General features: G+C 40.6%; 2 protein-coding genes across 4 annotated transcripts; both read right to left on the bottom strand.

The window, feature by feature from the left end:
* Positions 1-14,523: 14,523 nt before the first annotated feature.
* Positions 14,524-18,457, bottom strand: FADD (Fas associated via death domain). The gene is made up of 2 exons (XM_075048269.1): positions 17,941-18,457; positions 14,524-17,466 (listed from the first exon to the last, which is right to left on the bottom strand). Exons 1-2 carry the CDS (start codon positions 18,239-18,241, stop codon positions 17,180-17,182), a joined length of 588 nt encoding a protein of 195 aa, XP_074904370.1. The 5' UTR covers positions 18,242-18,457; the 3' UTR covers positions 14,524-17,179.
* Positions 18,458-30,094: 11,637 nt separating this feature from the next.
* Positions 30,095-113,311, bottom strand: ANO1 (anoctamin 1). 3 transcript variants are annotated; one of them, XM_075048266.1, is made up of 27 exons: positions 113,092-113,311; positions 78,645-78,823; positions 74,700-75,026; positions 72,315-72,413; positions 70,605-70,756; positions 69,236-69,290; positions 66,359-66,410; positions 63,607-63,672; positions 63,052-63,107; positions 61,563-61,604; positions 58,007-58,071; positions 57,352-57,486; positions 55,803-55,963; positions 51,923-52,005; positions 49,140-49,211; positions 47,134-47,181; positions 45,936-46,010; positions 44,433-44,634; positions 43,037-43,148; positions 42,341-42,398; positions 42,131-42,231; positions 41,532-41,677; positions 39,948-40,100; positions 37,651-37,703; positions 35,789-35,973; positions 33,874-33,979; positions 30,095-32,861 (listed from the first exon to the last, which is right to left on the bottom strand). In XM_075048266.1, exons 1-27 carry the CDS (start codon positions 113,147-113,149, stop codon positions 32,601-32,603), a joined length of 3,102 nt encoding a protein of 1,033 aa, XP_074904367.1. In that variant the 5' UTR covers positions 113,150-113,311; the 3' UTR covers positions 30,095-32,600. The 3 variants fall into 3 exon arrangements, with proteins under 3 accessions (XP_074904367.1, XP_074904368.1, XP_074904369.1); XM_075048267.1 differs by lacking the exon at positions 63,607-63,672; XM_075048268.1 differs by lacking the exons at positions 47,134-47,181; positions 63,607-63,672.
* Positions 113,312-144,179: the final 30,868 nt, after the last annotated feature.

Raw genomic sequence — 144,179 nt, 5'->3', positions numbered from 1 at the left:
CTAAGGAGCTGTCAAGGCAGCATCTTCACAATAACGTGCTCAAGCAAAACATAAACAGGGCTGGAAAATAAAGTGGAATTTACAGCTGCATGAACAAACACAATTTCACTTCAACTCATTGCACATAAAAAAAGAAAACTAATAATGTTAGTAGAAGGAATCTGGCCTGATTTGATTTGCATTTATCGTATGAGTCAAATGGAGACTTTGTGAACGTAAAGGCAAAAGGTTAAACACCATAATAGGCACAGAGTTGATAATCTCTATCAAATTGGACGCTGCAGTACATCCAGTCAGATTAACTGATCTCAGAGCCAGGTCATGTAGAATAAATCAATAACTGAATGTTGGTATTCACCTAGATCCTAAAAGATGTCATCACATTTTCTCTCAGCTGAGGGTAACTTGGAATGTAGTTGTTTTTTCTTTTGAAACTAACTTTTTGTTTTGTCCTTAAATGGTTAAAACCAAAAATAAACAGTCCTACCAACTATAATCATGCTTCATTATGAAAGCAAAGAACCTACCATGCAATTCTGAAATGGAGAATAAATATGAATTAACTCAATATATTAATCTTCAACCAGTTTGTTAACAAGGCACAGACACTCTCGCATTCAACTTTCTCAGCTCCTCACATGTGTGGTTGGACTTCCCATCTAAGAGGCAGGAGGTTTTAGCTGTAGACCCTCCTCAGCCTCAAGGAGTTGTCACCTTTATCTTTGTCACCTTCAAAGCACGTATCACTCTCTACACAAGTTTCAGAGGAGAGATGGAAATGTCAGTGGTTAGGCCACTTTCTTCAGAAATGGGTTTCAGCCTCAGGTGGGAACAGAGTTCCCATGGCATATAAATGTCTGCTATATAAAAGGGAGGCACTGTCTCCTCATGTATAAAGAGCTAGGTATTTATTCATGCCCAAAAGGACGGCTTAGTCCAGGAGGGAACTCGAATCCAGAATATCCTATCTAAGGAATATGCCTCCCATGTGACATACTGCAAATACCTTCATTAGGCACCTCACTTTGTCAATGCTACACTCAAAGCCCAGACCGTGGATACAGCAGAATTTCTGAGTTGCCTCAAAAATATCTAAAAGGCCTGATTTTGAAGCCATATTGCTCTCCCCACACGCAGTTCACCATAGCCCAGAGCAGATCAGCATAGGGTCAGGGCTTCAAATGCCACAAACACAACTGAATAATCAGATCTTTGCATAAGGCTCTGTGTTGCACATAATACGCATGAAATAAAGTCAGGAGAACTCCCAGGTTCTGCAAATACCCAAATACCAAATATTTCTTAGCATTCCTATTTACTTTGTGGTACAAGGAAAACAGTTTCCTTTTTTCTTCCTCCTGGGGATGTAACCCAAGATATACCTATGACATGAAGAGCACTAGCAGATCAGATCTTTTTAACGAAATGCATATGATGTCTCTTTTGTAAGTTCAGCAAGAGGTCTGTCTCCCTGTCCATGTCACTTAGTGACACATAACACTTGTAGACATGTCCAGAAAGAGCCATCCTCTACATCAGCTGACAGCAAAGTAATCAGTTCAGAGGCCCAGGTTAAATATCTCTCCACTCTTTGCACCTCAAAAAAACCATGATGAAATCCAAACAAAAGCTGTTAAAAACAGGGAGGAGGGGAAAAAAAAAAAAAAAAAAAAAGCAGCTTTCCTTTCCTGCCACATGATAAATTAGATCCTAATGTTTATCCAAGGTCAGCAAAACAGCAACCTCTTCCTGCCAGCGAGTTTTGCACGGCGAGGTGTCGGGGTCCGGCTATGCCGGCAGCGCGGTTCTGAGGACAAACACCTGCTGCCACCCGCTCGCGGCGAGGAAGAGCCGCTCACCAGAAGGCGAAGGAGCAAAGCTCTCCTCCGTTGGCTTCACAGCAGTGCGGGGTTGCATCCGCTGCCGTCTCTGCCCACAGAGTGCTTTATGGTTCATTTGTACTGAAATTTCCTTTGTGAGCCTCAAAGCCACCCTACGCTAGCACAAAACCTCTGCTGAAAATAGTCCAAGATCGCCTACGCATTTTTTTTTCCTTCTCAGTCGAGCCGACGGTACCTTATTTACTCCTTGTCCTTTATAGATGACTTAATGACGTATCAGCAAAATGCATTTTGAACACATTTCAGGCATTTCATACCAAAATGAATAGATGAAAGAACAGGATTTTTGCCAACAGCACTGATTATTCTTTTGTCAGTAGATAGACGTGACCTGGACTATTCTGTTACCATAACAAATGTCTCCAGAGGTTGCTAGACAGAGGAGACGCTTTGCCTGAGGGAGAAGGCATGAGAGGGGAAGAGGCTGGAAGGTGGCCTATAGAGAAGAGGATGGAGGTAATTAATGGTTATGCCCATGTATAAAGATAAGTGCACTAGTAAACGTGTCAGCCCTTCGGCAACAGAAGCCATGACTTCTAGAAACCATGCCTTGACACGGTTCTTATTTACATCAACATTTTTTTTATATAATGTGGGTCTACATGGATCTGTCAGATTTAGGCAGGCGTAAATCAAATCAGAATTGGCTGCTTTAAAATTTCAGAGGGTTTTGAGTTGGACTTACTGCATCTGATCAGAAGATAAGTCTCCACAAAACACAAAAGAAACTGGAGACATGCAGAAAACTCTTAAGAGACCAGATGAACTTACACGATTTATTTTAATGGGAATCATACCTACGTCAAGACCATAAATATTTTCTAAATTTAGCTGCTATTCCTGCAACCAAAAACACATATGCTCACTCAAGTAAAAACCCACTGAACTCGAAAAGGTTTTCAGCTTAGTTTCAGCTTCAGTTGTGCCATTTGCAGTTCAGAATTATTGCAGCTGTTGTCTTTTTTGTATGGATTTACAGCAGCAGAAATCCCCTTGAGCTAGAAAGCATTTCTAAAGCGAAGTATCATTTATTTCAATCTGGAGTGAAATATACCCCTAATACAAAAGTCGTCTACACTAAGTGAATGTACTGATTTCAGCACATCTTCAAATAGGTTTTTTTGGAACTATAATGAAAGATATCATATACCTAAAAGCACATTCAGTTGTAAGTTCAGAGCAATAGGGTTGCTCATTATTTAGCTACACATTTTTTAAAAAAGGAATACTTTTAGGAAAGGCCAGATTCGTGTGACATAGTTGTGAATAATATTGGAAGAAGCAGCTGTCTGGAGTCAAGAATTCGGAGCCAGCTGTGATAATGTAGCTCCTGACTAACTAGAACAGGTTTGGATACATTCCACCTGGCTGACCACCTACATCATGAACCCATTTACCCTCGGTTGCCTCTGTAATCAGTGGAGCAAGAGAGCCGCTCCATGGGAGTGATTCAGATCTTTGGTGTGGCCCATGAATCACCCGCTCAAGATGCTTGTCTCTTCTCATTGACTCCAGAGGGAGCCTAGGGCAGCCGGACTCCGGCCGTGGGAGCCGCAGTTAGATGTCTAAACCAGCGTGAGAGGAACCTGGGCTGGGATGCTGGATACGTGCAAGAAACAGCACAGCTTGTTTGTAGGAAAGCAAGTAAAAAGAATGTGAATGTCCATAGAAATAAGCAGCGCTGTTATCAGCTTCATTGCTTCGGGTTTAGCAGCCCAGGATTTGTCTGTCTTGCTAATTTTAACTGGTCTGGAATTAAATTACTGCATTCGCAAGACTGGAGCCTAGAACTTCAGAGTCATGGCAATCTCTCAGGATATGTAAAAAGTCAATTACCTGGAAAAAAGAATTATGTTCTTTTTATTCCAAACCACCTTGTATACGCATGCAGTGATGCCAGAGTGAGGTCTAAAGACACCGAGCCTTTCACCTGTTTACTTCACAAGAACCCAAGAGAGAAGGGGAGTTGGTTTCTATGTGGAACATTTCAAAATTGAGGCTTCAGCTTTTAGAATGTTTTGAGACCTGTTAAGAGAAAAAATAAAATTAAAAGATTGTATTATTTTAATAATATATGCAATGAGCTTTACAAATAGTCTGACTAGAGCAAAAAGGATTTGCATGTGAAGTAACACTTCTGTTCCTGTAAATCAGAGTTTGAAGGAAAAATTTTTTTTTTTACTTTGCTATGAAAAGGCTCCTACTGTTTCAAGTGGCTTTGGAGTAGGCACTAAGCAAAGTGGACCATGATTTCTATGTACTCAGGATCCTCTATTATTAGTCCTTCATGCTGTAGTAAAGTAGAAAAAAGCATTTAAAAAATAAAGAGATCTCAAATAGCACTTAAGGCTATTTTTAATCCTTAACTGACTAGATTTCAAGTGATAACATACCTTTCATTACATGCACATTGCCTGCATGAAATTGTATGCAGCAATCACTATCTTCATTATTCAGAAGTATGCTGAACTATTAAACCTGTTTATGTGAAGATAATAATGTAAGGTATTAGTCCCAAATCGTAGGTGTGTAAACAAGGCAAAACAATTTTTCTGTGCAACCAGCATCAGCTTATAGGCAAATGAAAATGTAAATAATGCTTTCAGTGAATCACTAGTTTAGGTACACGAGTTAAATGTTTATTTTCACTATTTTAGAACTCCCCACTGTCTTCACAGTATTTACTAAAAATATTCATTTGATAAAATGAATTGGCTGAGATGGCGACTAAAAACCAACACAGCCTCAAAACGAAGTCATAACAAAAACTGCAACAGATAAAAATTCTAAAAACTATGGAAAATTGCAATGACAGCAATGTGTTTTGCCAAAAAACATCCCCAGTTTCAAGGTGATCCTAAGGCTCGGATGAAATTGTCTGCCAAAATATATGATGTATTAAACTGCTATCAAAGAAAGTTCATTTCCCAATATTATTTTCCTGTTCTGATTAATAGTGATTCTGCCTAGGCAACCAAGTCATTTAAAACTTAATTTCACCTTCGGCATTTTGAGAAGAAGGTTACTAGGTCAGGATCTGACATGGAAAATAAGTATAGGTATAAGCCATATAATAGTAAACATTCAGCTCAGACCACCTACTAGTAGCCTTGAGCAGCAGAGTGACATTTAAAAGCAATCAGAGTCAGAAGAGAACCTTCAGGGAAAACAGACAATACTTTAGAAAAAGCAGCTCTACTTCTGCCAGAGGAAAAAACCAAGACCTTTGGGAACAGTGCTCAAGTCAACTTGAAACAAATATTAAGAAAAATAATGGAAATAGAGTAAGCGGCACTTCTCCTCTTTTGCAAAATTATCGTAGTGTCTTTTTAAGTAAATTCCTTCCCTGTGTGCTTCTGTATTGGTCTGTCCTTACCCTTCAGCGTTATACCTGCACCATAAAGTGCACACTACTCTGACGTTTAACTAACACATGAAAGGTAGCGCACGCCTGTCAACATATAAGCCTAGAGAGTTGCAAGGGGTCTCATCCTTAGCTTTTGAAGAAATGCCATGACTTTGAGCAAAATTCCGTGCAGGTCCATAAACCCAGAGCGTGCAGGACGCGACCTGGGCGAGACGTGCAGCGGGGAGGAGAACCTGCAGTGCCTCACGGGGGAGGCAGGATGCCAGCAGCATCCTCCCTAATGTAATGTAAATAATAACAGGAGCAGTAGCTGCCTCTGCACCGCCGCCCTGTTTGCACAGGTTATCCCTACTGCTGGCTTCACTCTTCCCTTAAAGAAAGGCAGTTTCAAGGTTCCTGTCTGAAATTATAATTTTAGTGCTGCTAAGATATCCTGGCGTTAAGATGTATGTGTTAAGGATGCCTAAGTCCTTGTCGAAGCGTCTTTTTTAACAATGAATAAAAACACAATGAGACCTTGCATCCCTTCTTGGCTTGCCAAGTGTCTGTTACTAGGCTGGCCAAATTTACCTTCCCCCTACACAGGAATCTCCTCTGGAAAACTTACAGTCAGGGAGCAAGATTTAAAAACTGAGGAATGCCTTCTGCAGCCCTTGGAATTAGAAGTTTAGGGGATCCCGTGCAATCAGTACACATAGTCAGAAAGTCTAAATACCAGTAATTCTCCTCTCAACTATAAAGGCAGTGTACTTCAGTAAAATCTCCTCCATCAACGTTATTAGTCACCATGTACAATACTTATGTCTTCCAGAGAGAATATCTAATTCTTCTGACTTCAATAGCAATTTTTCAATCATACAACTGAAGCAGCCAATTTCTGCATCACCTTCCAGAAAACAAATACCTGTTGTTAGGAACAGAGCAAGACATAAGCAGCTTCAGATAGTTACTACTGAGCAGTACGTATATTGGAAACCGAAGCTGTAATGAATTATATTAACCTCCTGTTTGATATTGGCATAACATGGCTCTCTGTCTGTCCAAAAGGCACAAGTGCCAAGTCCCAGCGGAGGCTTGGCTTTGTGCGTACAGCGGTACCCACGCTACAGTGGCGTGTACAGAAGCTCATGGCCAAGTAGCATCCTGCAGAGACGGCAACGGTGATAGCGGGGATAACAGTGAAAATGCTCTCCCGCCACGCACCCTCTCATATGGACATTTATGAGCACGAACACCACAGTTCATATTGCTTGTTCTAACTGGAGTCATACTTTATATTGTTGCGTGTGTGTGTATATATATATATATATATATGAGGTTGTGCTTCTTGACCAATCCCTGTGGGTCACTCCTCTGAGTACAAGCATCTCACAGGAGTGTCTTTATATCCACCTGAGGTTTGATCCAGCGTGTCCTCAGCTGCCATTAAGGTCTTCGCATGTAGTCTTTTGACTCATCTTAGCTACCAACAAAAGATTTGTCCCTGTGTTGTGCCAGATTATACTCTTAGTCACTTGAGTTTTCTTTTTGCCTTTTTCTGTTTGCTTGAATGCCTTGTTCCTTTGTACGGAGGTATTTACATAGCTTTTGTCAAATTACAATTAATTAATGCTGGCAGTTATTAAACAAAAAGCCATTTACAATATAGCTGCTGAAAGTAAGATTACATGGCATGTAGCTTGCAAGAGAAAAAAGACAAAAAGGTATGAAAGGTAGTCCTCTCCCTGCTCTTGGTTAAGAAATCATTATTTCTAGGAAGGTGGACAAAAGCTGAAAAAGCCTTGTCGCTGTCTTAAGTTAATCCTTAAATGAAGTGAGAATAACAAAAAAAAAACATTTAGGAAATGGCTGAAAGCCACGTGTAAGATATAAAGGGGAAAAACTCATAATAGAAAAAACAGCAGACCTGACATTGTTCATCTGTGCCATAATAAGCAGGGCAAATTATTTATTTCAAGACTAAATTCCTTGTTCTCCTGAACACAGTTCATATTAAAGACCCTTTGACCATACCATCTGTTTGCATTGTAATTCACATTTAGAAGAGTCAACATAAATATTGACTCATGAACACGTTCTAGCTTAGGCCTGTAAGTTAAGCTGACACAATACACTTAAGCTTTTGCGCAAAGAGCTAGAGGAATATTGGTCACTTTTTCCTTTTGTGTTACGTACAATCAATCAGTCAGTACTCCAAATACAGGTCAGATCCTCTCCCAAATCCAAATAAGCTTCCCTTTGTCCCTTACACGATTTTAAATAACGATGCCTAAAACTTCCAGGAATCATTAACGTTTCTTCATACGTGAATGTGAAATATTAAGTCTAGCCAAGGTGAGATTAATTTGGCGTTTTTGGTCTAGTGAACTGTTGCCCTTGCCACAAAAGCCATCGAGGAACTTGGCACTAACTCGTTCTTTGTACTTTTAACCTGTGAAGCCAAAGACTGAAATGGCAGCGACTCACCCATCTTCTGCCGTAATCATTTAGGGGCACCACGAAAGTGCCTGCAGAACAAGAAGGAAGGATCCTTGCATTCACTTTGGTCAGGTATATTGTTTCTAAACCACACCATGATTGTTAAATCATTTATTTGGTGTCTAGAGCTGCTGCCTGCAAGATCAGAATTAACAGGGAAGAGAACAGAGGGTTAATGTCAGCATCACAAATTTTGTATTGACCAAAGTATTAGATTGAAGGAAAATACTGAAAATTATAGTAACCAATGACTGCTCTAACGTATAATAGGAATTAAGCCAACTCTTGCATTTAAAGCTGCGAGATTAAAGTAATGGCTTAAAATCACTTTTGCTCTGCCTCTTGAAGATGCAGCAGCTGGCCCTGAATTTGTACTTAATATTTAGTGTTGGCCCAGAAATACAACACAGTTGTTTCTAGCAAAACTAGGGCTGCTCCTGGAGATTGTCATAGGGATATATTTCATTACAGAAATAGTATACAGCTTATAAGTGGTAGACATAAGCTTGAGAAGCAGTACTAAGAAATAGCCCTGTCAGGGAAGTCTTGTATTCCAGATTAAATCTAATAAAGTTACTCAAGGGTGTGCGTACGTATGCATATCTATACACATGCTATATACACACACATAGAGACAGGTATGTTTATATACACATACACAAGTGTATCAGGACTTGGGAGGCACGTCATTTTCATGACCAACACTTTCTTTGTCTCCCATAATAAACTGTACAGTTTCCTTTCACCAAAATAACATGGCACGAGTTTGATTCCAAAACAGCTTTAAGCTGTGTACAAACAGTAACGTCCCTTGCATAAGTATTCAGCATTTACCTGCTACGTGTCCATGGATATTCAGCTAATAAGGGGAATATTCAGTGTGATACAATGAAAATAAATTCTGCAGTACCAGATTTTTGCGGTAAACAGAATAATCAGATTTTACGCCAGCCAAAATCTATGGTGAGAATTTTAAGTTTTAGGAACCAAACCCATTTGTAGGATTGGGTTGTTTTATCATACATTCTGCAGAAAGGTCAGGATGTCCAGTAGTTGCAATGGGGAAGGTTCTTGACTCCCAATTTTAAGTGGTCCTAAAGATAGCATCTCTTATCTGTCTCAGTTTGCAGCCAAAATGCTGCAGAAAAGCCTGCATATAGAGACACCAGTTAGTTCTTAGCAAGGTTTCTGAGTGTACAAAGGAAGGGTTTTTCAGCTCCTAGGGCTCAGTTTGGTTGCATGATTAGAGGCTTTTTTGTCTGCCTTTAATAATGCCACCTTTGTAGTACCAAAAGACGTGACCGAAAGAAGCTGGCAGCGTTCTTCAGCCAGCAGCTCCCCATTACTTCTCTCTGCATGGAAAAAACAGGAAACTGCTGCTGCTGCTGTAACATTTGACATGATAACGTTGCAAAAACAGGATATTCCCTGACCTGCTTACAGGTGGCAGCTCCATCCATGCCCGTTTTTCCCTCGCTGAGATTATCGTATCCTATTTGCATACATTAAAAAACACCGGAACAGGCTGTCTGAATAACTAGGGATGATTCAAGCAATGTCAAAGTCCTCTTCAAACCACCAAGAAAATCAGTGTTTGTCCTCCCTCAGGCTTGTGTGTTATAATTATTCAACATTTAATGATGTGCAGAGGGATGATCTTGCAGGAGGGAGATAAGGGATGAAAGTAACCTTTTAAAAGAGAAAATGGGACAAGCCTATGGGGCACTTCAGGTACCGTTTAAATAAAAGAAACTGTGATCTAATTTCTCTATAATTCTTTCTCTAGTTCCTCTGAATTAGCCTGTGGAAGCTTCTGAGACCTCGCAAAGGAAATTGAGCTCCTCACAATTCAGACCTGAGCAACAGACATCAGACTTGGCTGGTGAGACCTCCTCCGGCAGAAGACATGACACAGCCCTATTTAAATCACCAATTATTAAACCAGTCACCCTTAAAAAAATTCCATTCAACCTAAATGCAAGTATCCCTAATAATAATACTCTACGGCAAGAATACTAACCTAGGAAATGTGCAAACAATGGCATTACATTATGGGCTAAGGCAAACTCAGGATTTTGAGAGGTGTTGATTGATATTAAAATTGGTGAAGTACTCCAGCTGTTTTTGTGATATCTACTTCAAGACTGTTGGTCCAGACACTTCTGCAAACCTTAATTCATAGAAGTAAAGACAGGTAAAATCTGTCTTTAGCTTTCAAGCTGCAAAATGATCCGGCCCTTTCACACTACTCAGTAACTTACCCAGTGGAAATGATTACTGGAGAATCAGGAATTTCGAGGGCTGAGGATTTCTCACTCTGATGAGGATTCCCATGTCCATTCCCACTTTAAGCAAAATGAGGAGAAAGGAGGAGATATTCCTAGGGAGAAGAATCACGATCAGAGTATCCTATGCCATGCTCCCAGTGCTTTTAGTTACACTCCGAGGCTGTAGGGAAAACAAGCATCAGCGACGTGTGCCGAGGAGCTCAAGGACGGTTTGGGATCTTGGCTAAGCACCGAAGTGGCTTGGACACCTTCCTTCCCCAGCGCTTTATTTGTGTACTGAATGCAGGGTGGAAAATGAGGATCCCATCCACGGAATTACTCTTACAATCCAAGTCCATGGTTTGTGGGTGCTTCTTGCTCACATTAAGGTACTTAGTCATATTACTGTTTTATTATGTTTGTCTAACGTGAAACTACGGGGTTTAAATTCTTATTCACTGATCTGGTCTCATTCAGTCACATGAATAAAGGTTCAGAGTGAGTCAGGGCTGGAGTGCTGGTGACTATGAAGTTCCAGGAAATGAAAGGAAAAAAATACTGCACGGAGTGAAGGGCCTTACAAATACAGTCATCTAAGGTATACCGTAACATTTAATATCCCTTAAAATTCACAGGCCAGTTGTGGAATTTGACATTTCAATTTAAAGAATCACATGTACCGTATAGAGACATGACATTCTTTAGCGTCAAAGTGCTATTTTTTTTGTAAAAAATAGGATACGTTTTGCAGAAAATCATACCAGCAGGTCCATAGCGAATAACTTATTTAGGTGGTATATAACAGAGCTGCAAGTAGCCATTAGCTAGAAATGTACACTTTGTTGCTTTTAGCTCTAATTAGTTTTAATTCATCTGCATATATATTAGCTACTTCATGCACAAACATGCAGTTAGACACACAAGTTTGAATTTTACCGTTCAAGCTGGATACAGAAATGGAAGCGCCACGTGCTAAACTGGTGGTTAGAAAAATGTTGAAAGTAAATTTCTTAATGTCTAGCCCCGCTCCCTCTCACACGCCCTGTCCCAGCGGGGCAGTGGAACCGAAAGGAGAGAATTCAGTCAAGAAATTTCATTTTACATTCTTGCACTCGGAGCTTGGATTTTTGACACGGTCACCGACCGGAGACTGCAGCAAATCTCACAATTAGTAACAGCTTCCAAACATTATTCAGCTGGCTGGGATAGCCAGAACTTAGGGTGCTGCAGCCGCATGCCCCATGTACTGCCGCGCACGGCGGTTGCCATGGGAATCATGGCTTTGGGGCTAATTCAGGCTATCCAGGGTTTCCCACATTAGGGGCTTCACAGCCAGGAAGCTGTGACTAAATTCTGCTCACACCGAGCATAACATCAAGAAAAAAATATAGAATTTGGATCCCAGAAACCATGGGCCCAGACCTACCAGGTGCTGCACCATTTTAATTCCCCTTTTCTCTGCAACTTTTTTTTTCAAAATTTGGCAATATGCCTACAAGCGACAGGAAGCACCTCGCAGGGAGACCACTGGTGGGGAAAAAAAGATAAGCATTTAGCTCGATTGTTCAGTTATTTAGTTCTTTTTGTATTTAACAGATGTGGAAACCTATTCCCCCCCCAAAAAAAAGGGGGGGGGTAGGGTTAAAGTAGTACAAATTCTGAAGAAGAATGTGAAAAAGATGAGCTAATTTTGAGTAGAACTCTAAACTGAAAAGCCTGTAAATACTCAAAACCTGAAGATATTAATGACAAGAAAAGTTTTGTAGGTTAATTTTTATACCAAACCTTTCTAATGGTTTATATGCTCACTGTATATAAAATCTGGTACCAGGTTTGCATACAAAAAAAATCACTTTTGTACAGAAACACAGTCTTCATACATCCCTTTGGACAAATCTTTGCCACAGGTGGTGTGTACGCTTGCAGAATGGCTCTTAAAACCCTTTTAAAAGTTAGACCACAATAAGAAGTACTCACTTATTAAATTCTGCAAATTATTTTCTGAAATTAATAGTTCTGCTGGGATCAATAGGAATAATGGAATTAGGAAGTGGAAAAGAAAACGACATTATAAAAATTGTGAACATTTTTAATTGCAAGATTATTGCTTTATGTAAAAGTTCTGTAAAACCAGGCTCACCTGTAAATAAAATGCCTACCACTGAAAGTCCCAGTTGGATGTTTTTTACATCTCTGATGACAATGGTCCAATTTTATCTCTGCGTAACTTCACATAGCACAAGAGCCTGGTCTGAAGGCTTGAACACTATGAAGTAAATAAAAATGCCAGTTTGATAACTTTTTGAAGCATTAGACACATAAAGTTGACATTAAGCTGCTTTCCTTGGCAAAGGTACTTACTACATTGTACTGGAGATGTAATCCTCAAAACCTCTTTTAGAGATGTTATTTTTTTATATACCAATCTCTTCAGAGTCTTAGAGAACACATACAAAAGCCTTAACTTTACTGTAACTGCGGGTTACTCTGAAAGCTGTCTTAAGTACTGTGTCCTGCCAGAAATACCGCACCACCCTTTTCTTTGACAAACTAAACACCAAGCTGAAAGAAAGGAAAGCCACGTTACCATCCACACAAGAACTGTACACAAGGCATAGTTAGAAAACGACGAAAAGGTTTTCAACTTCCAACACTGATCAAATCAGTGGAATTGCCAAATTTAAACTCAACCAGTATTAACAACTTAATATATTATTAAAATACATATTACATAAAATTTTACAAGAACAAACCTGTATTATTTTATGTCTGTTTTAAGAAATTAATGTGTAATGCTCTCGAGAATGAAACTGTAGCACAAATAGCTCTGTGGATGAAACTTCTGCCTATTTAATCATTAAGACTGTCTGTAAATTTATTCCACGCAGATTCCCACGCAGAAGCCTGCATCAATCTGCACTTTCCTGGCAGCTGAGTAAAGCTGTGCTTCCTTGTCTCTAAACCTACAATTCCCAGAACACATTGCAACACACCCTCTTAATGTTAAGTAATCCTCAGCTATGAAAATTTTTACAAAGACAAAGATAGATTCTTCAAAAGTTCTTGAACCTTTACTCAAAACTCCGTCCTCTACCCCTCCTCTCACCCCCACAATTCCTATTTTTATGGTATATGGCTGAAACAGTGAACAAGTTTCTATAATTCTACCAATGCAACCTTGCAATAAAAACACTGGCAGAGAAAAAAGTAATAAATCAAAGAGGGAAAACAACTTAGAAAAGTATTTGCCGTGCTGGAGCACATTTTAGGGCCATAGGTGATCCATGCAGGCAGCGAGAAGAACAGCACAAACCACCTTTTGGTAATTGTGAAAGAAACAAAGACAGTTATTAGAAATAAATTTAAATTGAAAAACACTCAACCAAAAAGCCTGAATTAAGAACATGCTGAGTGCCAGAGAGAACTCTGAGATACAGCATGTGTTACTAAGCTTTTTATGTTAGACAATTAAATGAAGCAATTAGATTTCAGAAAGTAGCCAATTATTTTAGGACTGAAACAAAGGCTGGAGGAAATACAGCTGCCTGTGTGTGGGAAATGGAGAAAAAGGAAAACAAAGCATTGCATTTGAAATATTCATGACAACCAATTTGTGTAAGAGGATTTTAATTAAAAGTCTAGAAAACTTCTTTTAACTCAGTAATGAAAATAATGCAATTTAAAAAAAGAAACACCTTAATATGCAATATATAATTAATATCTTTAAACATCATAGGAAATGGCAAGCAAGTACTGAAGGGGACTGTGAAGTGACATGGAAAAATAATCCTCCAAAATGAAAATTCTCCTGTGATGACACTTTTTACTCTCAACACATTTTGATGTGTTGTTTTCTCAAGGCTGTAAGAAAACAAGACTCTCAAGAGACCAAAAGGAAAAGGTTTTAGTAATTCCTCACAGGCAGATACTCTTACAGAGTATCATAGAGAATTTGATAAAATGGGTAATTAAGTTGCTTGTCTTACGCATTCAAAGCTTTTAAGTGTGCGCTAACGCTTCAGTGCCGGTATATACTTCACAGAACACCGAAGCTTCTATCAATTTAACTTCTGAACACATCCTCTGAAAGCCTGGACAGGTTTAGAATAAGCTATAAGCTGTGTTTTTAATTAATTATAAAACAAATACAACGTCCTTACTACAGAAGAGGAAACAATCGGAAGGCACTAACTCACAGAAGGCTTTTCTCCCATGCATGTGCTGCACTGCGACTCAATTTTAGGCTCCTGAGGGCTGGCAGAGTGTTTTTTTCTTACACTTCCCCGATTCAAATGCTGCTCCTGCTAGGAAAACTACAGCCTTCTTAGTACTTCTGAGAAATTCAATGACAAAGCTTTTTGCCTTTTTTTTTTTTGTTTGTTTGGTTTTTTTGTAATGTTCCAAGAAGTAACATAATGCCTGCTTAGCACCACTCCTTGCTTTAAAAGCATCCTTAACATTTATCTTCTCCCAATTAGAGATCTCAGCATAGACAGCAGTCCCATAATATAAAAAACCAGTCCCATTTCTTTTAAGGAAGTATTCTTTTAATGAAATTGTGCACAAAATTATACAATATAAAACTTTAATTCAAGTTATAAAAATATTTATATTTGAGTCCAAAATACTTGTGTTGAAATTAAAACATTGCTAACTAGATCACAACACAGTTCCTTACAAATCATACCCTTTTCCCTTACCCCTCCCCCCAATAAAAAGTTTTTGTTCCCTTTGCTCCATTTTGTTCCATTTGCTTTTGTTCTCACATAATCAACTTTTTAATCACTAATAAAAAGTTTTTAATTGGCCCTGAGGTACTGCACAGATTGGTGCAGTCTAGGTCATTGCTTTCATACACAGCAAAACATCCACCATGTACAAATCCTTAAAGAAACAAGAGGTTTTTATCTTCTGAGGCAGAATATTTCTTGTAGCTGATGAGCGCTTGGCTACAACTAACAAGTTATTTCTACTGATTCTTAAAATATCCTGGTTATATGCAGTAGGCAGTATACTTCTTTTCATATTCCAGATAAATCTATCTTCTGTGAACCAGGAGACTTATTACAAGTGGATAAGAAAAACATGTTACTGGACAGATTGAACTTGGAACTGTTGCAGAGCTGTTTCACCACAAACATAACATCTTGCTAACTTGACTTCTACTCCACTCTACTCACAAAGATTGCTTAGAGGCACGATGGAAAAAAGTCTGAAGCAATCATTTTCTTTAAGTACTGTAGAACGAAGACTGTATCTATTAAACAAAAACCTCCAAAACACTTGAGCTAGTCATTTAGCTGAAGTGTAGTGCTGTATCTGCTACTGGAAGTCTGGAATTGACAATCAATACTGACAAGCATTGGAGCCAGTACTTCAAGAACTGTACCTGCCCAAAAGGCAGACAAGTGGGAACTTCTGTATTACCCATTGCTCCTTTGCTTGGATACTATCACTGACATTTAGTATACTACGATTAGAAAAATACTTGGAAGAATCATTAAGGAAAAACCTTAATGAAAAGATAAGTTCATACTACAGCAGTTTCCATTAACTACAATCAAGTATTCAAGTGTTGTCATCTAAACTAGAGGCACCAACTGCAACAAAAACTTGAAAATTATCAATGTCGCACCATTTATGCAGAGTAGTGGTATATTATATGCTGACACCTGGCCTTCACAGTAATGGCACCATGTAAAAGAACTTGAAAGGAGCTAAAAGTCACACAGGTACACAAAAAGAAGCCTCTTCAAGTATCTATTTATGTAGTTAGAAGGATGTTTGCAGTAACAATCAATCCTACTCATTCAAGCAATAATGATTTCAGAGGACTTTCCCTGCCTTGCATAGGGGATAGTCCCCAGAGGCCTCTACAGCCCTGCATGTCTTAGAGCTTGTGCAATTTTTCCAGCCTTAGGTTCGGTGTGAAGGCCATTTTTTGAAGTCTGTTCCAAATTAAAGCTGAAAGCTGAATCTGGTCTCGTTCATAAACCCTCCTTCCTCTGCAAGTTGCTTACAACCACATTCAAAAAATGTCAAGGAACAGGAATTAACTAGAAAATTGCAGAGGACTTGGAAGAGGTATTGGATCTGGAGCAACCTTTGAAGAGAACAAACTGTGGCAAAAGACAGCTGATCTTCATAGCATATCCCTAGAGAAAAGACTATACTATGTATTTGCTCTCAGTAGGCCTTCACACCTCTCCGCTCAAAAGAAACCAATTTGTTTTCAAGGTTTTTGTTACAGTACAAAATTTTGTTACCAAGAGCACAGATAACTGCAGCTTACTTATGAGGTGAGCTGCCAATTCCAGCAGACATGACCAGACTCTGTGACGTAGGTTAGGAAAGGATTCCTAGTAAAGAATCTTAAAACATTCACAGCAGTAAAAAGAGGCTGCTGTAAACATCTGTGAGACACAATTTCTTTGATAGTTTCAGAAGAACACTTCCTTCAGGATGATGAAGGCATCATTGATAGAGACATTTGATTTCAACTAGTTCATTTTCAACCTAGGCACATTTTCTGCCAAGAAAAAGCCACCATAATAGTAAACAGCCCTCTTGCACTGCAGTCTTGCACTGCAGACTGAGTTACAGTCATCTTAGTATCCCTTTTTGGAGAGCAAATGTATTCAACAAATTATGGAAGGTATTATCTTCTGCTACTCAAAAAGAAAACCCAGTACACACCTAAGGAGTCTACTCCTCTCACACTAGTTATACTAGGCCACAAAAAAAATTAGAAAATATCTAAGCTCCCCACTTTTTTACAGTTTTTTACAGAAATTTTACAGTTGCCTCCAAAGTGTCCCACGGATATATTTCCAGAGAAAAGATATCTGCAAAGTACCTGCAGTAGAGCAAATCTTGTTTTCAGGTGAGTGGTAGAACAAAAGTGTGAGAATTTCTACAAAATGGAGTTTATGTCTTCTAAAAGTTAAAATCTCTTAAAGGAAGCATCAAACTACAAAGCCTCACCTGAAAAGAATTTGGTTTTATGTTAATCTTCATCTGACCACAAATCAGCCTATTAAGGCACATAAATTAATGGCAGAATAAGTAACAGAACCAATGATATTGATCTTGGTTCAGAAGAGTAGAAGGCACTTTTACTTTTTTCATTCATAACTGTGGGACATTAAAGTGTTTTTATATTGATTTCACTTGGTTCCAGTGTTCAGTAGCAAGAGCTTCTGTTCAACTCTGTCTGCCACCAAATTCATATTACGGTCCCGAAGAGCTTTTATTAAGTCAGCTGCCTTTGCATCTTTTCCCTTCCATTTCTGCCACTCTCGAAGTGACTGAAACAACTGTTCACGCAAGTTAAATGGATTGGCTGCCACTATTCTGTCCATTTTTACTTCAGAAAGGCCAAGTTCTCGTATCAGCATTCTCCAGTCTCTCCCGACATTTTCACATATGACTTCAATAGCTACCTTCTGAAGACCTGAAATAGCAGAAAAGTATCAAGTTAGTGATGGATTTACTAAGAAATGGGAGAAAATTTTTACAAGTTGGGGGTTGGTTTTTTTTTGTTTGTTTGGTTTTTGTTAGCAAAATGCTACCACTTTCGCTGCATTGCACATACTGAAAGTCACACCACGTTCTGAAAAGCTGCTGGATATACTCAGAATCTCAAGTACCTAGCACGATTTCCAACCGACCATTCAATAGAAAAAGGAAAAAAATTTCCACCCCAGAAAGGTGTTTGCAGCATAAGCCGCCTCACGGTCCATTTCCAGGGTACGACGCAGTCCCCTGCAGCAGTTAGTAGCAGAAGCACCCTCAGCAGTGGGCTCAGCTACAGGAGGCAACTGAGGGCAGCCGTGCTCCGTGTTTGCTCTAAGCATACCCACAGCTAGAGGATGCGTACAGATTTGCTGGGGAGGGAGGGGAGGAATTAAAAAAATAATCCACCTACGCTTTTCATGCACATCGGGTTCATCATCAGGATCATTAACTTCTCCTTCTTCTACGAACTGCTGTAGCTGTGAGACCAAATCTTCTCTTTTAATGCTCTTAAGCAGGCCTTCAAGAAACTCTACCTTGTCGCTTGTAATCACCTGCTGCTCGAGAAGGATGGTGAAGAGCTCGATACCACTTCGGACAGCCTCCAGCTTCCTTTTCCCAATTTTCCCCCGGCAGAGAAACTTCAGGGAAGAAAGCTCATTGTCCGACAAGCTCGAGGAGAATGAGTGCAGCAAAGTAAAAAACGGATCCATGGTGCCCAGGCCTCACACCGCAACCACCACCAGGCCCGGGGCGGGACACAAGCCGCGCGGTAAAGGGCTAGCGGAGCCCCCGTCCCCACCCTCCGGGGGCGGACTGAGGTCCTGTTTTCACACAGCGGCTTCCCGAGAGGCCAGAAAGAGCGGGGAGACCCGACCTGACCCGGCCCGGCCGCGGCGCCGCCGCAATGGCGGAGGGCTGGCCCCGGCCCGCCGCCCGCCTCGGCCTTGCCCGGAAGTCACGTGACGAGGGCGGCAGCGGCGCCAAGGTTCCCGCCCGCCCTAAAATGGCGGCGGCGCGAGCGGTTCTGTCACGGCCGGTTCTGTCAGGGCCGGCCGCTGCCCTCGGCGCCGGTTCGGTTGGTGTTGGGAACCGTGCGGTGCTCAAAAGCCCTCGGAGGCGAACGGGCTTGTTTTGTGATGCCGAGTAGAAAACGTGCGTTGGAGCCGAGCTCGGCACGGCCGGTCTAACGCTGTGCAGGAGGAGCAGGGCCGGCTCCCGGCGCCTCAGCCCTGGCCGAGCCCTAAGTTGAGGGAGCTGTGGGTTCCCCGTTTAATACAGAATTAGTGGACTTCGTGTGAGCACCTGCACCTACAAGGGTTACTTTTTTTTTTTTTTGCGAAAGGGGAAAAGGAGAAGTACAAGGACGAAAGGACTCGCTCGACGAAGAGCAAGAAAGGCGACGTTGGAGCCCTGCTCCCAAAGAAACACTAGTGCCGTGGGGTTCCTCCATGGCAGCTGCCCAGGAAAACAGCTTCTGCCCTCTGTGCATGGCCTCGGCTGCCCCCGGAGACCCCCCCCACCTTCTCCTGGAAACACGGGGCTTGCAGCCTGGGCTTTGTTCCTCACAAAGATTATTTGTGACATAAAATAACTCCTGACCTTTAAAAGGGAAGAAATAGGGCAAGTATTAAGTCCCTGTATTTTAAAGGCAATTTTTATACAAGGTGAAAGGTTGTGAACTTCTCTTAAGTGGGAAGGTTCAAGTTCATCTCATTGTTTTGTAGGTCCCCAAAGTTCAGAAAAATCGTAATGTTTTTTCTTCACAGCACGTGTAGGTAGTTCAGAGATTTCCTTGTTCCTTCTGTGAACACTGGGATGTTGATTCACCAAGCTACCCCATTACTAAATTGTTTCCAGTACAGCCTTTAAGTTATTATTGTTGCAACACACAAATAGACCTATGGTCCTTGTCATAAAAAGATTGCTGTCTCAGATACACGCACTTAAGCGTTATCATCTTCCGCATCTCCTTCTCCAGTCTCACATTCCAACGTGAGGAACAACTCCTACTCCCAAAATATTTCCAAAACTCCCACAGGCACAAGCCCTCCTTAGATAAACCTCTAGATTTTCAGCATCCTGTTTCAGTCTGTTATGCAGAGCTAGGCTTACACATGGTCGAGAAAGCCATTATATGGAACTGGCTACACGCATGAAGCCCATCTGTGCAGCCACAGCAGTGGGCACAACAATATAAGAAAATACGTATTTCATACTAAATACAAGATTTGTTTCCCATATAATCCTCCCACGTTATGTGAACTTTGGGCAGCCTCATATCCTCCAAGGAAGCATTCCCTTAAAATAATTTCCTTTGCTACAGCATTAGCAATGTTTTCTTTGATTTTTAACCGGATAATCCCAAAATTCACAATAAATTTGGGACTTCCATCAGCCTCCTTTCCCCTCCCATGCCTTATGTTCTTCATCCAGGAAAGATGTCGGGGTATCTAATCTGACAACCTTAAAAAGCAGCTGATGTGCATATTACTCCCAGTCTCTCAGGTAAAATATTAAACCTGTTTAAAAAAAGAGATTTTTGTTTAGTCCCTAAATGATGCAAATTGGAGGAAATGAACCTGTTGCAGGGTCTCATGGTAAAGTAAACAGCGAGAGGAACTGGCACTAAGAATTTGAGCTGGGATGAGTTGTGCCTGAGTTGAGAGATGTATTTTCTTCCTGCAGGCCTGAACATACTTTAAACTGAAGGAAAGAACATTAATAAAAAGGGTAGTGTGATGCCAAGGAGAAATATATTTGCAGTGTGTGGATTAATTTAGAAAGCAGATGTAAGCCCTAGTAACATTACAAGAAGTATAAGATCCAGTTAAATAAAATCTCATTTTAATTTTGCCAAGGAAGAGAACTACAAAATATGAGGACCCAAATCATGTGATGCATAGTTTGTGGCTGGTGATGGCAGCCGGCCGAATTCAGAGACAAGGCTATGTGATGAAAGTCTAAATCAGTGTGATTTATACCTTTATTCTCTATCCCTTGACATGCAACTGAAAGCAACAGCAACTGAGATTTTAATAGGTTCATAGGAATTTAGCTGCCAGATTCAGCACTGATGTACGAGGAGGCGTGAAAGCAATTCCATACGTTAGTGTAATTCTAAGGGAGTCTAAATTAGTAACAAACATGGAACTAAAAGATACAAATCATCATTTAATTAAGATATAAATCATCGCTTAAATGCTTTTAAACTCACTCTTAATGCCTGGCATAGTGATTTAGTAGTCCCTTTTATTATGTCTGAATCTGACCCATTAACTCTACTTTGACACATTCACAGATTAAAATACCCGAGCAACTTGCTTTCCTCCAGTTATTTCCTTTGAAAGCAGTTCATGAGACTTTAGCAAAGAAAGTATTTGCCAAGGTCAACAGATCATAACCGCTCCACATCAGAATAAAACTTAATAGAAATGATTTATTCGACTAGCTCAGATTTCAGTGGTAAGTTTCTCAGAAATTTAAGTGCTATGAATGATCCAGTTCCTAACCAAATAATTTAGAGGTGTCTTGAGGCAAGACGATTCCTTGCAAAATACTGCAGAGGGAGCTCGAAGCCTGGGAGTGTTTCAACCTGAGCATTTCGACTTTATGGTCTTTGCTGGAGGAGCAGGGCAAAGAGAGAAAAAACCGATTCATTTCTGCTGGGCCTTCAGTGAGGAGTTGCTCACCAGGACATTCAGGCAACAAACACCCATTTAGAGACTGCGGACACGAAACGTCGAAGCCCGTGGCTGCCTTTTGCGAGGCCTGTGCGCCATCACGTAACGTGAATAAATGTGGGGTGGCTGAAAGTTTGCTTGAGAGGGTTCACGACTTATTAAACAGCTGCTTTAGAAAGTGGTATATTAATCCACATGCCCTGAATAGTAAACATTTTGGTAAAATGTATGTGGCTGTACTGAATCACAGGTGACTGAGATGAGTTTGCCTGGAAACTTTGGAAGATGCTTTGTGTTTTCCAGCCAAGGCAACCTACATTTCTGGCTGGCCCATCTTCTTTGCTCTAGCATCGTACTCTGATCTGCTGTGGGGCTGTGGAAATGTCTGACAGTTTCTGCAGGTGCTGCAATCTCTCTGATGTAATCTGATTTTGCTATTAGCGCTCATTAACAAGTATACGAGTTGCTGAGTCCACCTTTGATGACTGTTTTCTCTATTACTGTCAAGCAACTTACTCTTGATATGACAAATAGCTTTCTGTAAATATTAATAGCTCGCCTCCTCTTTTCAGCCAGACCCTTTTCTCTAACAAGGGATGTGCTTGCAGCCTGCTGTTGACACACCAGCACTAGTTTCAATCTAGTGATTTCAGATGCTGATTGCAACATAGCTACTCCAGCACAGTTCATGGCATGCTCCAATCAGAGATGGTAACGTGGATATTCAAAGAAACTCTACATTGGTAGAGTTTCTGGTGTTAATACATGTATTCTTCTTCTTTGCTTTTGTTCTGAGCTACATACCTACTGCTTGTACATACTTTGCTTACTTTTGATAAGTTTTAAAGCTTAAATCGCTGCTGTTAGTCAGTCCTGTTGCATGAGGTAAAGCTCTGCTCCCGGGTTTGTAAGGTGCAAAGATGTGCTCCTGTAGGACTTCCTGCATGGTTTTACAGAGCAGAGAGACGTGACTCAATGGATCAGGACTGTATCTTGACAGACTTGATGGTGTAGTTGCTTTAAATAATATGTGGGATGAAGAGATAGTCAATACGTATCTTCAGAGGCAGGAGCTGGAATCAAGTCAAGGAGAGCTTGCTGGTCTGCTGCTGTTTCTTTACAAGCTGCTTAATGGTACTTATTAAATTGCCTGTGCTGATTGTCCAGGGGAAGGTAGAATTGCCAAAGGGGTATTTTTTTTCTTTTTTTAGCAAGGGGAAGGAAAAAGGGGAATATTCATACAGTGGAGGTGGCATCAAAATTCAAAGCATTCCATTGTGATAAGAGAAATCTATATGCTGATGCACACCCTGCAGGTGGAAGGCACGGTGCTTTCAAAAGCCCCATAACTAGAGAGGGGGGTACTCTTGCCTTTTTGACGGAGTAATGAGAAACATGATGGGATACAGTTTCTAGTTGCCTGAGACCATAGGAACTGGAGTATTTAGGAGGTAGTGTGTTTTTAAATGAAGTGGCTTTGATAACTTTTGTAACTTATCAGTAAATTCAATCGCAAATAACCCAGGGTGAATTTAAAATTCTCATCCCTGACAGTTCTGAGACACAGGTTGGACAAACTTCTTGGCATAGACTAAATATATTTAATCCTGTCTCAGTGCTGAGAAATTGTTTCTCTTTTGAGGTCCAGTCAATTGTACACTTCTTTTATTATAACTGCCATTCTCTCTCAAGGGAATTAGGAGCATCTCAGTTTTACTTTGTTGTCTTCAAGATAAGAGCAGTATTAAAAAAATGCAAACCCCTCCCTGCTATCTGAATTGGGCAATAACAGGTTTTTTGTTTGCTTGCTTTTTTACTCCCACGGTGAATAAACTGATTTCCATAAAATTTCTTAATGTACTTATTCAATGCCTCTCATTTGTTGTTTGCAAAATCCTACAATGTACATTTTCAGAAAAGACAAGACAGTTTCTACATTTTCTTTTTGAATGAATTGATCTGTCCATGTTTCTTTTGTCAGATACTACCTCTCTGTTGCTATAACATCTAGCGTAGAAAGAAGTGCTCTAGTGAAGAAACTATTTGTAAAGAGACTTAGGATCCTAGGAGAAAACTGTCTGTGACAAAAAGGCCTATAAGAAATGTCAAATTATTGTGGGTTGAAAGAGAGAAAATTAGAAGCAGAGTGTGGGAAAAGTAAATAAGTATTGAAAAGAAAGTGAACTCCAGCATGAATAGGTTGTATACAGATAAAAGATCTGGCCAAGTAACAACAACAACAAGCAATAAGTTGTTAACAGATGCTTGAACTTAATATTGAAACAGAAGAAGTGTTGATATAATTCTGTTGATATAGTTCTGTTGTGTTATTGTTGGCAGAAGAAGTTAGTTTAACTTTAGGGGCAGGGTAAATTATAGACTTTTGTTTATTTTCTCCTGCTAAAAACCTCTGACTTGGCCTTTTACCTATTTTTGTAGTGAATTTTCATCATACCATGTAAGTATGAAATAATTCAGCAAACATTTCACATGTCAATAAAGCTATGTGTATATATTAGACCAGCACATTTCATTCCTCTAAACTGTATTTATTACTTAAGCTCTGCAACATCAATTTTGCACTTGGAAAAACAGACGAACAGAGAAAACAGAAAATGAGGGTTGTCTGCACAGGAATGTCATTGTGAAATAAGCCAGGGAGGAAATAAAAAAACTCCCCACATAGCAGTGAATTATCATTAGATCTCTTTTTGGGCCCTTTCTATTTCTATTCTATTTGGTCTCTGCTGGAACTAGACTAAGCTGACCTGTAGAGCACTGAAAGCGTCTGCTCTCCAAGGGTTACCTTAGAATCGCCATGTGAGGCAGCTATTCTGAGCAATTTCCTCCTGAAGATAAACCTACAGCAGAATATGATACAGAGATGCCAAATCTCATGTTAACTTATGCTGAGGCACGTCCACATACCTGTCTTCTGCAGTGCCGCACAAAGATACCGGTGTGGGTCTGAAGGCGAAATATCTCCCTTAGGGTGGTGAAGAGCCACCGAACTTAAGTGATTTGCGAGTCCAACACTTGCTCCGACCCACTGACTCTCAAACCCATACCGGGGACCCTGCCCCATTGCGCAGTGGTGGGCTCTGTGACCGGTTGAGAATGAACCACACAAAGTTAAGAAAAGAACGGGAAGTTGCTATTCATCCAGGGAAATAATCCAGTGGTTCTCTTTGCCAGGCTTGAAAGCTAATACTAATTAATTTCTGAAGAGTATACACATTTGTTCTTTATTTTCCTGGGCTGCTGTATTGCCAGTTCCCAAATAAAAACATGAAAAAGTAAATAGTTACCACATTAAGATTTATTTTCTTGGATAGAAGATAAACAGGGGTGTTTTTCTTTGGTCTCCTTCTCTGCATTGGAAAATACAATATTCTGAGCAGCTATAAAAAAGGTTAGGGTAACTTAATTTTTTTTCTCTTTTTTTGCAGAAAATGGATCAATTTTGCACTAGTTTGCACCACTTGGAAGTATTTCCTACAAGCATGCAAATAGTCCTGTACCACAGGACTTCATTCTCCCACCTAAGGAAAGGGTTTTTCCCCCTTTCTTACTGAGTACAGCAGTACTCAATTGTCTGCTACAGAGCATTGCAGTTGAAAAAGTAGCAGCAGGGATTTATTTTTTTTATCTGTGAATATTCCAGCTCTAATCTCTTCTGCATTAACAGACCCTGCTTTGGACCTGGTCATTGTCAAGAACGTGGTGTGAAAAATGTAACCTTTTTCGTAGCCGTGTCTCTGCATCCAGCCTGCAGAATGGCCACTTCACAGACCAGAAAATATCTAAATGGGCCTCTAAATGTCTCCCAGAGTTACTAAAATCTCACTTTAATAAATATAAACAAATGAGCCTGGCCACGCTTGCTTGATTTCTAAGTTAAACTCAGGTGTTGTGAGCTCACTACAGTGACTGGAGATAATGACAAACCAAGAGGGGGGGATACATTTCCTAAAAACAAGTATTACCTTAGATATCTGTGATTGGCAGTAGACTTACCCATTAGAGTAAAGATCAGCGGATATTTGTTCTTCCCTTCAAGAATGTGCCAGTACATTATTTTCCGTCTGAGTCATTATCTCACCATCCTTGAAGTTGGAAGGTGTAAGTTTTTTTCAAATCCGATTAGCAAGGGAGTGCCTTGTCTGCTCAAACACAGTACAGTTATTATCCAGAGTGCTCATTTCCTTTTAAAACGTGAATAGTTTTATGCAACCATTAAGTGACACAGGATATGACTAGGTTAGTTACTCATAGGGATTTAGATACAATAAATAAGAAAGTAAATCTGGTTTCGTCATCCCCCTCCCTTGATTCTTGGGGCGGGGGGAAAGTATTATTTTTTGCTCTCTAAAGAAACACTTTAATTTGAGCTAGTCTGCAGTGTTGTAGTCAGAACCAGATACAAGTTAGTCTTAAGCCACAATTTGGAGTTCACTTTCATACACAAACATTATGGAAACTTGTTGCATTTATTCCCAGAGATGAAAAGTCTGTGAAGAAGCATGACTTACTGAGAGAAGCATGGATTAATATAATACAATATATAGCATTTATATATTTTCCTTTCAGTCTGTAAACCTTAGAAGAAGTAAGGAAGTTATACACACCCCAGCTTTGTCTGCCTACCCTCAAAAAATTCACGTACTGCATTTTCTTTTTTCTTGAGCTGCTCTTGTTTAGATATACAACTGAAATTAAATGACTTGCAACCTAAGATCAGAGCCAAGCTCACCCTCTCTCGTTTCTCAAATATACACATAAACATACAGCTTTTCTGTTATTCACCAATTTTGGAGTGAGGCTTTTTAAAGCAGAAGTAGCCTGTATTACATCTTTGCCAAGTACCTGAACCTGGAACTGATTAACTGTCATTTCTTATCCACAAGAAGACTCAGAGATGATTACCAGCTTAGCCCTACAGCTCTTTTTGGTCAGAGCTAAAAGACAAGCATCATAAAGATGCGGAGAAATTTGGATTCAGAAGGAAAACTAAAAAAAGACAGAAGTGAAGAGGTTTAGCAGAATTTCGTCCGTTCTACTTCTTTAGCTCTTTGAAGCCAGGAAGAAGATGTAGCTGAAATTCACAATAATTTACTCTCGGGACTTTCACTGTTCCTTCCCTGCTCCCAACTCCCTCCCACTCCCAACAGTGCCTGAGTAGAGTAAAATACCTAAATAACTCTAGGAGTGTGGCCCAGAATCCACCAGATTGCAGAGCCATTTCGTTATGCACACCATCTCTTGCTGACCTGAGACATCATGCAGTAAACCTGGAGTAGTCTAGCCTGCTAAAATTTATTACTTTCCCACTTAATGGTTAATCACTTATAATTACCTACCTTCTTTACCTACAGATGTATCTTGAAGATTAATACATTAAGAAATGCAAGCTGCTCATCTAATTACACGCTCCTACCAGGACAGATGGGAATTCCATGCTCGTGAGCACTGTGCTGCGATGATGGAACGCTGCCGTCTCGGTTCAAAGCGGGCAGCACAGGCAGATCGGCCACTTACCTGCACATCGCCTTTGGGGCTTGAGAGACTTACCTGCTACAGAACCACGGGGCTTGTACCAACGGGGACCCAACTTCAATGTCGGGAGCTGTGTGAGAGTTTATAAATCGTTCTGATCACCATTAAAAATAAGCGTGTTCCTACAGGAACTGTTTATTTTTGATTGCTGAGGATCACGGTATTATTTGCGATTCAGCACATCAGTGGAGAATGCACAGTCACCAGGCCCTTGCTCATGCTGGAGAGGTCTTCTCTTTCTTACTCTGTTATCATCCATTTCCTTCCAAAGGACCAAAGCCTTCCAGCTTTCTTCTGAACACAAGACCAACAGCATTGCACTGCTCGGCAAGATGAGATAGCACATCGCAACAAAAACATTGGCAAAGGCTACCTGATAACCTACTTACAAGATGGCCTCATCTTAGGAAGCGATTCTTTTTCCAGAAAAGCAGCTTCTGTGGCTGATCTGCCAGCTAACTTGGATCTGAGAACATCAGCCTTTTCTTCCTCCCTTCCCTATCGGCACCTTTTCCCTAGCCTCCATCTCTTATATTTCAACTAGAGAAGATGGGAACACTTTTTTCATTTAGAAGTAGAAACAGGGAATAACCTTTTCTTCTGCTCTAAGAAAGATTGCTTAACTACCTGCATTTAACTCTTGCTTTGAAAAATGGACTTTGTTACACTTTTAAGTTTGTTCAGCACAAGCACTCCGCTAAATATTTTGTGTTTTGATTCTTTTTCTCATGAGCATCGCGGTAGATACATTTCCATTTTGACAAGAATTTTCTCACACAGGCGGAACTAAGCAAGGTGAAAGCTATGACCTCAAAACTTTCAAACTTGTGTAACTAAGTCCACATGACTCTGTCATGCCTCTCATTTTCTGAGCCTTTACCTCGTGGAAGCTAGCACAACAGCGTGCACAACTCTTTTCTGCTCACACAACTCATCTGCATTAATATATTTTGGCTTTAGCTGACACTCTGCGTTATAAAAGTACCGTACAAGTAAGTGCCACGAATTTTTATTGTAAGTGGAACCAATCATTCAATAAGCAATGCTCAGTCTCATGCAAAGTGTGCTGCAGTCAAAGGGAATCAAAGGAAATATTTTCTTTGGCTTCAGGTGGCCTCGAATCAGGCGGCATGCATGGTATTAAAAATTAAGGAAAGAGCTTAAAATTAAAAAGAAGCCACATTAATAGTTAGCTGCTTCTTCAGAAAGGCCTGTTGGGTAAAAAAAGAAGGAAGTTAAAAAAAGAACTTTGGTTTTTCTCTGCTGTACTAAAAATGGCATATTGTGTTTGGTCATGGAATAAATAGTACTCAATGTGCAAAGAATTGAACGAGAGTTTGAATGGAATCCATATAAATTTTAAGACACGGTTTCTTCAGGGGCAAAAGGAAAAAGAGTTGTTTACTCTGAAGACTTCCTAGGAAAATATAAATGGACTCAAGTGATCTACAAAACTTCAGGAGAATTCAGACTCCTGAGGTAACAAGATGAAAAGTAAACTCTTTTATTATTGCTTATTGGAAATCACAACAGCCAAAAAGATCATTAACCGCTCAGGACCAGAGAGCACTGAGGGTTTAAAAATAGAAATGTGTCTGTGCCTTGACTTGAGACTTATTCACCCTTAAGTTATTTAAGACTGCAAAATATTTGTAAGACAGTATCTTAGAAACACAATGACATGGAAATTCAGAAGATTCAGACTCGGACTGTCAACACAATAGGGTGGGTATGATCTCCTCCTCAGATACACCAACTGAAGTTGTGTCTTTGCCACAAACTGGGTAGCAAAAAGCAAACAGCATGTTTTAGTAATGGTTCAAAAATGGTCTACACAGCCAGTTCCAGCTGTAGTTTTTCCTACTATTGTCTGCATTTGCTCTTGGACCAAGTATACCAGTATAATGATTTTCCTGTTTAATACATTGATACAATGGGTTTTGGCTTCTTTTTTTTTTTCCTTTGATCAAAGCAAAATGGGGTTTTGTACTTACAATTTTGTGGCAGAAGCATGCCAAAACCAGGTTGAATGCACATCATGGAGATAGTCAAATCAATACAGAATTCAGCTGTATTTGTATGAATACAAGTATTGCTATCTTTCATCAAACCTGGCCTGTATGGTAGCTGTGAGTCACGTCGAGGTATTTTCAGTTATTTCTTGGTCACTTCCAGATCCCCCCTTCTCTGTATCAACTTTCCTTTTTTTCCCCTCTTCCAGTGAATCTTTACTAGCATAATCCTGCCTCAGATTTGCTATTGGTAAAAACAAAACTTGTTTCTACTTGCATCACAGATACGAAAAAAAACTTTAACGAAAAGTACCACAAGTGCAGTGCAAACCATCTTCTGGAAGGCATTAACTTCTATCTAATGAGCTCCTATCTACTATTTTGTCTTTAAGAAATGACAAAACCAAACCAGTTACCAACGAGGCAGTGATTTACCTGCTTCTGGTTTTCATATCCATTATCTCAGAACAGAATTCCCACCTTCTAACTAAATTTCATTAGTTAGAGCATTAATATTTTCTGGTAGAAAGGGAGAATTGGTGTGAAGGCTCATGCTTTGCCTTCTCACAGAACAGGTAAATGGGAGGAGGAGAAAAAATTGGAAACGGCAAGTCAGGTTCTGAGCCCAGCTTTGCTTGCAGAGGTCCCACAAGGCAATAAAAATGGGATGTACACAGTGTAGCATTTCTGCTTCCTCAGCTACTTCCCTTCAGAGCTGCATTGAGCAAGACACAGTCCAAGAAATCCCCGAGTTTCATTCCTTTAGTTTTACCATTTCATTTTTTTCTTAATAATGAATACATTTTTCAATTTAAATGAACAAACCAAATAGCATTCTTCCTCGTTACGAGCTCATTTCAAATGTCTTAGTGAAGGCTCTTACATGTTACGTTCTGCTAAATGCCAAAGACTAAAATCAGAAGAAAATTAAAGCTCCCAGGCTAAGATCCATCACTTGATATTCAAAGTCTATGGTGCAGCTGTCTAAGTCTGCACTAGAAGGCAAACATCCCTTTGCGCTCTCGGAGACAGATGCATCTTAGGTGGGATTTGCTTAACCTCAAAGTGGGTATCTAAAGCAGCTGAACACAAGATTTACCTTCGACGCTGTTAGGAAGATGTCTATAAATGAAGTAGTCAATACCTGCAAGCAAATCTCAGTTTTGGCCTCTGCTGTCTGAGTACACAAGGAGCACTGGAAAGGGCATCGCAGATCCAGTTTTAGGCAAACTGTAACACAAATTATTGTACTTCTCAAATCTAACAGTACTCATAGTTGCACACTTAGAGCACAAGGAGGATTGGGAACAGACCCTGTCCCACAGGAGAAACTCTTGCATATTTAAGTTTATTTCAAATAAGTGTTCAAAGAAAAAAAAAACCCGAACTAAAACAGATTTAGTATATATTTGCTTTTCTTAAAAAATGATTCCATGAAAGAGTTTTATAGTTATCTAAGTAGTAATACAGTTTTTATATACAAAATTCCATTTCAAACAATTTACTGTACAAAAGAAAGTATAAGCAACTGTTACTATTTCATGATTTCAGCAAATAATGAAAAATTCTCATAAGTATGTGTTCAGGATATAGTTCTACCATTTACAGGAATGTCAGTATTAAGCTGGGAATACTTTCGGATAAGTATTTACAGACGAAATTCCCTTCAAGGAAGTTCCCCTAAGATTTTCTTCAGAATAGGCAGTTCACGTTTTACTTTCTTCTGGATCTTTTGGGCTACCAAGGAATGAGAGGAAGAACACTTTTTCAACACAGTGTATGGACAGAATTCTGCTTGATTTATTCCCACTCACAGTCCTATTGCAGTCAGCGGGCCTGATCTGGTAAACACTTACTACCAGGCATAATGCTTATTGCGTGAATAAATCAGGCAGGATTTGGCCCTACAGTAGTAAGCGATCATAAGTTACAAATTCTAAAAATAGTGACATTCCTGCAAGTCAAAATACAACAGAAACAATAGTTAACAAAATATAAGCCCTTTATTAATAAAAATCTTTGGTTGGATCAATATTTTAAATAAGCTTCAAGAATATTTGGTTAATACCATTTTCTTTCTTCCACATAATTTCTTTTCTGGTACCTTCTTTGGAGAGACTACAGAAAAATATCAAGTTTATCACATACTTTAAAACAAATAAATATATCAAAAGCTAAATATGGCATATTTTTTAAGTTCTAGCATTAATCTTTAAATTAGTTTGGCAAAGAAAAAAGAAAAGGAAAAAAGAAATAACTAACTTCTCTTGAAAACAGTCTTTTGACGCTTGGTTTTGTAACAAACCATACAGTAGTTAGACTTTAAAGAAATCTTTCATTTTTATTTTATTTTTCAGTTTTATATTTGTAATGCAAGTGCCATGGACAAGACAAAGCAATAAAAGAAATGAGGTTAATTGCACCGATATTATTTGGAAGTGCAGTTTATCGTTTGACAAAGCAGAACTAAAATGTACTATGCTTAAAAAGAGTCGTACTGATGGGATTTAGCTAGGCATCATAAGGATTTTAGACTTCTACTTTAAGGAAGCTCCTTGTACAAAAGATAGAGTATTTTAAGACAAAAGAAAAGTCCTGTAACTAACTGAAGGTCTGGTCCTGTAGCCCCAGTGCAGGCAAAACTTCCACTGAAGACAGTAAGTGGGACATGTTTTGGATTTACTCCTCCAGCACAGCCTCTGGGAAATGCCATTCAACAGCAGAAAGTGTGCAGGGGCAACTGGCTGTGAAAAAACGGGTGCAGACTCCTTTCTCCTGCAGAGGATCGAGGGCTACAGAGAAAAACCCGGCTGAGAAAGGCATGTGCTAAAACAACAGGAAAAAGGGAATTTCCTCAGCAACAACAGTGTCTGAGTACTAGGCAGGGCAGTGTGAGTCAACTGGAGCTCTACGTGTGCTCATTAATTCAGGGCATTTAACAAAATGCTCCGTGATCATCTACCTGCTGGGAGGATCTCCGAAACGGAGCTGCCGCTGCCTGGCCACGAGCAAGGAGCCGCTGGGGCACTGCTCAAACGCACCTGATGCACCCTGGGGCACTGAGGTAGCTTCATCCACATCAGTCGTACATCGGTAGAAAAAAGAACTTTTCCAGATTGACTTTTCTGATGTTTCTGAAGAGAGCAGTGCCCCGGTGAAGGTCTCGGGTACACGGCAGACTGCCATGAGTGCCCCACGCACCTCTGTGACTCTAAAGCTCGGCGGGAGCTCCGCTCGTTTCAGCCCTGCAGGTTCCAACAGAGATGTCTGCCAGCAGAGCTAAACCCTATATCTTGGAAAGCAAGTCAGTCCGGTAGGCTTTACGTGGTTTCTCTCCTGCCAAAAGGAATACCAGGGCACACTCTAAAGCTGATTTTGCATATACGTTATCTAGTTACCCCATGGACCTTCAAGCCTGGGGTTCCCAAAGTATTTTAAATTAGTAGTATTACTATTACTTAAAATTTACCTTTATTTAGTTAGTTAATTAATAGGCTAAGGTCAAATTCTCAGAGAATATCTCTATCAAGACATACTAAGTACCTGCATTTATCAATGCACACCAACGTCAATAGTGTTATCTATCAATGAAATATAAAAATTCCCTGCATTACTGCTTGTGCAAAAGAAAAAACAACAACATTATCAGAAATAGAATGTGGTCCTCCATATTTGTAAGAAGAGCATTTCTCACAAAGATGGGAGCGAAATGGCAGCACATCCTTCAACATGCACCAGGTTGTCCATTAATCGAGTCCTGCCCTTTACGCGATGGCTTGTGTATCAGTGGAATGCCCCGACATACTCAACTCCCTCCTCTTCTATACGTCAAGAGGATATGAATGGCAGGAGGACAAGCTCCCGCTGTGGCTCCTGGAGAGTCTGGGGCTGTGATTGTTACAGTTTTCACCTTTTTTCTTGTCCTTGTCTTTCCAGGTTTCTAGCATTTGCAGCTTCCCTTGCTCTTCTCTCATGAAGACCTCCACCATGAGAACTTTTTCTTTATGAATCTGCTGACTAATGTCCTTGGGAATGTCTGGGATAATCCAGTCAACAAAGTCACTCATAAACATGACCAAGTTCTGAAAATGAAATTGTGAGAAAATGTCAGCAAGGTCAAATGAAAGGATGACTGTAGGGGAAGGGGACATTTTTGGTGTGCTTGGGAAGGAAGAATGAAGAAAGGACAGTATTCACGTTGGGTTCAACTGCATGTCGCAAGCCTGGTACTGAGCCAAATTCACCTCAACTTCTTGCTCATGCTAGAAGTAGAGAAAAATGGCAGACACAGATCTCTATGATTTCTGTACAAATACTGTCACAGCCACGTAGAAATCCAAAGGAAATATTGTCATTGATAAATGGCTTACGAGTTTTACATCAGAAAGGCAGAAGCAAATAACAAGAGGTAAAATGATGAAAGTTAGTGAAATAGATTCCAATGAAATGCTTCTGATTTAAAAATAAGGTATTTCACAGAAAGATACATATTTTGTCCAAAAAAAAAAAAAAAAAAAAGAAAAAGGAATAAAAGTTTTGAAACGAGTTGTTTAGATAAGGCAGACTTAAAACACTTGTGCCACAATAACCAGCGCCACTGCTGTAATCAAATAATGTCATTTAGTGAAAAATGACAAGATTTTGCCTTCTTGTTCAGATGCGAGTAAAACTCTAACTGGGAAAATTTTGGAAATTTTATTTCTTGGCTAGGTCTAGAAATTATTCTGGATGAAATTTATGCTGCTTTAGTGAATTTGTTGATATCCTACTGGAGAAATTGGTGGGACCCAATTAGTATCAGCCTTGTGCTTTGCTGCTCACTAAGGCCTTTAAGTTGCTTCTGTGTCAAAACAGTTCAGGGAATCCCTGGGGATGAATTTTTCCACTGAGGATATATGTGGGCCTGGGTGGGTGGGAGGAAGAGAGTGAATGAGGACGGGCAAATTTCTTTGCTTTTCCATGAAACAGCTGAGAAAGAAGATATTTTCTTTGGCCTAATAACTTATTTCCAAAAGGTGGCTTGCCTTATGTTGCTGAAGAAATATGATAACTCTTTTTCTTTCTCATATAAAAAGTGCCTGCAGTAGAACCTACCTGGAAAACTATCACAAATGCTAATCTTGCTGCTAGGACAGCCCAGAAATCCTTTGAAATGTCATACTTGTTTTCAGACCAGGGGGGTTCTCGATAATCTTTGTATCTGCAAAACAAGACTCAGTAAATCAGTGATGTCATTCACAAATTTTAGCACCAGGAGGAATTAAGACCAAAAAGCCAAACAGTAAATCGAACCATTTAAAAGCAAGTTCACTATTACACCATTATGCTGTATTAACCTCTCAGAAACAAGACACAAGACAAGACGCCCACAGCCTTCAAGTTTTACTCAAAATTAAAGGTCTTCAGTCTTAATACCCTCTGATTAGTACAAATAATATAAATTCTGCATAAAGACAGAGTAAACTACACAGCTCAAATAATTTAAGATTGGTAAAAAAACCCCCAAACAAACCTATATATTTTTCAGACTAATTTTAAAGACAAAAATCCTGATCTCAGATCCATAGAGTGTGTTATGCTATGTGGTGTTCTCCTTGTTCATGATTAGCAAAAGATCACAGCTAAATTTTTGCCATATAGAGAGAAGGTGAGAATTTTGCCTTAGCTATGGCTTACAGAAAAATCTATGACCTAATCAACAATAACTTGTTAGAAATAGGACCAAGAAAAATATATTAAATTTAAAACCACAGCTTCCTTCAATATTTTGAAAGAATTAGGGCTCCATATTTTCAAATGATTTAAAAGTCCCTGGGTTATGGAAGAAATGATGGGATGGGAAGAAGAAAGAGGCTGTGACTTGAAAGCAAATAAACCTGGCATTTTTGTACTGGGCCATGACACTAACACTTCCGTTCTGTAAGTTCTGTGCTAAAAACCTGTTTGCCAACCTCGTTTATCCTGAGCCCAAAGATCACCAGAAGGAAACCAGGAGAAAGTAAAAGCAAGCAAAGCTAATACATATGCAATTTTGGTTGTTTTTTTTCTTTCATCTCAGGGTGATTTTTCTTTTTAGCAGCCATTTCAGCAAATTAACATGCACTATTCAAATTTATAAAGAATATAAATTAAAAAATAATGCAATTATAAAGGTGGGTTTTTTTCCTGGCCAATTTGTGTAATTTTTTAGTATATGTATACCAAAGTAATCTTTCTTTCTTTTTCTCCCCTGGTATGCCTCTTCCCTCCTTGTTCTCCTCTTCCTTTTCTTACCCCCATTGTCCCCCTTTCAGTTTTGCTGATCTAAGTGCTTTCGCTGTTGTATTTGGCTTTGGTCTCCAATCCTAAGCGTTAAAACATTTGTTTTGAAGATGATGCATATCTAAGGAAGCCTAGGCAAAGCATGCATTTCACCACTGACCTAGATTGCTTCATAAGCTGAAATATGCAACAAAAATTTTCCTTTAAAAATGAAAAGAATATGTAGAAATGGTTACAGGCATGCAGATTTCCTGTACAATGACAATTTAAGTAGGTCTTAAGTTCCAGTGCAGATAAGGATGCTATAACTCTCATCAAGAATTGGTATAGAAACTGGACAAAAGAGAGAGGTGTACTGTGAAGTCATGGTCATTATATCAGTAGCTTGTGATACAACAACATGAAGTCAGAGTAACATCACTCTGTTCCCTTAAAGCATCATTGTGCTGTTTATCATTATTTATCTCCTTTCCTAAGAAAGAGAATACATAATAATAAAAATCTTTGCACGGACAAACACTGAATTTAACAACGCTAATCTCTATTTCCCAAAATAAGCAATACTACATATTCAGGTTTTGCGGTTGCTTAATAGGTAAGCCAAGACGTTCAAGGCAATGGATCCATCTGATAGAAAAGGCTACCAAGGTGCTAAAAAAGTACTGAAAATACAAGGGCATGTAAAACTTTGTCCCATTCTTAGTCAGCTGTGAAAATACTTAAAGGTAGTTATCACTCAAGAGAGTACCTGCATATCTGAACCTCGTAGCCAAGATCCATGGGGTCGTTTGGAGCTGTTCCTGCTTGAAAATCGCTGACATTAAAAGAAGATAGTGTATGGTTCACGAAGCCATGCATGGTGCCATTCTCACTGTACATATACAGGTACACGAGGCGTGGAATGAAGTCGGATGTGAATGAGATCACAAATGCCTAAGCCATAAGAGTAAAGAGTGAGCGCAATATTCAGGCAGTGGTTAAGTTAATAATATCCTCACGTATGTCTCGCCCAAACAATTCACGCAACTCAGGGACGGCTTCAGAAAACAAGGGGGGACGGTGCAGCCCACAGGGCCCTAAAAATGGAGTATTCACTGCTGCAACAAGGTAGTATTTACTGCTTACTCTTCCGAGTTGCAGAATATTAGATGGAGTTCCACACCGACTGAGATTTCTACGTGGATAACAACTTGAACTCCCCAGAGAATGAAGCGGCCGTAGCCCCCAGCACCAGCGGAAAGCAAAACACGGCGCTGCTTCCCTGTGCCCCAGTCACAGCTTGTCCCTGATGCATTGTATAAGGTCGAGTTGATGGATTTCCAAGTATTTTTGTGTTCTGCAAACAACTGACAGTGAATTGACTCTTTAAATTCTCATTGCATTGCAAAAGGCCATTAATTGTATGGGTTTTTTAACGCCATCAAGATAAAAGGATGAGCAGACCAAGCCAAGTTTTATTTTTATGGTCACAAAAATTGCTTTTTATTTGGTTATTTAAAAAGTTTTTCTAAAAACGTCATACACAAAATGCAAGACAGCCAATTCGGCTGAGTTCTTTATAACTTTAGCCTTTCTCATTTATCATTATTATGAAACATTCTCACTGGCATAAATCTCATGTACATGTGGAACAAACACAGTACAAAATGTTTTACTTATTTTATGATAAAGGGGGTAGCACATAGATCAAAGAGGGAAAAATAACACTGGATAATGATGAAGAGAGACTACATGGAAGAAAAGAGAAAAAATAGAGAAATTATTTCCAAAGGAAAAGAGGAGAAATGGTAAAGACAAATTAAGGCAGCATACCAAATAACCAAAAGAATGGTTTGACCATAGCACAACAGACATCTGTGGGCAACGTGAAGGGATTTCCAGTCTGGATAATGGCAAAAAACCCACAAGGGCCTGTGGACATGTGGCCATAAGCCCTACACGGCCCCTGCTTTGCTGCATTGCAAACATGTTTTCAGCTTGTCACTCAGGGTTTTTTTTTCATCTTTCCCCAGGTGGGGTGCAATGAAAATCATCATTGTGGATGTCTATTCATATAGAATATTAGATAAGTACATAAATGAACCTATTAAGGGGTGCTAAAATTTTCTAAGGGCTGGGATGTTCACTGTTGAAGTAAACAAAAATATTTTCATGGATTTTCAGAGCTATCTGAGCAAGAGCAATGTAGTTCGAGGCCAGATTTTCAATGGAGGGACACCGCGCTCTGATGAGCTGAGCTAATTCACACCTAGTTGACTACTGGACCCTAAACAGATTTTAGCATTGAAATTAAAAAGTACATCATGTTAGTGATAGTATTTCAAAAGAGCAAAAGTAAGCAGCTGTGGTCTTATTTGTTTAAAGGGCAAAACTGTTTTATGAAAACATTCTGGAAAAAAGCTGCAATGATTACTTTCTATTTTATATTATTGCTTCTACTATCACAACTTTAAAATAAACACTGCATCTGATTATCTTAATATTTCAGAAAATTTCTAAATCATATACTTTCACTTGATTTTAAGGGATTTATGCTGAAATAAAACTAATGGAGCAGAATGGAAAAGCCAGCCTATTGAATTCAAATTTTATTCATGCTGAATTACTTACATTTATTATGACAGCAAGCTTTCCAATACCTCTGAGGATATTATACCAGATTCCTAAGGAGGAAGACCAACATGTAAATTGAGGTTGAATTAGATCAATTACATATTTAGTTAACAGTGTTAGGAGTACTTAAGACTCTGCCAAACTAGTTATATTTTAAATGAAAAATGAACAAATTATAAGAGATTAATTTAATGACCTGTAAGCAGAGAGAGCCAACTCTGTCTTCCAAAGCTATGTTTAGGCACCTATTTTTTTGAGGTTTTAAGCTAAAAGCTTCTTTGAGGAAGAGGAAGGCAAGTGTGAGATAGAGGAATACCGGCATAGGTAGAAAAGAAAATAATGAAATTTCATTCAAACTTCTCAAATGCTTGAGGAGAATAAGAAAGCTACAGATAGGGAGCGGGAACCTCCACACACGTGGTGCAGAACATACCAGTCTACCAGCTTTAAGGATCTACTGGAATCTGTTTCTACACCTTCTCATCACTATTGATCCTACCTCAGCTTCAAGAAAGCAAAGCTCCGGTGGAGCCGCTCGATGGGATTTTTCCATTTGCATCTGGAAACCGCATAGACACAGGTTTCCTCAGCATGGGCTCTGTGCATTCAAAATATAATACCAACTGACCCCAGACGGACTCAGGTTCAACCCCTCTGGATTTAGGCTGAGGATGATGCATGAAGTCCCACAGCTCTGCCCCTTCCCCATCTCCAGATCCCATTCCTCATGGAAGGGCTTCTCGGAAGCTTAGATAAAGTGCTGGTTTCGTGTATGTGGCCGTGCACCCCTGTGCCTGGCCTCTCTGACCGTCTCCTGGTCATTAGCGACAGCTTAGAAATTTCTCCTTAGTTGAAGTACTCAAACTGCACGATTCAGTCTTGACGGAAAAATCCAGGGCCGCTACCAGATCCGCGTGGTTACGGCCCTGATGAGCCACTCTCCTATTCTGGGTCTGAAGAGGAAGGAAGATGTAGGAGGCTTTACACAGGGTGACAGCCCTGGAAGATTCCTCCAACCTGGCCGAATCCCTTGCTTGGTAACTAATTCATACTTCATATAGCTTTGGTCTTCTGGCACAGCGTACACAAGCCAGCCTGGACAGAGTACGGAACTGAACTTTAGGAAGAGATATTATAGTATCAGTGGAAGCAGAGATAGACCTCTGTTTGCTGCCAGTGGTTACCCACTGCCTTTAGCAGGTGGGACCTTCTCCCTTTCCCGATTCTGCTGATGCTGCCCCTAAAAACTTGTCTGGTTTGTCTGTGGTCATCTTGTGGTCTCTGACTTTGGGATGTCTCTGAAAGAAGTGGGGTTCTTTCACCCACAAGAGTGGGACTGAATTGCAATTAACACCCTCTCAAAAACAGAACCAAAAAAACCCCCCAAAACAAAAACACAAACCCCAACAACACCCTCCCCGCCCCAGTATCTCCACCAGCAACCTTAGCCCGCAGCATCAAATGAGCCAGCCACAAAAGACCCCAAAAGCAGTGTCATGGTAAAGGCAATAGCATGACAAAATACGATGTGTTCTTCAACTCTCGGATGATCCTAGGGCACAAGGATGAGCCCGAGGAAAAACTCTGCTTGTTCATTCAATACCAGAATGAACACCGAGTTTGGTAACATCACAAACTTCTCTGCTCTTGCTGACTCGCTCTGTAATACGAACAATTATTTTAATGACCTTTTTATTTGTAAGTAACCAACATTCGGGAGAAATAGCTTCCTCATTACATATATCCATAGCTGTTAGCCCCCCACAGTAAGGGGAGGACTGGTCTATTGTCACCATACAACCGCAGAGCCCAGTTCCAGCTAGATTCACTGCAGCTTTCAAGCTTCACCCTTCCTGCATTCATGCTGAGTAGGGACGAAGGGATACATTTACCCACAGACTTTTGAGCCTCCTCTCATTCCCAAGTGTATTTCTCCAGCCCATTCCAGAGTTATTAAATGCAGAAATTTTTGCTTCTGCAAGAAAACTTCATTGCCAGGAAAAACTGTTGATGTGCACAACCATGCAAGATATTTTGCTACTGTATTGATCATTTTGATTTGAAAAGTGATATTGTTTACTTAATAAAATATTCATCTGAATTTAAAGCTCTGGTCTTTCTATTTTAAAAGTAAAGCCTCGATAAGGTATGACAGTTCACAGTTAAGCCACAGTCTAATGTTTTGAATTTTCCTATAAATATCTTCCTATTAATGAAACTAACTCAGCATAATAATATCCTGCCATCAATCTGGGAATAAACAAAAAGGGATAACAATAGCAATGTGCACTTACCTATATCCTTTGCTCTGACTGCTACCGGTCTCCTCAGCTCAGTAACAAATTTTTTTGCATCTAGACGGATTTCAATGATGTTGTTCAACAAAGCAAACAAAGGTGCCAGCGGGAAGGATGCAACGAACAAAGTTACAAATCCAAACTGAATAACTGAAAAGAAAAAGCAACCATTTCAATGGCTGTGGTCAGTATTTATCGAACGCACGCATCCTCATGTCAGTGCCATCCCCCCAGATTCTAAAAACACATGGTGGGAGACTAAATCCCGTTTTCTGCATCAGGCACAGCCTGACCGTTGCTCCATTTCGGCATTGAAGGACCGGTTGCTCCACTTGCAAAAGGCAAGGCAAAGTAACCAGAAGGATGGGGAAGCTCCTAAAACAATTTTGCCGTGGCAAGGCTGGCACAGGAGTGATCTGAAGGAGTGGGATTACAGCAGCGACCATGTTAGCTCTACATAAACTTGCCATGCTCCATCTGGCAGGTTTTTAGCCCTCACTAATCCCACTGGAAGCTTTCTCTTCTGAAGTGTAGAAACTTATGGGCTTTGAAAAGGACACGTCTGATTCTCTGCCTTTACTGGGAATAACTTGCTTCCTACAATCTGGGATCATATTTGCTTTTGTACCCATCCTGGTACTGTCAGAGCCCCATCTTTCTCTTCCTCTGTTACTTCCAAATGCTGATCTCACTAAATGCATCTTTTATTATTTTTAGGAACTGACAGCATGACCTCATAGTTTGTACCATTAAATTTCAATCTGTTTCAACTACTCCGAACATCAAGGTCATCAGATATTCTAATTCACCTCTGCATTTATTGGGCATGCCAGTTTTTGGTATTAGTATACTTCATTATCCTTTACCACTATTTTTGCCTAATCATTCCTTAAAATGCTAAATAAAGTTGCTCTTTCAAGACAGATCCTTCAGGAATGTCTGACACTGTAGCAAACAGCATTATGTCAAACAGTTCTCAGCCTCTCCAAGACGGAAAGTAGGAAAAGAAATGTGGTTGTACAGCTGCAGCAATGTAGAGCTGACATCCAGTGCTTAATTTCCATATCACTCACTCAACATAATACATTACTCGGGAAAAAAAAAGTGTATGTGATCTGTCTGGTACAACCTGGTCTACAGGCACGCATGCCTCTCAGAAGATTTAGTCCGGATTTCAGAAAACAGAAAAAAATCTGGTGTGAGAATATGCAGTGGAAATTGTCAAATCTGAATTAACTTATTTCCAATGTAGGGTGCCACTGATGATAAAATATGCCTCACAATCTCAAGTTTATGCCATTTAATCATTTGCATTTGAAACCTGACACTGACATGTCACACGGCTTGAAAGAAAATATCTAAAAATACAGTGCTAAAGGGCTCATGAACAGCAGAGAGCACAATCCATCCCTGTGGCAGCCAGTGGTTGGCTGAAACATGCTTCAGTCTGAGACTATACACTTTAATAATTAAGTTATGCCTCATATCCACTGTCCACCAAATCTACAGTTGAAAAACCTCCGCTCTCCATCCCAATTAGAATAATTATGGTTTCAAATGCCTTCTTTCCACCTCACTCACTCATTTCCATATATTCAGGGGTAAGTCCAGCGAAAGGCTCCAGGTTATAGTCCACTTCATAACGTTGCTTTTTTTTCATGTGTTCTTCATGGTCTAAAGAACGCCGACGCTTTAATTTCATGTATCGTATAAATTTCTTCATTTTTCTGGGGGAAATGGAAATGATTCAGTTAGCATGCCATTCTGGTCACAGTGCCCGTTTTTCAGTTATTTTACATTAACAGACACCATAAGGTCCATACGTATTTTCATCAAAACTGCACAAGAGCCTCAATACCCTAAAAGTATCAGGGATCAGCACATACGGGTACTGAAATACCGTTATAATTGAATCACATGTTCAGTATTACACCTCTTGCTAACCAGTAGGAAAGCAATAGATTACCTAACACTTTTCAAAGACATCTGCATTGCTGGATGCAGTTGTGGTGAGGCTGTAGGTATTTGCAATACAGCAGACCCAGGCTTACTGCAAAAATCTTGCAGGTAGCCTATGAACCACGTTCACGTCAAGGGGCAGCGGATACACAGTGTATTCCATGCATCATAAACCCCATGTGTTTAAAAAAAAAAACCCAACCCCAAAAGTCACTACTTACGGGATGCCAATCTCAAATAAATTGTTCTGAATCAGCTGCTTGCCCAACATGATAATACTGAGTTGGATACACAACTCCATTAGGCAACCGCCTGGAGCACACTAGGGTGGACAGAGGAAACATCAGTCAGAACATCTGCTGCATCCCTGTGGTAGGGGCAGATGGTGCTCCCAACCCAACGTGATCACAGACAGGTAAAAATGCAATTACCTCTTCCATTCGGAAAGAATGGAAAATATAGACGTAGTCTCCTGGACGTCCAACAAATCTAGGGCACAATGGTTAGAATTATAAACTTCGTATGCATTTTATCCTTTTTATATTTGAATCCTAAAGTAATTTATGTCAACCTCTATGCCTTTGAGTGGGACCACCTAACGTTTGGTCCTGAACAAGTGAATGAGAATAATTATCTTTGGTTTTGTTTTGAAGAGTAAGTCCTGTTTACTGAGTAAACAACTCAATAAAACCGCAAGTCTTGTGTCCTACAATATTGTAGGCACATCTTGGCAGAAATCCTCTAAGGTAATCCTCATTTCTGTTGCATTAGCTGGAACATGCCACACGGAGTGTTTATTTTAGCCTTGTGCTTTCATGCTGGTTGCAAGAAGAGGGATGATGCCTGCTATGATCTGAAGTTAAGAGTGGTAAATAGACAATGGTAAATAGCCTGGCGGGGGATTGTATCTGAACATACAAAGTTATCTTAACAAAATGGCTTTAACAAATTTGAAACGGCAGAGTACCAGGTCTCTGCTTTATTCCATGAGGCTGCAAAGTTTTTGGGTCAATACTGAGGAGCTTTTAAACCAGGTTTACTTTATCGTCCAACTATGGTCTTAGCTCAGCTACAGCTGTCTCATAAGCAACAAGTCAAAACCCTGAACAGCCTTTTGCATTACTCACCGGCCTTTGAAGAAAGCAACGTAGAAAATGGGTGTGTAGGCATTGACAAATTTCAGCAGGAAAGCCTTGAAAATCAGCCGCTCTTCAAAATTCTTGTCAGTTTTTGGCACCTCTGGAACCAATGTGACATGGATAAGAAATGTTAAGGAATTATCCTACCTGGAATATTTCAAGATATTATACATGTGGACTTTGGAAAACATCAGCCCTCTTTTAAACAAAGAGGTATACATTTATAGCTATATATACATATATATATATACACACATAAAAAAGCAATATGGCCTCACTGAGGTCAGTGGTCAACCTGCTGAGGATCCCACCATTCAGATGTGTTACAACAGTAATTCTAATTTCATTCCACATCTGGCTGACATCCATGACAATCACTTGCAGATGGACAAGAACTTATCTGAAAAAGATTTCTGGACCTTTTGTCACTGACGATTTTTGGAAATTATTCAAAAAATTTTTTTCTACAGTGTTTTTTTGCACTCAACAATTTTGCATTTCTCAACATGTCTTATGCCAATTAAAAAATGGCAGAAAAAGAAAATAGTAATTGTGTGATACAGAAGAACGAAGCTCAAGATTAGGTATAGGAATTTCTGCTGTATCCTCATCACCCATAACTGGATTAGTGATTAGCACTACCACTGTGTCCTGGTTTCAGCTGGGATAGAGTTAACTGTCTTCCTAGTAGCTGGTGCAGTGCTATGTTTTGAGTTCAGTATGTGAAGAATGTTGATAACACACTGATGTTCTCAGTTGTTGCTCAGTAGTGTTTAGACTATAGTCAAGGATTTTTCAGCTTCTCATGCCCAGCCAGGGCACCTGACCCAAACTGGCCAACGGTGTATTCCATACCATGTGACGTCCCATCTAGTTTAGGAACTGGGAAGGGGGGGGCAGGGATTTCGCCGCTGGGGGACTGGCTGGGTGTTGGTCGGCGGGTGGTGAGCAATTGCCCTGCGCATCATTTGTACATTTCAATCCTTTTATTACTACTGCTGTCATTTTATTAGTGTTATCATTATCATTATTAGTTTCTTCTTTTCTGTTCTATTAATCCGTTCTTATCTCAACCCAGGAGTTTTACTTCTTTTCCTGATTTTCTCCCCCATCCCACTGGGTGGGGGGGGAGTGAGTGAGCGGCTGCGTGGTGCTTAGTTGCTGGCTGAGGTTAAACCACGACACACTGCTGAAAGAAAAACTTTAAAAATAAAGCCAAATCCATGTGCGTTTTGATATTTGTAAGTAGCTGGTTAGAATTTTAGCCGCACATTTGAATTTCCTGGGTTTGCTCACCACTTTGAAGTTAATCATGAAAGCCAGTCATCTGGGTCCTCTCATTTAAAATCACTCTAGCAAGTATCAGTTGAGGATTTAAACCCACCGATCTGAGTTAGCCACCTTGCGATGCAGCCGTACACTTCGTCCAGGATGATGATGACAACCAAATTGATAATGACTGCGGTGGCAGTGACGGTGACCCTAACGCTTGACCGCCCCGAGGGAGTCGAACTGATTGCTAGTGCCGCTGCAGTTGAGATCCTGTATATAATGACTCCAAACACTATAGCGAACGTCAGCCCAACCTGCAAGTAAGAACAGCACAGCCTCTTATGAAAGATATAACTATAAATACTTTGCTTAGGACTTAGCAATGACCTTAAGAATGGGCCACATCCCAAGTCCACCCAGTTCTGCATCAAGGCTCCCAATCGCTTTGATGAACTGTGGAAAAAGATCCTCTTTTGCTAGTAATTTGATCATCACATGAAAAAATTGATACAATGATGCCACAATCACATGCAAAAGGCTTTTTTTTAAAGGCACCTAAATGTAAACTACTTGCTTATATTAAAAGTATTAGTGGGCTTCCTTTCAGCCCTAACAGCAACAGCATATATGCATGGGTTTGCTTTATTATAAAAGAAAGCCAGGGCTGAAGCAGAGAGGAGTATTTCAGCTTAAGTCTGCACATAAGCCTTTAAACACCCTACACAGGTTCACGATGCTGTCATAATCCCAAACTGAAATTAAATCTGATTAAATCAATGTACTTCCTGGCAATGTAAAGGTGCACAAAATCTTACTCAATTTTTCATTGCTTAAATAGAGGAATAATTTTAAAATGTGATTCTTATAAGGTATTGATTCTTTAGCTGAGAAGATCAGATTTACTGCATTCCCATTCTCTGAAAACACAAATATTAAAGAAAACCCAAACACCAAACCATAATCCCTATCCCCCGCTAAAAAAAATGCTGAGTTAGTCCAGTATATTCTACCTTTGGAAAGGGCTTAAGCTTTTTTATTCATCTGCCAATCTGTTCCATGTCTTGAATCATTATTATTTCCTTCAAAATTTGTTTTAAATGCTGATGCTTTATCAGTAAATGGAAAAAGGCTGTTCTTATCATTATTTTACCTTTTTCTTGAAATAAGTGCTCTGTTTGCAATTTGACCGATGCGTTAAAAATCCTTGCAATCAGGATTGCAGTTGGCCACCTCATTTCTTTCAAAGAAGTTTGGTATAAAAATGAGGCCATTCTCTATTTCCTGACTATTTTCCAAGAGGACTCTCTGTACATTTTAAGTTTTGTCCCATCAATGGTGCTGGTAATTTCCATGTCCGTGCCCTCATTTTTCCCCTACCCTATTTAGGTACTCTTATTTCTTTACTGCAGAGACAGAGCAAAGTAGAAATCCAAGCTCTTGAAAAGATTTTAGATTATAAAACAATAAAATGCTTGAATTTTTTCACCGGGGAAAAGCCACTGCGAATCAAATCCATCTGATGAAGTCTGTCACTGTTTCACTAACTTTTCTATCACTTCTGTTCTAGACAATGACTCGGTAACATAAATTTCAGTTTTTTCCGGGTTATGCTTACCATGAAGATAATGCCAACAAAATTGGTTAAATAGGCTGGAAAACGATCCTTCCATGTCAGCTTTTCTTTATCTGTCTAAAATTTGGGGAGAAAAAAGGGTACATTTAATAAAGATGGAGTGTGTGATTTTGCACATGTGGCAAAAACAGAGAGGGGGAAGAAAAGGCTAGCAAATACACAACCAGTTAGAAGATGCAAAACCACAGTGTTTACAGTTACAATTCCACACAGGCAAATTGTTTACTCCGTATCTAGGTTCAAATTGGTCGAGCGCCTGCACTGCGAGTATAAATAAACCAGATTTTTCTGTATACTTTTTGAAGGAAACATGCAAATAGGCTGTCATAAACCGTGAAGTAAGATCTCTCTTACTGTTAAATATTTTCTTTTGCTTTCCCTAGAAAAATTCTCCTTCTTCCTCTCTCCCTCCCCAGTTAATATTTGCAGCTTTGCATTTGCACAACTGGTTCCACTGATTAAGTACACGACTGAGCTACTCCAAGATGCACGCACAGTTGACAGGGAAGGTCTTGTTTTGGTGTGTGATAAGACTTGAAATTCCTTCAATATGAGTGATTTTTAACTACCTGACTATCCATGTGGTATTCAATGGACCACGCCAATAGGAGTTAAGATGCACATGTATAATAAATAATTCTTTATAGGATACCCTAAATCAGTCAACCAGGTATTGCCTGAACTTGGCTATAAAAATTTCATTTAGAACAGTATTGCTCATCTAGAGTCCTTCATAAACTTTGATGCCGGGAATTGTTTCTAAACACCAGAAAATAAACAACAAAAGGAACATTACGTAAGATGATGCACACATTATAATGAACGTAAAAATATTAATCAAATTCTATTTTTATTACATGCACGTTGTCTCAAGGAAGTGCAAGCAACTCTTTCAACACACGGCCCATGCTCCACTGCAAAACGTAACGTCAGTCCAGGATGGTAAATCTAAGATTAGCCATGCAGTGCCATTCCCAATGCATAGAAACAGTGTCCCAAAGAGTGTGGAAGAAACAAGGGGAGGGAGGGGAAGAAACCCAGAACTGAATGTGAATATTAAACAAAGGTTCAACAGCCAAAAACAAATTGATTTGTGTCTTCCATAATTACTCATAATTTGAGTTTCTTCATAAGTTTGAATAAAAAGAACCAATTTCACCCCAGCCATGACTGTCTTAACTCTTTTTCTCCATTTGTTTGCTGTCTCTTCTGGAAAATACCGATGCTTCTGATGGCAGTCAAAGGAAACAAAAAAAGGATCGGGCAATACAGCATTACAAAACACTGCTAAATTAATCTATATGCTCTCTACTGACTCAGTGTACTTAGCAGTTTAGCCACAAGTGAATGCTCTGTTACTTTGCTTAAGGCTTTGTGTTTCAGCTCTAGGTTAATAAAACAACAACAACGACAAGAGACAAATTCTTGCCCCAAATCCTGGGGTAGATCAAGCCATCCTGCAAAGGATATTCCCTTTATAGTTTAGGATTGTGCCATTCTTTTTCCATTATGATGTATAAAGAATGTCCAAAAAGTTTTTCCTTTAAAAAATATTTTTTTTTAGTTGGACTTCTCTTGAAAAAATAAGAGCAATTTCTGGTTTAGCTTTAGGTTTTTTTTCTTTAAGAAGAAACACAACTCTTTCAACAACTGTTGAATTTGAACTTTAACACTCTAGATCCCAATGAAAGATAATTACCAAGTCTTTCAGAAAAAACTCCTTTTCTCACGTTTCCCAAATTAGTAACATCCAAACTGAACACAGCCCAGAAAGTTATAAATAGTCTGGTTAAAAAAAAAAAAAAAAAATCCTCTCTTAATTGCTAAACTTTCATACTCCAATATTTGGAGGCCACCATTCATTAATTGTCTGATTCCCCTACAGCCTTCTACATTTAAGATCTGAATTCCTAATATACCCGAAGGTACAGCGAGTCGCAGGTTTTTAACAGAATACAACAAAGTCTGTATTCGAACATTGTTTATCCAGCACATAAGAGGGCAGCAACCCAAATTCCTTCTCTTCTGCAAGGGGTTTTAAAGCAGTGCTGCGAGTAAGGTGTTGCTTATGACACTGAACCACTTACTTACACTTGGCATCCTATAGATTAATGGGAACGTACCACCGTCAGCTTTGTAGTATCTTTTAAGAGGGGCCCAACAGTACTTGAGTTACTCAAGTATAAGCACATGACAATATCGGACACATTTAGTTAGACGCCAGTCCAATCTATCCAATGTCTCTTAAAGCGTATTTCACGTTAATGTGGTTATTGCAGTTGTATTTTCGTAAGGTTTTCATAAAATCCCAATTTAGGGCATGGTTCCATGCTACTGTGCCACTGGGAACAGATACAAAAGAGGAATTGCTGCCAACAGGTTTTGTTTATGCTGGAGCTTTTACTTCTCTCCTTAAAAACGCGGTCATACAAACAGCTGGATTCTTGCAGTTAAGAGGGAATAACCTCTGGTAGGGTGGAAACCAGGATGGAGGGGAGAAAAGGAGATTTTTCAGATTGGTCTGCCACTGACAGAGAGTAATAGGGAAGGAATTACAGCCTTCAGCAAAAGGGCAGGGAAGCTGCTCATGGGGATCGCACCGTCCATTGGCGAGATGCACGTGCCCCTGGGATGACCGGCAGCACCTTTTTCATGGCAATGTAAAGAGCAAGATAAAAGCAGAAGTGAGTGCTACCTTATTCAGTGGAATAAAATGGAAGTTATGTTTTTAAAAGGCAGAAAGTTATCAAAGCTGGATTTCGGCAAGGAAATTGGTGTTAGTACTCTTCATTAATGCTCTGGTAATATTTTTATTTACAAAGTCTAGCAAGAGAGAACCTCTCCTGAGAGCCTTTAGGTACTTATATTAGCACACAATAAGAAGTTTGTTACAGTTTTCTCAAGCTTGATTCATTAGCCTAACAGGAGCACCCTTCCATCGGGCTCAATTAGCTTCCCTAAGCCACACTCCTGTATCTAATTATCAAAGACATTTCTGGACATAATCAGGTCTTGAGCACTGGCATACACACAGTATCCCCCATATGCTAGGACCAAAGACATCTGGAATTTAAACACAATGTGGAGTGAGTCTATTTTTTACCTATTTCTTAGTCTTGGGTCAGTGCCTGCTCTAACAATCTTCAAGTCTTTTATAAGTAAAACAAATGAATACTTTTACCATACCTCTTTATGTTTGTGTTCTTTTCTCAGTGATTTTTCTAAAACTTTAGCTTCGTATTCTGCTCTTGGATGATCCTGTGAAATAAGTCATATTTAATAAAAAGCAAAATTATTTATTTTCTGTATCAGCTACCTATGAACTGTTTGCAGGTTGATTTCTGGATAATTTCTGAGTTTTCTAACTGAATTCTAATTCACTTGGTATGTCATTCATGTCAACTGATAGTTGACCTTAATTTAAAAAAAAAAGTTAAATCCCGTATCATTCACAGTTCTACAGCAGCAACTGCAGAATGATCTGGACTCACTATCAGACACTCACGTGCAACATGACATAGATTAAATTTAATACATGAGAGTATAGAGCACAACCTGCAGACAGCATGGTTCATACCAAGTGACATTATGCTTGGATTTTAATTACCTATCTTTTCAATAATAATTAGATTTTGCACGTCATTAACTGTAACTGCAGTGATCCTCAGCTCATGAGGGAAACAGTTATCTGCTGTAAGTATGCAAAATACTTGGCTTTGGGATCCCAGAAAATTGTCAGTTGGGGTCTTCCCCTAATCCTGTCTTGGACAGCATCCACAGATGACCCGTGTGCATTGAAGGAGAGGGTGTAGGAAACACTCAGAAGTAAGAGACAGCCAAAAGATTCAGAAAGATTCACGGATTCAGAATTCACGATAATTACGCATTCACAAAAGATTCAGAATTCACAATTACGCATCGGATGGGAAACAGAACGGAGTTGAAAAAAGTCTGAACAAGTGGAGAGGGGGAGGGTGTAAAGGCAAAGCAATCAGTGGGAGATCTAAAGAAAATCTGATGCTTGAAAAAGAAGAAGTGGAGATCAAAAGATGGCATTCATCAGTAGACATGTAATAAAAAAAGGTAGGAGCAATTAAAAAAAAAAGTGTTTTCCAAACCTTGACTGCCTCCTTCAGGAAACCAGAAAAAAACACGAAAAACAAGAAAAAAACAAAACAAAACAAAAATTTGATTACTGAACTGTTGCAGATCATATTGGATTTATATTTTTTAAATTACATGAAACAAACATAAGTACAGTGGATGGCTAGACACTACCAGAGAAAATCACTCTACTCATGTTCTACAACATTTATTAACATTACTGTAAGTATTGTATGAACTAGGTGTCCCTAAAACACCAGAGGATTAGACACTTTGGGTTTTAGTATTTCACTTGAAACCCCAATTCTTCAACATGATACTAGCTTAAGTTTCACCTCAATCAGAAACAAGAGGGGCTTAAATTCTTTGCTAAACCCATGACTGTATTACCTAACATTGACTACACAAAACAAAGAATAAAATATACTTTATTAACAGCTGCTGTTTTAGCTGTGTAAGAGCTCTGAACTCAGGCACGAAGGGGACAGACACTGGAAAGATACAGTTAATCCTTTCTACTTTCATGTATGCTAACAACGAGTTACCAAAAATAAAAGAGCAGTACAGTATCCAGGAAATAAATCCCTATATTCCCTCCCAGTAAAATAGGTATGATCTAGCAAAGCACACAGCATAGGGGCTGCTAGCATAGTGTGCCTAAATATATTATGGAGGAGATAAACATATTAAGAGGAGATAATTCAAGCAGAAAGATTTTGGAGGCGAGGGGAACAGTAACTGTGCCAGGCTCATCAAGCTGCATAGTGTTAAACCCAGGGCTGGTGAGGTTTTTGTTTCACATGAGCAATATTTGTTGTGTATCTATTTAGAACATCTAGAGATATGACAAGGGCGGTCATACTTCTTTTAATAATAACAACAGTAAAAAAAAAAAAAAAAGCCAGCCGTCCAGCAAACAAAGCAGCGAACGCCTGTACAACCCGCGGGTCCTAGCTCAGATCCCACAGCGGGGTTTTCGCAGCACAGCTCATCACAAACGATGGGAAAATGGAAGGGACCTGCAAGTCTCCACCGCCTCGGAACCGCAGTACGGTCCAGGGCAAGGCTGTCGGGGCCGGGACTGCGTTATGGTCTAGGAAGGTGTCTCCTTTTTTTGTAAAGCGACAAAATTAAAATCCCCAAAGGTGGGATACAGCTTCTCAGCCGGCTAAGGATGTTCCCTCCTTTCCTTCTAAAACTCCATTGATTTTTAAGATGTTTTTTTCATACAGATTCAGCCCTTTTCCCCTTCATGCTATTTAGCACATTTAATATAAACCTGGCTAGGGATATTTTTTTTTTAGCACTGTGTCCACCCCCCCCCCCACACACACTCCCACACAGTGTCCCTCCCAGTGCCCCAAGCCCACATGTCTGGCAATATTTTCTTAGGTATTTTCCAAGTCATGGCTTGATCCTGCATCGTTAAAGTTAACAGGAATTTTTCAGTGCTTTTTTTACAGTGCTGTAACTTTATCAACTTCAATACATTCATTTCTGATTTACAGCAGCATGAGATGAATGAGGTCCTTAGTTGTTAGCACCCTGACATCAGCCCAGCAGTAAGGTCTGAGCTGTACATTCCATGCCTACGCTGCTAGGTGTGACCCGACTACACACTTCAAAAAAAAAAAAAAAAAAAGTTTTTGTGGCTATACAATTACATTTCTATGGCAACAAGACATACTAGTCATACCCTTGCTATAAAAACCTTGAATTGTTCATGTACAGAGATTTTCCTTTCTTCTAAATGACGGAACCGCCCCAAGAGCAGTTCCCTGTGAGGCAACGTCTATGGGTTCGGGGCAAGGAGCTATCGGTAACGCCACGGTGGAAGTCAAAGAGTCAGAACTGAAAGGACAAACCTCCTCCTCTTCAAACCCAGTCAGGTCCCACCTGTAGTTGAGACGCATCTGTTTTCTCTTCCAGTGTTCCATAAAGGTGGCAGCTGAAACAACAGTTCAACAATTATTTCAACATTTTACAAAAAAAAAAAAAAATCACATCAGTCTCTGGGATTTGTCTTAAGAGGCACGCTGGCCATGCTCCGCATTGCCTGCTGTACGTCTGCAGGCTCTTGCCTCCAAAAGGTCTCAGCGGGTGCGATATCATATATACTGGGCCAGGATAACTTCATTTTTGCTACTCTTTTATTCGACAGTAACGTCTGTCTGGGAAATACCGATTAACAGTGCTAATGAGCCAAACTTTTTCATCTAGGCAAGCTGAAAGAAAGGGCATTTATTACATCCACAGCTTCATGTAGAGAGATGCCTCCAGTTTTTTAACAGGTGTAAGAAAGTCAGACACCCAAACTTACTTAAGTATTGTATGTGTGACTAATGATATTGTTGGTCTTCAACTGCATATCATCCATCCATAAGCCCAAACAAACCTGTGTTTCAGCTATACAAAATATGAATGACTTAATTAGCCTTGTACTGATAGGATAGTTATTCCCTCAAAGATATCAAGATAAAGCATTTTTATATTGTTATAATTACTTCCATCAAGTGGTCATAATAGTATGGTTAGCTCTAATCATCACACCCAAACCCAAACACTCACGCCAGTGTGAAAGCTGCGGGTGGACAGGCTGTTAAAGAGGAAGCCTTTAAGGGCTTTTAGCACTAGAAACATTACCATTTTCTTTCTGATGGAGAAGACTTACAGAAAAGAAACCTCATTAGAGCAATTCTTGAGTCACAACGAATGATCCCGGTCTATATCAGTCTATCTGCCTGAGACCGAGCAAGTTCTCAGAGGACATATTTAGATGCTGGGAATACACCAGTGCTGTATAATAAATAAGTGATTATGAAAGAGGCAAGTCTACCAAGAAATGGTGTTCCCAAGGGAGTTTCCCGCAGTGAGTATTAACAGATGTGCTCAGAAACATTCATATCCAGAAAAACCAGAGCCAGGGAGAGGGTAAGAAAGTTGAATAGAGAGGAAAGGACATCCCCATGACTGGAACCAGGCTGGAGTCACGACATTCACTGCGAAACCCTCCCATGCAAAATTTACAACTGAGCCCCTTTACAAGCCACAGGCTTCCTGTAAATTGGGATGACCATAGCTATATCTTAAGAGGGTCTGTGTCATGGTCCTGGAATTGCCTCCCTGCTCCCTGCCGCTGGCAGTTCTCATGCCGGGATCTGCAGCTTCCATGTACAGCAAGAAATACGGAAATTGAACGAGAATTCGTTTGTCAGCGCTACTAGAAATCCTTCCGTGGCACTGACTTACAACAATGCAAAATGAAAAGACTTGCATCTGAAACACAGCCAGCTCATTCCAAAAGCCCTCGGTGAACATGCCAGGTAGAGATGCCCTGCTGCTTTGCCAAGAGTACCCGCATTTTCATTTTTCATCTGGGTCCATAAGCATAAGCGGAGCTTAAAAATTCCAAAAGGTTACTGTCCAGATGATTTTATCTGGATTCTCTGACATTTTTAATGCCATTTAATACCAAACCACACTGGGCCACAGTCCATGTTTAATGTTGAACTTCTGACTGGGGCTCAGGTTCGGTGCTATAGCTGTTTTAACGCTTGCGTGAGTGGAGTTCTCCAGGGTGTTACAATACTACCACCATACAGAGAAAGCCTGGCCAAACAGTTGCTCACGATGATACCCCTGAACTTGAGCTAATTTTCTTGCTATGCTAAGGATGCCCTGGGCCACCTGAGCAGGTTACTTGGGTCTGCCTCAACTCTTCAACTGTACGTGAACCTAACAAACCTTCTCACTACATGCAGGGGTGCTCACAAATGGCACTGGAGACTATCTGTGTGCCTACATTTGGAGACAGCCAATTTTTGTTGACACCATTGCCTTAAAAAATAAAGTGCTTGTTTGATTTTTTTTTAAAATTGTTTTGAACAATTTCTTTAGAAATGAAATTTTCAATAATGCAAATTCAAAACAATGTGGAAAAATCTCTGATTTTCCCAATTCAGAAAGAACTTTTTGAAACAACAGTTATTTTATATGGTATTTTACCACAATAAAATTTCATGTTGACCCCGAAAAACTTGAGGAATTTCACATCCCACTCCACAACTATCATCTCAGATATTAAGCCTGATTTTGTAGAGAGCGTAGAAACTGGCTTCTGCCAATCTGCCTTACTTTGCCCAAGAACATAAAAAATGGATGGAGGGACTCATAGCCTTTTGCTAAGGTAAAGGGAGGCAAACAGAGTTACTTTGTGGACAACAGAGTATTATGTGCCGAGATCCACGTGGGGTTCACAATAATGACAAATAAGGGAGACCGAAAGTGATACCTGACTCTCCACGTGAGAGAATCACACTATTTAAAGTCTCTGACACGGCACCCTGCTCTGGGCTATATCACATTTCTCCCTATATGCTACATGGCAAGATGATCTGTAAGACAGTGACCTCTCCTCTCTGCTGCGAAGCTGGTCGTGTTCAATCTCTCCACATTTCCTAGCTTTCCCTCCGAACATGCAGCGCTCCCGACTCCCCACCATTCCCAAAATCCCTCTGCGGGACCATCCTTGTCCTTTTCAGTACAGTACTTGATCATGAGCTCTTAGCACTGCACCTAAAACATAGTCATCTCAAACGGAAACCCTGGCCAAAAAGGCACTGCTCTAAATTGATTTACGTTGAATTGTACTCAGATCAGTTCAGATGAATGTTAACGTATGAATGGTTCCCTACATACTAGAACAAATAAAAACTCGGGCTACACTTTTAGGATTAAATATAATCCAAAACAAATTATTTGCTAACTCGCAGCAAGGTGTACAGGAGGGGCAAACATCATCTTGTGCAGCTCTCACTGATGCCGGGAGTATGTGGCCATCAAACTTCAAAGCCGGGGGGAATAATGTACATTTCCTTATTCTCTGTAGCCTCTCTGTATAGAGCTCCCAGTTACAAACATGGGTTTTGGAGCCCATGGGTTCCCTTTTACCTTAAGAGGCTCTCTTGGCCGCAGCGAGGACGACGGGAGGCTCCCTTCCTCCAGCACCCATGCCTGGTGCTGGGGTGCCCGAGCAAGGAGGTCTCCATCCCTCCTCCAGCAGGGAGGAGAAAAGCCCTTGATAACCATTCCTGAAGACACTCACACAAAGGTTTCACGAGAGGGTTAATTTTTTTAACCACGTTCTACAGACGTGCCAAGAAACGTTAAGTGACGTGCTCAAACTACAGGAGCAGTCGGCCTCAGAAAAAATACCTATAACATCACTGCTCCCGCTTCACGGTCCGCATGCATGATGTCTGCCTGCTGATAAACTTAATTGCATCTCGGAGCACACTCAAGAATCAATCTTGGTTTGTCCTGAGACGCTAAAGGCCATTACACTTCCCTGTGGAGCCCTCCCCGTGACCCCAGAGTACATTAATACATTTCTTCTGTAATGTTCTAAAGTGGAAACTGGCTCTGCAAATAGATTTTTTTTTTTTTTTTTGGCAAGCTGTGCAATCCTGTTAATGAAATTTTGACATACCACGCAGCAGTTTTATGACAGATGCTTAACAATTTCATTTGATATTCATCTTGAGCAACTTTTTGTATTTTAGCCTTCAGTCCAGAATATAAATTTGGGGGTGACAGTTTCATGGGAAAGAAAAAAAAAAAAAAAAAAAAAGAAGTTCTTTATATAATTAACTGCCTGAGTATAAATACGCTGCTTTATCTCTTCTGTTTCTTCCTGTTGTATTTTAAATAATTAAAAACTTAACATGAAGGCATATATCTTCTTACCCCAGAGAGCCATGAAGACAGAGAAGAAGACAGTTGCGGGGTTATCAAACAGATGACTTGCGCGAGCAGTCGCACAAGCGGAGCTCATCTTCCAGTAGCTGCATGTTCTGTCACATAAGGGACACATGGTGATATTGTTTCTCTGGTCACACATTTCCATACTGCAGTGAAGCAACAAGATATGGACAAAGCACTGTCAGTATGGCTCCATCTTCCATGCTCCGATGATCTTTTTTTCCTCTGCACAGCATCTGTTTCTGGTCTGTGGGACCATCAGGCACTACCCTCACAGGGCTTCCCAGCTCGCGCCCCAGCTCACAGCTCTGTTGGGAACCTACACCATTGGAGGGGCTGAAATCCTCGCGCGAGGCTGCTCTCTCCCTCCATCCCCAGCCCTACGTCTATTCCAGGGAATAAAAGAGAGCATTATGAGAGGCATAAGGCTCTATGCTTTTTACTATAGGATCTTATGGTAAAAAAAAATAATAATAAAAAAAAAATAATTCTTGTTTTGAAATACTAACTACAGCAATAGATAAGGTACAAGGGAAGTGCTGAGTATCAAGAGACTGGAGTTCAACCAATTTATCTTCTATGCACTCCATCTGTGAAATAGCAACAGTGACCCTCCCTTTAACTTTCTTCAACTGTTGGAAGCTGTACAAAGCAATCTTCATGAACAGAAAAAATATCTATTTTTTTGATATCCATTATCTGCTCTGTTACTCAGGGCTCATGGTTGTTGTACGAACTATGTAATTTTCATCTGCAGCTGATGATGAAAAAATAATGCAAAATCATAGGGCTTCAAAAATATTATAATATAAAACCTACTAAAAAATTAAAAATAGGAGGACATCAAGATTTTGTTAATGTGACCAAATTGCTTATTTTAGGCATGTATATTCTTGATTCATCTTTATGTCACACAATGCCCTCCTCAGCATTTTATGATGGGAAGCACTAAACCTATCATTAGCAGTATTTTGTTGGTTTGTTTTAACATAATGATCTGAGTTAGGAAAAAAAAAAACCAACCAAAAAACCAACTACCTGAGCAACCAGCCAAGAATTATTTTTAGTACATCAATGCAAACTCCACAAGTAATATGAACAAAAAATGCTAACGATTTAAAAATGTGCTGCAGCTCTGCTGCCCACTCTCAGCCCTTGGTAGCACTCCATCGCTTACTGGAAGCAGAAACTGGTGGGACTGCAAACTTCCCCATCCCTGCAGAGGTGGCTTCATTTTAAGCACAGCTTCCAAAAGACTAAGCGTGCAGGGCAAGAGGAGGGAGAGCGGTGGAAGCACACCGTATTCCGGCAAGTGCCAGTTGGCAAACAGAGCCAGGAAACCACAGCCAGCAAAGACGGATCGGGGTGTCAGGCTGTGGGTGGCACAGGGCAAGCCCTAGAAACTGGGAGCCCCAGTTTCAGCTGTGCTCGCCCTAGGTATTAGTGACAAAACATTTCTAGAGAAAGGCAATGTTTTACTTTGAGTTTCTAGTTGCCTCAAATAATAGAATCTGTTTATTTATTTATTTTTTACCTTGGTATATTCTCATCCACAGTTGCACAGCCATATAAGAAAACGATAATCCCTACAATCGAAGCTGGAATAAGCATTTGCGTATAAACTCCCAGCCAGGCAAAATATAGTCCAATCTTCTCTCCGAAGTATTTTCTGAAATAAAGTTTAAAAAAGAAATGAGAGAGAGACATGTTTCCTATTTCTTAAAATATAACATGGCTAAAATTACAAATCACAGCTGGATTAAGCACGGACAAGTAAGATCTGATGACCTGTGGGAATTTCTTTCTTCTCAGAGGACGCTCTTTCTCATGATGCTTGGAGTTAATCCAGAGATACAGGCACCATGAAAGCAAGTCAGTCCAACTAATCATTTTTTTCCTCCGTGTTTCTGCTGTGTAAATTGTATCTTTGGATCTTCTGTGAGCTAATCCCCTTAAAAAAACACCTCACCTTCTCCAACAAGTCTCAGCTCTCACCATGAGCAAACAAAATTCATTAAAAGTATGTCCCCTGCAAGCTTTCACGCTAGGTGGGATACATCAGCGTGTTTGTAAACCCACAGAAAACTCCTTTTCCCCCAGTGAACTTCCCATGCTCCGGAGTCCCACATCACTGTGCACAGCTTCAGCGCTGCCCCATGGAAACGCGACACGGAGGGCTGAACTCTCACCTCACCAGGTCAATCGGCTGATATTTATAAAAGACGCCGTAGCTCGCCCACTCCTCGCACAGGAGCTGTAAAACAGAATGGCGAAAGCTAAAGCACCACGTACACGAGGGTTTTCTCCTTCGGTGCCAGCAAACTGCAGAGCTCACGCAGTGGATCCAGTCTCACAGCTTTGTGGTTTCAACCCGTAATCTGCCAATACACACGGTCTGCATTAAGTATTAAAACCAAATTTGATCATTTGGCATGCTATAATACAGTGATGAATTCCAGTATATTAAAAGGCTCTTCAGCAACTGGACTGATGGATAACTATAGCAGGGATGGGGAGAGGAGTCCCGATTTTATGATCCATAGGAGGTATCCAGCAGAATGGATATGAAAAAAGAACATGCTTTGAGTTATGAGACAGAAAAAGACTAGAATAAACTGGTTTGTTTTCACTACACAAACTATAATATTCAGCATCCATCAAGAGGTGCTGTGCAGAGGTGCCTTGAAGGCTGCATTTAAGAGTTTTTCAGCTTTAAACTAAAAGATGACAATGGTTTCCACTCATCCTTTTCATCAGGATATGGGCCAAGGAAAACAATGATCCCCATTAGCGATTTATAAAATTGAATCCCTCACAAAAATAGGTTCCTCGGAGACCTTCAACTTATCGTTTACTTCATAAAATACATAAACAGCACTTCTCAGATCTGATTTTTTTCTTAATTCAGTTCAGCTAACAGAGTGAACGAGAAATTAGTGTGTGTACAAAAAATACTGGAGAAGACAAACTGTGCTCGCTGGCCGGCCAGCCATCACCTCCTCTGAGGTGGGACAAGGGGAAGAAAAGGTTTACAGGTTCTGCTTGTGAAGTCAGGTCTCCCTTTTCTGCTTCTCTCCCTGCCTCAACTCAGCGACATGAACTTGCTAGCAGGATGTTCCTGGACCAACTACTGATATTTCAAGGAGATGCTTTGATGGTCACTTCTGTTTTCATTAATTCATCAGGCAACAACATCATCTTTTTCCTCAAATATAAGAGCATGAACTAATTATTGCCAAGGTATTTCTTTTCATTGAACTTTGGGTAAAAAAGAAAAAAAAAAGGAGCAGAAAACTTCAGAGCTTGGTTACACAAACCTCCATCAGTGGGCGAGGGCTGCACAACCAGCTCAGCTGTGGAAGAAACTGCAACGGGGAACCAAGACCTAAACCAGTTATCATTACAGGGAGGGCAACATTATTAATCTTGTTCATAGAAGAACAGACCTAACAGGATGTTATTGCTTAAATCCGTAGGCTATTTTACCATGAGAAACTCGACATATGTCAGCCTCCTACATATCTCCAGTGAAATGCAGCAAAGCAAGGAAGGGCAGACTGGGAGTCCCGCTGCTGCCCGTACCCATTCCTATTTCTCCCATTTTATCACAGAGAAGTTGTACAGCGAACAGCGTTTCTAAAGCAGCTTTGCAATTCTCTTGCCAAATCATTAACACAAACTTTCCAAGCTGAACTGCTGCACTTCTCGTGCAAATGGTTTGAGTAATTCAAAAAGTACAGCTTCTTTACTTTTACAGAAATATGATGTCAAAAATATAAGTGGACTGTGGATTTTCCTCTCTGCAACCCAAAATCATTAATCTTTATTGGTTGCCTTACAATAGTAAGAGCAGAAACTGAAATCTCAAGGCAGGCCTTTATTAAACAGCAACATTCTTGCAAATTTTATTTTTATTCTGCTTTAGGTTTCTTTCAACCACGTTTTCCAAACATTTAAGGCCAGCTGCTGATGTCTGGGAAACAATTAATGGTTTGGGACATCTCAACATCCATGTGCACTAGCTAAGACCCCTCCTTCTATTATTTTTCTACTTAATTTTTACAAGCTAAATTTGTGCTGGAAATTAGATTCCTTTTCTGTGATCTCAGCTGGTCAGGCATATCAGGAAAATACTAAGCTAAGGAGATTTTGCATCAGTGCCATGTTTCAATTTTGTACAACACTTCAAACCAAATTTGTGCCTAAAGTACAAACAATTATCTCATTTATCCTGACATTTATCAGCCTGATATTCAAAGCACACTTCAAAGACATGATTAGAGGAGATCAGTGCACTAGCCCTAAATATTTACTTCATTTCTATGCCTCAAATCTTTAATTTTGTTGTTAAAAAAGGCATAAGCCTGGCCTAGCACTGGATTAGATTAAAGAAAGCTGCAAGAAACCAGAAGAGATATGCCAAAACACACCAAAAGATTATTTGAGGGAACTGGAAGGCAAAAGCCAAGGTAAACATTTCCAAACACACAGTGAACTTCTGAAATGAGTGAATTTGGGAGGTTTGAAAAGTTAGTAATGAAGATGATAATCCAGATGCTTTGAGAAAACATGGACTTTCATCCCATTTTTGGTTGAGCAATGTGTTGCCTAATAATGAAATAAACAGGTACATGGTATTTTTAACACAAATCAATAGAGGGAGGGAAATAACAGTTGTTGTCTTTTTGATAAGCCATTTGCACCTTAAGGCCCAGCAAACCTTTAATTTTGGGTACCTATTTTTATATGACCAACCTGAAGAACTTTAGGTCTACATTTCCGATGACCTGCATGTCCCCAGCATTTCTTTGGAGACGGGACCATGAAACAAACTGGAAAGGCAAAGTTTGAAGTCTGAAAGGCCAGCATATATGGCACCCAAATTTAGTAGCTCCTCCTGAGAGGACTGGTCATAACCTCTTCAGTTTTTGTCTGATACACAGAAAAAAAGCCTATCTTCTTTAGAGAAGTGTGATCGGGAGCATGTAGTAATTGCGCTCTGAATTTAAGAAATCAACATTTCTGCAGAGGGTGAAAAATTTGCTTTTTCTTATGAAACGTAATTAGAATTTCTAATTCTTATTCATTTTACTACAATGAACAAATGTCTTTCAGTATACAGACAATAAAAACACAATTTAAACCACAGACTTATGTGAAAAGTGATGCAATGCATCAGTACACATCCACAGGGCAGCTTCTGGCTGAACAGCGCGCATTAAAGCTTTGCTGAGAATGTCTCATTTCTGATAAATATTCAATCTTTATCTTTCCCAATAACTTCTACGCTTATGTTTTCAGCTGCCTCCCTCCTCCCCCCACCCTGCTGCCAAATTCTGATCCCAGCAGCACATTAATTCAGCAGAGGTTGCAGTGCTGAGACCGGAGCTGGCCGTCAAGCAAAGTAGGATTTATGTCAGCTACGGGTACCAGAATCTGACCGAGCACAGTCTCATCAGAGCTGGCCTGAAATTACACCATCTGAACTTTTGGAGGAGTTATATGTAAATGCTGTCAATACTCTTACCAACATGGCAAGAAATGTATCATTATTAAGCTTGGTAATTTATACATATCCATACTGCATTCCAATTTCAGGCAAATTTAAACACTGGAAAGTACTTCTGTACTTTTGCTGCTTGGCATTTAGTGTCTTTTTGCGGTATTTTCTGTGAAATCCTGGCAAATGTCCAGATTCCAACAGGTGACTTGCAAATATGTTAAACCCCCTTTGTATCAACTTACTTTTCTGTCATTAGGTTCAACGTTTTCACCTTCATAGTCACCCTTTAAAAAAAAAAAAAAAAAAGAAAATCTGCATCATTGAGTGAGTCATCCCCAGAGCTGCTATGCATCTTGCATACCCATGTATCCCACTCACTTAATGCATCAAAACCAGAAAAAGCAATCTGTAAAATAATGCTGTATTTTAGGAGTTCATTTGTCATAGCACACTTTGTCTTCTGTCATCAGGCACATTAAGAAAGAGTAATAATATCTGTCACCGGGGAAAAAGGAATGAATAAGTGATAAAGGTGGCCTAAAAATGTCAAGGGGAAAGGATGCGGTATTGCCACGGTATTTGGGGTTCAGCTCAGTCCACTTGAACGAGAAGAGACCAGCTGAGAGAGCTGATCCCTATCCAGACTCTCCAAACACTCAGGGCTGATTAGATTTGAGGTTTTAATTTGGAGCTATTTTTAAACACGATAAAGGAGTAAACTAAGACAATAAATAACTTATATACAAGACTATCAGTAGCTGTCTAGAGACACAAGACAAGTACACGCAGAGAAGTTTATTTAACCTTTCTGGATTTCTAAGTGATATTGCTGTAGTTTAAGAGTGCTTGACATTTATGATAAACATCAGGCAGATAAAGAGGCTCTTCTGGTCTCAGTTACACCAAGATAAAACATTTGCAGTCCTGTATAAAACCAGCACGAGTGAGGGGAGCAGAAAACTAGGAAGACACACTTCATCTTCGCATCCCACGCCGGAAAACCGGCACCAGGCTCGACGGCCCTTGTACGCTCACACAGCCAGTACATCGTGAGCAGCGCGACTGCCACGTCCCCTTGACATCTGTCAAGCCTTTCTTTAAAGGTCTAGCTAAAAGCGTGTCTTTGTCAGTTCTAGTCGTACCTTGAACCTCTAAGTAAAAATGGCATCAGCATCCAACTGCTGTGCACCTCCAGTGGGATGGGGATCCCCAGCTTGGGTACGAGTGCCACCAAAATTCCCTACCTCTCTCTAACCCTCTCAATGAACACTATAGTTGAGCACACTCTTGACATTTTACTGAACTGCAGATTTCATCAGTAAGAAGGTCTGCAGTCACATCCAGTCCCATAAAATATGTCACTTCAAATTCTTGCTTATGGTTTTTCCTCCAATGGCAACCAATTCCTAGCACTGATGCCAGGGACCTTGGGAGCAGAAGGTCAGAAAATAACAGAAGCATTTCATTTGCTAAGCCACCAAAACAACTCTTCTAATGTTACGTTCAGACGTCACTTATGTTCTCCACAGGTATAACAGAGGTGGGGGATTCATTAAAAGCGAGCAGGATGATGGAAACAACCTGCAGTAGTTACTGCAGTCGTGATACGAGTGAGCAGGAAGTCAGGATCCAAACCACTCGTCTTTGGGATGATGCCATTAATACGTAACACATTCAGGATTTCTTGGTGTCAGATAGCAGACATGTAAAATATATTCCAAGATGACTTACATCATGCAAAGGATATGCAGCACTGTAAACTCCATTGGCAAGCAGACTGGTGATACCTTGAAAAATAAAGACATAATAGTTATTTACAATTTGGGGGTTAGACGGTCTCACTTTATCATCCTTCCTGGAGATTTCCCTCAAAATAACAGTCTTTTGGTCAGATAATGAATTTTCTGCCATCTCATTCCTTTCCATGTAGTTTCATTTTTAAAACATATAGGTTATTAAACATGACTCATTTTATGAAATGGAAAACTGCAGAGAGCAAGAGGAAGTCATATATATTTGAGAATCAAGAATTAGAAGCCAATGACTTGAAATTAGTCATTAAAATAAATTACATTTTCTGAAAAGTCAGTTTGATTTAAGGGCAAGCCTGCAGATTTGAAAGTGTGTAGCAGAAGGCTCGATCACAAGAAGAATATGGCTGGAATTGATGGCATACGGGAACACGCATACGCACGCATCATTCACACAAAGTTTTGAATTCAGATTTCAGATTGATTAGAGAAATTGTAGGGAAAGCCTTTGCGAAGACCTTGGCGTAATACTTACCATATTTACCACATTTTCGTCTTTTATTTAAAAGGGTAGTTTCCTTCTTTCTTCCCTCTCCTTTCCCTGTTTACACATCCGTTTATTAGTGACATGCATGAGGCTGAAAGCAATTAATGCTTCATCTAGAAATGTATGCGGCACGAGGGACTTTGAGGAGCCCTGCCTTCCCAGGTGTGGTATCGCTCCTTAATTTGGGGCTAGAGTATGGGAGGCAAGGGTGGGTGGGGAGGAATTAAATCTAAGTTTCGAGGAGCACAACGGTGAGGGGCTCTTCGACACTGCGGCTCGCTGCACCGTTCCCAAAGGTCACTTGGCCGGACCTTTGAGGGCTGTAGCACATTACTTCTCTAATGTTCTTGCTGCAGCTGCTGGTGTTAATATAGCTACTTCCAATTATGGAGTATTATCCACATCTGAAGGTGTCGTGTTATCTGGGAGGATACATTTGGGGATTCAACGAACCAGTCTTGGGTGCTGAATCAGAGCTAAGTCAAGTACTTGTCTTTGTGCAAGGCTAAGCTGATTAATGCCCATAAAAAAAAATACGTGGCCAGTGTCATTGTGGAGAATTTAAAAGAAAGGGCTTAGAAAAAGAAAAGAAAAATGATGTGCTACAGCGTGCTCCATGTTGCCCATCAGTTCATTGCTAAGAAAAGAGTGTGGGACTGGATTTGAAGGAACAGCTACTATGAACCAGCAAACAGCTCGCTGTAGGTTCACTGAGACATTTTTGATTGTTCTTGAAATGAGAATTTTTCAAGTTCATTAACATTTTTGAGATACTAATCACCTGCTGGAGCAACTGCTCCAGGAGTGCTCAGTATCCTGCAGTATCATTAATTTTCAAAGTCCTAGTTAAGATTATACAGCACTATGAATTGTCTGCAAATGTTTCCACGCTTCTGGCAGAAACAACTAGTGAGCAGATAAATTATTTTTCTAGGGCTGTACAACCAACAGAAGAGCTACATAGTACCCTTCTGCATATCAGTGTTTAACAACGAAGACTGATTCACATTTTCACAAATTTGCAAAATATATAACAAAGACTGCAATGTTCACTGGGGAGCCGCCTTTTTCCTGCTGGGCAGAAATGTTGCAGCATTATCCGTGTTTGCTCAAATCTGTTTGCAACCTTTGCTGGGTTGTAACCCAGCATTCCAGCGCTGGGACACAAAGGACCCGATTGAGTTATGCTGAATATACCCATGGACAGGCTGGCCTAATGACATTTTTATTAGGTAAGGTGTGACCTTGCCAGTCTTGGGTAGAAGAACAATCCAGGAATCCCAACACTTCACTTTCCTTTAGCCTCTGCCTTATTCAACTAATCTCTAATGTGTTTCCCATTTCTGGACCAAAAAAAAAAAGAAAAGAAAGAAAAAAAATAAATCAAGTGAGTAACCGACTCCAAGGCAAGAATTCAAACTGAGCTGTATGACCTTCCCCTTTCAAGAGTGCAAATACGTAATTTCCAATGAAAATGATCCAGCACCAGACTCGAAAAGGGTCCTGAAAGTCACAGATTAATTTGGATTTCCCATGCTACAGGGAAACAGTACTTCTGTTAATACTGGCTGAACACCAAAATTTAGTGTATATAAGGACTCAACAATTGCACATTGTATGTTGTTACTTCAAGCGAAGAGTCAAAGCATGAAAATCATTTCTGGCATAATTATTCTTCTATTATTTGATGTATTTCTAAGCAGCTGATGGGTCAATATTGAACAGAACTACCTGTAATTCAAGTTCCCATTGTTTTATTTAACTGCTTGTAGGCAAATAAATGCTATAACAGATTCCAACAGTTATCAAACGTTTTCTCCCATGTCCATGCACTTTTCTCATACAAATTTGTTTCTGTTGGTTGTCTGTTAAGAAGCTTGGGTATGAGGGAATTCAGCCTTCCACCTTTTATAATTTGGTTCACCATTAACTATTTGTTAACTTTGGTCCCACAGTCAAGTACATACCTATATATCACGATACGTATACAATAAGTATATAACAGCTGAACAGGAAAAGCTGCCAACAAATCTTTAAGGTGACCTGATTTGTAATTTGTGTTTACTTGTATTATAAATTCAGTTCTTAGAGCACAAGCCCTAAGGCTGAAATCCTAAAACTACTGGCCGTGGCAGCACAAACTCCACACCCAGTGACTTGCAATAGCTGTTTTGAGGGCTAAGAGATGGGCCAGCTTTCAGTGCATGCCTTAGACCTTGGCCGTTCCACTGGGTTAATCCCAGTTCCACTTAGGACAGTGTTTTGGGCAGTCATCAGTTAAGACCATTTCACTCTAATCATTGAAAAGCCATCCCACAATAAAAATGTGAGGTTCCTACTTAAAAGTAACAGGCCAAGCCACAGACTTTTGCTGCAGTTATTGAAATTCATGGTAGTACCCTCGTTCGCTTCAGTGAGTGTAAAACTGAACCGAAGCAGAGCACGTATTATCCACTGGTTGATATCACCATCCAGTCCCGCTGCACATGACGTAACTAACATCTGGAGGGGCTAGATGCTCACTTACCATTTAATTTAGAGTTGAATCTATTAATTCACATTTGAAAGAGTTCCAAACAGCTACGTTAATTAAATTAAATTTCCAAATAAAATAATTATAACCATATACATCAAATTAGAGAGCAGGGGAAAAAACTAAACTCCGCAGCCAGTTACAACTTGCAATTCTTTTCAATACCTGAAAATGATATCGATCTTAAAGCTAAATAAAGTTCCTTACCCATGCTATATTTTGCTTTAGTACATGTCGTTCTTTTCAATATTTCATACACCTGTAGAAGTAGAACAAAAGAAAGGAAAGGGTTACTTCAGATACTGCCAGTGAAAAGCACAATCTTTTTTGCATACAGTTCAAATATTGGCAAAACCAAGATGTCGATGAAATCATCATTCTTTATTAAAAGTCATGGTATTCAGGAGAGCAGGGCAAAAAGATTTCCATGCCAAATTATCTGTACAAGAGAAAAAACTTAACTAAATAGCCAGCTACCAAGATAATTGACTGGGGGGGAAACAGGGTTACATCTAACCACTCGCAGAACAGAAACACTATTTTTGCTCGTATTAGACATTGATTGAAGACCAGAAGCCCTCTTCTACCCGGCCTAGGCAGCGTGCTGGGCCAGCTCTTCCCTCGCCTCCGAAGGCACAAGCTGGCTCCAACCCAAGGACTTCAGAAGAGCTTCGGGCTCATAACGTGTACGCAGCACACAGCTGTTCATCAGAAACTGGACTAACACAAGCTGACCTTAAAACTTCTGAGCCTGCATGACCTCACTGGCAAACCAGATGTATTTACTTTACGATTTATTGCATTTGTTGTCAAATAACCTTTGCACATCTCAGCACGCTGCCCGGGCGGTCAAGCTCTCGCCCCTGCGCAGCGATGCTCTTGGGTAAGGCAAGCGGGAGGCTGGCAGGGAGCGGGCAGCAGAGGAAAACCACGGGCAAAGGCACCTGCTGCCCCTTGCCTGGTCTGTCTGGGGAGTCGTGGACCGGTTCCCTGGGGATGCTCACTAATCCGTGTGCTCACGGCTGCTGCGTGCCCAATTCACGGAGGGAAGTGAGCGAGGACATAGGAGGCAAGCCCCGCAGCTCATCTGCCTGTTGTTGTCTTCTAACTCCAGTGAGTTAAAGGGTTGTCACGGGGAGATTTTCAGTTATATAATTTTTTTTTTTTTTTAAATAAGTAAAAGGTCTTTGGCTTAGTTTCTATTCATCAAAGATTCACAGGGAGTGACTAGATTCCTGTTCATTTTGCAGTAGGCGGAAGGGTCAATATTTGCACTGTGGTTTAAAAATACATATGAGAGGCAGGAGAGAACTTTAAGAAACAAGAATACAAAGAGAAATGCATGCAGGATAAAATGATGCTGGGAAACATTCACTATGTCTTTTATTACCAGGTGATTTACCGGGATTTCAAACAAAGCAACATACTATCACCATTATTGTTATATGCCCAGTGTTCCCCGAGTGGTTTAAAAAAACCCCCATCCCTCCTCTTCCTCCCAGCCTCTGCTATGAGCTCCTTTTGCTTCAGCCCATGGTTCAGTTAATCTTGCTCACCCTCTTGTCCTATGGTGCCATTTTGTCTTGCTACCTTTCTCAGACAGCCTGTTGTCATTAATTTTAACCCTTCATTTGCTCCCTTAAGGTTCTTGTACTGACAATTTTTTTTACTGTATAGCTAGACATATAAAATAAAGTCTACAAACAAAAGCTATGCTTTTTTCCAATCTCAAGTGAAATGGGTTATCGTAAATAAACCAATTTGATGTTTGTCCTTTCCTTTTCCATTTCTGTGCTGCTGTGCCTGCCTTTCCTGGTCAAACTCACCTAGCCCTGATAACCTGCGCTCACATCAAATCAGTGCACTTCAGGCTACAGGGGCACTACATCATGGGGTCCACACACTGGAATTTCAAAGCAGGAAAAGGAAGTTAGATATCTTACACCCCTTATCACCGTAGCAATAAAAGGCAGCTATAATTGCAATACAAGCTCTTTTTAAAACCACTTAGCATCCAAAAAGGCTAATGTTAAATATAAGATAAAAGCATGCTCGCAGTCACATTCCAAAGCACCGATTAGCAGCAGTGGAATGGGGCAAAGAGTCCACATTATACTTTGAAAAGTGTTGCTGCAAGTGCTGCTTGGCATGGTCCCTTCCAACTGCCCTGGATGTGATATGAGCTGTCCTTTCAATTCCCCCCTATAAAGGAGGCTACGCCTTCTTCCCCACTCTATTTTATGTTCTGTAAGTCACAAGAAAGCACTCAACATGTAGTTTGTGATCCCGTATTCCTTTATTAGGCTTTACTTCTGCAAGGGAACTGCAGAAGTTTAACTATGAGAGGAGAAGTCCCATGCTAGCACTGAAGGAGGAGAGAGACCTTCCAACACAAAGGTGGGAATGTCTCAGCCCAGTTCCAGTGCTACATGTATGTACATCACACTCACTGGCATAATAGGGGTGAACAGATGCATATACAACCAGAACAAGATGCAATTTTCTGTCCTTGTTGCATTCACTTCACGTAAACTTTAATGTTAATTACGATTCATAAATAATGTTAAATAAAAATCATAAACCTCAACACTTGTAGCACCATTCTAGAGAACTGCCCCCAAAAGCTATAAACAATTTTCCCTGTAAATATCTGGCTGTTTCATTAGAATTTGTCCTGGGAGATTTCCCAGCATTCTACAAAAAGAGCAATGTATCGTTACAAAAAGGTAAATGAGTCACAGGGGTTGCAGGTAGCTGGTGGCAGAACCAGCGGTCGACTCTAAATCTGCTCTTTTCTGGTGATATGCCTACTAAGAAACTATGTCCCAGATTAACTATGAAGTAGAAAAATCCAAATTATTTTCCAAAAGGCAGCAACCTGTTAGCATCAAACACTATTCAGCACATAAGCTAAAGCTGGAAATGCTTTATTTATAATTTCAATAACTGATGCCACAGGTGATGCCTGCCATTTGGTTAAGAAAGGCAAACTTGCAACTGGCTTTGTACTAAAGCTGGCAAAGGGGCTATTAACACCATGACTAAGGCAATATCCACCATAAATTATTTATGCACAGTACTTACTATAGTGCTTCTCGTTTTGCTGTCAAAGAAGGAATCTCTGTCAGACAAATCAAATCTGTTAAAAGATTAGAAGGAAGCCCATTAGGTTAAAAAAAAAAAGCCAGTAATTTCCTGCTCTTGTTGACCCCTTCAATATTTTCATTTCTCCTGGGGATCTCTCATGGCTAACATTAAAGAATCACTTGTAGAAACCTCATTAAAAAGAAAGTCCATCCCAAGTCTCATATTTTAAAGAGGCCGCTTATACGATTCACTAGGTTTATATATTTATTGGTTTTTCTGCACAAAAGAGACTGTTGATGTTCATTTAAGCGGAATCCCTGACCACTGCTGGCCTTGAATTTCTCCTAACTATCTTTACATTTTGTCTGCACCTTAAACCCTGCAAGGCCATTCCTGCCTCCCTTATTCAGCAAAGACACAGGCGGTCTCACTGAAAAAAAGCCATCACTGCAAACAGCGTAAGGCACATCCACACCTCAGCTAAGGAGCATCTTTTGGGCTTTCTCTGAGCCACCAGGCTCCTTCACTGTAGGTACATCCTCCATGTGATAAATATATAAATACACTTCTTGCAAGACCAAGAACACGTCGAATGTCACATATGTTGACTGGCCCAACTAAACTACACAACTCCATCAGCGTTCTGCATCACTTTATTAAAAACTAAAACCCCGGCATGTACAGTGAAGAAATCCTGCCCTGGGACTGATATTTGTTCCAGCTGGCACATACATAAACACAGCCTTCAAAGCTTCTCCCCTGGGACACTGGCCAAGGAAGAGCAGCGGCAAAGCAATCCAGGGCAGTCGAAACTTTGGCTGGGCCCCACCTTATGATTTTTTCCTACACCCACGTTTACAGCTATTCTTACCGATCTGATATCGATGGCAAAGCTACCACTGACTTAATAGCATTTCCAAAGACAAGGCCTGGTTGGCAGTACATGTGTGAACTGCCCATACCAGATGACTGAAATTATTCTCAAATTTATCAACCCACATCTCTGGCTACAAATTTTACTGAGCATTTTATTTTATGTGGAAAAGAGACTATTGTTAACCACATTATAAATCGTGTTTGGCAGCCCAACAGTTGATGTGTATAGCTATATAGATATGTATTATATGCCACAACAACAGCTAAAACACACAGAGATTTAGCAGAGGGGCTCTGCAAAGCCTCATTCCTCAACAGTGAGGGGAAAAAAAACCCCAAAAGTAAATTTACTGCAGAACAGAAATATTCTTTACAGTAATCCCTAACAAAGTGTTGGCGTTCATTTTCCCTTTCACCTTCTGGTGCCTTAGCTGCTATCAGAAAGGCTGGAACCTGTTGACATGGATGTTTACACCAAGCTTTCACTTACAAGTGCTGCTTCTCTCTGGAGAAGGGGTAGGAGAGGCGCTTCACCGTCTGAGGTTTGTGTTCTGCTACTTTTGGCTGGATGGGCTCTGTTATTTTTTGAATTACAGAATTAATCTTTTTCAGAAGACCATGGGTCTGATTGATCTGATACATCTGAGTGGGCAAAGAGAAAAAGAGTAAAACTTTATTGCTTTTTCGTTATCCATAAGTGAAAGTGAACTGTAAGGAATAAACGGTCAATTAAATAAATACATCACAATAAACTATCAAGGAGTACAGCTTACCTTCTTGAAAACATTCAGAAAGACATAGATGGATGGGAAAGTCAAACCAAGGCAAGCAGAGGAAGCCTATTGCTTTTTCTCTGAGCCAAAACATGGCCCCTGTTTGATTCCAAATAATCAGACTGGGGTGTTCAACAGAGAGATACTCGGCACTGGCTCCTCGGACACGGGCTTCTCTGGCATTTACTATTTTCTCAGTGCAATGGGACAAAGAAATGAAGGAGCAATGGAGCCCCTGTGCAAAACAACAGAAGTGGTCTCCTCTCCCAGGGAGATTTCCTGGGAATACTGTGCAGGTTTCAGGAGTTTCCCCTCTTCCATATAAAGGAACCAAAATATCTTGAATTGTCTGTTGCAGTTCTGTTAGCACTAAATGCAGGAATTGTGTTAGCAGGTCACAAAAGAGGATTACAGGCTTCCCTCTCTGAGCCACAAAAACTATGTGCAGATCCAGGGCAGAGCTCCCACCACAGGAAGATGCTCAGCTGGAAATAAGGTTTTCGGGGTCTGAGGATGTTCTCAGGCACATCGCCTCTCCCGGGCAATGCCTGCAGGCTTATGTGGCCTCTTTCACACACAAAAAAACCCGCAAAATGCGCAGCCTAGCTTTTCTTTTGTGGCAAAGCAGCTTTAACCACAGGATCACAACAGACTTTTTTAATCTAATTGTGCTTCTGATTAAAATTGGTGGTAAGTGAGGCAATAATGGGGATTAATACGAAATCCAAACCAAAAGTGTGGTTTTAGTGTTGTAATAAATGGCGCTGGGCTTTGAGACTGTCTCTTGCTCCATTATACACTTCCCTCTGCAGTCTGGGACATGCACTTAGTATGTGTTTAAAAATTAATCCATCTCTAAGCTATGCTCACTGAACAGGTAGCTATCTATCACAGATGATTTAGAATTGATGAAAATATACTGTCATTTCTTTAATGATATTTCAAATATTCTGAAAGGTAATTTATTTTGTGGTAGAGTAGTCCCAACTCCTGCAAATATGACTAACAATGTATATGAAGAGTCACTAAATTCAGCGAGACTACTGCACACAAATTGTTAGTCATACATTCATTTTTAGCAGTCTAGCGTTTGGAGTGAGAAAAAACCCTCCAAAATGCACAGATAAATTTCATCATCAATTGCAACTTCTTTTAAAACATGCTGAGAGGATGACGCATTGTATGAAATCACTCAGATCGTGTACGGAGAGCAGTAGTGGCTGGGAATTCTTAATTTCCATCCCTCCTTCCAGTTATTCTTTCTGCTGTCCCAAGCAAGCAAGTTTGTGACTCTAATCTTCTGTACAGATTAGTTAACTATTTTTAAAATGCTTGCGGGAAGAAAAGTCTACATTTGTAAGGTGCTCTGAGATGAGCATATGTTTAAACTATGCCTTCCAGAGGAAGAAAAGAAAATCAGGACTCACCTTTTTTGTGGGCATCTTGAGCTTAAGAAATTCTGCCTCTCGACACAATACATTCCACGGTGCATGTATTTTTACAAATCCAATCCCATGGATTTTAGTCTTAAAAAAAAGCAAGAAAAGATGTTACTGATATGAGGAAATAAAATATTTTTCCCCTTGTGTTTCATACATATTTAAGGAACAAACAGTCTACTACCGCCAACACGATAAATCTCATTTGTTTGAGACAGCTAGTTTCTAACAACAGGACAATCACCGAACACCTCTCTGTGCTGAGCTGCTATAAAATGTGACTCAAAAATGCTATTGTCTTCCAGAATAATTACCACAAGGTTAAACATATAAAAATTGTTTGGGAGATAAAAGCTAATGACTATGGACACAAATACAGACTAAGCCAGTTAAATTTGAAGCACAGGCATCCAGCCAAATGGCATGATTTCTTGAGTGCGTTGCAATTAATAGAGCTGAGCGAGTCCATGCTACCTCCTAAGAGCTGCTCAGTATCTCAAGAGACCAGAACTTCAGTGAGAAAGAAGCAGCCTTAGATACAGATGTGAATATCTACATTAAAACACTACAAATTTTAATTAGGAAAACTGGTAGGAAGAATTCAACAAAACAAAAGAAAAAAAAAGATAAATGTTAATGATAATATTAGCAGTATGCTTGGATCCCACTAGTTCTCTTGAGTTCTGTTCTAGATGGCTGGACATGGGGGTTTGCTTCTGGCACTCCCACGTACACCTGTATTTACTCCCACAGGAGTAATCATTTCAAAGCCACTGGAGAAATGATATCAAACTAGCACGCATCCAGCAAACAGAAGAGAAAGAAACTTTAATGATTCTTTCTAATCTTGCTGCTCTACAAACTCAGGCAGTTGTTATAATAACTAGCTTTCACACAGCTATATTCTGCACTGGTTTTCTAGAAATCGGTAACTCAGAGGACATAAATAACTGCCAGCCCTCCCGTAAGGCATGGCTTCAAAACCACCTTCGAATTTACTCCAATGAAGAGAGTTTAAGTGACTTAGTAAACATCATCTGTTTAAGAAACCTTTGCTCTTTTTTGCAATTAGTCAGGCCTCCAACGCAACTTCGTGGCATGCTTTTCAAGCCCAAATGATTGCAGGTTTTTCCCCCTACACTGATGTGCTGGATATGGACACCGATGTAAATCCCTGCGGCTTGCTTTCATCTCCATACATTCCTGATCTGGTTTGGTATCTTGTACTGAAAGAACAGGGTTCTCTCTCTTTTACGGTGTCCTGGCTTGAACCCTGAGCCCTTCTGCATCATTTGAAATTGTATTACATGCCATAGGTGGGGACCTCCCACCTTGCAAAGGATTTAAATATCTATGACTTGGCACAGGCAGGTTTCCAGTTTACCACAACAACTTGGAAGTTGGATGGAAAGCAAATCTTATTTTCACCTGGGGGACAGAGAAGTGAAAGGGTTTTTTGCATTACAGCATGCAAAATATATACTTTAAAAAAATATATATATATACATCCCCCCATTATATACACGCCTGTGATTTGTGAGTAATAGATGGCAGATTTATTTTTTTAACACTCTGATCACAGGTCTAGATGTTTAATCTCAACTTCTAGATCCTGTAAATAAAACCAGCATAAATGTTTACCCTCTCTCACAGTTATTTCAGGCATATTGGTTGGATCAGTTAATTGTAATAGCTTTCTTTGAAATTAATACGGCTGTGGCTATTTCTACTAATCACGCACTGGCAGTACTTCACACACATCATTTTTTATATAGTCTAATGGTCTTTTAATAGAATATACTGTTTTCAGGGTACAGGTGAAAGGCGTTACAAGCTGTACTGTTCATATCTAAGAATGGAAAGAGCAAACTGTAATACAGACCCACGTGCCTGAGCTAGAGCATGTACCAGAACCTCCTGAACAAATTTAATTCTCTGGAAGTCTATATTGAGGTATAAAAATGTCACTGTATCAGGTATTTTTCATCAGAACTGGAATTACCAGTGGATCCAAACCACAGCATACTGTAAAACCACCAAACTGGGATTAGCATTCAGAGCAATTTAAGCCTCGCTTCTAGATACGGCAACATATCAACACGCCGTGTTGCAATAGTGGATGTGCATGAGTTCTGGGCAAGAAAAGTGAGAAACTTCACCTCATTGAGGCATTAACAACACCACAGCCCATCCCTGTGAAGCAAATTAAAACGGCAGGCAAAGATGGCACTGCCAGAACTGAAATCGAATTCTGGAAGAGTTGAGTTTGTGTAACCTTGACCAGAGCCAGGTTCACAGGAACAGCTCAGCATCTCCCAGGATTCAACCACCAGTTATCCTCTTTATCTTTAACCCTTTGAAATGGCTTCTTACATCCTCGTCACGTTCCAGTTCCAGACCAGCCTCCACGAGGTTCCCTTCATACTCCTCCCTGCGAAACCTCTTGTCGTCTTCATGGTAATCCACGTGAGGTTCGCTTTCCCCCATTTCCAGCTGCACTCCCTTCCCGGGAAGCGGCTGGTCCTGCTTGGTGCTTCGGGCACTTGAATCATTATGATGAACTCTCCTGGTGAGCGTCCTCCCTGCCGAGGACTTCTTGTAATGATAAACTAGGATGTAGTCTACTTTTCTCTTGCCATCTCTGAAGTAGAGTCCATATTTGCAGTCAGCATCTGGATTTTTGGATAGGGAGTTTAATAACTGGAAGCAGGGAATGGGGGTGTGGAGAGAAGGAGAGAGGAGAAGAATAGTGAGTACACACGCCAACGCGGACACCAGACAGACCGTATCCTTGTATCAAGGACACCTTCTTGCCTGGAGCACACAATGACCCATCTTCAAACAGCACACATGCAGGACAACCCCCCCATGCTACTTACTCAAAACAATTTTGCAAGTTAACACCTGCAATTTTACTGATAGCCAGCTGGGATTTTATTAGCCAGAAATAAATAGCTAAAATGACTGGGATTTAATCTAATTACCAGCACACTAGCTCATAAGTCAGCTACTTGGTAGATTTGGTTTTCTCCTTTGGGGGTTAATCACCACTAAGATCATCTGTCCTTTTCCACCCGACATCTGCGTTTCAATTCTGACAAATAGATTAATATCATGTGCAAACATTTCTCACTTCTCTTATCTATCGTTGCAAGTTTGTATCATCTGAGAAAGAGATCATCTTAGATACAGACTGAAGGGAGCCAGCTGGTCCATGAAGCGCGGCCAAAAATGCAGATGGACTGTAGCCAGGGAAGTGGGTTCACTGCTTACTAAGTTCATAACTTTTTTTCCTCACTTACAAAACCTGTGTCACTTTGCAATCCGATGGTGGCAAAGGCTTAATTCCAGTCTTGAATTAACGCTAAGTGTTGCAAGAAATATAAGACTTATAACACAATTGCATTTCCAAGCATTTAATTGAAAACTGCACAGGGCAACTGTAGAAACATAAAAAAGTACTAACAACTATTCATTTCTACTTTCAATAGCACTACTCATGCATAATTCACAATTCCACCCTTGGAGATGCACAGACCATTTAAAAAAAAAAAAAAAAAAGAAAATTCACTAGTAACTTGCATTTGTTTTTACAAAAAGTATTCATCACAGGAATGGCTTTTCAGGGACCAGAGGCATCTTCTGGCTTTAATTTCACAGAATGTTAAGCCTCCATGGAGGCTGTAGGACTTCTGCTCCAAACGATAGCCATCGGCCATCATATCGGTCAAAAGCCATTTGGGATGTGTACACCTTCTGCTTATTTCATACCTAAAACTGTGAAAGCAAGTTATTTGGAAAGAGTTGTTGCTAAGACAGTCCAATTCTTAAACCCCAGATGAAAAGAGCAACCCCTGAGCTTACTGTACACAGCCAATATAGCCCAAACTTCATCGAAACCCACCCAATGTTACACACATTTGCATACTTCTCTGAACATCACTTTGGGGAGGGCAGGTCCCAGCTACCGTTAACGATAAATCAATGCCTTTAAGGGACAGTCTGTTCTTCCCTTTCTGCCTCGGGGAGATTTGTACTCAGACAACAAATTCAAGCAGCAAAGCCCATCTCCCTGGGTTTGGAGGGAGGAGGAAGCGCACTGAAGAAGTAATTAGACAAGTGTAATCAGATGAGCGCGTAGCAATAACACCCGGCAAGGAGGACTGGCAGACAGCAAGAACCCCGAGGTGCCAGGCAGTACACGGAGCAGCCGCCTGCCGAGGTGCTGATGCCTGAACATTTATTGCTTTCCAAAGGCTGACTTGACCATGTCTGCCCAGTTTGGCTGCAGGTCTCCATCTCCTCAGTCCCTCGGAGCTTTGCTCCATGCCTGCCTTTGCTACCTGTTTCTCTCTCCTTTTCTTTCAGGATCCCATCTCTCTTTTCCATTTAACCTAAACCCTTTGCTCCAAATGCATAAATATATAATAAAATAATATAGCATTTGCTGCCACCACGGAGTTCACTCTTGGTCCTCTTCTCTCTTTCCCCCGCTCTACGTCTGTTTTATTTAGCCGTGACAATAACACGTTCTTCAGGGCACAGGCTCCTCATGTTTGTGCCCCATCATAACTACAATATAGAAGACCATTAATAACTATTACTTTCTGATTGCTACACATTTAATGGTGTGCACCTGTGAATGCAGAACATTTTTTTAAAAGCAAACTGATGGTCTGCTTGTGGCAGGCAACTCAGTTATGCAAATTTCTATAGAAACAAAATACTAAGAAATAGGAACTAACTGGATTTTCGGGATATAATGCCTCTTCAAAGTAAATAGTTGTAAACAAGATACAGGAATACTGGGATTTCTTTTAAGATAACTAATTGTATTTCATTTTTAAAGACATGTTGATCTTATTAATTAATTAAATATCAACTGCTGAAAAACTGGGCTGATCGAACAGATGTTCATCTAAAGGCAGGGAGATAAAATAGGCAAAAGAATCACACCCCAACCACTTCCTACCCTCGTTGGACTGCCTTTACAAGGGACAGCAATTAGCTGGTCTGTTCCAGAGACTAATAAATAAAGGAAATGGGCAGGACTGAAGATGGCTCTTGAAGATGACAGCAGTGAGTGTGCCAGATGTTTCTAACTGCTTGGGGAGCTCAGGAGGGATCAGTACATCCTGACCACCGCTCCTCTTCTCCTGGAGCATGCCTTGGGTGGAGAAAAGTGGCACTGGATATCCCTAGTGTCTCTTGTTTCTTTGAGCCACTGCCATGGGGAAGGGGACAGGTCACACTGCAGGAACTAAATAAGAGCTTCTTCACTTTTTTTTTGAACTTTCCTGTTGAAAAGCTGACCCTTGTGGAAACTCACTGATGATTTAGGAGAAGGTGCTGCACTGGGGATACTAAAGCCTCAATAAATTTATGAATATACGAGAACAGCTATATCCCACTGCAAAAGGGATGAAGCAGAAAACCTCAAAGAAGCCTGTTGGTCCTGTTCTAAAGAAAGAAATGGTTAACTTTTAAGGATGTGATATTAATGCTGAAAGGTGCTCATAGGCCACATCCTTTATTGCAGTGCTGCCACGCTGAAATAGAGAGGGAGTTGTGTTGACTTAGGCCATGTAAGACTCATGTCCCTTCAGTTGTAAATGAGACACAGAAAAGACATTTCAGTTTTATCACAGCAGGAGGGATGTTTACACTCTAACGGAATTATTCCTCCACACTCAATCCTAATTAAGCAAAAGCATGACGAATCGAGTATTGCTTTACACCTTTCCCCAGTGAGATCTGTTATATAGCCCACTCCACCTCAATTCCTTCACCTGAATAAACTCCTTTTTATGCATTTATGACATAACCAACTCCTAATCCTGTTGGGTATTCATGTTACTAACTTTCTTTAAAATCAGCGTTAAAGAATTTAACCAAGGTGCAACTAACGACGCTGGAAATCTAACCTCTATTGTGTGCTACAGACTATAAGTTTAATGTTACCTATGTTAACGACAGCTTTTACATGACATTTTAGACTTTTTTTTCTGTTCTACTCTATGTGCGCAAAGAGATTTAAAGGTTGCCACAGCCTTATTGCCAGATCACTTACTCTGAGAATAGCCAACCCCTTTTTAGGCTACAGGTTAAACAAGGATCCCTTGCTTCCATTCTTCACATCAAAGAACAAAACCCACTAAATTAGCATGTACTGTGGCTGGTGGCAATCCTTCTCAGCACTTCTGAAAAAAGGGAGGGAGAGGATTTCAGAGCATCCTGGGAATGGGAAGAATGAGAAATAAGCTAAGGGGTAAAGCGCAGTATGCCAGTTATGACACATCTGGCAAGTCCTTTACTCACTGTACTCTCATGCTGGTCATATCCTATATCCTCAATAGCTCGGATGTTGATAATGTGGATCCCCTTCTCCTCAGCAGGTAGACAGGAGTATTTCTTGTTCACCCTCATTCCTGTCTCCTCTGGAGCCTCGTTGAGATCTTCTGGCAGAAAATCCACTCCATGAAACTCACTGCCTGCGTCTGAAAAGAAAAGGAACAGTTTCATCAAGACACTTTAATCCCAACACTTGCTCCTCCCAGAGCCACCCAAAAGCTGAAACGTATCCTGTTCCTGCCTTCTTCTGCCAATGAGCCCTTCTGCAGGGCTCCCACCCCTTCTCCGTGCCTCCCTTCTCAGCTTTCCCACAGCCCTCTTCAGCCCTACCTAGGTCTCCTCCTCCAAAGCAGTGCTCAGTCAACTTCTTTTCTGCACTGCTGGCTCAGGATGTGTTTACTGTATGGTCTCACAGAAGGATTATATTTCTTGGGAAGAGAAGGAAAAAAGGGGAAAAGAAGAAAAATAGTCTGAGGCTTAGCTGGTGATGATAGGTGGCATGGTGTTTTCCCCTTTTCAGTAGGCATTTTCTCCTTCAACAAGCACTTGTTTGTGCTGAAAAACTAAGTAGTGGATTTCCCCTCAAGTACCTATGTACTGCATCTGATTTACTGAACCATTCTTATTTAAGTAGTCTTGAAAATCTGAGGGTTTGTCCCTCTTAACCTGCCAGACACCCATACTGTTTCCACTTACTGTTTAAGTATAGAGATGGGCTAAAGGATTTAATGTAAAAATTTCACTACAAACTGAGCAACCAGATAATTGGTAAAATGCGAACTAGTGTTTGCATATGTGCATTTATGCAAGCAACAGAAGGCAAAGTTTTCCAAGATTTGATTCATTTTGACATTGAAGTAAAATACTACACCATTATGCCCTTTTTTTAAACCACACAGGAGCAGGATTTGCTTGTTGAAAGAGTGAAGATAAAGCAAGAATTTTAGAATTTAGCCTTGAATGGATACTAAACTAACTCTCCCCCAAAGAACAAACAACAAAAACATGCAGAGGAGCATGCTCTAATAGCAGCTATATTACAACAGTCTGTTGCTGCAACCAGTTCAACACTCTGTCTCTGGAGCAGATAGTAGCAGAAGTTGTACAGAATTAACCCATTAGGAAAAATACTTCCCTACCTAGAGCTGCCACTAAGCTTATGATGAGGTGAGCACAGATATCGCATTTTATTTGGCTATGTCTTATCCTAAGAGCATGTTACTCCTTTTCCCCAAACTACCCATCTGGGTTTGGGTGAACTTCAGGGATGACACGGAAGGAAGAAACAGGGAAAACCACATTCTCCAACAAGTTTGCAGATGACGTGAAACTGAGAAGCATGGTTGATAAGCTGGAAGGTAAGGTTGCCACTTCGACGGGTCTCGATAGGCTGGAAAAATGGGCTGAGAGCAGCCTCGTGAAACTCAAGTCCTGCCCTTGGACAGACCAGTCTCAGGCACAAACTGTGTGGGCATGGACCGGATAGAAAGTAGCTCTGCAGAAAGGGACCCAGGTCTCTTGATGGACACGTTCAAAGTGAGTGATCGTCTTCAGTGGTGAAGGATAGCTGCATACTGGACTCCATCAATAAGAAAGCAAAGACAGCAGGTCTAGGGAAGTGATTTTCTCCTCTATTTGACACTCACCAGACCACAGCTAGAGTGCTGTGCCCAGTTTTGGCTCCTCAGGACAAGAAGAACGTTGACAAACTTGAGCAAGTCCAGTGGAAGACCATCAAGATGGTCAGGCAGCTCGAGTGCATGAGCAGAGGCTGAGACCCGTGATTATGCAGCCCAAAGAAAAGGCAAACGATGGGGTCCTATTCCTGCCTTCAGCTACTTACTGAGTAGGTACAGACATGGCAGAGCCAGATTCTTCTCACAGGTGCACAGAAAAAGGATGGGAGGCTACAGACACAAGTTGCAACAAGGGAAATGATCATTAGACATTAAAAAAAAAATCTTAATTCTTTAACAACAAGGCTGATCACATAATAGGGCAAGGGCCCAGCGAAGCTGCAAATCTCCATCCTCTCATGGAGATGGTCAGAGCTCGACTGCACATGGCCCCAGGCAACCTGACCCAATGTTAATGTTGGGAGGGCACTGCATGAACCTGCAATCCAGGTTCTTCATGGCAACACACAGGACTCAAGCATGGACAACAACCTGCAGCGGCAGAGGAGGAAGGTGCAGCCAAAGCCTTGGCACATTTCTTGAGCTTATCAGAGTAAGATAAACATTATTAGTATGAAAGTCATGCTTCTCTGGAACTCACAAACGCCATGAGTTTGTGGATCTTCATTTCAGTTCCTGTATCTGGGAAATCTGCTGCCCCAAGCGATTCTCTAGAAGCTGCCCGCTTTCCTAGGAACTGCAGTGCTCATTAACAGAATCACCTTTGCATAAAATCTGGGCAGCAATTATCCTTACATATTTCATGCACACAGCATGTAACGCCCACATCTCTGCAGATCTGCGCTGCTGTTCGTGGCTTTTCTTTAAAATTCTCAGCTTGTTATCTCAGCAAAGATGCCAGGCTTGCGATCTTGGGCCAGCATCCTCAAACCCAGTAAATCACTTGAATAACAATTTGCAATAGTTAAGGAAGTTTTTTACGGGGTAATATAGAGATGCAGCCAAAAAAATCAGCTGTCTCATGGGAGCAACTAGCATGTTTGTAACAATTCCTTACACTTGTATGTTCTCTTTTTCCCAACATACACATGCATATACACACTCCCTGAACGCATGGGAATTGCTACAAATATGATCAGCTGCAGATTCCTATGTACTCAAGCTTTTATTCTATAGCTGTAAAATACTCCTATAATAATCCACCAACTTTGGGAACTTCATAACAGCCTGTGTTTTTATTTGGAAGAATGCCTGAAACAACTTTCTAGAAACAATAGCTTAAGTGCTGTAAAAGTCTTCTCTCCTTTTTCCTCATTTCACACACATACTAAAGAAAACCTAGTTACTTCAGCAGATTACAGAGGATATTAGAAGAGAAGCACCGTTTATTGACTATGAATCTGAATATTTTGTATATCTCATAATGGACCCGTGAACTGAAAAGTGCTAGTTTAGAAATTACAGTTAGGATGGAATATGTTTAGAGCAGAAAATCACAGCTTCATTGAGTCCCAACAAGCAACCTGTGCTCTGGAGCTGCACTTCTGAGCAACTTCTGAGCAGCTTTTGTTAAGTCCACGGTACAGAGCAAGGAGACCTGCTCAAATGATTCAGTACTATTGTGCAAGCCCAAACAATCACCCATCCGCAAGCATACATTTATATTTCTGTTTACACATCAGTAGCCTGGCAATATCGGAAAGAACAAATACTTAAAGTAGGCAATGAATCATACAATTTTGGTTTATTATGACTACTGGAAAAGATGTGAGAAGTGAGAACTTTATTGATACAATCTTAATTACAACAAGTTTTATTTCTGTACTTAAAGATGATGTCAGGATTTAATACTAACTAAAGCCATCCAAACCACTTTGGTAATTATAAATGCACAGGGATTATAACTAGTTCACTTATGCTGATTTGGCAGAGGGCAAAGCATTCTGTTGCAGAACACAAAACACCTTTTTATATGGAATAGAGTATTTTAAAGACTTAAAAACATTAATCTCTATTTTGTGTTAATTATATTAAATAAGGACAATAATAATTTAATCTCAAAATAAATTCACGTTCAGAATTATTTATGGCAAGATATTAGATGTAATATGAAGAGCACAAAGTACATTAATGTCCTAATTCAGCTAAAGTCACATCTACATCTCTTTGTTGGGAGCTGAAAAAGGAGAGTATTGTGAGAATTGCTAGCTTCGCTGCCTTCTAACATTGACTAACCCACTCTCTTCTATTTACTAACCAGAAAACACTACAACACAGACTTGAAGAAGCGTTCAACGTATTTCAACACAGCCATATAACCAATTAGACCTTTCTCCTCTGTATCCACAGCTGATGTTGTTCAGAAACCCATGGATTTTGAGACAGCCCAAGTTCCTAATATTCCTGGAACATAGACTCAGAGCCACCCGATGCTTCTTTTACACTTTATTATGTATTGCTTTGTCATTTCCCTGTATTTCCTATGAATTGCAGAACACCCTGCCAAGTATACAATATATAACGATATACTTTAAAGTATTCCTTGCTTGTCTCAAAACATCCACATTCTGTACGAGTGTAGAATGCTGAAAAGCATTTGATACCAATTTCAATCCCATCCGTGAACCAGGTTTGAGAAAATATTTGGCGAACGTCAGACATGTATAGAACTACCTTCCCTAGCACAGGCGCTGCCAGGTAATTCCTGTATTTGCTGTTAAAAACACTGTATTTTTCATAGCTGATATAAAAGAACAAGCTTTTAGGCAGCACTTGTGTTTAGGAACAGCTCCATAGGGTACGTGACCACACACATATCTTAACAGCCGCCCCTTTTGTGTTAGGAGTGAAGTAACACGGAAGAGCAAGAAAAAGAAGACAGAAAAACAGATGTTTGCAGCAGCTCTCAAGCTACCTTTCTGCTCTCTGTAGGAGTTTTCCCAGAGATCTTGGGATGTTGTGGATTACGCTGAGACAGCAGCTGCAATCTGGAGCATGGAGATGCTACAATGACCTTGCAAACTGCAGTAAAGTTAGAAATATCTTAGCCATTCTGAAATGATTTCTTTGTAAGATCCATCAGGTACAATGAGCTCTGTGCCATTTCCAGTATAAAATAAGCAAGCACTACATTCATCTGAAGCAGGTAAACTAAATGAATCACAGAAATGAGAGCATGAGGACAGAAACTGGTGAATGAAAAGACCAGAAGAGACAAGTGCATTATCACAGTAAGGAGGGTCTGTGCGTGCCTTGTGTCTTTGCACCAGTTACTTCTCGCCCTAAATCTCCAGTGAGTCTCTCACTCTGAACAATAGGGGAAACAAGATTAAATTAATAAAAAAACCCTCAAATGTGCAAACATCTGCTCCTTTGTTCAAACTTCAGCTGCAGCTGTAAAAAGTCCTCAAACTCTTCTTGCAAAAATTAACACTAATTAATTAACAATAAATTTTCGACCACAGAAATATGGCACATTATGCTGTAAGCTTTACTCGTTTAGACAATGCTTCTTCATTGGACTTTGGTGACCAGGTGAACAAGAACCTAAGTTAGCTGTCCCACTTGTTCTCAACAAGAAATAAGCAGGAGAGTTACAAGACCATCTGATTTAAGACTTTTAAATATCCACATTCTTATCATTTTGCCTCACATAAACTGTGATAGAATTCAGAACAAAAAATTAAGAATCACACAGGATAAATTCCCTAAGCGAATTGTTTTAAAGGAGCTGTAACACCAATTCTTCACAAAACTTCTGAAATACTAACATATGGGGTTTAGATTTCTCGAAGAGATTTGTTTTATACAAATTAACAAGTAAAAGTGCTGTGCACAGGTCCCAAAGCTGGTAATGACTCTACTGCAATAGGGTGGAAGCATATTAAGGAAGTCATGCACACTCACACACATATATATGTATGTAAAAAAAACCAAAACCAAACACGCTCACACACATATGAATATAGGTTATATATTTTGTTTATACTATGCTTTTTCTGCAGAAGAAATGCTAGTGTATGCAGTATGTTGGATATTTTTAGGATTTGGGTTCTTTTTAAAAAAAAGTTTGATAGATACTGAGAGAAAACGCCTTAGTGTGTTTCTGCTTACTATATATTGCCCCCTAGCAGCAGAATCCTCCTTCAGCACATTCTTCCCCATTTCCTTACTTCCTCTATCTTCCAAATTCAAAGCTACAGGTTAATCCTTGGGCTACGAAGAAAAAATAAAAAATAAAAAATTCTCCCAAGCAACTCACCTATCACTTCCTCCTCTTTTTTGGTTTGGTTTTATTTATTTTTTTTTCCCTCCTGATATATTAAAAGGTTGTCAGATTTGGAGCCTGAAATCCCCGCTTCATGCTCGGGGAAAAATAAGGCAAGGCAAATGTCAAGGAAGCCTCAGTATGCCACCCCACCAGCGTGTTTCATTCCTGACCTATGGGTCATTCCTCCTGGCCCGCGAAGCTCTGCCGCGGGAACGCCAGCGAGGATACCCGCCGCTGGCAAAGAGGGGAGTTCTTTTTTGGGACGCTGACACCTGTTTACGAGGCACTGGCCTGAGACCAACAGCCCGGTCAGGAACCACAGAGCTCTCCAAGGAGCACTCGTACGTGTCCTGAACTTTTGTTCTGTTCAAAGTCCAGAAGTTAAGCACTGATTAGATCCACATCTGTGACCATTTGATTTAACTTTTCCCTGGCCTCTCCAGTTGTGAGCAGCCAGCTGTTGCCTCTAGCTGCACAACTTCTGGGGGTGCAGGAGGTTGCACTAATACCATTGACTGGCCTGGCAGGCAACGGGCCGTCGTAAAAGTCAACCGACCTACCCCCCGGGCAAGATTAACGCTTTCGGGGATGTTAACACCTCCCGTCCACCCGCCTGGAGAGCGGGGACTCCCTGCCCTTTTCATCTTCTGTAGCACCACGCTAAGTAGGACAGCCTGGAACTCACCCATCTCCTTTGCTTTTGCATTTATTTTAAACCTTGGCTGTAGCCTAGGTCTGTGCAGGGTATTGCCTTAATGAAGCAAACAGGAAGTTATGATCCAATCCATTGAGAAGGGAAAAAGATCGAACAGTGAAATACAACTTGGATTCCAAGGACAGCTTCCTTTACAGAACAGAAATACTTTTAAAGCAGGACAATCTTAATATAGCTGACGCTGACAACTTTGTTAGCACTTTGTATTATGCCGAATGGCAGAGCTCATTCAGAGACGTTTTGTCTGGTATTTGGGAGCCTGAAAACCAACTCCTGTCATATGGGTGGAGAAAATTCAGCTCCTGGCAGGATTATTTGAAACATCAGCTTGCTTAGCTGTATTTCTCAGTACTGACTTACCAACGGTGGGTCTCTAGAGTGGGGCTGCAGTTTCCTGGAAGGCTGTCTACAGCTTTGAAGTTATTGATCTATTATTGTCAGCAACATGTTAAAAGAAGCTTAGAAGGACACACAACTATGACATCATTTCTATTTCTGCCCTTCTATTTCTGTTTTTAAAGATTAATTTACCCTGTTTGCAGTATGTAGCCCTAGGCTTGAACACATCTAATCTGACACAAGCCTTGTGAAATGTAAAAACAAAGAGCAAGATCACTTAAAAACCATAATGATAGTAAAATGAACATTTTGATTGAAATGGCATTTTCAACAGCACATAAAGGACCAGCAAAAACAAATTCTACCATAACAAGACTCATATTGCCCATTTATTTAGACCCTGGAAAAACACACAAAGCCTCCCCCCCGCAAGACAAGTTGCACTTCCCCCCCCCCGCAACTACCAACAACTATTTAATATTCTATTAAGTAAGTCTGTTTTCAGACATAGTTCTAAAATACTTAAATTAAGCACTCTTCTTCTACCAGACACTGGAAAAATATTTCCGATTTACTTCTGTTGCTATACCACAAAAAGCAGCATTAAAGCCATGCTCAAGTCCACTGCAGATGGTTCTTTGCAAACTGTAACTACAGTTTTACAAATTATTTCTGTATTTCTGTAATTCGATAGTACTTCATAGCAAAATAGACAAAGTGAGTGAAATTCTGCTCCTAGTTAATTTGCTACACATACAGAATAATTCTTGCAACTTTTTTTTGCATTTTATATTCGTTTTAATGAGAGCAGAAGCACTGGCATGATTCATTGAAATGCATTGCGACTAAAGGCTGTAATCCTCTTTCTTATGTGAGTTACTGCTGACTCCCAAAATGCGTACTGCTGACTTCCTTAAATGCGCTCTGCAATGTCATATTCTGAGTTATACGTATCATGAGAACAAGATGATGGACTAGCTATGGAAGATCCACTGAATCTGTGCTCTACGAATCCTGTTAGTCATGTTTTGAAGGGTAATGATGCTCATTATTTTTGTTTGAATGTTCCAATGGAAGGCAGTTTTTACCAATGGGAGCAGTAAGAGTAGAGGAAAAAAATACTAAGAAAGAGATTATGGGGAAAGAATTGGTATGTTTTGGGACAACGTACACCTAAACTCTCACAGCAGCTTTTAAAGATATCTAAATACATTTAAAATATTAAGTGTATTTTCCTTTACCAGGCTATGACAAAGAGCTCCATGTGAAAATGAGGATCCAAAGATTATCAGTTTTACTGTTAAGTATCAGTCATAGCCTGCAACTTGGGGCTCAGCCCATAGTATATACTGACTGGCAAAGCTGCTTTTGATCCAAGAGGTTTCCCATTTAAAGTCTTAATCCTGAAACATGTGCACTCATGTCTAAATTTCCATGCATCAAACTCACAAGAGCATTCAGACTGCATAGACTTAGGCATGGAAGTCTTGGCAGGTTTTGCTAACTTGATAAAGGTGGTTTTGACTACAGTCACGACATTCAGTAACCTCAGCTCTTTTATGTTTGCGCTGAAAGAGCCAGTCGCTCTGGGTGGGGTTGGGTTTTGTATGGCAAAACTCCACCTCATATATGTTCTTTGGGTGTGCCGAAGCAGGTGGAGCTCATTTGATAGCGAGATGGTGGTAGCTGATATTCATCCAAGGTGCCAGTGCAGCCTCTAGCTCTGTGTTATTTGAGGAAATAAAACCAAAATCCTGCATTGAGCAAAAGCTTGGTTCTAGCAAGTTTTCTTCATACAGCTGCAGTTTTAACTTTGATGTGGAGCAACACTGCTATATGACCATAAACTGCTAAGTTTCACTGGCAGTTGAAACCATCTCTCTCCCTCCCTGAGCAAGTGAATGCAAATCAATGGAGGGGAAAAGCTCTGTTAACTCTTGTCTATCCATGAGAACACTATTCGCTGTGTTCTCCAGTCTTAATGAACTAAGTTGAGGCACACCAGAGGCAGAAGACCTAAGAAGTGACTACGCAAACAGGCAGTCTCCTCCTTGTTTTTAAGGAAGAGCAGAGATCTGACTTGCACAGAGGCTAATGCTCCAGAAAGGTGCCACGTGCCGGCTGGCTAGCTTGCCCTGCGCTAGAGGGTGCAGAAACGCACGCTATAAGAAAATAAGATACTCCTGCTTAGGATTCCTGGTGGTCCCATCTTGGGTGGCAAAATTCTTGGAGCAGAAAACCAATCTGTCAACAAAGCCAGCTTCCCTTCAGTGCCAGCAAGAGGAAGGATTGGGCAGTGCCTTGGTAAGGCATTTTGAGACCCCCAGATGAAAGGCACACTTGAAATGTTTGAGCAGAGATAGACATTCTTTGTAGTTTGGCCCTTGGCAGGGAAGCTGATAATGACAGCAACGTGGAGCCCAGGCTCACCAAGTCCCTTCCTTAATGAGCTTTTGACAATCTTTACTATCTAGTACATCTTCATATCAAAGGAGCAGTCAAGGCCGAGTCAGTGTAAACTGCTGCTCTGTAGGTTTTGTAACAGGGGACAGACTTACTAAAAAGCCTGGATTATCCAAAGGCACATCAGTCCATCCACATTTACTACCAAAGACCAAAGGAGAGGAAACTGCCATGAAATTGCTGTCGACTGTAGAACAGAAAGTAGCAGAGCATGGAGGGCTCTGTGGGTGCTGCAGGTGGTCAAAGGCAACTGGGCCAAAATCTCTATCCAGATTTCCAGGTTTCATTCCTGACTTGCTTGCATTTGCTCTGCATCGCTACTTTTCCAAAAGGACTTCAGAATCCATACCAAAGGCATGGCCCTTAAAGAAGCAGATTTCTGCATGAAGGCAGTGTCCACAGCCAGCATGTAGGCACTTAACCGCTCCCCCCCTGCCCCTGCAAAAAAACCCCAAACAAAACAAAACCCAACCCAACCAATATGAGTTCATATCATGAGAATGTAAGACACATATTTTGAAAGATCACTGTGGTCAACCTGTGTATAAACAAGGACATCTTGGCAAAATCAAAGAGACGTCCTCCAAAGAAAGGACAATTTTTCTGATCATTAGGATGGTAATCTATGACACTAATGCACTACTGAAACCAGAAATAATAAAGGGCAACTATAGTCCAGTATTTTATCTCAAAATGTGTGAGATGGATAGCAAAAGAGCAAGCCCTTTCTGTCTTGTTTATTATTCTTTGAGAAATCATCCCCAGAATAGACTAACAACTACAAGCATCACCAGGTGGTCCTTAGTCTTCCTATGACATACTCTCAATATTCTCTCTTTATTACCAGGTACAAAGCCTCCTCCCTTGATGAAACAATGCTGAGCACCATAAACATATGACCCACCAAAACAAAAAATAGAAATGATACAGTTTCAAACAGTATGTCTCTTGTAGCCAAATATTCTGTTAATTCCCAAATTGTAGCTGTTCCATTATGGTCCAGCAAGCAAATGGTATCAGTCGTTCCTGGACTGTACAATGTAAGGCTCCACCAAAAAATGTTTTAGGGTTTTTTTTTAATTATTTCTACAGCTCTGAGACTTTAGCAAAATACAGCCATGAAGCAAACCAAAATGCATCACACCCATGTGTTTGGTGATGGTCTGCCTGAAGATACGCCGGGTAAGAAAGGAAACAGCAACTCCTGCCAAGAGCACACATTTGACATCAATGCAGATAGAGAGAAAAAGAGAAAACATTATTTGTTTTCATATTTCCTGAGAAAGACATTGAAGATGTTGCAACCTTGTTATTTATAGAGGTCCAAGGTTTCATCCCAGAATTTAGGAGAGGAATTTATTTTCCTCTAAAGTGTGATTAAGTTTATAAGCTTAAGACGAGGTTTTATTGTGTTTTTCTGGTTTGGTTAGCAGAATAATATTTCACTTGCTGTCTTCTATTTTTTTTTTTTGTGAAAAAGGAAAACGTTCTGTTCATTTATCTAGTAAATGTTTATCAGTTCAGTGAAAAAAACCCTGAACAATGGAATAAAATGGAATTAAACTTTAATATATTGCCTATCTTCAAGCATTGAAACATTTAGAAAAACAATGCTCTGCATGAAAAAAAAAATCTTGTTTTACCAAACTATTTAGAAAAGTAATTTCTTTGGATACTGTCCTTCAGCATATTGGTTATTCCATAAACTTTCTCAAAATATATTGTAAACTGCTATTTGCAAACTTTATTGCTTTTTAATAACACATACTCTATGTTGGTTGGTTAGTTCAGCCAGTTTACAAAACATGATGCATTTTTGCCAGCTAGGTTTCTAGTCTCATGAATAGTCTCTATCTTTTTTTTTTTTTTCCCCACATATTCAAGCTACTCAGAAATTACTTTGAAGTGATTGCTTTCAAACCTGCAATAAATTTATTGCTGATTAAGACAAAGAAAAGTTCTTCTTCCTGACCACAGTAATGATGTCAATACTGGTATTTAAAGGAATAGAGGGCAACTAGGTCAATATAAATGAAGGTGGTGCAATTCTGACTGATTTCAAATCTAATGGAGAGTGCTTGCTAGTAACATCCTTGAACCATTTGCTTTACTAACCTTTTGGATGTCTGGAACCCATAGCTGTTGCTATTTTTTATTATGACTGGCTATGTATGGGAGATATTCTGTGAAGTGATGTGATAGAGCAACAGTGGTTACGGTGGAACAGGTGTCGTAATGCTGGATCAGCTTTTGCACAATGCATTAATTTGAGAGACGTACAATATTTAAAATATTTGAACCAGTTGCAGTGGTTGAAAAACATTCCTAGGAGTGTAAATTTTTATTTTCACACTGTCGCTCTCCAGCCCAACTCAAGATCAAGGCACCCTTCCACTAGCTGCTTGGTGAAGACATACAGAGGTGCAGGTACTTCACCTGGCTCAACAGCACCAGGGCATCACCTGCAGCCAGCGCCCAAGCGCACACACACACATGGCCCTGTTCCCCTCCTTCATGTGATAAAACCCTCGAGAAACACAAGACGACCTTCCAGGTGATGTAAATACGTTTCTTGCCAATATGGGAGCTATAGACGAGCAGCAGCAGATATACTTGGGATAAAATGTGCGTGCAATTGATTTCCCTGGCTTTATAGCCTGTAAGAGACCATAAACTGGGGGGTGTGGTGTGGGCACACTGGTGGGGGACTTGGTTAGGGAACGCTATGTCAGATCTCCTCCCTGAGGAACAGCTTCCATCCAAGCAGCTCCTCCAGCAGTGGTGAAGAGAGCAGGGTGGAGTACAGGCATTTTGTACACCACCACTACATACACAAAGGATATTAGGGCCCCCAGACAGTGAACAGTGACTGCACCTCTATCAATAACTACACGTACTCACATGAAGAAATATTTCAATGTTACAACATGTCATGTTTCTGAACCTATTTATTTTCTTTACCTAATGTTAACACAAGAATGATTTTTGTTTATATGAAACTAAGATTTCTTTCCTGATACTTTTGTCTCTAACTGTATTCCTTCAGGAAGTATTTATAACCCAGATCAACAGCTTGTATTCCTTATTCCTTCCCTACCTGCGGGCTGGTTCTTGCCTGCAAAGCCCTTGTGACCGAAGACAGGCAGGACAGTGATTGCCTGACAGCTCCAGCCAAAGGAGTCCAAGATGCTTCAAGGAAACTTGAGAAAACACAGAAAGTCTTCTTGACTAATGTCCCACAATAGTACATCACAAAACTGTATTTTGTGGAAGGCTGGATGCTCTAATGGTACTGAAAATTGGAGCAAGTATACACATAGGTATGACTTGACCCAGCCCAAAGCTTTTAGAATGCCAGTTCTCACAAGAGAAAGTATCTACAGACCAATGCTATCACCCCTGAACATGATGTTCCAGCGGAAAAAAATGCCTCATCGCACCTACTCCAGCCTGCGTAACAATTCCTGCAGCGCCCCGTCGGGATGTCCCTGGACAAGAAAATATCAAGTGCTTTCTTTGCTAATCTTTCTGCTTGCTAATCAGCCCTCATGCTCTTAGAAGGGACTCAGCCTGTGACCTTTTAAGCAAGATTTAAGAAGCCAAGCACCAAAATCAGCCAATTGCAGAAAATCTGTATCTGAAAGGCTGTTTTTCATAGTAAAACAATTACTTGCTGATTTGACAGAAGGGGACACATCTTGCTAATCTTGAGGCTTTTTAGCACTTGCATCCTGTTTGGCTTCTCTCCTTATGCCTATTTATTTGAGAAATTTATGGTGCGATTCCCAGAGTATTGCTTACCCACTTCAATAAACAATCTGGAGTACTGTTTAAATATGGAAACTCTTAGTAGCAGCACAACCAAAGTGACTGGTTGTGCTGCTGCTATGCCTTAGGAAAAAAAGAGGTGGGGGGAAAGGTATCTCCGTGTGCAGACAGCCATTTATCTTTCCTTAATCCACTAACATCACTGGGGCGCACCACACAGCTGTAAGATTTACAAATTGCAAAGTATTGATTCCGTTCAGCAGATAAAAATTTCCACCCAGCAATGACCTTTTAAAACTCTGCCCTTCTGAATGGAGTCTTGTTTCATCATCAGGAACCAAACACGGTACACTGGTTGCATCCTCATGGGTCACAGTCCTCATGGGTGCAATGGCTGGCAGTTTAAGCTGGGATGCCAAGCTTCTGCAATCCTAAAATCCATCAGTATCCCCACCACTGGCACGAGGTTCATTCTGCCCTTGAGCTGAAGTCTCGGTGTTTTGGTTTGGGGAAGGATACTTAACTGGTTTTACCATTTACTGACAGTTCGGCCTTCTCCTTACTTTGTAGGTATCAAAGACAAAGCTTTTTCTGCTCAAGTCCTAGTGACAATAAATTTCTTGAACTTTTCGGAGTATGTGAAAGATAGCCACGTAGAATGTGGTAAGCCACACCTGACCAAACATTTTTTCAGTTTTCTAAATCTGATCTCTTGCCTAAACTCCTGTAAGAAATACCTCCTCTCAGAAACTGGACTTGCTGTCCACAATGAGGATGTGCGATTCCCTCTACTGAAAGAGATGAGGGTGATTAGCTGGGATACTACTTCTTCATGAAACCTCACCTCCAAAAAAACAGCTGAGATGTTTCTTGCTCAATCTCTAGAAAACCTCACCTGGTACATCAGGTCCTCTCTCATATCAGTTAAGGGACAACCTTGTAAATCTCTTCTTCCTTGTAAATCACGCAGAAATTGTTTTTACTATAGGTAACAACTTCAAGTTGCTGGATTGCCCGAGCCCCCTCACGACAGTGTAAGAAACGGCTAACACAACGCTCCTCCGGTCCCACAGCCACCCGTGTCTTGGTCTTGGGAGACACTTTCTGTTGAGAACTTCTAGTCACTACTGATGGCAGAGGTGCTCTCAGAGCAGAACAGCAGAAAACAGCGTCAAACCAACTTGCACCTAACACCTTATGACCAAACTGCAAGCTCACTGCCCGTCCACCTTATGCCCAAAAGCAATGGGACTTCTCGATTTCAAGGAACACCCACAAAAATATCTTTCCTATGACTGTAGTTCCTTTACTAGCCCATCAGAGCTCTCAGTACAGTGGAACATGGTTTCTGCTCAAACACAGGCTGTTCCTAATCTCCTCCAGAGGTATCACATGGTAGCTCTGTCTAGCATTGCAGGATACTTCAGGACTCCTTCCTTACATGTCACAGTACAACTATTCCTCTGTGAGACAGCTCAGAAAAAGGCAAATGACAATTTAGGGTATATCAAGCAAGGTACTTCCAGTAAAGATGAAAGAGCAACAGCAGCGTTTCTCTGGGATATTGCCTGCAGTACTCATCACCCCCTATTTCAGAAACATTAACTCAAATTTAAACGGATGCAAAATGACTGAGGGGGTGGTGGCAGCGATGGAGGGAGAAGCATGTCTTTCTAGAAGACAATAAAAGAACTTGGGTGGTTTAAGCTAGAAAACTACCCCTTCATTAGCCTCTGCCCTCCCACCCAGTTGAGTGGTCAAGAAGCCAAAGGGCAATGAAGAAAAAATAAAGTGCACATGCGACTACGTTAACATTTAAAACACTCACAGATGATCGTTAGAGATGAGACTCCAGATTAGAGGCATGAGGTTCGTATCAGAGCAATGGAGGCAAAAAAGAAAATAAATAAATAAATAAAATCAAACTATTTTTATAATGGTACTTGAGAAATTTATGAATGGGATTCTGTGATGTGGTTGCCCGAAATAGCAAAGATTTGGACATGATGACCCAGGAGTTCCTGAAAGCAGCTGGCACAGAGGCCATGCGTGCGCAGAGGGCTTCCCACTGTTTCCTTTCCCCTCCTGTAACGTGGACTTTTCCCTCCAAGTTCCAAACAAATTTCAACGTTAACATAGGGCACCTCAGAATAGGAAAAGGATAATGAATATTCCCCCACAAACAGCAATTCTATCTAGAAACCCAAACGGAAGTTTGCAAACCCCATTGGCCCAATGCCTCTCTTCTACTACTTTCTTCTAAGACATATTTTATTGGATTTCTTCTCATTTTTGTTGCTCTCCTCTCAGCTTTAGGCTGTATGATACACACTCTTCCTGCAAAAAGATGCTTGAAACTGGATAAAGTACTCCAGGTCAGGCTTTTCCAGCCCTGAGCAGAATTACTATGTGTTCCCTACAACATAAGATATTGTGGATTTATGCTTAGTTTATGAGTCCTAGACCCTATTCTGAGGAACTCCTATTTAACCAGCTAATTATTCCTACCCAGATGGAGTATTTTGCACTTGTCTGGTTCTCACCCCAAGCCATGGGAGCACATCCTTTTCCAGGAAAATAAGAAACAAGAAGTCTGGTTTAACAATGTAAGATTTAAGGCTGCTAGTACCAGATCCAAAACTCCACAGTCACCTAACACAAAATGCTGAAGGGTAAATACACTCACTTTTTTGGTTCAAGTTTCAAGAAATTCTTGGGGGGTGGGGTGGGTGGAATTTGGCATCAGCAGGCATTATTTTAGATCTATTATCAACCGTCCTGCCACAGCCAACCTAAAGCTGGCATAGAGGAACAGAGCTACCATTAACTCATTTGGGTACTTTGAAGAATTTGATAGAAATGCAAACCATATGTGTCCATGTGCAAAGAAAACCAAACCAGTACTTCTAAGTGACCTGATAGTACACAGATCTGGTATCTAAAATTGTGGAATCAGGGCAAAAGTTTATTTTTGACATAGTAAAACTTAGGCTCATAGATACTGGAGGAGATTCTCTTCTGTAAACATGAGAGGACATCTGATGCAAGATCAGAAAGAGAACTTACGGTAACACATACACTAATTATACTGAAAAACAGTGCTCCAGACCAGATAATAATGAGAAATGAACACTGAAGGAAACTTTGATGTACTTCTTAGATAACTGTGGTACTTTAAAACTGGATTCAATTCAAACATTTAAAACATCTCAGTCCGAGATCTACATTTCAGATTGAGAATGTGTTGATGCACAACTAGATTTTAAAATAAATACATGGTGGAGCAGAACACAAACATAGATTTAAAAAAAACCAAACCAAAACAACCCTCTCCAGTTAAAACTGCCCTGTTCAAACAGCTTTAAAACCTTTTCTCCTTCATGTAAGCTAAATCCAAATGCAAAATTTTACTGAAGACATTCTTAATAACTCAGTTTGCAGCCTGGATTGGCCGACACGCATGTTGACTCAGTGCAATTTGAGTCATGGGCACAACCCGGGTCAGACTGCTAGCTCCTGCTCTGACCACTTGACTACAAGGCCTTCTTTATAAAGAAACTGAAAAGAAGTACAACTAAGGTCAAAGCATGTCAATCCTGATCAAGGAAAACACAAACCTGTGCATATTTAAGCAGGCCATTTGTCTTGCTGATGCTAAGCGAAGATCTCTCAGGCTAGATAGGTCTAGCTCATTACCAGCTAACTTGTAGGACCACATTGAAAAGGTATTTCCAAAAGCATCAGTGTTCCAGTAGTGACAAGGATGAGCAATAACAACACAAAGCAAAAGGAAAGAAATTTTTAAGTCATTCAAGCTTCTTTAAAGATACAATTTTTTCTTATACTCCCATCTAGCAGTAAAATATTTTTCTATAACACCCTTGACCAGAAAGTCACCTGAGACAAAACTGATAGCTTAAGTTTTTCTAAGACCGCAGCTGAATTAAATAAGTGAACACAAAAGCCACTACAAGGAGAAAAAAAAAAATACTCCATCAGCAACAGCCATCAATCCCTCCATTTTACACAACAGATAATGTCCATGTGATACACTTCATTTTCACTCTCTGCAGGCAAGCCACAGAAAGTGGAATTCCTCACTATCATGGTGTGACTTTGATGGCCTCAGGTGTCACAAAAAACCCATACAATAATCTTCAATACACCACAAAAATTCTGTAAATGGTATTAACACCACAAAATAATTTCCCCCCACATTTCCCATCTACATTTCCTGTATTCTTAAGCTCAAAATCGCTACGAAAGCCCCAGCTGGGTGCACGGAGAGCACAACTGGAGCGTGTCCATGAGCTCCACAAAAAAATTAACATAAAGATAGATTTTTAAAACACCCTATACAGAGAATATAAAATGGCATGTGCCATCAGGATCACCCTTCATGAACAATCTGTGCCAGCGCCTATTGACTGTTTATGAAATTTGCCGTTAAATTTAAACACTTCAGAGCACGGAGAAGAGCCCGTCTCGCTTGCCCATCACCAAAAGTGGTTTTAATTACATTGCTGAACGGAGACTAACAGCTCCAGGCACAAGCACAACACATGAGCAGACCCAGTCTTTTGAATGGGACTACTCACGTGCCCGAAGTTATATACATGCTCCATGAACTACAGCTTTTCAAAGTTAAGCAAATTAACCAGTGGCTCTCATTAATGCAGCCAACCTTAAGGACATCTGAAACTAGGGCACGGACTGGGGCATCAAAGGAGAGACAGGGCGCTCTCAGTTGCAAGTATGCATGGGCTTACTGCCACCAAAATGTCCCGACACGTTTCCATCATGTTATTTTCAAAACAGCTGCTGCCCACTGGCACTGCCGGAGTGTTTAATTACATGGAGTAAGCGTTGCAAGCCCGTTGCTGCTCCTGCCTGCCCACTGAGCCATCAGCGCGGCCACCAAGCCGGGCACCCTCTGGCCCCCGGTGACAGGACACAGACCGCGGCAGTCCCCTGCGAGGTGGGTCCTTCCCAGCACCTACACAACTTATTTACTGCTGGAGCCCATCCTTTGACTGTGGTGAAGCTTTGGTGCCTATCTTCCAACGCAATGTTTCTGAAGCCACCCAAACAAGCAGCGTATGAAATCTGAACGCATACCACTACGAACATTGGTTTAACATGCCCTTTCCTTAAGAGGCAAAGGAATCAGCTCTCATTTTATTTTCAGGGCGCAATAGCAGCTGGTACCAAGGAAAACAGAGGTGGAAATACTTTTCTAAAGCCCTTTCCAAAACATTTGCATCTACACGCTGGATGATGGACCATGTCCACACACTAGGCGATGCTGGGAGCAGACCAGAGAATTTGCATTTCAGAACCAGTCAGGAGTCAAACATTTTCCAGCGAAGGAGCAGCCCATATTTCCTTCAATCAATTACCTGCCTACTGGAGCTGCGTTACAGCCAGTGGAAAACCCTACTATTAGAAATCCTACAGTTCATAACTCTTATGGTCCAAATTCATTATTTGAACGCATAAATCTGGTGAGACAACATGCATTGTCCCCGCTACCCTAAAAAAGGGTTCCTGGATCCCATGCTGCAAACTCCCAAGCAGCAAGTCCTGCTCACATGGCAGTTTTAAAGAAAAGAAATAGTATCAGAGTGCCTCCTATGTTTATAATTATAGCTTTAATAACATTCCACCTCCTTTCTAATTTTTCTTTCAGGCTCCCTTTTTGGCCTGTTCTCAGTGACAGCCTCTCACAGATGTTTCCAAACTGTAACACATACTTTGGTGACTATCAGTTTCACTTACTCCAGACAGATTTTTTTTTTTGCTGGATGGTTGCCCCCCCCCCCCGAAAAATAAAAGCTACAAATTATTCCCTCATAAAGCCTTATAAAGAGAGTTTAAAGGATAAGCTTCTCTTTAGTGGTCTCAGAAAGGTTTAGTATAGCAGCAGGTTTTAGACATCCATGTACACACCCATCTGTTTACTTTTATCTGGACTTTTTGATTGGGTTTAAGTTTTACATGCATCCAGTAAGGAATGACAGCCTCATCATTTTAAGCTGTAAGATTATTGTGTAAGTTAGGGTGGAAAGAAAGAGTGCTACCAAGTCCAAGGAAAGGTGAAGGCTGCATGTAGCAGACTCATAAATGATTGATCGAGTGTTTAAGCAAGAGAACGGTGAGAATGGAGCAAAATCTTTTGATGAGCTAAAGCTGGTATTGCTATAAGATCCCTGCTTCTAAAACCACAGACGGAAAGCAAAACACTTTATTGATGTGAGGGCTCAGAAATGCTACAGTTATAACCCTCATGGTCCAAGTTCATAATTTTACTGTATAAATTCAGTGAGGCAAGATGGATCTTTTCCTCTTTTTTTTTAACAGAGAGTTCCTTGATCCTATGCTGCACGCTCCCACTGCTGTAAAACATCACCAAAATACAGAAAATGCAAAGCGAAACACATGTTCACATAAACTTTGGCAAACTCTCACTATAAGGCATCAACTGATGCAAAGAGCTTGTTGGATTCAAGAAGGGCTTTGATATGTGTTTTACCAAAACAGCCTCTCAAACAACACTTTACCAAGCAAACTAGAACTCAGACGGTTTGAACCTGAAAGAATATTCTTCAGGGTCAAATTATCCTCTCTCTGTTTGGGCTAAGACTTCTTGCCCCCTTCTTGGAGGAGGCTGTGGGACATGCCTGGAGGCAGACTGTGTCTTGGGGGAGCTCCAGCCTACAGGAACATGCCTGTTTCCCACGGTGAATTTCTGTGTCCTTCCAATTTGGTGAGTATTTATTTCAATGCCTCATCTATCGATCATGCCCCAGATGTATAACAAATCAGTCTGTGTAAGACAGGAAGCTAGAAGAGACAAAGCATCATCACCCAGATTTACCCACTTTCAAGAGCTTTAAAAAAAAAATCCCCTTCCTCCCAGGTGCAGCCTCTCTGGACTGCTCTTACGTTCCCATGTAGGTCCCAAGAGGACTCTCATGTTTCTTCTGGTCCCGAATCCTGCATCCCAAACGAGCCAGCCCCAGAAGGCAGCGAGCGGCTGCTGTCACACAGCTGCCTAGCTCTGCCTCTGCCTCACCGCTCCTCCCCAGTGCCCTCTGACCGTGGGAAGCGATGGGAGACGAGGGCACTCACCGCTTCTCGGGGTGCTCAGCCTCAGGATGTATTTGGTGCCGTGAGAGTGGAGCTGGAAGCAGAGAGACAGCAAAGCACCAGCTAACTGCACCAAGCATGCTCAACACATAAACCGTTTCTTTTCTGGAGATCCTGATGTTTAAACCTCCTTTTTAGCACAAGTACTGTTCAGATAATCTATGTTTTTAGACATCTGATCCACTGCTGAACAGCCATACAGTTCGGGAGTCTGCTCAGTCGTGCCAGGGAAGGCTTGGGGCTTGCAAGGACCCAAGGGCTGCGACCGACCTCCACCCGCACCGCTCTGCGCAGGAGTACCCACCAGCACTCTCAAGAGCTCACCTGACCAAAGACCACCATGCATCCAGAAAGAAAAAGAAAAGAAAAAAAAAGGAAAAAAGCTGTATTCTTCCACGTGAACCTTGGGGACAGCTCAGGAGCACCGTCTCTTGCCTACAGATGGAGACCTGGTAGCCCCTGAGCTCCCTCGCGGCTCTGGGGGTGCGATGCATGGCAGAGGGGTGGGAGCGGGGGACACGAGTCCCACAGTCAAGGAACTGATGCTCTGACAGCATCCAGCTGCTCTCTGCATCCATTGCTTCCTTCCCAAATATAATCAGCTATTTACCCCAAACCACCAAACCTAACAAATAGCTGGGGCACTATTTTTTTTTTGTATGAAAAAGGGAAAGTATCCAGAAAAAAAAAAGAAAAAAAAAAAGAAGAAAGAAAGAGAACAGGCACAAAATTAAACAATCTACCTTAAAATAAACTCTCCACTATTATCTGTCTCTTGTCAAAAGTTATTAGGGAATAAAAGTGACAGACTGTCTACTAAGATACATCCCATGTCCAAGTGACATCCCTAAAACTTGTCAAAGATTTCCCTCTGTTGATGTGTCTGCTTATCCTTAGTGCCCACATGTGTTACGTTGCTGTATATTCTTGTACAGTGGAAGCACTTGATTTATTTGTTGAAGGGAAAGAACACTTTTTTCCCTGCCTAATTTTACTCTTCTGATGCAACAGGTCTTTGTCTGTTCCTCACATAAAACAGAAAATTCCTCGACTAAAACCAGACTCCACGTAACCATTTTTCCTTAAAAATAAAGTCAATAAAACTGGCAAATGTGAACAAAAATGGAACTGATCTATCAAAGAACTGTAAACGGATTTTCCTTCACTGCACATTCTTCACATTAAGAAATTACTACTGGTCAATATTAAGCCCAGACAAATTATGTGGTGCTTTGGTGAAAAAGAAGATAAAACAACTCATGTGGACAAGTTACAGGAATGGATAAACGAGATGTTGCCTCAGTCCAGACAGCAATTAGCTTTTGGGAACTTGGTGTCTGCTCTCCAGCCTTCGCTGAAAGTTCCAAGTAGGGCCTCTATATAACATATCAAATCAAAACTGCAACACCAGACTTGGCCAGCTTTGGGGGTTGTTTGAAAACTGGACTTCAACCACAGCTTTGATGTGGTTGTGGACTGGGTACATTCCCATGAAGTTTTAATTCTTATTACAGCTGCAGAAGGGTAGTGCAAGGACACTAGGAGAGTTCAGGAGAAAAGTGCTGTCATGGGGGTAATGTGGAAAGGGTTTTCTATGTGGTGGCAACATACTCTATAACCAAAAACATTCAAAGAGATTAAAAAAATATTTGCAGCTGAATATCTGTATTTTTTTCTTAGAAGAAACTTTAAATGAAAATTACACCAAGCAAAGTGAGCTACAGCTATTGAAATAGAAAGCATACAGATAACGCGAAGGAGAAAAGAGCAAGAGAAGCAATTCACGCTGAAAGGTGCATCCTGGGGGTACAATTACACAAGAGTTTAAATGAGTCCAAGCGAGTGCAAGTTGTGTGTCAGAAACCTGTCTACACCATATCAGCTTGATAGATGGAGAGAGAGATCTTACCCATTTAAACTTGGTAAGAACAAATTAAGCACAAAATTTCCTTTTGTTTCTTCATCTGTTTGTTGTTGGGGAACATTTGAAACTCTCTTTCCGTGCTGCGAACATCTACTTTTATTTTCATATAACTTCATGCAACTGGAGTGATGTGAAGGTAACCCAACAACAGCAAAGCATTTCTTACCCAATGCTGTGACGAATCCATAGCCTGGGGTACTGGGAGACCCTGCCTTCCTAGGCAGTTCCTCAGAGTATTCCAACGCCAACACAACAGTGCTTCACAGGACTGTATCATCAAGTTTTAGAGTTGGTACTGAGTCAACCAGAAGAGCAAAGTGCCTTCAGATTACAAAAGAAACATCTCTGGCCTTCCCGAAGGTAGTGCAGGAGGTAGTTCACAGCTGAACCCTAAGAAACCCCATGGTCATGGAGGGTTTCAACTTTTAATATGGTTTAGATTAAAATCCTATCTGTCTCCACAACTTTGATGAAATTTTTGTTTTCTGCGTCAAGGCCGAAAGCAATGAACTAAAACAAAGAACTTGACACGTACGGTCTCCAATATACAAACAACTGACTGTTTCCATAGAAAATTAGAGAACAGAGAAACTGAAATAACTAAAAAAATGAATTCCTAATTTTGTAATAAAGGCCACATGGTCCGCTCAAGTGAATGCAGAACCGGAGAGGCATAACTGATTAGTTTTAACCAAACAGCACTACTGATTTCATCTGTGACTACGTGCATTTTTTCTTCATCTCAGTACACATCCCTGTGTCTTGGTCAACAGGAACTGCAGGGCTCACCTTCTTACTTAGCAGAGCATTTGCTGAATTAATTATTGAGCACTTAATCAAATCAAACAGTGAATGAACTTACTCCGAGGTAGGAGTTCATGAAAAACACAAAGCAAAAACAACACTGTCATCTGAATTTTTGTGGTTGAATTTGAATCTCTTATCTGTACTCGCTGGAACAATTTTGGTATGGGTTGCACACAAACTTATTTTGTACACCGAAGTTGAATACAGTTCAACAAAGCAGAAAATTAATGAAATGCCATTTGGAAGTTGGATATTACAAACACCTTTTGCGAGATTTTATCACCATTACATCAGACTCCGGATTCTGCCCTAATTTGGTAATAAAGCGATACTCTTAACCCCATCTTACAAATACCACAAACCCAAACTCGACCTTGCCTCCACTGGCCATCACTATTAGCAAAAAGTCACTGAACAATAATGCTGGCATTGTAAGTTCATGCAATGAATAGTACTTGCAAAGGTTTTGGATGCAAGCTGAAAACCCATTTAGTTAAGAATATTTTATTGTGGAAAAGGACATGGAAACAGAAAATAAGTTAAAATGATAAAGAGACCTGAATAGAAAACCCATGGTTATAAATGGAACAGTTGCTGTAACCAGATAGTTCTGTACATCCACATCTGTTCCAGTTCAAAGCAGTTCATGTGAACCAGGGGAAGAAACTATTTTTTCCTTTAGCTTCACTGCTGCAAACCTATCTGCATTCAGGCCAGGGCAGAGAGTAGGAAGAGGGAGAAACCACCATCGGTGTCCTGGCTCAACCCAAATTTCAACAAGATGGGGCTGACACTGACATCTCTTCTCGTCTTTCCCCATTCCTCCCCCCCCCATTTAGAAGAGAGCGGCAACATTTGCAAATACTTATGGCAATTAAAGTTATTTGTTTTTGCTAAAACCAAGGCATCTGTAGCTTAACAAAAGCTCTGTTTTTGTTCCTCTACTCACAGATAGTTTCTGTTTCACAACTGTCCCTTCTGGGGCCACTTTGATGATAACATGGGAAAAGCAGGCAGAACAGCCAAACAGGGAAATAAATATATAAAAATAACGAGACTGTTCTAGGACTCATTCATGTTCCAGAGGAGCTCAAATTTCCTGCCTATGGATAGCTGAAACACTTTCCCTACCCAGTTTGGTCTCTGTTTCTGCAATATCCTCTTTTCTCCTCATTTTGAATCTTAAAAATAAATTTTAAAAAAAGAGTAAAAAAGAAAGCAGCTGCAGAAAGGATATGGTGCAAAGAAATAGAAAGAGCAATGGTATCAAACTTTGGAAGGGGTAAAAGCTGAAATTAGCTCCCTGTTTTGCTCTGACAGCCATACCAAACTCCAGAGGAGGGACATTCTCCTGTAATAATCTGGTTATGAGAAATCTTTATTTTCCTACTTATGTTATTAAATGACAGCACATATACACCCTTCATGCAGTGCATGACATTTAAATGCTTCTTTTTTTTTTTTTTTTTAACATCAGGTTGTTCGCGTTGAGGTTGAAGTATGTTTGTTAGGGTCCCTGATTTTATTTGCCACCTGCAAAACATGAAAGCTTCCTGCAACTGAGTCTCTGTAGGCAACTCCTGCTACTGATGGACAGTCTGCTCGAGTCAGTCAATACAGAGTAATTGCTGGACTGAAATCAATCGCAGGCTCCCAGGAACTGCTTTGACTGGGTTTTAAAGATTTAGTGCCATGACTCGTGAGATGCTAAACTCCTCAACTACCATTAGACATGTGCTTCACTTCCAAAATTAAGATGGATGGCAAAATCTCCGCTGAATTCCAGAGCGGAGGTCATGAGAAGCTACCTGAAATGCAAAGATCCTCCACTTCAACTAAATAGTTCTTAAACAGATGCATGAATGAAGGATCAGGACAGTATTGTGAAATACCGTTCATGTTTGGTGGAGAAAACACTGTGCGGGGTGGGAAGCATGCTGCAGATTTCCCTTGAAAACAGAGAGGCATGGAAGCTGTCGGGATACATGGGAGGGTCTCGTGCTCCTTTGCCCACTTCCACCAAAACCAGGGCTATTTGTACGCTTAAGTGCTTTACTGGATGAGGGCCAGAGGGCACAGCAAATTGCAGGACACAGTCCTGATGAGCTATTTTGAGAAAATATACTGAAGAGAAAAGGGAAAGCTTTCATTAATTTATATTATCAAGATAACAAAGATCTTGTTTTGGAAACAAGAATCTGGCTCTTTTAACTGAAAGCTTGTTAGCAAGCTGCTGCAAGGAGAAGGTTTAAAAATTAAATTAATTCATCTGCCATTTAGAAACTATTAGCTCTGAAAGGCTTAGATTTCATTTCTAGGCCTCTGGTATGTAACAATGTTTAAAACCTAAATCAAAACCTGTTTCTGCTTTTCCATTGGTAATTAGGATGCGGTCTTTGGTTTTTATTATCCAACTACTCAGTTATATTGTCAGATGGACTTAAATGGTTAAGATTAATTAAAAATACTTTATCGCAACACACAAAAGACAAGTCATTATGGCAGTGTAAGAATGGTACCGGTGAGCACAATTTCTCTTGCAGTCGATGACTTGTCATTATTCTTAGCGTGTTTGAGAGACCAGATTCATTCTCAAATGAAAACGATCAGCTGCAATTTTAAAAAATAAGCTATTTCATTTAGGCCAGATTTTTCCAGTGCGATGACACTCAGCAGTCCCTGCAAAGTAAACAGCACAGTGAATAAGCACAGGCCAATAGTCTAAACTCCAGTTCCGAACTAAGGAGCACCCAGAACAATTTTAGCCTGTTTAATTTGAGGCAGATACATGCGGCTCTGCTTCTTCCACTCTCACCTACACAATGCACATAGTCACATCCTGGGTAAGGATTATCTTTTCTCAGCTGAATCCATTTCAAGTGAACTGAAATGACAATTCTTGTTTTCTGTTACCTGTCAAACCCATAAATTCAACATATTCATTCTTGCCATATAACAAAAGTTCTGCAACAGCAAATGAATGCAATGCAAAAGGAGTTGATGGGCTCTCCTGACAGCTCACTAAAGTTTATGAAGTTCTTTAAGATCCATGGGTAAAGAAATACTTTGCACTTCTAAAGCATGTACAAAAGGGCTAGGACATGATTTCTGTGTTCAGCCTTTGCCTCTCAACCTGGCTTCCTACCACGTGAGTAACCGAGGATCTCCTGCATGTCCTCAAGTACAATTGTTCAGAAACAGAATCTGTTCCTATTCTGAGAGCCCAAACATCACCTTACATCTCAGCGCACACAGAGTAAAATGTTTCTACAAGGTGACTGCACTTGAAATACAAATCTGCAGCATAGAAACTGTTGTCTCTGTTAGCTGAAGTATATCCTCGCAACATACCTTAGGCTGTTCTCTTGTGCCTTTTAGCAGGTCTCAGCTATCTGCCAAATGGATTATTGATGGCAATTGTAAAAATGAAGTAGCATTTCAAATCTATGTCCCTGTCGATGTCAACACTAAAGCCTAGGAGACTGTTCACAAACAAATTGATGGAGCCTGCAAACACAACCCTACTAGTACAGTGCTGATACCCATATCCCCAGAAACCTTGAAATGAAACTTAACAATTACTCAGTTCACGCCCTCTATACAATCAGTCACGCTGATAAAAACCCTGGAATATGTTGACACTCACTCTTCATTATTCTGTTCGTTAGCAAGTCCGCTTCTCCCATGGGACACAAAGTCAGTCCTATTAGCCATACCTCAGTACACAGGTATATGTGCACACAGAGCTCCAGACAGCACAAATTCGTACTGTCCAGTATACCTTAAGAGGTGTCTTTCCTATTTAACATGCATTATAACATACAGATGTGCTGCTTCGCAACAAAGAGAGGTACTCCCAAGATATGTTCTGGGAATTAAAATTATGTTCAGCATGTTTTGGGTCAGATTACTTCACATTTCTAATGAGTGAACAAAATTATAGCATGTTCTGCTACTGCTGCACAGAGCAGCCTTAAATTTTAGTAGGCAATCACCACAGAAAGGAGACAATTACCTAAAAATCCCAATAACATCAATTTATTTTCAGATCTGTTTGATTCAACTTTATGATTGGTTTGGGGCACACTATCAGCAGCATGATGAATTGACTATATGCCCTAGGAGACGAAATTTGTTGAAGTATGTTGCTTGAGCTGATTAAATGAAAGTAACTGTTGCTTTGGATGTTGGTCTGATCAACCTTAGGGGTAGTACAAGAGGAACAATTAACTGGAAGCTTACTTGGGTTTTTATTATTCTAGTGATAAACTAACCTTAAAAAGCCACTTCTTTTTTTATTTGTTAACTCTTTCCACAGAGCTGCAAGGTCTTACCACCTTGGAAGAGAATGCCGAAAGCGGCAGCAGGCGGTCTTTCACCTCTGCGCTGCTTATTTCACATGCGAAACCCCTGAGGCACGACCCCAGAGCCAGCCCTTTCCCTCCACAAACCCCAGGCTTCAACTTCTACACCTGGCTAAAATCCTGGAAAAAGCCTGGCTCCACATCCTTACTTTGTGACTCAGGCTCATTTCTGTTTATACTCTTGTGAGCTGAAGAATGACGATGACTAGTAGCTATATAGATAAATAAAGTATATTAAGTCACAGGAAGTAAAAAGGGAAAACCATTAATTTATTTTTAGAAACCTGTTCTTGCCATTCATCAGAAAAAGAACATTCAAAAGTATGCAGCAAGATACAAGCATCTGGATGGGGTTTGCTGACCACATACCAACATTCAGACTACACACAGAGAACCATTTTCCTTCTTTAGACCAGTCTCAGACTCTGTGCCAGGAACACAGGATACAGACAATAATGTAGTAGTTTCCACTAGCAAGCCTCAGGAAAGGGTGCTTTCACCACACATGCTACAGCTGCTTTAACATGGTCTGCTTAGTCTTACCCTTACAGTGGTCCTACAGCCGATACCTCCCTTCAGACACACCGCGGCACCAGCCGGTACCTCCCAAACTATTATACACACGCCTTCCATCAACAGTGTCCGTACCGGCTTAAACACAAGAGAAAAGGCCTCAAGGTCTAGATCAGCTTCTCCAGATAAACAGCCCATGCCAATGCTAACCAAAACCAAATGGGTGATTTAATATGGAGCTGGATGCTCAACTTCCCAAACCATAGCAGCAAATGCAGTATGCCCACACAACCCTTCTTTTTCCTCCTCTGCCTGGGTTGCCAGAATAGCATGCATCCATCAGTAGAAAACCTTTCCAGGACAACAGCACCGCAACACACTGTGATGAATTTAATGGTATTTGCATAAGAGCTTCCATCTTTTGCAGTCTGCAGTAGATTTCTTCTGGGCAGTCGGACCACAAGCACAAAGTCATACCGTATTTTCAATCTTTGCTTGCCAAAATCCGGGAAGAATCACAAAGCACCTTCATTGACATATCTTGCGGTAGATTGTCAGCCAAGATGCTGTGGTACAAATGATCAGACATAAATACAGAATAGGTTTTTCCTTGACTGTTAATGCTGCACTGGACACATTTCTGCCGCCTTCCTTACTTCAAAGCAGTAAAACCCTAAAACTCTGAGTGATGCTTAGCCCTGAAACTTCCACCTTGGCTCTTGTTCCTCGTCTTAAGAATGATTATAAAACTCCCACAATATCATGTTAAAAAAGAAGAGTTTTAAAATGTAGTCAGAGGACTCTGTGTTCATTACTTGTACCTCTATGATGTCGCTGGAGTCAGTATCTGCTCAGTTTTCCTATTCACTTTTTAAAAACGTGTCCTGAATCTGCACTGGAAATGTAATTTAGTTACCAGCCTTTTCCCTTTTTTACTAACTGAGTGCTGTGAAATGTGTTTCTCTGTCCCTGGACAAAATTTTTCCTAGTGAACCTTACTTATCAACACACAGATCCCTATTGCATATTCCAAGTTTGTTCTGCAAGCAGGACATCAGCTGACGTCAATGAAGATGTACAAGAGGCAACAAATATTTGCAATGTGTTTAGAAAACAAAGTTCTTTCTCATTTTAGTACATACTCATCAAGTTTCTCCCTACACAGGATACAAATAGAGGGAGAGGTAAGACAGCAGGACTGGGAGCCAGGAATACGTAACTTGTAATCACTGATGTCATGTTATAAGTTAAATAATTTATAAGATATAAAAAGAGCAGTTAACGCCTGCAAATCACTTAGCCTTTACATAACAGATTTCAGGTTTTAAAACTCCCTTGGAGCACTTACAGTCGTGTGCAAAAAGTCATAGGTGTTTGTGTCGGTTCAAAAAAAAAAAAAAAAAAGGTTCTATTTTTCAGAGCTGCAGTCTGAAAGGACATTTCAGTGATTAGTACTAATACACCACTCACAGGAATAAGAATGCACCATCCAGGTCCTAGCACAGATACAGAGCTGCCAAGAATAAATCAGATATGCAGATAAGGTAAGCAGGCGAAGATACTAAAGAGGAATGGCATTGGATCTAACGTTACTACTATCTTTTTATCAGTTCAAATCTGGAAATAGTTTCCGTAATGGCTGGAAGGACACACTGCCAGTAGAAGGTTCAAAGATGTGAACTGTGGGAGTCTGAAGAAGAGAGAAAACACTGGCATGTGGGCCAGCCACAGAGGAGAGGCAGGGACAAGACATTGGAAACAGCAAAGGAAGCTGAAACGGCAGAACACGCGGTGCAGCACAAAGAAAGAGAACAAACGAGAAGCGAGGATGTACGCAGGGACACGGGTCAGTTGTCTGCAGATAAAGGCTAAAGGATACAGGGAGGTTAGAGCACAGGGAGAAGGGCTGGCCCTCCCACCAGGATGTAGTACTACTTTCAGAAATAGAGGGATGAGGGATACAAATCAAAGGCTAAACCAAATAAATAAAAATCTATTTCCCTTGAGGGCATGTGGGCTAGCCTACGAAGCAGTGGTGGTGACTAATGCATCCCAGCACGAGGAGCTTTGCTTCCGGCGCATTCAGAGCCTCCCAAGCAAGGCAGGCATTGCGGTTGTTTCTAAAAGGCCTATATTTACCATAAATTACCTTGCAGCGACAATGGAGACACCACTATCTTTTTGCTTGTCAAAGTACCGGAAAAAAGTTGTGCGCTGTTAGTTGCATTCCTCCATTACATTACTTAGATCTAACAGCTGGCACAAGATGACTTAGCACCACTGAAAATAACACCGTGATAGGGTCCCAGCAAGGCACGTAGGCTGCCAACCCCCCAAAATTTGTCATTTGTAAAACCCCTCTTGAGGTTTGTACCTACAACAGAACTGCGAGCCCTGCCATAATCCCAAGTTTGGCAGCATACATGGGTGAGGTTGGGAAGGTGAATAATTCCCACACCAGCATACACTGTCCCCAGCTAACCTGCTTTTGCAGTCTCTGAAAGTAAGCAGAACTATTTCACGCCTCTATTGCTAACTTGGCTTGTACAATAAAATGTGAGGATGTGCTCAGAAATGCTTTTTCAGAATCCCTGAGAGCACCCTCAAGAAATAAGAAGTGGTGGCTTCTGTTCGCGGAGCTCATCAGTCTGATGGTTTACCTATACAGTGACCCAACAACTCTATATGAAGTGAATGCTCGATAGCTTAAGTACTTCACACTCCCCATCACCTTGCTGAAGGACAATGCCAAAGACTTGGGACAGGCCCTCCTCTGGAGCCTGCTCAGGGCTTTTGGCTTGCACAGATCTCCCTGTACTGACCGCCCTCTGCAGCAAATGAAGATATAGCAGAGGATTCAGACGGTACAGTGCAAAGATTTACAAGTACCTTGATAATACAGAGCAGGACAGCGAGCTCTGTGCAGAGGCTGATGGGATCTCTCTCCCGAGAAGCCGCAAACCTTGCCGTACAGTGCGATACAGCCATATATTTAGCGGTACGCTCTCAGTGAGAACAGCTTCTCCCTCATTTGCCTCCTGGAGAAGTCTCTGGGCAGGAGTGTATCAGAGGGTGGCTTGCTGAGGACTCAGCTGCATAAGATGCCAAGCATGCCCCAGTGAGTGCTAAGCATCCCCACTAAAATGGGGAGGGAGATGAGTACACTTAGCATTGGTCAGCCTTTCACACAGTGAAGTCCTGAAGTTTGTCATGCCTCTTACTGTCCCTTCCTTTCTTCCTTTTCCCCAAAGCGATCCTATTTTAAAGTGAGCCTTATTTTCCAACCACAGCACGTCCCCAAGCATTTCTGCATTTCCTTTTCTCAAAATCGCCAGAATCCAAAGGGTGTAATTCAAGTCAAAAGGGACATTTTTCCCTTCCTGATGCCAATAAATACTGCTACTTCCCAGGGTTACTCTCCTTGCCTTCTGTTTTGGCATGCTACTTTTACCCCATATTTCATGTCATACCCGTACAACTGCAGCATGTAGCCATAGAGCTACACGTACCTTACCAGCGCATCCACCACATCGGACCCCGCAGTGCCCCAGTTCCCCCCACCTCAATGCTCCGTACGAGCTCTCGGTGACTGACAAACTGTCCTGCTTGCCGTCAGTCTCCTACAGGACAAGGCACGCTTCCCGCAGCTATTCGGTGGACCGAGGCACACGCTTGCAGTCCAGCACAAAGGCAGAGCTGCGGCTTCGGCTGCGTATGTGCTCATCCACAGAAATTAATAAGTTATTACTACAAATTAAAATATTAAGTTAATGATGTGCATGACTGCAAGTTACAGAGCTGGAAAAGAAGTCCTAATTAAATCAATACAGTTATTAGTGCCTTGTCATCTCTGATTAATTATTAGCTTAATATGCTTCATCATTTTCACTGTTAATGGAAATAGCTGCAGTGCTATCATGGGAAGCAGAGTAACACATAGGAGAAACCAATGGAGCCGTGCTGGAAGTCCCAGCTTCGGATTGAACAACGTCTTCCAGAGAAAAAAGGGAAAACATTTCATTTTCTGGCGTAACAGTCTGACGACATTTAAGTCAGTGACAAAAAAACTCTCGTGGTTTTCAAAGGGGTCAGATGTTCACGCAGGGAATTTCTGATTGCTGAAACGTAGGGGCTGAAGACTTGACTCCTAATCCTGTGCTTAGTCCTGAGCACTTGTTCCACTGCTTCTAAGCCTTTCTCTGAAGTGACAGGATATCACCGCGGTCCTTTCAGAAGCCAACATGCAGTACCTTTCCCCAGAGCCCACCCCAATTCCAACCCTCGCCCCATCTTCACTAGACGCACTCGTTATCCCAGAACATAAGGAAGGAATCAGCATAAAATAAGCTGGCAGCCATCAGCTGCTATGTCTGGGTCCTTAGGGCACAGAAGTAGCTGAGGACACCTGTCCTTTCATGCCACCAAAAGAGCCAAAAATAATGTACTGAGGTCACTTTTTTCCTTGCTAGCAAAAAGTAAAATAGTACTTTGGACGTAGGTGACTGACAGTATTTACCCAGAGCTCAGGGGAGTATAGACTTCCCTGTTTTCCTGTCTTCTATCATCCTCTCACTGCCCTCGACTTTTCCCTAACTCCTCGTAACAAGCAAGTTTCCTCAGCTGTCCGCAGGAGGCTTTCTGAGTATAAAGACCATGTCAAAACATCACGGATGGGTCTCCACTTGTCTCTCCAGCAATAGTGCAAAAGTTACCAAAGGATTGGATGCGATTTGTACTGCAATACATGGGTCTGCTACATAATTAGACAGGAGCTTCATCTTACAAACAGCTTTTACAAACAAGCTCTTTTGGAAAGGTTATCAACAGAAATACAAACATGCACTTCCGAGAACAAAACTGCTCCTTGAACTCATTAATAAAGCTGGTACACAGCGTTCATGCTGCTAATGGGTGATTCAGTAAATTAAATAGAGAATGTCACTGTAAAATATTATGTAAAGTTTCTCAAAGATAAAGAGCCACTCAAACAATTCCTCAGGACTCTCACCCTGTCACTGTGATTACCTCATGATAAATTGTCACCTGCCCCATGAGTAATGGTAGAGCTTTCTAGGGCCATTTCATCATTTAGTCCCCTTACCGATATCTCTGTTAACGTACTGCAGCAACACTTCAGCTTCCCATGCTTTACTTGCTTTCCATTTCAGTTTTGAAAAGTTCGACCTGCTGCTTATTTTAATAAAGAAGTTAATGTGGGACAATCAGTGGCATACAGAAACCCCCCGGTATTTAGATCTGAAGCCCAGCTGTTTTGTGTCAAATGTTAAAGAAATAGTTTTCTTTTAATTCTGAGCGCTCTGGCTAGCCTACGGTTTGATGAGCGCACAGCATTTCTTTTAGAAATGGGCTGAACTCCAGTGAAATATTTGGCCATTTAATGAGTAGACTCTAGGATAACGGTTTTCGTGGGAATCCAAAAAGAGGGAGTAAAGAAAAGGGCTCCCCGTGCTATTCTTAGCTGCAAACAGTTAGATTTGGAATTTTGATTGTAAAGGATGGAATTTCTAAATGGTGCCATGCTAAATTTACTTCATTTGTATACAATTCAGCTGGATAATCAAATGTGTTCCAGTATGTTCCTGGTTAGCATCTCGGTTCTAGTTTTATTGTCTCTAAACTGGTAGAAAAATGCGTTCAGTAAATAGCTCTTGTAAAATTTGTGTTCCAATGTGTGCGCGTGAAGGTTTTATATACACAGTGTGTGTGCGTGAAGATTTTATATAAATGCATGTGTGGGTGCACATGCATGCACACAGACGCTGAGCCGTGATTTATTTCGAGAGGGAAGCCAAGGAAATTCCCACCCCCTACCATTTAAACGATCTGCTCTTTGGCTCTAAACATTCTGTAACTTCTCAGCCAAGGAATGTATTTTCCCTTTCCAATATATATAATTTATTTTGCTGCACACATTAGTTAATGATACAGAGGTACATGATTTAGCCAGTTCTGTAAAAACATTACTGACAGTCTGAGACAGACCCATTTCATTTTCTAAGACCTTTTTTTTGCTGGTGTTCCACGGCACAGTGTGAATTAACAGCGATCATCAACGCAAGGATTTGTCCCGTAGACTTTGTACTCCAGCAATTTTTTGTAATTAGACTGGCTTCCCGGGGTTAGACGAGCTTTTAATTACTATACTGATGTAGGTAAAAAGGACTTTACGCTGGTTTACGTTGGGGGGGGAGGGGGGCGGGAAGACGGGAGCCGGCTATTTTATTTCACTACTACTTTGCGGAGAATTATTCCTGGGATTTTTAAAAAGAGGCGATGAAATGCTCATCATAAATCCCTTAGCGGGGGGGGGGGGGGGGAGGCGAGGCGAGCGGTCGCCGGCGGAGCCTATTTCCCAGCCGGGAAGAAACGAAGCACCCCCCAAACTTCCCCCAAGACCCCCCCCGGGCTCACCCCATCCCCACGCACCTTTCGCCCCAGACTTACGTGGTCCCCAGGGCGCTGCGGCCGGCAGCGTGCGCAGGTGGATCTCATCCTTCTCCATCTCCTAGCCGAGCCCCGCAACCCCGCAGCCACTTGGTACCAAACTGAACTTCCCAGGAGCCCTCCTCCTCCTCCTCTTTCTTCCTCCTCCTCCTCCCTTTCTCCCCCCTCCCTTGCCTTTTTTCGGGGAGGGCGCGTTCATCCAGCCAGCGGCACCGCTTCCCCCCCCCCCCCCCCTTCTCTCTCCGCTCTTCCCCCGGCTACACTTTAAATAAAGGCGCCGGCCCGGCCCGCCGGGAGCGCAGCCCTCCGCCCACCCACCCACCCGCGGAAATCTCCGCGCCTACCTGCGGAGGAGGAGGAAGAGGAGGAGGAGGAGGCAGCGGCCGCCCTGACCTTGGGGCGCGGAGCGACGGCGGCAGCTGCCGGGCGGGGACAAACGCGCCCGCGAAAGGTCAGCGCGCCCTGCGCGCCCGCGGGGGAGGCCGCGGAGCGAGTGCCCGCGGGAAGGGGGGGAGAAGGGGCAGCGCTTCGTGGGAGCTGAGCCCCCCCCCCCCCTGCGGTCTCTGAAATGAAGGTGATTTAATTGTGTCGTCCCGTCCGTCCCCCCCCCCTTGGCTGGTTTTTATGGGTATTAGAAGCTCCCGCACCTTTCAGTGGAAGAAAAAGAAAAGAAGGAAAAAAAGAAAAAAAAAAAAAGCCAGTCTGGGTGCGCTGTTAAAGCACAGCCATCGTCTGTGAGTGCCGGTGGTAACTGCAGGCCGGACCTCTCCGCAGCTCACCTGCCCCCCGTCTTTCCCACTGCCTCACCTGGGATGACATTTGGCTCCAGCCCCACCGAAAGAGGCAGGATCCTTCCCCAGGGAGGCTGTGCCTGCCCCGGGGGCAGCCGGCTGCCTCCCCTCCCCAGGTCTGGGCCAGGAGGGATGCTCTGAGTATCACAGGAAAGACCAACAAACTTGGGGCCTCACACAACACTGCCGGGTTACTTTTTTTTTTTTGTTTCCTTTAAGAAATGCGAGGTGTAAAGTAGCTGCCACTCGCTTTTTACACCTCCAGCTGGGTGGGTACAGGATTTGCACAGGAGTTTGAACAGGATTCCAGGCTTATTCATCTCCACAGATTTAAACCCCTCTTCAGTGCCCCATGGGAATTCCCTGGTCTTCTCCAAACCTGCTGCCTGCTCTCACGCTGTGCTGCAGAAACCCACTTAGGCAAAACTGACGCAGATTTATCCGCACCATTCTCTGACTGCTTTCTCTTTTTTTAATCTCGGACAAGCACTTAACCCTCAAAAATGCAGAGACAGAAGCGTGCAAGGACTCTGCCAGAAGGAAACAGGCTCAGCAGGCTTCCCAATTTCTGGCAGGCAGCCCCCAAGTACCCCACAACCACAAGCTCTTCACACAGCCATGCTCCCGCTGCACCCAAGTCCTTCCCAGTCTCCCAGCACCCACAAAAGGGACCTCACCGAGTGGCATCTTGCTGGTGGTACTCACCCCCAGGCTACAGTGAAGCTGTGTGGAGCAAGAACCAGTTGGCCTGCGGGTCTGAGCAACCTCCTCTCCCCTTGCTCAGAAAACAGGGTGCCCGGCATCACTGGGAGGTGGCACAGGGCTCCCCGCCGCACAACAGCGAGCGGGCACTGGTCCCGCTTAGATCACAGTCCTAATTCTGCTCTCAGCTCTCTTTGTTACCGAAATGACAGCAGGTTACGGCTCGGATAGCTCTGTGGGACTGTATTTTTAAAATTGTAAAAGCATCTTTCCTGGGTTGGTTGGAGGTTTGACACGAGGGATAGAAAACGCACTGAGATAAATCTATAAACAAGGGAATTTATGCATGTGGACTTTTACTTCATGGAATATAATCCCTAGAGGCTTTGAAACTGAGTCGGGATGCTTTTAGGCTACATTTCATATCTTTTTACTCCTTTTTAACTTTTGTGCTTTTTTGAGTTAGCATGGATTTTGACTATTTTTAAAATGCACATTACTTAGTTTATTATTAGCAGAAGAGCAGGCAAGTAGATTGTGTTGAACTGAAGCCTCGCTTACCAGCTTGCTTAACCGGAGATCAAAGGCACTTGGGAGCATGCTCTTTTTCCTTTGCCTAAAATTAATTTATTTTGGATGGAGATTTGCAACAGAACCAGAATTCGGGCACAAGACCAACATATATATTTGTTTTACGAATGTGAAACACAAAGAAATCTGGAAATAATGCCGGATTCCAGTATCCTATCTCGTCATGACCACAAGCTCCATGAGCAACTGCTGACTACAGCCGGGGCGGGAACCCAGCTTGGACGTACACGTGCACAGTGCAGGCACAGCATGTGCCTTCATCATCAAAGGGCTACCTTTTCTGCAGGTAATTCTCTGCTGAAAGCCCAGCCAGAGGCAGGCCAGCTGATCTATGACATAATTTTGTAAAAAGCTTTAGGAAGTTCTAGTCTGACAAGCAGGATTTCAAAAATCAAGCTTGTATTCCAGCCCCACGCATGGGAAAAAATAAAAATAAAGCTAACATTACTGCCTCATTCCAGGTGCTTAAGTGTTAATGAGCAATCATTTATTTTTAAAGTGCCCTGAAAATTAAAATACATTAATTGCCTAGTATTATTTTAGAAGGTCCTGGGCTGACATGGCCCAGATTTGAGTGGAAATGGAAAAATCTCAGCATGCTGTGGAACCTGTGCTCCACCCAGTAGTACTGAGAGGCAAGACATCAAGTTTCCTTCCCACTCCCCTAGGTGAGCTCCAGCAGATCCCTTAGCTGCTTTGGAGAAGCCCATTGTTTGAAATAACTATAAAGATAATGGGAAAATCATGCATCTGCACAGAGACCTCCTTCACTCTGTACTGCTTCCACACACTATTTCGTTTACCTGCCAGTATTCCCTGGGCTCCTCCCTGAGCGTACGTAGGGACTTTGTAATTAGACTAACATCAAAGGCTGGACCACTCTTGCACCTGAAGTGACAGAACTGAGCAGTGGGACTGCTCAGCCTCTGACCACGCACGAGAGCAGAGGAAATACGATTTGTCTTTTCAAGAGCCCCATGAGCTAAAATAGGCTGTTGAGCCGATAGGAAGCAGAGACTCTAGCTAGTTTTCTTCCTTAGCGTGTGATAAACCCGGTGTGCCATATCAACACATACTTGCGAGAAGAATGGTAAAGGGACAGAGAATCTACTGCCTATGCAATAAAACAAAAATGCTTTCTTAACAATTAGGAAGGAGACAGTGCTGCTTGGCATCCACACCTATAGTAAGTGCACTTGCTGGAAATATTTGTCATCTGCTCCTGCAAAATGTATTGTGTACCTTTATAACAATAATAATGCAGTTCTCAGCTCTTGTGATTTGGAGCTGAGCAAAGGCTCCGGATGTTTGGGGTGCTCGTGCTCTGGGGAAACGCCTGCCTGTAACACCGGCCCCACCATCCCAAACAGCAAAACAAACAAATCAGCCCACCAACCACCTCTCTGCCTCGTAGTTGCCTCTGAACTATTTTTATGAACTCTTTTACACTTTTGAGGGGCACGCAGTGAAGGCAGGGATACACTCCAGCTCTCCTTTTCGGCTGGGGCATCCGGAGATAAGAGCCCATATTCCCTGGCAGCCACCCGAAACGACACGAACACAATCACATGATGATGAAACAAACCCTGGCCAAGGCCGTGACAGCAGCGTACCCCCTGCCTCCTTGCCTTCGGCACTACAGGCAACACACTCCCTGGCTGTCATTGATGCACGTGCAAAAAAAGATAATGGTTGTGTTGTATGTGAGGTAGAGAATCAGGTTCCAGAGAGCCCTAAAATCACAGGCAATACAGGAAAGATAAACAGGGAATGATAAGTCAGAATATAAAAACTAAGGCATACCCAGAGAAATTAGCAGGTAGTAAGATTAAGATGAACAGGAAGAGATTTTTTTTCCACATAATATACCGAAACCGTAAGATTATCATGTAAATTATCACATAATAGTAAATATAACAAACCTATGGATACAGAGCATCGTTACATTTTCATGCAACAGAAGTGAAGTCAGAAGCACAGCTTTTTTTAAAAAGAGATGAGAAACATTTAGGAAAAATAGGTCCAATGGTGTCTACTGTACAAAGTAGTCTGGCCATAATTTTCAGCTCAGTAAGCTCTTAAGCCTCTGGTTGTTGGAAAGGCATTTGTGGGGAAGGATGTTCTGTTTCTTATCTCCTTTCCTTGCTACTTACCACTGACAGACACTGGGTCCTGGGCTAGATGGACCTCAGAGTATGGCAAGTCTTTTGGCTGTGTAACACTTAGCATTTATGTAGAACTCATGTACCTAAAGCACAGAGTATTTTATTTGTTATGGAACTCATTCAGGTCAAGTATAGTTCTGTGTTGGAATTAAGCAGATACTGCTAAAAACATTATTTCATCAATGCCTCGATCTTGCAAGTGCTTCTGTGCATGCTTATATTAAATATCACTTCTGTGAACAGTCTCTGCTTTTTTGTGTGTGTGTGTGATTTAACATTTTGCCAAAGTTGAGCAAGAAAAATGTTACTGTTTGTAAACAGTAATGTCTAGTATGCCAAATACATGCTCAAAGCTGAAGGCAGTTTAAGGACTGAATCAAACAATGTCTATAGTGAAAAACATCCACTACTTTGCAGGTCTTTGCCTGTGCCAATGGCAGAAGCAGGGTGGGGGTCACCACACATTCCCTAAATTAAGAATAAATATTTAGAATGACTGATTTTCACAAGTTTAGACAATGTAAGAGAAGTGAAAAAATGAAGTTCTGCATAAGAGCAGAAAAAAATCAGAACACCCCCGCCCCCTGCTTCTGCATATGTGAAGACTATTCCCTTTCTCATGTCCCCATGAAATGCTTTCACTAGTTACTATTAGCCACTATGGATATGTGCAGGGTTTTCCCATTAATGCTGCTGAAGTTTCCAAGTGTCATTCTACAGAAGTTAGAGGAACCTCCCACTTCTTCCCTCTGCAATTTACAGTTGGAAGTAACACCACCCAAGAGCCCAGCCAGGACTTTGAAATTAAATTAGAAGATGCTGTAAACTGTGTTCACAGGAACAGCAACAGAGAAGATTTGACTCAGACCATGTGAGTCACAGTTGGTCTCCAATTCTCCCCTTGCTACTGATGGAAGGAAATTATGACAGCCCAGCTGTGCTGGCCAGAGGGGTGGGGGAGTGAAACTGAGCCCACTCCAGTTTTTTTTAACCCTCTGTCTTTGGATCCAGTCCCCCTCTCTATCCCAAAGCAGATTCAACTGGATCCAAGCTACTGCTGATCTGAGTTTTCCTGACTCATTTTTTATGATTGCCATCATCACTTTCAAGCTTCTACAGGAATTTGCTGCTACGCTTAAAATTATCCTTGCATTTAGAAAAGTTTTTCCTAATCTCAATCCCTTCTTGCTGTAGGGCAAGTCTATCATCAGTCCATGGCCACTTCCATTAGATATGAAAGTGTATGTTCCCTTCTCTTTGATCTGCGTGGCTACCAGTTAGCAGCAGCTATTGCTTACCTTCTTGAACTGAAGCTTCAGGTAACCAGTGTAGAAAAAATAAGAACAGTTTTCACATATCTTTGTTTTTCTTTTTTTGGTGCTGTACAGTCCCAAGCAAAAATCAGCCCACAGTGCTTCCATGTGCAAAGTGCAGCTGCATGCTGTGACCTGCTTCTGTATCTTTGGTCTTAAGCAATGAAGTTTAAAAAAAGAAAATTGCTTACCAGAAGTGACTCTTAGAGCTTTACTGCTGCTTGAATCATACTGAAGAAAAAAGTATTTACCTGTGACTTGACTTGCCACTCTTTGCATTTATAGGAGCCAGCATCTCCCGACACACATTTAGTCTGGGTGTTTACTGTAACTTCTTTTTTGAACCTGCAATTGTTACACCATTTATAAAGGAAGCAGCAAAGCCTTTTCTTACAAGATACAAAGAGGCACTAACAATGACTCAAACTAATACCCTTTTAGTGTCTTGGATACTGGAAGACTGTAGACCATGTGCTACATTCATCTACAAGACATCTACAGGACAGAGACAGCAGAAATAGCGTCCTGCACAGCCTAGCAGCCCACTAAGAGACAAGTTTTTAACACTTCATTAACAGTAATGGGAATTTTGCCATGAGCAGCAATGGTTTTCACATGCCAGGACCTAAACACTTTCATATCCTCATTGGTTATCAGCAGATATGCCACTAAAACAGCTCAACATTTGATAGCCACTGGAGATTAGACTCTGAAAAACTCAGAGATTTGATAGCACTTCCAGAAGGATCTGCTGGTGCCTCTAGCCCTTCCGTGGGGCCACCTGCCCCCCAGGATAACAGAGGTCACCCCTACAGTCCCAAACCATCCTATTGTGCTCCCTATCCATCTCATCTCCTAGGCAGCCAGGAGCCCAGACTGATGCCACAAATAATGAAGCCAAAGGCCTTTTTATTCCCTGGTGAATTCTGAGGGATCCCTCCCTTCCCACAGCTCCCACCTCCCTGCAGGGCAGGCAGCGGGGCTGCCCCTCTCCCCTCAGGTGTTTCTAGTTGGCAGCGCGGCCTCAGCTGGGAAGATGCCGAAGCCTCTATTAACTCTGTCTAGGCTGCTGCCACCTCTGTGCAGGTGATCCTGTCACAAGTGCATTTTATGCAGTGGTAGCTGACAATTTAAGACCATTATTTTACAACACCACTTCACGAAAAGTAGCAAGTTAGGACTTGGGTAAATGAGCGAAGACCTGCAGTTGTAACAGTACCAGATAGTAGTATAACAGCAGAGAACCTATTGCACTAATATTTGGATAATATTACACATGATCATATGTCTGCTTTTTCAGAATTTAATTAACATAGTGCAAGTCTCCATGGTCTACATACAGCAATTATTTCCCAGGTAACATACAAATATTATAAGGTCTTTCCATGGACATGAGACTTTAGCAGTGAAATTACACATCTGACTATAACTAAATTGTAGCTTTAAATTCTATACTTTCATATATTCAGTTACAACTGCTGGTAACAGGTGTCTGCTAACTTTTTGGTGTGTTTGTGTTTTTTTAAAAAAACTGGTTACATTATCTATTTTAATATCCACAATTTATCTCCAAGGTGTTTGTGGTTTAAACATGTGAATCATGAATTCAGTCGGGACCTCTGTAAAGTCTCCCTGGAAAGAAGGCAACAATGAACTGAGGACCCAGCCCACGGCTGTGAGTCAATAGCAAGTTCAGAGAGATTCACCAGTATTTTCCAAAACACGAATATCCAAGGACCTGCATGAGAAACTTTGAGGGTGACAAGCTGGTTAAAGAAACAGTTGTGTTCACTTTTCCAGCCTCAAATCTCCATGTTTCTGCAGGACAGGTATTGAAAGAAAGAAGTACAGAAAATTTTGAAGAAGAATTTTTTAATATGCAATCATCCGTCTGGGACAGGGCATGCAGATCTTAGCAAGACAGAGCATCACCTGCAATAGATGAGTGCTGGTCTTGGTAATCAGGTATGGTTCCGTCCTCATATATGTGTTTTGAATATCAAATGAATCCAAGAAAGAATATAGACATTTTTACCTTCTGCTTTGAATCTGTATAAATAAAATAATGCAGCAGTGATTGTTTCCTGGTCAGATTGAACACCACATACTTTCCAGCAATGTATCTGTAAATATTACTAACTTGGCTATACCCAACTGGGTAATTAAGAGTAACAAAACCATGTCAGTTGTTATTGTACACAAATGCACCAGCAAAATGCATCGCTTACAGCCCGTAACACACACTGATGTTTTAAAAGCAAGTGGCTGACACTGGGTCCGGCGTGTTCCCACAGCCCAGGTCTCTGCTTTCTTCAAAGCACTACAAGTGTAAATCAGGGTGGGAAGGGAGGCAAAGCAAAAAGGGATGACAAAAACAAGGTGACACAAAAGCTTATAACTGTTGGCTAGGCTGAGTGACGAGAGGGCTGGACAAGAAGGGATAAAAATGCTTGATAAAAAATGTTTGTAAACTCATGGCATCTCATTCACTGTGACTAAGCCAAAGTAGAACTTCTCCAACTAGCTGTTGCTGCATGCCTGGGTAGGTGTGACATCCAGGCCATTTCTTCAGCTTTAATGTCACCTTCTCCACCTAATCTTAATAAATCTCTTTAATTGCACCACTTGGGACTTAATCTGTCATTTGAGGATTTTTTTGTAGCTTACCCTTGAGCCCGTCAAACAGACATCTATCTGCAAGAAAAGAAGAAAGGGTGTTTCACTACTATTTTTGTCAGGACTGTGATCCAAGAGGTACCAGGTTAAGGAGTTTTCTTTCAGAGGTGAGCTGCCTTTCAGGAGAACTTGAATCACGGCAGCATCTTGCTGACTACAGATGAAAACAGTATTTGAGGGGTTTTAGGAAGTTCTGTGTGTATTGTTTATGTAGATCAAGGTGGAAAATAAATACATTCACATGAATTTCTGGTGATTCATATTCTTCTCAAAACCAGCTCTTGAATAGTCCCTTTCAAAACATAGGACCTTCAACAGCTCTGAAAATTTACTGGATTCTTGTATGGTGCCTTGACCCATGTCTAGTCACTGCTTTTCTCATAACTTGTTGCCATAGTCTGGTGGTTCTTTTTCAGCTGCTGGGTTGCTGACATGCTTCGTCCTGTGCTCCTACGTCACAACAGATATGATGGATGCCATTTTTTGCCATTAACCAGGACCACAGCAAAATATGTGCTTGGCAACATGCCTGCTGACCCCAATCCATCTGTGTTCATTCTGGGACTGAAAACAATGGGGTTTTTCCCATTCTGTGCTGCTGCACAAGAATAAGAGGGAGATCTGGTCATTAGTTACCACATGCAAACCTATTTTATCAGCTATTCCAATGATAAATTAAAACCAAGAGACTAATACTCAGTTCTTTTACAGTAACAGCAGGTTGAATTCCTAGGGGAAGATGCCTACATATATACTGAAGATGAGGATATCCATAGCTATGAAGTGATATACTCAGCACAAGGTCTGGAAGGGGACCACTGACACAGTAAGAGACCTTCCAGTGGCTGATTCTGCTCCAACTCCTTTTTCACATGTATAACCTGCACACCCAACAACCCACCCACCTTAAAATAATGGTACCTGAAAACAAGTCCTCAGGTACCTTTCACTGTCAGATAATAAAGATTATTATTTAATTATTGATTATATGCCTGGGAACAATAAACCTGAATAGAATAAAGAGAAGAAATCTCAATGTTCTTTTTTGAATATTTGTTTAAATACTTTAAAAAATACACTTTCTATAAACTTATAAATACCTCTAATTCATCAGTGGGTTTGGTAACATCTGGAAATATGTAAAAACAATTCTGAAAAATGACAACCTAAAAATCTGTTTTCAATTCTTAAAAAAGCTTTTAAAAATCTTTTTTTCCCTCTGCCTTAATTTTCATACCTTTATCAGGTATAGTTATATAAGTTCTTCTCCATGAATCTCGTGTCTTAAAAGACTCACAGGCGCAATTGATCTTTATCGTGTTCTTTTAAACACAAGGGGGCACCAACAAGCTAGTGGAGTAAGATAGAAACTGTTCACATACAGTAAATGAGAAAAACCTGTTACGACTCTTGATAGTCTTCTCAAGTGAGACGGATTTTGAAAATAAAGGAAAGCAATGCAATGCTTTATCATTCCTTCATCTGAAATGACTGGGAAAGTAATCCTTGGCATGTGCATATTATGCTGCCTCATTTCTTTTACTAGCTCGAATTTGGATTATTTCTGACTGCAGATGGTTCTCTAGGAAGGTGGAATCCTGTTTCCTTGCTTTTATAAAGAGGGAATCCAGCTTCTAAGTAAAAAAAGTACCAAATACCCCCCCAAATGCAAAGTTGAGCCAAAGGATCATTAGCTTTTTTTTTTTTAACATAGAAATATCAGTGATGCTTGTGTTACTCAAAGTTCCAGTCCCTTTTTGAGTTCTTTGTATTTCCATAATAAAGCTGACTAAAAAAAGGAAGTCTTCAAATATAAATTAAGATATGAAAGTTCTTAATGTAGCATGATCCCATCTATTGCAATATGGGCATCTGCACACTCAAAGAAGTGGAATTTGCCCCAGTGCGGAGCGTAAGCACGAGACCCACCACCATGTAAATCCTGAGAGCAGAGCTGGGGTGTGATGCAAGGGCAATCTAAGCTCTGCTTGCCCACCTTTCTAACTGCTGAATTTCTGCTGTGCTTTTCTAGTCCCATTGCAAGATCCTGTGTCAGGTTGTAAGGTTACGTATGTGAAAGATCAGTTGCTATTCATTTTCCCACTGTTGCTCATAAAAGATAGCTAAATTCAAGGCAACATGGTGTTTTAGTGCAATGAATGAAAGCAAGTCACTTTGGGGACTTCAGTGAATGGTTTTGACAGAGTACTTTTCTTTCTAACTTTTCCATTTTTCTCTTTGACTTCAGACACCGGAGGTTTCCTCCCTAGGTGTTTCCCACTTTCCTAGGTGCATTCTCATTCTTCCTGGATTTTTAATGTTCTTCTAATTCTCAAGGTAATTATCTGTCTAACTCTTCCCAGGCTAAACAAACATTGATAGAACTAGTTTTCAAAGGAATTAACACTTTCCAGGTGAACATGAGGTCTCAGAGGAGACTCCCCTAACTGAGAGCTCATTTAGGTAGGACCCTTAAGTCCACAGGTAACAATCACAAGGAGGAAATATGGTTTTTGCAAGTGCTAAACTATTGTCACTCATTTAAAATCACAGCTGAGCCCTGCATGCCCCTGTATACAGTTAAAATGGCTTAGCAATGTAGTCATACCATACACAGGACGACTATTCCATTCATATGATGATGATTCAAGTATGAAAGTTTCAAGCTTCTATTATTCTTCTTGGGAAAATGGTTCTACAATGACACAGATCTCATTGTTAAGATTTTCCTGATAACTTACCATGTTTGGACCTGCATAGAATTGCTTTTCCCATTCCCTGTGTTCATATAGGTTCTGAATTGCCTGTTCACTGTTGTGTTCGTCTGTCTGCCACATTCAGGAAGAATTTATTAGTAGATTTCAAATAATGAAAGCTGCAGATGGGATAACCTGTACTACCAATTTATCTGTCCCAGAACAAAGATGGAGGTGGTTTTGCAGAACCAAAGGCAGAAGGTCTCTGGGGAGGTTCGGGAGACCAGGAGCAGGGCACTGCTAGATTAGAAGTCCCTCTGCATTAATTGCATGCAGGTATAACCTTGACTGCCATGTAATCACAGCTCTTAAGTTTCTTTGCTCAGATACCCTCCAATTTGTAGACATGAAAATACAATTGCTTGTAGCCATGAAAATATTGTTTGTTATTTCTTACCTATTTAATGTAGGTAGAGCTGCTAGTTAATGGTTTCCAGATTGAGAAAACTCTTTTGGCTTTGTAAATATATATGTGTTGAAGAAGTAAAGTATTCTTTAAATTCATCGTAAACTCAGAAGTATCCCGTGACTTAAAAATGGTTTTGTGGATAAAACACAGAAGAGGGAGTTAAGAGATGTGAATCCTTTTCACACTATTAACTACCTTGCTTGTGAATATGAGTCAGCTAACTTGTCTGTGCTTTAGTTCTGATGTGTAAATGTTTACCTTCTACATTACTGACAACAGGCCCAGTTACTAGGAAAAAAAATAGACCATCACTCCTGCAAACTTGAGACCGAAGCCTGGCTTTTCCAACCTTAGCAACAGTGGCTTCCAACTGCGCTTACCAGCCCTTGAAATCAGGGAAGTCTCTGGTTTAATAAAGTTTGTAGGTGTGTGAGAGGGGCTTTTTCTTCAGTCCCTTAATCTTAAATAGTTGGTGGGATGGAGAAGAGGAGAGGAGCAGGTCAGTTTAGGAGTGTCCAACTGTTGCCTAAGCCAAATTTTTCTCCCTTTCTTTCTACTTAATTCCAAAAATACTAGTGATTTTGCTTGTATTATGCCATATGTCTCCAACTATGTTTATGATACAGGCATTTTTTGTGTGTGTGTGCTGGTAGCAGTGTTAACTCCTGCACTTGCAAAAGCTGGAGTTTTGCTTGCGCTGAACTGCATAACATCACTTCAAGCAGAACTGTTCCTGTCTTATACTGCTGGGACATTCGACAGTCATTTCGTTCACTACAATTGCCAACTGAACATCATCGCCTGATGCTTTTGTTCAGAGCTTCAATGATCAATATTCACTGACACTCTCATGTTTTACTTACTTTTCATGAGTCATTATTCCTACAGTTATTTTCAGGTTTACCTCCTCTTTTTCCCTTAGATAAATACATTCTATTCATTTTGCCTTCCTTTCATTTCTGTTCTTTCCCTCTTTTATCTACAGATATTTTACATGTGTGCCCTAGACTTCTGGGATGCCTTTGATAGATGCCTTACACTAAGCATGACTGCAGCATCCATCTCTGCAGTGTATCCAAACAATATACAATACAAGTGACAACACCAGGGAAGCTAGCCAAGGACACCAGAGCAATCTCTATCATTGCAAAAACTGTCCTGGAATTTTTAACATTCACATAAAACATCTGTTTCTCATCCATGCATGGTACTTAATATATCTTCCTCAGACATATGAATCAACTCTTTGGGGATTGGGATACATTGTTTTAGGGAAGCAAGGTAGTCCGTACATGAAAATGAAATTATACAGTGATTATGGTTCCACATGAATAACTTTTGGTGGCAGCACTGGCTTAATCCATCCCTCTTCCTGTACATGCTGGGCCTTTTATTGCTGCACTCACTCTTTCCCCTGCACTATGGCTCTGCAAGCATATGAGAAACTACTCAGGTAACTTAGCTGAATGGGGGGAAAAAAAAAGAAAAAAAAAGTTTTGTTTTGTTTTCAGTTGAATCAGTTTCTCAAACCATCTCACAACATGACAGCACACATGCTGGTGACAGTCCAGCGCAGGAGGCAGTGCTGAAAAGGGTGAAGAGCTAAGGGCTACTTGGAATATCCTAAATAACCATGCTGCTGAATGTGGCACTAGGCCCTGAATTGGAATCAGTCATAGAAAAGTTAGAAAATGCCCCATTGTGAATACTGATACTAGTAACATCATGGATGTCAAGTCTGATAAAATGTCATTTCGGGCAGCAATGCAAACTTCTGAACTTTATTTCATTCACTATGTCAACTATGACATGTAAAGTTCCAATCAACCTGAAATAAAGTGTTCTTTCCAAAGCATGGAACTTTCCTGCAGACAGGAAATTCTCTTACTAACCAACCAAGTAGAAGTAAAGTCAAATGATGAATACAACCTGGTTTTCTTGCTGTTACATTTAAATTTCCACCCAAGACAATTGAAAAAGTAGAAAGAGGCTCTTGATGTGACAAAGATAATGCTGCTAAAGCAAAGTACTTCAACCTTTCCAAACCCCAAAACTCACTCAAAAGTAAAGCTTTCCAGCTTTAGTGCTGTTTCTTATCTGTGCTGTGCATGTTTGCTGCAGATTTCCCCTTTGTTTTGCACGCTAAATTTGTATTGATGACAAAAGGAACTTTGATCTACAAAGCTGAATTTTATTCATGAGCTCTAGAGCTGTACTTTAATTGGAACTAGTGTTTCCTGAATGCATTTGATACATGCAAAACTCAAAAGCAGTTAGAAATCTCAGATATATTAGATAATATAATACACCAGGGAATCAGAAAAAGATAACTAACCTGAATACCGAAATGCACAGAGCTCACATAACTCATATGCATCCATATATTCAGCCCTTCTCCCCACTTTCTACCCTCTGTATTTGGCACCAGTGCACAGAAGTCCATTTCCAGTGACAGAGGCAATAGTTGCCCCCTCTTCAGGTGGCTCTGTTTCAGTGGCACATCATGCTAGAAACAAAATGAGGTAGTAATAAATAAGTACTCCTTGCCTTAAAAGAACCTGGCTGTGAAAAAAGGGAGGTGGCAGCTGTGGTTTCAGCATTTTGAGAGTTTATGTTATTGAACATCAAATGCTCAACTGATGAGAAAAACCTGATCTGGCAGAACTATACCAGCATCACCTTCAGCATTGCAAAGCTTTAAAAATTATGATAGCTCCTGTGATTTTTGTCAGGATTGAGGAAGACACCCTTTCATCCTAAATGCACTTCATCGCCCTTGTTTCTGGGGAGAAACCCAGAAAACCCACTGACTTACATTTTCTGTTGAGAACGTAATGCAAACTAGTAGCAGGGAATAAAATCCTGAGGATGTGTTTCATCTGCTTTGGCCTGGGTCTGGTGCCAAGAAAACCTCCACCAAGATGAAGGGGTAATCGGCATCGGATAGGACTGGCATCAGAACCAGGAGAGCCCAAGGCAGGTCTGTTAAATAGCTACTGGACTTGCCGGGCAAGGAAAACATTGGAAAGAAAAATGTTCAGTGAGGACTACATGGTCTGAATCTGGCTCCTTTCACTGGTGTAATCAAAAGCAACTCCGGTTAAGTCAATAAAGTTACTATGGTAAGTGGGAATAGTAACAAAAGTTTGGTAATTAAAGAACTTTGGGATGATGTCAGACAATATAATGTTTAAGTTTTGATAAGAGGCTAAAACAGTAGTTTGAGAGTTGTCTAGTGTAGGGCTTAAGTATTTATACATATTTTATTAGCATTCATTTTATAATTACCAAAATGTTATTGTGCCAGATGTATATTTATAAATACCACCAGATTCACTGCAGCACCAACTTTATTTATGTGATAAATATTGACAAGTTTGTCTTAGAAAATGGTCTCTTTTGCTTGGGCGTCTTTAATTAGTTCCGCTTTCTGTCATTCTCTGGAATTGATTTCTGCATGTTTACTTTTTCTGAACTGTGTGTAGAATCCTCGCATAAATGCCAGAACTTGGGTGATATGTTGCTCATTTCTGAAGCTTTGTTAAAGTGTTTTGAAGAGTGAAAAATGGAGGTTTCTATAAATCTGCCAGAGAATCGTAGCCAGTTTTGGTTTTGTTTTTTTTTTTTAGAAGTTGAAGAAACTTGGAAATGGGCAGGAAAAGTTTGAATGTGTTTTCTTTAACAGTTTGAAACGTCGTATTTCATGTTGCTATTATAAACAGTGAAATGCCCTATTACCTTATTTGGTTAAAAAAGCCGACAAGCTATATGCAGTGGGTATTCTGCCTTAAAGACCTTTTTTTACAACAATTATTAATTACAGTGCATGATAGTTGGCATACCATATTGGTGCTACTGAGCTGAGAAGCCAAATATTGAAAGTTACTGTTTGAAGGTTCAGTTCACAACCTCTCTGTTTGGATTAAGAGCAGAATGCTTGTGTGAATTTTTTTGCAAAAAGTTGATCTTCCAATGTTTAATGGAAGTGGTATTATTACACAGGCCATGTCTCCAAAGTCGTCTTAAAATGAACAACAAAACAGTTTAAAATGCAAACATACATTTCATAAACTTTGGTTTATTTGACTTTTTTTTAATGAGGAGATGAATTTTACAGCTGACAAAGTAGAAATTAGACAGTATTATGTTCAACAAGCATCAATTCTGAGGTTTTTTAAGCTTCATAACCAAGATTTCTATTTATCTTAGATTACACAATACTCAGTGGCTGGAAGTCTAGTCTGTGTAAGAATTTTCACATTGCTCTGCATCCCATTTTCCAGGTTAGTTATCTGTTGCAATCTATGCCTAAACATAGATGTAGCATTTAAAAGCTCTGTCCTGGTCTACAGTGTTCAGACATGAATCACCACATAACTTCCCAACACATTAATGGCATTTATTCAAGAGGAAGAAGTTGATCTCACAAGACACATGTCAATGCTTGCCCATGTGTTAGGTGGCAAGTCTGGTTTCTAGAGGTGTTAAATTACAAAAAAAGTATGGCTATCTTTATATGAACATATCATCAATGTTTTAAATGTAAAAGTGGAATAAAATAAACAATTGTGGAAGATTGAGGAGAGAGAATTTACCCAATAGGACTTTGCTTATCCAAGATTCACATAAAGAACAGCATTTGAGGTGCTGTAGAAGTCCACCAGGATGATATTCACTGGAGTTTTACAGCACAAAATGGGGGATGGGTCTACATGTACAAATGCACTGTGAAACAGGAAAGTTCACCATCTTCAGACCCCTGTAATAAGGCACTGGCATCTGAGCTTTACTTCCTTTTTTCCCCTCACAGATGATCTGGGATGATACCAAATACCATATAGAGAATAGCCATTCTGGCATGCTCTGGCCAAGTGAAAGACTGTCTTTTCCCTCGAAACTCATAGGTATTTTGCTGGTTTGGGTATGGGATCAAGTCTGCCAAGAGATTGTTAATACTTGACATAACGTGGCTCTGCAAGTGCCTGTGTTACTACCAGGTAAGTAATCCAAGATTGTTATGAAACACAGCACCAACCTTAAAAGTTAAATAGAAATACTCTTTACCTTTTTTAAAATTTCAAATTCAGCATTGTTTTTCCAAGTTCAATTACAATAACAAAGGGAGTTCAATGATTTTAACTTGCTTTAATTGTTCTTGCCTACTTACAGGCATGAGAAAACATGTCTATGATATAAACCTCCAGATTACCTGTCTATTAGTATAAATCTGAACTCTGAGTTAAATGCAAGCACTAAAGAGTGGTTTGTTTCATTTCAGAAAGATTTTTCAGTTTTGTATCTGAAAATAGTGATCACTGAAATGTAATTATTTGATGGGATGATGTGTAGTACAGGAGCTAATCCTGTCCTTGCTAAATTCTAACACAAAGGACAGTAGGAACATTTGAATTCAGGTGCAAAACCTGAAGCGTGGGAGCATTTTCCTCTAGGATTTGTGCCCATTACATTATAAGATTCAATCCAAATTGCCTATCCAAGGCCCTTTCAGTCTCTGGCTTGCTCGCTGGGGCAGGTGTCAGAGCACATCATTTACGGAGTGTCTCACTGGCGCATTTCCCCTCGCTCGGCAGAGGGCTGGCAAAGTAGCTGTCTCTTGTTCCTACTAAGTCCTCAAAGAAGGCATAAAGCAGTACCTAACCCAGCGTGTCTCTCGCTTGGGAGAGAATTTCACTTCATCAGTTTAAAGACTCCTGAATTACTGTCTGTTTGTCAACTTTTCCAATAGCTGTCAGTGTATGCAACGAAAGAATCCGATGGAAAATGTAACACCAGGAGTCACCAAATTCTCACCCTTGTGTGAAAACCAGAAGACTTATAGGGCAGGTACAGAACAAAATATGAGATTTTGCTTCTGCTTTGGATGTCTGGAAAAGTGTCAGCTTCTCACCGTGTGTGCGTGGAATCACTCTTCATCTATTAGCAGCAGATTTTACCATTCATTGTTACTGCCAAATCTGAACAACCAGTAAAACTAAAATATTGATCTAGAATATGTGCGTACATTGCACATAATCAGCAGAATGGTCTATCATATGAGTACACTTCACATTAATAGAGTTCCAGGGGTTAATGAGATTAAGAAATATCACTGAAGGCATTGGGCAAACTGGCAAATCTTTTGTTTTTCGTGAGGGCGTGCAATTAGAAATGAGTCCAGTCTCATTCTTAGATCTCAGACTGAGATTGCAAGGTCTGCAGAGGAAGAAAAAAAACCTGTAACAATCAGCCCAATGCAATATGAGCTGTTACAGTCATGTAGCTGAGAAAAATTACAATTGAAATTTAGTGGAGTGAATAAAACCTTCTAGACACAAAACTAAGGTACCACCAAGCTCACAACATAGTCTCAGAATTAAATCCAAAAATTGGGGGAGTTTTCCAAGATAGTGTTTATTCAGCACCTGTCTCTAAGTATCATTATGCAAAATCCAAACCTCATAAACCAGATATATAATCAGGTTAAGCACATAGCTCTTTTCGTTGCTTCTCTTGATTTGGATTATACATCTCCAGCAAGATGGTCTTAAATTTTTAATAGACACAACAGCTGTTCCAGAATTAGTAGAGAAGGGAATAGCTGAATGGAACGAAAATGTTATCAAGTAAGTAGAGCTAATGAAGACGATTCTGAACAAGTTTTGTCAGCAGTGTTTCTGGCTTCTGAGAATCTGAAGGGTCTTGTTTTTGGGATGTCAAGTCACAGTGGGGGAGTTGCCGAAAATAAAACTAATTTAAGAATAAATATAAATCCTATCTAGTTTAGAAGAACTCGTCATAGGGTAACAGTTTCCCACAGGCTTGAATATAGTTAGGGAAATGGTCCTTCTAAGGACATTTCCGTTCTGGAGGAATCCCCCTTCAAAACTTCAACATGTTATTACAGAGTCACTATCTCCAGCTGCCAAAAAGAGTCTTATGAGAAAATGACTACTCTGACATTTCCTTCTGAGGTCTCCTCTTTCTCATTTTCCTTCTGGAGAGCTTCTGCCTGGGAGCGTGAGTCAGCGGCAATAGTGGGATTCAGCACATCATAGGCTCTGATCTAGCATATAGAAATACATCTTTTCCATAGACTCCTAAAACCCATTCACTACTGCTTTACCTGAATGCCCTTCAGCAGTGTTTAAGCAACAAGACTAACATCTGCCATATGCTTGTTCTCTCATCTTCTTCCCAGTGGGAGAAGAGTGTTCAGCGGAGTATGTTTTATAATATACACACATGCTCATCGACATGCATATAAAGGCACACACAGCTATGTATGCAAATTAGAGAAAGATCAACATCCAAGACATATTCCCTGCACTTTGTTTGGAAGATTGTGACATTTAGGATGGTAACCAGCTCCTTTGGTGACATGCAAGGAATCTTTGCTATTTATGTAGGTGAATTTTACCCTCATTGTAGAGAGCTCCACCACACCACTGCATCACTCTAGCCAAGGATATTTCTGTATGTTATTCACAGCAGTTGATATGTAGGAATTGCTCTTGAGAGTCCAGGAGCATTTCTAAACTCAATGTAAGCTATAGGCTTGACTGACCGATTGTAAGACCTTTAACCAAGGGCATTAAAATATTGCTTATTAGTTTCCATGAGTTCTATCAACACAAGATGCGCTGTGCTTTGAAACACCCAGGCTGCAGGAAACAGTGCATATGAAGGAGTTGCATTACAGTATAATTAAGTCTGAATTAAAGTAATTGAATTGATATGAAGCAGTTCTAAAATATGATCAGTATTTAGATAGAAACTGTAAGAAACCTGGCCTTTTTTGTATGCAGACTACACAAGATTCTTATGCTTGTCTCAAAGTGCTAGTCCATGGGAGTTTCTGTGTCTTGATTCTCAAAGGAATCCTAAAAGTACAGCAAAAGTTGCAGGAAAAAGGAGAGCAGGGTAGTACTCAGAGGACCCAGTTTCTGTTATTCACGTAATGTATGACCTTTAGTATCTCTCTGTGCCTATATCTTTTTCTATTCTTGGGTTGCTTAGATTGTACCTTCTTAGAGACACTAATCATATTCGAGCATTATAATTACCATATTTCAATAAAACTATTATTAATTTAAAAAAAGTAAGGGGTTGGGGGACTAATAGGTGCTTTGGACCAGGACTCAGTAAAACAGAGTTCACTTCTCAGGTCCAGCAGAGTTCCTATGTGAATTTACTCAGGTCTTTCCCTGTGCTTCCATTCCCTATCTGTAAAATAAGGAGTTTTGCTTCCTTTCTGGGTCTTGCCTACTTGTATTTTAAATTCTTTAGTGCATGGACATCTAACAAAGCATACATATCTACATACAGCACCCAGCACAATGGGACCTCCAGGCAATGATTCTAGCATGACACAGTATTACATCTACTGATTTGGATCAAGTTTTGCCCAGAGATGAAGAGCTACCATATATGCTGCAATGATTCACAATTTCTTCCAAGCCTGGAAGACAAATCAGCTTTAGAATTCAAAACCAAATTCAGATAATTTGTGAGGTTCACCAACTCTTCTAAACTTTTTTGTAAGTCTGCCTCTTTAGATAGTGAGAAAATGTAAAACTAGATAAGCTTAATCTGTTTTTGTATTTTGCTGTCAGATCTTTACACAGCTCAGATTTTCACTTTACATCTACAGCTACAGATAAAATTACAAATCTGAATTCCTTACTGAAGTTAAAATGTATTAGTGTTGGCAGAACTACTGTATGGTTTACTGTATTTAGTCCTTGTTGTTTGATCTTGAAGTTGGCACCAGCATTGTTATACATGTACCACTGGAGGCAGAAGGAGATGCTGGCATTGTGTCTTTTTTTAAATCATCCCATAAATACATAAGTATTTACCCCACAGTCGATCCTATTGCTCATAAGTAGAACTTGGGATTCAACAAATCTAATAGCAAACTGCTATACAGGAAAATTAAATTTGAAGCTTAGGCGGCAGTTATTGTTCCCTCTTCTCCATATTTACTGTGCCTTAGAAATTACCCTTCTCTTCCCACTGCAGAGAGACCTCCTTTTAAGTGCATTTCCCTAAGGAAATGAGGATGTGTATCTACTTAATTTAAAAAGACTGAATATAACTGTGTTTTGGAAATTTTTTAATCTGATGATGAGCTGCAGTCCTTCTCACTATGCTGCAGACACCATACCAAAACAAACAAAGTATTTGGTAACACTCTTTGCTCTCCAAGTGGATTTGCACTCCTCAGAGGACTAATGTACTGAAGTAGAAGGCATAAACAGAGGCCACAGACATCTTTGGTGAGAGTCTATGGATTTCAGCTGAGTCACTACAGGGATTAACGTACTGGGGCAAATTCAAGTCCTTTCCTTTCTGTGGGCATTTCAGTTACTACCTAGAGGTACCAAGTAACTTCTCCTCTGAGAGCCTACAAGACATGACACTTAGAGCATATGTGCTGGCAGGAGGGGACATTTGTTTTACTTATTTCACATACAGACAGCTCTACATTATCATTTTAATTCTTTATGGTAAATAACTGTTCCAAAATTGTGACAGTAAAAAAAGAAAAAAAAAATTGTATTTTCAGACAGCTATCCTTAATCCCAGACTGTCATCCTTTCCCCTCACTAGGTTTTTACCTTATCTTCTGCCTTGCTACTGTGTACTGCAGCCAACTTCAGGTTCAATAGGAAACTAAGGAATTCTTGGTTTGTTTTTGTTTTGTTTGTTTGTTTGTTTGTTTTTAAAATAAGGCCTGCTATTAAAATGGAAGAAAATTTCTAGGAGAATAAATAAAACATTTCTACTGTGGCAAAGTGAATATGCCCTCTTTCAGCTGATCAGATCATTTCAAAAAGGATCAACACATCTTCTACTACAAAAAGGTTCAGTCAGGTCCTTCTACCCCTCAGCAGATATCTGAGCTTCATTTTTTATTTTAATGGGAATTGGTGTCACCAGAAGCTGGGACATCTGTTTCAGCCCATCAGAGAAATGGGGGATTTTACTCTCTGCTTCAGCAGGATCAAGATTTCACACGTTTTAAACCAAAATAAAGGTGCTGAGCCATCTTGGTAAACAGAGAATATTGGGTAAACAGGGCTAGAGGCTGATATATAGTAATTCTTGAGAGCAGATAAATGGTAAACAGCTGAAATGCACCTATATTTATGTTAAACTTAGCTTACTGAAGATGATGGGGAGTGTTTCCTTAAAATAAAAAACAGGGCATGACCAGCTGGGAGTAGGACCAACTTAGTAACTGCATTGTAGCTGATCTAGAAAAGGAGTGGATATCTTTCATATGAACAAAGTGATATACACAGACCTTGGTTCAATCATTGCCAAGTATGAAATCTCCTTAAAAATCACTTCATATTACCTCCTTCTAAACCTCATGTGACAATTTGATGAGGAGCTGAAGAAGAAGTAAGGAAGAGTATATCAAAGAGATTAACCTGAAGAAGAAACATACCTATGGCTAAGTTTATTGGAAAAGATTCAGCTAGTTCATTAAATACTGCAAAGATTTCCCTTCGCCGAGTTGCATGAGGAGTTTTGCTGGGAAGTGTTCTAAGCCAATAGTCCTTGGAAAGACTTTCTGAAAACTGAGTGTTAAAACTGGTGTGGCACTAATAACCAGGTAGCTGGCTGAAAAGTACACAACAGCAGAAACAGGAGCCAGAAGGATCTCGATTCACTTCATGACATGGTTACTTGTAAAGCAAGGTGTATACTGTGTCTTGGCTCTCTCTATCTATATATTGGTAATAATATGCATCAATATCACTCCACTGGCTGCTGGGCAAGTAAATTGCATTAGGCAACTCTGACTAGGAGCTATTTTTCATTATATATATTGGGGCGGGGGGAACCCCAACTTTATCTGCATTACAGATCAGGAGAGCTGAAGAAAACCCCAAGTTATTTCTCTGTTTTCCATTTCTTACATAATGAAAAGTAGACCATTTATTTAAAAATAATGGGAGATATTATGTGGGAATTAGCAGTGATGAAATATTTAGTCTCCCTGAAAATAAAATTCAGCGTGATGTTATTATTTTTCCACTTTAATCCTTCAAAATACATTCTGTACTCAAACTCTTCCAATTAAATGATTTTATTAAAAACCTTTAGGGTTAGAAAATCATAGTTCTTTATAATATTCTCAGCTAAACTAAGTTATATGCTGTGTGAACTATGCTACAATAACAGTGTACACTCTTGTCATGTGTATTATTCAAACTCCTTCACAAATGTGAACTGCTTTTCCATCTGAATTATAATACAAAGTCTGGTTTTATACTTGATTTCCCTGTCTGTGATACAATCTTTTTTTTAAAGACAGCAATATGTATATTTTATCCCACCCTGCTACCACTCCACTACTATTTTAGACAGTGTGAATAGAAGAAAAATATATATATGTATACCTTTGGGTACATCACAGGTCCATCTTTATTTCTATGTATGTTTAAAATAAATTCATATTTAACTTTTTTAATAAAAACATCTAGTGATATAAATGTTAATACATGCATGTAGTATGTTACTCATTCTTGAAATAAGTAAAACAAATTCAGTTCTGATAAAGTATACTTCAAGCTTATCTTTCCATTATAGGTAGTATTCTTTTAAGCATAAAATACTTGCCCTATAAGTTGGCAGCATTTCTGTAAACCTTTTTCTCTAATTGGGGCTGTCTCTAGGTACTGTCACGGTTCAAACAGTATTTAATCATGATTATGTGTAAGTATACTGAAATATCTTTCAGAATGGCTCCTGTAGCATGGACTGTAACAGAATAATGCAAATGTAAGGGAAATGCTTATCTTTAAAAAAGTGAAAAGCCAGTAAACTGTCTTTTCAAAGCTTCCTATAGGCTGAACTAGTCTATTGAATCAAAGACCACCTTATTGAACGTGTTCTGCACACAGCTACCCACACACAGGCATGTCTGAGTGCTCTTGCCTTTGTCAGGCCAAATCCTGGCACTTCCAGGTGCTCACAAGTTCCCAGCCTAAATATTCTTTTAAAGTGGTTTTCCTTTGATGAAATAATAATTAACCTCTTTTTCATCCTTAACTTTATTTTAACAACGCCTCCTAGGTCACTCTGACAAGTGAAGCTACTGGAAGCTCTCTTATGGCACACAAGGACTGTGGCTGCACTATGGAGCGGCACCCCATGATCTGGATACGCTGGGGTGCACCCAGTTTTGGCCTCAGCCCCACAGGAGGACATCCAGGCTGATGGCAGCAATCCCTTTAGCAGCTGGGAATTGATATGGCAATGAAGGAAGCAAGCAGCAGATGAACAGATAAAAGTTTCAAAAGATAAGGAGCATGTGTTATGGGGAGAAGGTGCTCTTGTACCTGCTGGATGCGCTGTCTGCAGCCCATCTTGGCACAAACTTAATCTCTATTTGATCAAGATTCAAGACCCCATCAGGACGGGTGCCGCTTTCTTCAGGGCCTGCTGTTGATTTTATTAAAGCGAAGGAAAAGTTCTTTTTTTCAAGAATGGGCAGAACGTCCCAGCTCTTTTGCAATATTCTCCTTTCATTGCTGAAGCATGTCCGGTGCAGTGGCTTTAAAACCCAAGTAATTCTGATTCACCAGTCAATATTAGTCATATAATACCAACACATAGGAATAATTTTTTACACCTGACATTAAATTGAGAAGTATTTAGGGCATATGTTTGGATATAGGGTCATGACTTTTTTCCTAGCTTACTGCTGCAGAATTTAAAAAAAAAGTATGCCACTAAAATCCTCCGAAGATGTCTAATTCCTCTTCATAATTCCCTTTATATAAAGAACAAATATACTGCGTCCACTATGCTATCGCTCAAACATAAATCCAGTGCTGGGTAAAAGCAGATTTACCACAAGTTCCATTTTGATTATCTCTGGAAAAATACTTCCTTTCATCTTTTCCATTTTTCTGATTCTACACAAAAATTGTCATCAAAAACCACATTACTAATGAGTCAAAATTAAATAGATTTAGAATACTTCACTTTATACTTGTTTGAATAACTTTTCCCTGGAATTCACACTGCAGATCTCATGAGACCTTCCCGTGGTATTGACATTTCCTCACCCAGCTGGGTCAGAAACACTGCCCTAAATGTTCTTGTGCTACACAGAGCCTTCGCATCTGGCCAACACCAAGCAATGCGCAGGCATGCAAACAATTAACACAAACGTAAAGGCTTGCTGAGCTCCACAAAAATTAAGTACATTTGGTTAAAGTTTGGGCCATAGTTTATGTCATATACATTTAATCAAAGACTAAAATAGCCATTTTCAGTAACAAGGGACAATAGCCATAATTCGGAAGCCTTAACTTTCATTCAGTCCTTATTCAAACAAAGAACAAATTAATGAACAGAAATGAGTGAGGAATTAAAGGGACTCTTTAGAATAACAAAGTACCAAAGTCCAAAGTTACTTTTTATCTTACATAAATGTGAACATGCCAACAGACATTACAAGCCTTTCAATATTGCTAGTATTTCCAGGTGAGCATTTCACCACTAATGTTGGGTTGATTTTTTTACTTTCTATAATGACCTACTTGGATTCTAAGGCAATAAATTCAGGGAACTTCATTTTCTGTTTGTAGAAAATTCACTTTCTGGTTGTCACTCTTCAGTGCTCAAACGCAGCACAGCAAAGTTGTGGCTTGCCTAGAGTTAAGCTAGACTGAAGTGATTTGCGGCAGATCTAATAAAAAAAACCTTGGGAACTTCAAAGGCAGTTCAAGAGAAAATTATGTATCTTAAAGGGAAAACAATGTCCTCGTTTTATTATAAGTACTCTAATAATGTTAAATTCTGTCACAGGTTCTTTTATAAGATGTCATATACATAGGGGTCAGCAAAAGGTTTTGCTACCATATTTCTCATTTGCAATTATTAACTTCAATACTTTACTGTGAATGTTCATCTCTATCAAATATGTCGTACTTGATAACCACCAGTTAAACAGAGATGTCAATTTAACAGTGTCTATTTTAAATATTATTTTGATGACAAATATGATTTATTTATAAAATTTTAAATGTTTTTCCCATTTCTGAATTGGAAAATGCTTTATATAGGTATGTTTGCAATATGATCTCTAGCACTAAATTCAATTATGCATAGGTTTATTTACTCCTGTAATCACTGCAGAAAAAATGAAAGTGTTACTTGCATGGATACTAACAGCAGAATAAAGCAATCTAGATGAACAGTGCTCAGAGGCTGGGAGTTTTTTTGATTGCTCTGAAGGAATCTGTTGAGAAAACAGGATATTATTTGCATAGTGTATCAAAATGACTGTTGGTTTTCCTTTGTGAAGGCACAACAAACTTCCTGACACAGATAATATCCTAGCAACTCTTTGTGGTAACTGAGACACCATTACAGCAACAAAAATATTTATAGTATGTTTTTATGGCAGCTATTTAAAAAGCTGGAGGAATTGTTCTGTATTTCTAAAAATGGATGCTAAGAGTAAGCCCTTAAAACTATGCATAGTTTAGAATCCAATTGTCAGTGTTTTCAATAAATTTTCAGCAGTGTTGCAATTTTTTGTTAGAAAAAGATTAGAGAGGTTAGAGAAAGACTAGCAATGTAGCAAAGTTCAACTTTTACTAAGTAAATTATGTCATGGATATATAAAAAAAATCAAATATCAACAGAAAGCTGGCATAAGACATCTTTGAGCTGGGAGGGAAAAAAAATACTTATTTGAATATCCAAATATTCAAATTTCAATTTATCCAAAACCTGATTTATTTAGGGATTTATTTAAGAATAACTTAGCATATTATTCATAATGTATATATACAATTTATTGCATAGTCTTAATTTATATACAGATTTAATTTTGAAATTTGCTACTGTAGAAAATTTGCATGAATGTGAAACTCTTAAATGAACAACTAAAGAAGTATGATAGTAAAAGGCTAGTTTCTGAACTACATTTACACTATGGGGTCAGTTACTCATATAACCCATTCCATTACAGTCAATGGGACTTCATGGGTGAGGAACTTCCTGAGGCCCCTTCTTGAAGAAATTATTTGCTGCAGAAGGATGATTAGGTAAATGCGTAAGTATCTTCTGAATAACACTTGTTCATATGTATGCTGAAATGTCTTCCATGGTGCCTTGCCACAGAAAGTGAATATGTAACCAGTTTAAAGCTGCATTAAATTGGTATACAAAACCAGTTTGAAATTCAATATCCACTTGTATTTCATGAAAACACTTTTCTTCAGGTGCAGATATGGGTACTTCATTGTTTTTCTTGTGATTCAAAACTGATCAGAAAAATAAAACATTAAATGAAGAAGTGCAGTCCCATTTACTGCGAATGAGCTCTCCTGCACACATTTCACTGGCTATAAATAGGTTATTTCTAAGACCTGATGATATCTCTTTGGAGAATACTACATTAAGAATCCAGCATGGCACACATCTATATATTTATAGTTTTACAGCATTCTTATTGAATTAATTTAATTATTCATTTGCTTAATGACCTAAGTCAGGAAACCCTGTGTTCAGAATAGCCTGTCATCAATCATTTTCTTAACTTTAAACATATGTCAGGTCCCTGTGAAGCTGACCAATCCATTAGGTCACTTGGAAAACTGTAACTTTTGAACAATTAAAAGAAGTGGGATGTAGTTGTAAAGAGTGTTATAACCTAGTCCTCCATTCCTTGAGATATAAAAGTCAAGACTAGGCAAGTCAGCTTATGGTTTTTAGCAAATGGAAAATACAGCTCAGCATGCTTAGCTACCACTCTAACCAGATCTGTAAGAATTTGCAAAGTTTTCTCTGAATACATGAATCTGTGCAGAGTTTTGCTTAATTTGTTTCATTAACTTAGTCGGGAAATATGATATAGTACTTAGGAACGTAAACACTGACTTAGGAGTTTGTTGCTATATGAGTAAAGGGCTCTTTTCTCAAAGTCATGGCAGACATGAGCATACACAAAGATATTCCGCATAGCAGAGAAGGCCACCCACAAAGTTATGTGAATTTAATTTTTGATTCACATTCCTCTTCTGCCATAAAAGCCAAGGTGGGCCATGGCTGTTTTCCCATAAAGTGCTGAGAGGGCTCAATCTGAGTCATTAGGGCCTTGAACACAGAACATACCCCCCGCCCCGACACCCCCCGATAAGATTCTCGTTTTGTACATACAACAGAGTAGCGAATTCCCCAGAGGAAACACTCAGACTAAGGGAAACATTGCAAGGATGTTATCCTTCTGCATTTTAAAAGAAATTTCCTGGCTGCCATCAGACCTGGTTCCTAATGCCAACGAAAGGACCAGCACAAGAGGTGTCATTGCTGGAGAAAAATAATTTTGGTTCTTGGCACCTATGTTTTACAGCTGCTAAGCATGCACTGTGGGTGGTCGGAGCCATTGGTTTCCCTTCTGCAGCCGACAAGAGACAGCAAGAGAGATAACAGCAAGGGAAAAGGCAGAGAGAGAGTCACAGAATGGAAGCTCTAATCTGAGACATGTGGAGCCAGATTCTCTGGAGATATAAATTAACTTGTCTCTGGTTATGTCAATTTATGATTTTGATGTCTTGTAAAAGTGCATTTTATGTCGCAAAGAATGGAGGAGCAAAATTAACCCCTATAAAAGCAAATTTCTATTGAGTATGCTCTTCATCTTCCACTTCCACTTTAGGACAAGCAAAAAACAAATGAAGAATAGCATTGGTATGTTTTCTTAACATAGGCTAAAAATCCGTCCCTGCTCATTATTTGTTGTTGTATTTATCTGAAATTTGAACAGACACGTCTGCTTTGTATGATCAGCAAGTGGCAGTTCTGGGGAATACAGAGCCAGTAACCTTTTTGTCTGATTATTTTTAAATACATGCAAAGCAGTTTCTGGCATTCCAAATATGTGTATACATATTCATTGTCAGGTCGTTTCTTTTTCAGGTTACTACTGGCTTTTAACAAAGATCCCAGAAAAGGGCTTGCTATAATTCTCTGCAAATATCACTATTTTAGGATGATAAAATTGGAAACTAGGATATTCCCCTCTTGGAAGAAGTTGGAAACAACTTAAGATCAGCAGATCTGCCTTAATTCTGTCTACATTTTTTTCCCAAAAGCAAAAAGAAAACATGCTTTCCCTTACAATCTTGATAATGTTGGTGCTTGATTTGCAGCAGACAGCAAATATACAGATAAATTTTGCAATTTGTTGCAGGCAAAATTAATTTCTCTGTTCCCTGGTTTCTTTATTGGAAAAAATGAGAGCTTTCAGGACAAGCCTGTCTTCTAAAGGAAGGTGTGAGTTCAACATAGACAGATGTATCCACACTAGCTTTAATCTGTCTAACATGGATGATAATGGGTGGAAGTGAAGATGAACATGTTGCCCAGAGAGGTTTTCAAGATCCAACCGAATAAAGCCCTGAGCAACCAGGTCCGGCATCATAGCTTGACCCTGTTTTGAGCAGGAGCTTGGACGGGAGGTCTCCTGGGGTCCCTTCCAGCCTGAATTATCCTGTGGCTCCATGGTCCCGTGTGGGAGCGCCGATGGCAGCACAGACAACAGCACGCCTGCCTACCCAGAGCTGCTGATGCAGTCATTGCTCCCTTTTTGTCTTCTACAAAATGGTTGACACCACCAGCAGTCCCTTCTCACTGACTGATGATGTTAAGGGTTACCTCTCCACTGTCCTCTTATGTTTTTCCCAGTGGCAGCTATGGAGATGAAAGCCTGTGACTCTGTTCTGTTCTGCCCATGGGACGTCCTGAGAGTCCCCAGGGGAGTGAGCCAGGGCCAGTCCAGACCGTGTAGGGCTCTGCAGCCTTTCTGAGGACACCCCCCCACTCACTCTGGGTGACCCACAGCCTGTAGTGCACTAAGGCTTTCCAAAGCACTCTAGAAGGCAACGCCACATCAGATGTACTGCTTTTCCTACCGTGTGATGTTCAAGAGCATGAGCCAGCAGTGTGCAACCTCCACTTGGAGGTAGCAGTGGGGCAACAACATCGAGCAAGCAGGAATCCTTTATGCTATGTTTGCAGGAAAACATTTTTGGAAAGGCCATGCTTAACAGCCACATCTCTGTGGAGTTCACTCACCAGAGGGGCCAAGTAGCAGATGGAAACCAAATGCAGCAGCTGTCCTCTCCCCTGAGGGACATAGATGACCCTGACTTTGCAGGGCTTCTGCCTCGAAGGGAGCAGAGATGCCTGGGATGATACAGATGGTGGCCCTGGGAGTCAAGCGCATGGTGTGTAAGTTCAAAGAACCTTATCCAGCAGCAGCCTTGTGGGTCTGCAAGTGCTTGACAGCTGTGTGTCGTGCTGCAGAGCCCGGGAACTGGCCTTAGGAGGCTTTGAAGGGCAGAGCCTGATCACTCCTGGGTCAGGAGGTGATGGGCGGGGAGCCCAGAAATAGATGTCCTACTGTCCACAGGCCATGAAGTCCTTTCCTATCCAAAAGTTTGCTGCTCAAGCACTGGCTATCTCATTCTGGGTGACAGCTTGGTTACTCCAGTGATCATGAGTGACGGCCATCCAGAGAAGAGTGGTTTGAGCTCTCTGGCAGCAATATGAAGCCAACAAATCTGATACTGTCCTGAGCAGCAAACCCTATCAGCACCTCAGAAGAAAAAGAGGGTACTACAGATCACTCATCAAATACTGTGTCAGTTTGTCCCTCGCAGGAGGAATATGGAAACAAACTGCTAAAAAAAAATCACCAACTATATGCTACCTTGATTTTGACAGAAACTGGGACCATAAGTCCAGCCCTTGGGCAGCCAATTATCATTCTGACTTACTGAGGATAAGGGCTTGATTCAGTTGCTCACACCCCCGTGTCTCACCCCGTTTGACCCACCCCAGCCTAGCTAAGATATTTATGTGCTAGAAGACTTACAGGACACTGCTGGAGTTCCAGGTGTAGACCAGGCAAGATACTCTAGAGCATCTCAGATGGCACTAGATGACTGTAGGCATCAAGATCTATGTCTTTGCATTGACTTTCACTCAAAACTAAAAAAATCCACCCTGTCAGACAGCACACAGTGACGGGCACCATATGGGAGCACAGAGAGGTGTGTCCCTCTTTGTGTATATATAATTTTTCTCAGGCATGCTTATGAACAAGTCCAAACTTCTCCTTATCATCACCTTGTTAGAGTAACTTCATTTACTATGGTGAGATCTGAAGTTTCCCTGTGTAACATGAAGTTGGCTTCTTATGGGAACTTGTGTGATCTCCAGGAGTTAACATCCTGAGGCTGAATTAGTTTTAGCACCTCTTTATTGGGTGGGTAAATATTTACATCAAATTGTCCAGAGTTTAGCATAACAACTTCAATTCTTCCTGGCAAGAAAGCCAGCACAGGTCACTTTGTCAATGACAAGGCTTCTAGATAATTAAACAACACTCACTGGCCACTAATTTATATGCATTATAACTCAGACTTAAGAACCTAAATAGACCAATAGAATAAACTTCACAGACACTAAACACTTATTTGCTGTGACACTATTTACATTCAGGACTACAGAAAGCAGTAAATCAAAGGAGGACTTTAGAAGAGGAAGAAGAGATAACAGTCTTCCTTTTCCCAATTTTAACATTTAATATTCTTTCAGACATATGCATTATTTGATGCAATTGCTAGAAAAGCATTTAGTATGGA

Source organism: Buteo buteo, chromosome 16 (assembly GCF_964188355.1).
Source record: "Buteo buteo chromosome 16, bButBut1.hap1.1, whole genome shotgun sequence".
Classification (NCBI taxonomy): domain Eukaryota; kingdom Metazoa; phylum Chordata; class Aves; order Accipitriformes; family Accipitridae; genus Buteo; species Buteo buteo.
Note: the sequence above shows the minus strand (reverse complement) of the source record. Positions and strands in the feature narration are given on the sequence as shown.

What these genes read in the sequence shown, in the direction of transcription:
- FADD (XM_075048269.1), bottom strand. Translation starts at nt 18,241, where the DNA reads ATGGATCCGTTTTTTACTTTGCTGCACTCATTCTCCTCGAGCTTGTCG. An exon ending in ACCCGATGTGCATGAAAAGC is followed by an intron (nt 17,467 to 17,940) that starts GTAGGTGGATTA and finishes CTGCTATTTCAG; the next exon opens with GTCTTCAGAAGGTAGCTATT.
- ANO1 (XM_075048266.1), bottom strand. Translation starts at nt 113,149, where the DNA reads ATGGAGAAGGATGAGATCCACCTGCGCACGCTGCCGGCCGCAGCGCCC. An exon ending in AAGGTGGCTAACTCAGATCG is followed by an intron (nt 43,149 to 44,432) that starts GTGGGTTTAAAT and finishes CATTGGTTCCAG; the next exon opens with AGGTGCCAAAAACTGACAAG. An exon ending in AGTCAGAGCAAAGGATATAG is followed by an intron (nt 37,704 to 39,947) that starts GTAAGTGCACAT and finishes CTTCCTCCTTAG; the next exon opens with GAATCTGGTATAATATCCTC.